At 38.6% G+C, this 107,132-nt stretch overlaps 4 protein-coding genes across 5 annotated transcripts; 2 read left to right on the top strand and 2 right to left on the bottom strand.

Moving 5' to 3' along the window:
- Positions 1-5,887: 5,887 nt before the first annotated feature.
- On the bottom strand, positions 5,888-9,892 carry LOC141350010 (uncharacterized). Its single transcript, XM_073854023.1, has 2 exons — positions 6,641-9,892; positions 5,888-6,383 (listed from the first exon to the last, which is right to left on the bottom strand). The coding sequence occupies exon 1, from the start codon at positions 9,807-9,809 to the stop codon at positions 7,020-7,022; it is 2,790 nt and encodes a 929-aa protein (XP_073710124.1). The 5' UTR covers positions 9,810-9,892; the 3' UTR covers positions 5,888-6,383; positions 6,641-7,019.
- A 145-nt stretch (positions 9,893-10,037) lies between these two features.
- On the top strand, positions 10,038-16,643 carry nup62l (nucleoporin 62 like). Its single transcript, XM_055178716.2, has 13 exons — positions 10,038-10,182; positions 10,686-10,976; positions 11,070-11,347; positions 12,949-13,023; positions 13,115-13,213; positions 13,638-13,742; positions 13,822-13,933; positions 14,017-14,161; positions 14,787-14,836; positions 15,782-15,916; positions 16,012-16,123; positions 16,203-16,269; positions 16,473-16,643. Exons 2-13 carry the CDS (start codon positions 10,690-10,692, stop codon positions 16,562-16,564), a joined length of 1,557 nt encoding a protein of 518 aa, XP_055034691.2. The 5' UTR covers positions 10,038-10,182; positions 10,686-10,689; the 3' UTR covers positions 16,565-16,643.
- A 3,880-nt stretch (positions 16,644-20,523) lies between these two features.
- atrx (ATRX chromatin remodeler) lies at positions 20,524-88,190 on the top strand. Of its 2 annotated transcripts, none has more exons than XM_073854022.1 (35): positions 20,524-20,664; positions 29,629-29,729; positions 32,803-32,852; positions 36,203-36,252; positions 36,606-36,733; positions 36,814-36,933; positions 37,621-37,730; positions 37,809-37,876; positions 38,458-40,334; positions 43,766-43,832; positions 51,438-51,562; positions 51,643-51,816; positions 51,900-52,026; positions 52,273-52,372; positions 52,461-52,646; positions 52,724-52,865; positions 56,549-56,658; positions 56,753-56,901; positions 61,914-62,089; positions 62,397-62,534; positions 62,893-63,068; positions 63,196-63,313; positions 65,024-65,154; positions 67,776-67,870; positions 67,965-68,101; positions 68,727-68,880; positions 68,971-69,071; positions 71,472-71,580; positions 71,789-71,966; positions 72,051-72,242; positions 80,471-80,620; positions 83,377-83,490; positions 83,726-83,821; positions 84,568-84,696; positions 86,977-88,190. In XM_073854022.1, the coding sequence occupies exons 1-35, from the start codon at positions 20,645-20,647 to the stop codon at positions 87,199-87,201; spliced, it is 6,123 nt and encodes a 2,040-aa protein (XP_073710123.1). In that variant the 5' UTR covers positions 20,524-20,644; the 3' UTR covers positions 87,202-88,190. The 2 variants fall into 2 exon arrangements, with proteins under 2 accessions (XP_073710123.1, XP_073710122.1); XM_073854021.1 differs by lacking the exon at positions 20,524-20,664 and adding an exon at positions 21,126-21,308.
- A 3,717-nt stretch (positions 88,191-91,907) lies between these two features.
- fgf16 (fibroblast growth factor 16) lies at positions 91,908-98,945 on the bottom strand. Its single transcript, XM_055179096.2, has 3 exons — positions 97,985-98,945; positions 95,211-95,314; positions 91,908-93,342 (listed from the first exon to the last, which is right to left on the bottom strand). Exons 1-3 carry the CDS (start codon positions 98,244-98,246, stop codon positions 93,097-93,099), a joined length of 612 nt encoding a protein of 203 aa, XP_055035071.2. The 5' UTR covers positions 98,247-98,945; the 3' UTR covers positions 91,908-93,096.
- Positions 98,946-107,132: the final 8,187 nt, after the last annotated feature.

Here is a 107,132-nt window from a genome sequence, read left to right as displayed (position 1 = left end):
TACCAACAAGTATCTGGTAGCCTGAAGTGCCACTGTCTGGGACAACCAAGGCCAATGTTGGGACTTCATATTCAGCTCCAAGGAACTGTTTTGGGAAGGTGATTGTGACTGCGACATATCCAAGGTAGGGCACAGATTGACCATTGGCCCCTTCAACTTCCAGAAGGTTATAGAGTGGTTCGATCTGTTGCTCATGTAAGTATTGATCATAGAAACACTTTGTGACTGTGGTTACTTGTGAGCCTGTGTCAAGGAGACAGGTGAACTGTTTGCCTTGGATGGTAACTTGGCCTGTGCTTTTCGTGCCTATAAGTTTTTTTGGAACTCTAAAGGGGTGTTTCCTAACATTAGATTGGTTAAGGGTAGCACTGAACTTGGGTTTGGTTTTGGTATCACTTTTATCTTTAGCAGGGCGTTGGTGAACTGCTTCAGCCTCAGTTTGCCCTGCAACTGAGACTCCATCTAAAAATCCCTATTGTCTGGTGAGTGCTCTTTAGCCTCCCAAAGGCGTCGTTTTTCTTTCAGTTTATCTCTCTTCTCATTGACAAGAGTGGGGTTTGGATCATTACTGCAAGCTGAGGAAATGTGACCGTCTTCGCCGCAGTTGAAACAATACCAAGGTCTCGGCTGGGTGCTTGACTTTGAGCTGGTAGGTTTCCAGCTTGGTGCTCTGGGGTCAAATTTGGAAACTGGCCCACTTGATTGATACTCAGTGTTCCCCTTGGTCTTTGGGGCTTTCTTGGCTTTTTTAGACATCAGCGTGGTCAGTTGGTTCTGCAGAGATGCCACCTGCTGTTTAAGCTCTGTCAGTGGGTCAGACTCAGGCTGGAATGTTGCTTGTTGACTGCAGATGCATGCACTCTGAGAATTTGTCATAACCCGCTGTCGGTGTGAGCCAAGGTGCTTTTTCATACGTGTGGCTTTAGCTGCCTGCCTATCCTCCTCAGTGCGGATTAATAATAGGAGCTCTGAAAATGCTGGTGGATGACTTTTCTTTCCTTCGAGGTTGAGATCAGAGAGCAAAGGGTTGTCCCAACACCCATGACAAAACTGTTTTAGAATATGTCTATCTGCTTCTCCAGCAGCAGCTCCTTCTCTCTTAACCGCAAGGTTCAGGGCAGCTTGAAGGTGGCAGAGGTAAGTAGAAGCCTTTTCACCAGGATCCTGAAGAGTATTCATAAACTGAGCGAAAAGCTCCTCCCCGTCCTCAACGGTTCCAAAGGCTGCGTACAGCAGTTGAAGGTACGTTTTAAGAGTAGCTTCAGGGCTTAGTCTGTTGACAATATCCGCTGCAGGGGAGAGCAGACTTTCAAAGATTTTTCGTGATTTCTGAAGATTAGACAAGGTGGGATCTTTTCTGAAAAGCTCAACATGTGAATGCCATGTGTCATAATCTGTCTCACTATTGGGTGTGAATGTGTATTTAATTCATCTCTTCTCACAATGTGCTCAACAATGACCTTTTGAATTTCAGGTGGATTCAGGTCGCTCTCCACTATGGACAGACTTCGCTTCACATCAGCTGGTGAGCATGACTCAGCACCATTATGAATGAACCTTTCTCGAGAAGAATCACAAAACAGCTGGGGGTGTGAGGGTTCAAATGCGTCAAGTGACGTGCTCGGCTGTTTGGCTCCAAACTCATTATCACCACTGCCATCAGTCTCGATTGTATCACTGATTTCTGACATCATGTCTTTCAGCACCTCTTCGAAGCCTCGTCCACTTAGTTTTGCTAACTTCTTTATTTCATCGAGGTAGGCTTTGGTAGCACTGCAGCCAATTTTAGTTGTGTACACACTTGCCAGAACTTGAACATAGTATTTTACATCTGAAATGTGCTTAAGTTCATGTGTGTAGGGCAGAAGAGGGGCTAAGGTTTCAATAGCAGCACCATCTTGATACTCAATAATCAGGTTTTTATAAAAGTCTGAGTTAATGTCAGTAACTGGGACAAGTCTCATGGAGCCGTACTTCTTAAGGAAGTCTATGATCTCCTCGTCTTCTGGTGATTCAAGCAAACCACTCACTATTACGGCATGGGGACTTTGATACCTGAGCTCGTAATAAACTCCATGTTTGGTAAAGAGCGATCTATAAATGTGACAAATAGCTTATAAATAAATAGTATTAGTAGTATAAATAGCACAATTGGAAAAAAATGTTACACACATGTAATATGGTTCACTGCTAACACATAACTAGGCTCCTGGCTGGCTCGCCACTTGTAACCCCTTTTCTCAAATTAGTGTAATTAATAACTAATTTAAGTATTGGTAAATGAGATCTGGGCTAGTATCAGAAGCTCTAGATACGACTACGGAGCCTAAAAGAGTAAAATGTTAGCAGAAAACAGACAACACAAAACAGGTACATTTAAAAATGTATTATAAAATGTATTATAAATAAATAAATAAATTATTTACAATCCCTGCCTACCTAAGCCGGCTTCCTGAATGCACAGTGCACCATAAACTCAAAATAAATAACTCAATTGAGAAAAGAGTCGTTCAGTTCTGCGGTTGGCTCGCCACTGACCGCTAGGGTCAGAATCAGATCTATCCCTTTCTAAAACCAATCGGAGGTATCTTGAAAAACTCAATATCAGCAGCTTAACTTTCTCTCTGTCTCACTGCTTTCAACCAGATCTTGATACTTTCTAACAGCGTCTTCACCGGAGGAAAGTCATCAAGTGTTTGTTTTACTGGTAGGTTGCCTGGCAACTTGCAGGCAGAGTGATTTATTTGCACCACTCGCAGGCGATAAAGAGAATTGCACTCAGTAACCTTGTGTGGGTTACATGTGGCTTTATCTGCAGTGTTTCTAGATTGCTTCAAGCCCAGTTTCATTTCATATATGTTTTGTGGAGTTAATAAAAAAGTATAATTTAAGCTCTCTTTAACAACTTTTTTCATTATGGCAGTAACTTATTTTGACCTCTTAATAATCTTTGAAGTGTCGGCTTTCAAATGAGACTAAACTTATGCTTTTAGTGCAAAGACTTCATAAACTGTATCTATTTTAGTTTGGCTATGACATTTTTTGATGGAGGTTCAGAAACGGGGATTCAGGTTAACAGGTGAAAAAGATGAGTTTTTACTAACTAAAAGGCAAAATACTGCATACAAAAAGTTTTTTAATATATGACCTATAACAAAAACAACATACGTTATAACAAATATAATGATACATATTATATACATATAATAGAAAAAGTAAAAAAAAAAGGTAAAAATATGGGTAAAAGTTTGACCTGCATCATATTTACAATTTTAAAATCTGGCCTTCAACAAAGAGTAGTTGAAGACCCCTGTTTTCAAATGTATGCGATATTTAACTGGTGTAAGCCAGTGTAAAGATGCCAGAATAGGTTTTATGCCCAGCTGCACCACTTCCCGAACTTCAGCCAGCTCCTTGTTTCCTGTCTGCCATTATTGGACAAACTGATTAATCCAGGTGTGTCTGATTATTGTTGTTGTGACTACTGAGGTCAGGCACACCTGGATTAATCAGTTTGTTTGTGACTACTGAGTTCAGGCACACTTGGATTGATCAGTTTGTCCAATAATGATAGACAGGAAACAAGGAGCTGGCTGAAGTTCAGGAAGTAGTGCAGCTGGGCATAAAGCCTATTGGGCTTATGTGATCATACTTCTTAGATCAAGTAAGCACTCTTGCTGCGCCGTTTTAAAACCCGCTGAAGCTTACCTGTCTTGCATGACAACCCCGAGAAACAAGTTACAATAGTCTATTCTTGAGGTCATAAAATCGTGGATAAGCTTCTTTGCATCTGATGCACACAGCACATGGTGTATTTTGGAGATATTTTAAAGATGAAAGAATGCTGTGCGGCAGATGTTAGAGATATGACTATAGAAAGATTAATTACTGTCAAACATCACACCTAGATTCTTGACTGTGGAAGATGCCGCAACAGTGCAACCATCTATGGGCAACTTTTAATTTGACATATTTTGTTTGGAGCTATAGAGGGTATGCATTGACGTCACTTTTCCACGTCACCAGGCCGGAACTCGCCATGTTGAGTGGCAAATGAACAAAATGGCTGGTTTTCATAACGGCTGTTGCAAAAAACGCCAGTAAAACTGACTATTATCAGCTTAAATTGAACTTAGTTGAACTTGATAGCAGAGGTAGATGATACTTAGTTACATTAGTTACATTTTCCAAGCATCTGTGCTTTATTAGGGTGTTTGTATTGGAGAAAATGTTACTTCACTACATTCTAAAGCATAGAATCATACTGTGTATTCTTTAATAATGCATATTAAAATTTATTTAATACCTGATTACATTAAAATTGTGTACTTTTACTTGAGTAAAAGTATGTTAATGTAATTAAATATTAAATGTAAAACCAAAACTTATTATTTATGAAATGTAATAGAGTAAAAATTATGATTTTCCAAAGAAAAACATGGATAAAATACAAATACTTGAAAAAATACTTTTAAGTAGAAAGTAAACCTCTGCTTGATAGTGACCCTACTAGCAACTTATCAACCCACCTGTGGTCTGTGAACGTTGGCATGAAGGATTCATTTATTTCTCCTTTCTGTGTTTTTTGGCAGTCTGTAAAACGATACCTCCGAAATCACCGTGTTTTCGCTGATTTCACACTGTACACTCATTCTGCCGCTCTGTCTTTGGCCACTCAGTGGGCGTAACCGCAGTCCCCTCGCCGACGGTGACGTCATGTGCACACTCATTATGAATTTAGGGACCATCGCTAATGTAATACTGTACATCTTCAATAGTATTTAACAGTTTATTTAAATAAATATCAAAAATCTGTGTTTAGCTGACAACCACATAAACACGTTGGTTTTGTGACTGTTTGTTGACTTTCAGTCATTCCATTTTAATGCTGTTAAAAGTAGAAACGTATATATTATAGAGTAACTTAAAGACGGTCCCTAAATTCACCACTGTAAACTTGTAAATATTCACAAATCTATTTCAGCTTGAGCGAATCTCTGATCCAAGTAAAATCTAATTAGTTCATCCATGCTAATTTAGCAAAATATGCTTTTGCTGTTTACAAACAAAACAACACGTTCTATCGAGTACACGTAAGCTTTAATCACATCTCAAGTTAAAACTTAAAAATATATATATCAACTTTTGTTATGTCGAGATCACGAGAAAACAACTTTTTTGAGATAACGAGAAATTAATTCGTGGTCACGAGAAAACAAGCAAGCAAAAATAATAATAGTGCATGGACTCTCTCGGCTTCCTCTAACGCAACATCCACAATATGTTTCTATTAAATTAAGATATGACCAAGCATGATATGGTTTTAAAATGGCTCCCATATAAAATAAAAGTTGCCATGCAATGTTAATACATATTCAGTAAATATAATTTTGTGTAGTGGTATCCCAGCTAACACACGACGTGCTAGTTACGTAATTTATTGGTCATTTTTGGTAATTTCATGACTTACCAGCTGGCAACGTAACTGTTACGTCCTATGGAGGTAATTCCATTACCATTACAGTACCAAATCACCACGTCGCCAGTACGGACTCCTTACGTCGCAAGATAACCAAGTACGTCCCAGTTACGTAATAAATTTGTACTATTTTGGTAATTTCATAACTTACTGGCAACGTAACTGTTACGTCCTAGGGAGGTAATTTCATTACCATTACAGTACCAATTCACCACGTCGCCAGTACGAACTCCTTACGTCGCAAGATAACCAAGTACGTCCCAGTTACGTAATAAATTCGTACTATTTTGGTAATTTCATAACTTACTGGGAACGTAACTGTTACGTCCCAGGGAGGTAATTTCATTACCTTTACAATTATATTAAACATTAATTTCGTTTTCTATTTAGGTTAGCTTGTTTGCAAGGAACTGAAATGCACTAGTTACTATTACGATGCCAATCACCTCAGAGGATCTTTTAATCACAATTAACGTCCAGGACCCAAGGAATAAATGAAGAGCAAGAGACTTTGTGCAATGAACTGAATTTCTATTAAATAATCAAATAGAAATTGTAACAATAATTAAACACTCATAACAATGCAATTACTCAAATAAATATACAAATAAAGAACGTAGGCCTACATAAATAAATTGTTAAATACAGCAGTTGAAGTAGTGAAGGTAAATAATACAGATAATTGCAGTTGTGACGATGTATCAACACAGAATTAAATTCTTAAGTAAAGTTATTAACAGTCCCAAATGTCCGAATGTCTTATCTGATATAAGAGGTAGTGATCCGTTGTCGTTGGTTCGTTGATGTCTTCTCACGTGGCGATGAAGGATGACACACGTGTCCAGTTGATGTACACGTGCACCTATGTGAAGTTATGTATGTGTTTGTGTGTGTGTGTGTGGTTCTACAATAAAACAAATAAATACAATTACCATGATAATCTTCGCAAATGTTAGAAATGTGCATTCAGTGCTAACCGTTTAGCATAAATAATCGCTACATCATCACAGGTAGAAACGTAATGATGGCATTTACTTTGATAATCTACAAATATGCTTATATATTATATGACAACCAACTTAACATTTAGTTATTGTGATATACAGTGATTATCACTCATTTGAAACATATGACAATAAATATAAACACATTTCAACTTACGATCGTCAATGACGCACACTTATAACCATCACGGAGAAACATCAAACAAATGACTGGTCAATCACACCCATCCGCTGTCATTCGGTAGATCATCACAGACTCTGGCTCTTTATGGGACGATTAAACGTGTTGCATAGATTTCTGCAAGATTAATACGCTCCGTTTCTATAAAAGTTACGGAGACGGCAAACTTTGCGGTCTGCCATTGCAATATAAAGCCACTTCTCCTGCTGCTCTCGCGCAGTCTCAGTTTAAACCACACCCCGTGTCAATGCCAGACTGACCTCAGTACAGCCTTATCATTAAAGAAGGATATCTGAACAGAGTCTTTTTTACAGCCGCCCCCAAATTTGTGGTAACAAATTTGCCAGTATTAAGTTTATTGTGAGTCATCAGTGTCTGGAGGTAAGGCGGGTAGTCTTATTAATCGTGCAATAGGTCGGGTGTAAGTATGGTCTTTCACTTTAATTGAAGCACTTCTGACTCTACCATCAGAACCAGGAATGACAGATGTAACAGTGCCTACTCTCCAGAGGGCTCTTGGCATTTGTTCATCAGCAATGAGAACGACAGTTCCAACTGTAATATTTTCTTTGTCTTGGTTCCATTTCTGACGTGCTTGTAAAGTAGGCAGGAAATCATGAATAAAATGCTTCCAGAAGTGGTCACTTAGTATCTGACTGTGTCTCCATCTTTTTCGACTGAGAAGATCAGAATCAGGGTAAACTACCTGTGGCAGTGAAGAATCTGGCCGCCCCATGAGTAAAGAATTTGGGGTCACAGGATCTGGGTCACCTACATCACTGGAGACATAACCCAAAGGTCTTGAGTTTAAAATACTTTCAACCTCAAGCAAGATGGTTCTTAGGACTTCTTCTGTGACAACTTGAGCTCCAAGTGTTGTCCTTAGTGATGTTTTCACTGACCTTACTTCTCTTTCCCATGAGCCGCCAAAGTGTGGTGCGCTGGGTGGATTGAAGCGGAACCTGATCTGTTCTTTGGCTAGCTGGTCTTTGATAGTAGGCTGAATTTGGTGAAAAGTCTCTTCCAGCTCGGTATGTCCTCCTTTAAAATTTGTTCCCTGGTCTGAGAGAAGCTCATAAGGCTTCCCTCTACGGGCGATAAAACGCCTAAGAGACATCAAAAATGAGTCAGTGTCCATGTGATCGAGTAAGTCAAGGTGTACTGCTCGGGTCGTCAAACATTTATATATAATGCCCCATCTTTTCTCCGTACGGCGCCCTATTTTGATGACTAAGGGCCCGAAACAATCCACTCCTGTGGAATAGAAAGGGGGTCGAAACAATCTGAGACTTGATGGAGGGAGGTCTGCCATTCTAGGAACTGCTGCTTTCCCTCGCCACTTGTTACACTCAAAACATTCATGTTGGTACTTCTTAATCGCCTCTCTTCCGCGTAGGATCCAGAACTTTCGTCGTAATTCTGCATATACACGGCCAGCCCCTGGATGGTGCAATTTGTTGTCATAGTGCTTAATGAGGAGCTTTGAGACTGGGTGACTTGGAGACAGGACTATAGGATGCAAAAATTCATCGTTTAGACTGTCACATCTACGAAGCCTTCCTCCTACTCTAATCAATGCAGAGTTGTTGTCATATTCGGGAGTGAGTTTCATTAATCTGCTGCGATTAGGCACATTCTTCCCTTCCTTAAGCAAAGCATACTCTTCAGGGAAGTCTTGCATCTGACAGTGTCTCAAAACAGTTAATTCTGCCTCACTAAAGTCATCTGCATCAGGCGGTCCTTTATTGGCGGCCGCCCCATTCAGGGACTGCACTGTGGCTTCCAGAAGTTCTTGATAACTTTGAAATTGGAGGGCATCTGGTATTACAGTTCCTTTAGTCTCATTCACTACCCCACAAAATGCAGATTTCTTAAGCTCTTGAATGTCTTCAGTGTTTAGGCATTCTGGTGTCTTTGGCCAGTAAGAACTAGGATACAGCAAAAAGTCTGGACCTTTGTTCCAAGAAGTATTTCCAGCCAACTGATCCAATGTTAGACCTCTTGTTATGTCATCAGCAGGATTAGATGATGAGTTAACATAACGCCATGTTTTGGGGTCAGACAGCTCTTGAATTTCAGTAATTCGGACTCCCACAAATACTTTGTACCGGCAAGAGTCAGATTGGAGCCAGGCAAGAACTGTGGTTGAATCAGTCCAGAACACACAGTTGTGAATTTCCAAGGTCAGCTCTTTTTGCAACACCGAACCTAGCTGTGCTCCTGTCAATGCTGCACAGAGCTCCAATCGTGCTATGGAGAGCTGCTTCTTGGGTGCAACTCGGGATCTTGCAGCTAGGAAGGATACCTGAATATTGCTCTGATCATCTTCTGTTGTCAGATACGCCACTGAGCCATATGCCTTTTCAGAAGCATCACAGAATATGTGTAGGTTGCGACATTTTACAGTGGACTGAAGGCATGAACTATAGCATCTGGGCTGTGATATCTTGGCTAGTGCAGGCAGTTCACTTTCCCACTGACGCCATGCATCCAGTAAATGAGCAGGAAGGCAAGGGTCATCCCAACTTCGTTTTTTATCCCACAACATTTGGACAATGATCTTAGCCCTTGTGGTATAGGGGATAAGAAACCCAAGGGGATCATACTGTTTTGCCAGAGTACGGTAGATTGTCCGCATTGTGATTTCACCATCTTCACCTTGGTGGGGCTTATATGCTAACGTATCCAATTTGCATTGCCATAGTAGGCCAAGGGTCCTTTCTTGAGGATTGTCTGTCCCTTGACTAAGCCAGATCTCACTGCTATCTGATCTTAGCTCAGCTGGAAGGTGTTGAATAACTGTAGGGACATTGCTTGCCCACTGCCTCAGCTCAAATCCACCCTTTGATAGATGATCCTGCAATCGGTGAACTAGTTTCTCAGCCTGTTCTTCAGTTGGCACACTTTGTAAACAGTTGTCTACATAGAATCCACGCTCCACTGTTTTTCTCACCTCATCTGTAGGCTCAAGGTAATTCTTTACGTGTGACTGAAGGGCAAATGTAGCACAGCAGGGGCTACAAGTGGTCCCAAACGGAAGAACCTCCCATTGATAGACTGTGGCAGGTTCCATTGTTTTTCCATTGCGCCACAAGAATCTGAGGTATGGTTTGTCTTCATCAAGGAGGCGGACTTGATGAAACATTCCGCGTATATCACTGCAGATCGCTACAGGGTGTTCCCTGAAGCGCAGTAGAACTCCCAACAAACTTGCTCCTAGAGTAGGCCCGGGCAACTGTATTCATGAATTATCATTTGTGATATAACCATCATAACAAAGTATATTATATCCTAACCCCAACCGGCTAGGATTTTTTTATGTGACATGACATACAACATCGTCATGTAAACAGACTCGAAACATCAGTTATTTACTATATAACGTAGTTAATACCAAAGACCTCTGTACTGCAGTAATGTGATGTTATTTTGATCAGGCAGTGTTACAGACTGCTGCAGCAGGGGTCCTCACCAGCGCATGTGACGCAGAGTACGCGCGCAGAAGCTGGCTTCAGTCTGTAAGTTTTTTTGTTTTGTTATTTCATTACCGATTAAATGTGTAAATTCTTTATATATTATTAAATGTTTAATTTATAGTATGTATTTAATATTGCGTTTATTATTTTGTTTGGTAGTAGGAATGTACGCATGTGATATGATGAGCATTCAGTAAACTGCCAGCTAGCTGGATACTCAGAGGTTTAAATATAACTATACGGTTATAACTGTCATTTGATTAGTTTTTGCGATTGTAGTAACAGTGAATATTTAAGAGTTGAGTAATTTAGCTTGTAATAGCGTCTCAGAGCCTCGTGAGTTTGAGGTAATAAACAGCATTTTTGATATATCGAGTATATTAATTAGACAGCTGAATGTTCAAAATACCATCTAGGTAGACATCTTGATAGGGTTTATAGAAACGGACACTGTCCCTTATTATCTAACTAGCTGAATTTTAATAGGCATGTTTTGTCAAAATGGGTCATTAAAATGTGAACATTTAGTTTTTGTCTTGTGGCAGCACTATGGCGTTTAACTTTGGCCAACCGGGGACTGGAGGGTTCAGCTTTGGGACTCCTAAAACTACAGCATCAGCCCCAACAGGCTTCGGTCTGCAGAGCAGCAGCACCCCTGCAGCAGGGGGCTTTTCTTTTGGGAGCAGTCAGCCTCAGACTCAAACCTTTGGAAACCCCCCATCACAGATCGCAGGACTTCTCACACAGTCCACACAGAATAATGGCAGCACTCAGGGTGGATTCAGCTTCGGGGCCCAAGCCCAAAGCGCCCCATCCACTGGAGGCTTCTCATTTGGGTGAGATTGCTCACTTTATTTAAATATTCATGACCTAACCTAACACTGGTGTTTGGGGTGATTACCTTTTTTCATTGTCTCTTTGGATCCAAGTGCCTCTCTTCCAAAACTTGGCACACCCGCATCATCACAGCCGGCAGCATCACAGCCTGCTCCTACAGGTTTGACTCTTGGGGCTTCAACTGCTGGGACGGGCTTCTCTTTCGGAGGTCTATCCGCTCAGACGTCTACAGCCCAGCAGCCTACAGCCCAGCAGCCTACGGGAGGATTCAGCTTTGGAGCACCTAAAGTTCAGGCAACTTTAGGTGCACCTGTTCAGCCCACCCCTGTACAGCCCACCCCTGCCCTCTCTCTGGGGGCACAATCCACAGGTAATACAGAGTATTGCAAGCATCTTCATATTTTCCTTGAAATTGTTTGGATTTAAAAAAATAATAATAATTTAGTGGGCTGTCATAGTGAGCTTTGATTCATTCATTTATTCTGTGATAACACTTTACAATAAGGTTGTATTTGTTATTATTAGTAAATGCATTGGCTTACATGAGCTAACAACAAACAAGGCCTTTTCTGTGCATTTATTGAAGTCCCTTTGAAATCAAAATTCGGCCGAAAATAGCAAAAAACTAATTTTCGGTGTTTGGCCGAACAAGTGAGAAAACGAATAAACTGTACAGAACAATGAGGTTTTTGATAACGTGATCAAATAGCAACAAGCGCCGAGTGAGAGGTTACTTCACTGTCAATGTGTGTCAATGAAAAGGAATGAGCCATTATTTAAAATAGAATTTACAAATCCTTGGGAACTTTTGGGATATATAAACACACAATTGCATGAAATATATCACTGTGCAAGTGTTTTTTTTTTTTTTTAGAAATTTTCTTATAAATAATCTTAGATGTTGTCGCTTTAAAATGAATAAATTGAATGATTGCTCATTCAATAGCTAATAGATTCATGTTAGCTAATGCATTAACTGTTAATGTTTACAAATTCAATATTGTAAAGTGTTACCCATTCTTTCACAAAGACCCGAGCTTTGGTTTGGCTTGCATTTTAGATTTCTTCCAGTTATTTGGGGTTAGGAAGGAGAACCAATAAATATAATATTCAAAATTTTTTTTGAGCATAAAAGCAGTGTAAGTGTCTACCTTTGTGTACAACAGGTTCCAGTTACACAGAATTAAAGGGGACAGAGAATGAAAAACCATTTTTACCTTGTCTTTGTTGAATAATGGTAGTTCACATTCACATTCACAAACATACAAAAAGTGCTAAACATGCTAAACATCTCAGTCTCATAGAAATTCCTCTTTTAGAAATGTCAGCCAGAAAACAGCCTAATCTGAAAAACTGATGCTTATGACATCATAGGCATCTAACTGCCCCTCCACTTTAAAATAATTGGCTACATTTTTGGAGTGGCAGCAAAGTCAGCCAATCGGTAATGAGATTGCAAGTTTAGCCAGTAGGGGGAGCCAAATAGGTGCAAAACCAGTTGTTTAAAATCCCCCACCCTAATAGAGCTATCTGAGAGAGGTTTTTAGGAAGCTTCTAAGGCATTACAGACCCAAACAAAAAAATGTTTTGTCTACATGTCACATCACAGAACAAGGATAACTACTCCGTTCAATCATTCTATGTCACCTTTAAGTATTATGGTGCAAACAACAAAAAATTTGAGACACCAGGTCTTAGGAGTTTAAACATTAACATGTTATATTTCGTTTAAATATTTGGCTACAATTTTACTAAAGTGAGTGAAGACTAATTAAAAATTTAATAAAATGTATTTTGCTCACACGTTGGACCAGTAGCCACATGGTCTTTTTCACACAAAGAATTAGTCTGGGAAAAAATGTATTCTGTGCTATTGCAGATATTACATACCATGTCCCATACCCTTATACCACCTGTCACCACATAGCCATAGCAAGTAATTAAAATATATATGTTTTTTCTGAATCAAAGGTTTAACTCTGGGAGCTCCCACTTCTGCCTCCGCCGTCCCAACAACTGCAATTAACTTTGGAATCAAAGCTTCAGGCACGTAACCGCTATAAATAAACTGATGGATGTTACATAAACTGACAAGAGAAATATGTGTGTGTATAAGTTCTGTTTTTTGTTTTTGTAGCTACCCCAGCACCTGCCAGCTCTGCCCCGAACACCTCAGCACCATTATCTTCTCTGTTTGCTGCACCTATAACCTCAACACAACTCGCAGGATTCACTCGTGAGTTCATCTACCACGCTAGCTGTCTTCGAAAATCAATATCATCAGATACTTGAGAGGAAATCTAACAGCCTTCTTCAGCGCAGAGAAGTAGTGGTGTTTCTGTTACCCTTAAAATTGCACAAAATTAAATTGGCAATTAAAAACACCCATAGAGATATGAGAGTTTAAGTGAAATTGCAGTTATCACAAAATTTTCACATTGACATGTCACTTGACGTTCGTAAGAGTCACATAATCATTCTTTAAAGATGTTATATTGCATACTGTGACCTCTGAGAAACACGAATTTTCATGAGAATATTATCACAATCAAAAAAATCTGGATAGTCTTAAAACAGGCTTCATTTATTTTAATACAAATTAGTGTTTTTGATGTCCAAAGTGAAGATTAAGATGGGTTTTTTTTTCTTTTCCTTTACAGTGGGCTCTTCAACAGCCTCAGTGGCCCCTGCTATGACATCATCATCCATGGCTCCCACAAGCCTAACACTGAAACCTCTAGGAACAGCACCTACTACAACCACAGGTTACTACTGAACGTTTCACGTATAGCCGTATTTTGGAAAACAATCCTTATATTTGAGTGCGTGTACGTGTGTTTTTAGCTTCTGCAATGACAGGAGCTTCCACAGGCTTTTCTCTCGGACTGAAGACGGTCGTATCTACTGCACCAACCTCTATAGCCGCTGTCACATCTACTTCTGCTGTCACAACCAGGTACAGCACTTTTCACATCTGAAATGTCTTGGTTCTGTATTTTTTCAATGCACATGTAAAATGTTGTTGTGCTCTTTGGTCAGCGCTGCTCCAGTGATGTCATATGCCCAGCTGGAGGCTTTGATCAACAAGTGGAGCTCTGAATTAGAAGACCAAGAAAGACACTTTCTTCAGCAAGCCACTCAGGTCAATGCCTGGGACCGAATGCTGGTGGAGAATGGAGAGAAGGTAGAGACGCACTTTATTCCCTTGTGCCCCATACATATACAGTTTAGATTAGCATGGAAGTGTAACACTTTATTTTGATAGTCCACTTTAGACATTTTACTAATTATAAGTTATTTTGCAACGACTCTCTTACGATTGGTAGTTGATGTTTAATATCTGCTAACACTATTGTGATGGTTCACCAACATATATTCTATTGACTATTAGTATCTTTGCAGGTGCATGTCAACTTATTGCACTAACCCTCTAGGACAGTGTTTCTCAACCCTGGTCCTCAAGGACCCCCTTCCAGAAAGTTTTAGATATCTCCTTATTTAAAACACCTGAACCAACTCATCAGCCTCCTTCCAGAATGTCTCTCTATCAAGCTAATAATTTAAATCAGGTGTGTTAGTTAAGGAGACATCTGGGGCATTCTGGAGGGGGGTCCTTGAGGACCAGGGTTGAGAAACACTGCTCTAGGACAGTCTACTTACAAACTCTTGAGGTTTCATTGACATGTAGTTGCAAAGTTATTTTTAGTTGGATAGAAAATCTAAAGTGGACTATCAAAGAAGTTAAATTTCTTGTCACTTATCATATTTTTGGTATAATGCCATAATCCTGTTTATTTTTGTCTTGTTAGATCACATCTTTACATAAAGATATGGAGAAAGTGAAACTGGACCAAAGAAGGTGCTCTTTGTAAACTTTTTTAACATTATGGGAGAGTGGGGCACAAAGTAATACTTTTTGGCTTTGGCTCTGTCATTCAAAAAACATTTAAGTTAGATGAATGTTTTTTCACAATCACACACACACACACACACACACACACACACACACACACATCTTCACTACAAATGAACTCATTCCCTGCCAGCCTTTTTTAAAGCTGTTAGGAAGTGCTGATATGTTTCAAAATGGTTTTATGTTTTAGGTAACAACACAGTGATTAAAGTAATATACGGTTGGATTTGGTGATTTACAAACCCAACTCAGAAAAAAAAACATAAGATGAGGAAAATTTTACTTTCATGCCTTCAAAACACTGTTTATTCAATATCTTCACCAAAACACATTAAAACTTTCCACAAATTGACAGGAGATATTCTGACAGTAAGAGAAAAAGACCAAAAGCACAGATTGCTCTGCCCTGCATGGCCTTTGGCCTGTGTGGCCTTTTTGGTAACTGTGGTTATTTTACTCCATTATTGTGAGCAGGAATCAAAACTTAGGCAAGACAACATTCTTATCATGTACCTATTGCGGAGAAGAGCAATTAGAAGACATTTTATAAGGAACAGGTGCGCTTTGGTTTTGAATGATGTTGATGTGCTTACCAAAACTTCTCACCAAAGAGCTACTAGGTATGTTCATGGCTAATAAAGCAATAAGAGAGCCTGTTCGTTGGGACTGATTGCTTTTAGACTTGTAAAGAGTTCATTTGCAATTTGCAGAGACCTCCTAATTCAGGCGGTCTCAGGGCGGTTGTTTTAGTGCAGATCCGAGCACGATTGCCATGTTTACAAATGCCAAACAAAGCAAATAAAGGAAGAAAATGCACCAGGTACGGAAACAAAGGGTCAGGTCTGAAAACACCCTTAAAGTTTTGTTACTCTCTTGGTGTTAAAACCATAGGCTAGATCAAGAACTGGACTTCATCCTCTCGCAGCAGAAAGAGCTGGAAGATCTTCTCGGTCCATTAGAGGAGTCCGTCAAAGAGCAAAGCGGGACCATTTACATGCAGAACGCAGATGAGGAACGCGAGCGAACGTAAGAGCAGAAACACAGTCAAAGCTTAATATAGGGATTATGTCTTTGCACCGTCCTTCCAGGACTGCATTGAGTCTCTACTTTGCATCATCCAGGTACAAGCTGGCAGAAAATGTGGATGCCCAGCTGAAGAGGATGTCCCAAGATCTGAAAGAGATTATCGAACATCTCAACACATCCAGTGGGCCTGCTGACACCACTGATCCGGTGTGTTAAATATGGTCCAGATTAGTGCTTTAATATGTATAATGTGTTGTGGCTAATACTGATTTATTTTGTGTTTCAGCTTCAGCAGATCTGCAAAATTCTCAATGCACACATGGATTCCCTTCAGTGGGTGGAACAAAACTCTGGTTGGTATCTTTGGACAAGAACTGAAGTGATGTCTATATGCCAGCATCATCGTACATAAATTAAACATTATTAACATAAACTAAAGATTATTCAAAATATTAGAAGTGAGACTTTAAATATGAAATATTTAAACAATTCATAGGATCTTAAGTATGCCATGTTAAATTAACATGTATGTCTGACATGTACTTTCTGTTTGCAGCTTTACTCCAGAGGCGAGTGGAAGAGGTCTCAAAGTTGTGTGAAAACCGCAGCAAGGAACAAGAGAAGAGCTTTCGTTTAAACTTCCAGTAACCATGCAGAAATTGTTTCATCAGCTGTAAATGATTGTCGTTTTTGTTATTTGCTTGAAAATAAAATACTTTGTACCAGTTTTCTCTTCGGGTTACTTGGTTAATGCATTATTTCTTTTCTTACAATTTGTGAATAAGTAAACAAAAATATGAAGTGATTTTTGTAACACTTAGTTAATATTGTAATACTACCCTACTTTAGAATAACATTATAAATCAAAAGGCAATTCAAACAATGTTTGTATTAAAGTATTTTTTTCCTTAAACAATTTAAAACACTTTATGAAGTGGTCCCCAAATTAGGAAGATGTTTTATCCACGTTATGTTGGATTGCGGAAGTGATGTGATGTATTTCCCTTTATCTGTGCGAGACTTCCGTTTCAATAGCCGGCCAGTAGAAATCAATGTTGTGGGAGCACACACAAAACACGATTAAAACAGTTATGGTAAATATTTACTAAACCCGCCATGTAAAACCCAGTGGGAGGATGAAATGAAGAAGTGGCCTGATGACACATCATATGAAGATATATTCATTTATTTTGTGTTGTTGCTCGGAGTTGACAGGTCTTCAGTGTGTTAATATAAAAGCACAGAGGCATAGAGTACATGTACAGTGGGAAAGTCAGTCTAGTTTTTGTACATAAAAATACCAAGAATTTGTGTTTTTACCTTTCTTCATATGTATGTATAAAATGTCCCAACTGTCCCCCGCAGTGAGGTTTTATAAATATAAATTTTTAATAGACTTAAGTTATAATGTTTTTAAAAACATAAAGCTTATGTGAATGTAGCACTTCCTTTTGACAGTCAGCAGCAGTATCTTTCTTATTCAAGTTATTTGAACAGACCATAATAAACATATAAACCAATTACATTATTCAGTAGTGTGTTAGTTTGATACAAAATAATGTTATATTGCTTCTTACGCAGGGAGACATGGGTAATTTAGGAAATAATTTGCTTTCTCATTTAAAAACATAACATAAAAGTACATGCAAACACATTAGTAACTATTAAAACGGTAACTTAGCAGTTTTAAGTAACACAGCATTTAAGAAAAAGAACATCACACCAACAGCAAAATATTTTGTGTGGTGGTAGTGTGATGGTCTGGGGCTGTTTTGCTGCTTCAGGACCTGGACCAGAAGACTTGTGGTGATAAATGGAACCATGAATTCTGCTGTCTACCAAAAAATCCTGAAGGACAGCATCCAGCAATCTATTCATGACCTCAAGCTGAAGTAAATGTTTGCTGTGTTTTTTTAAATGTTTTATTTGCCAGACTATTAAATGTATATATTGTATAATTAGTTCATTTCGTTGTCATAGGTAGCCTAATGTTGGTTGTGCAGTGACTCGCGTGAGTCCCTCCACCTCCCACTGTCATCCACCTCTGAGTTGAAATTCTGGCAATAAATCTGTAGGGCAAAAAAGTTAATTAGTTAGCTTTTTTTCCATTTTGTTTCAATTAAAACATTCAAACATTTGTAATATTGTAATATTTATGCAAGATACAAAGTATAATAAACAAACAAACAAGATATTACCTGAAAAAAAAGGCTGCTCTTAATTCAATTACTTGGCAATGCCTATTCTGTTGGCAAAAATGGCATGTATGGCATGTTTTAGCAATATTTCTATATTTTTCCTTTTAAAGTCTGTGTAAGTGATATTAAATATGTGTTTTGAGATTGTCACACCACAGAAACGTGTTATTAACTACCCAGCCAAATTGATAGTGTTTATACATTTTCTCTAATTTTGATCTCAAGTGTAAAGCCAGTCAACATTAAAGTACATAAAGATGTGCTGTCAGTTCACCCAATCAGATATTTAAACAAAAAACAACAACAATTTGTACAAAACAAAATATAGGCTGCCCAAGTTCAAGCTTTGTCTTTCAGAAATATATTCAGAGACCACCAACCTGCACCAACTCGTCATTTTATACATTTGTCGCACTCGCATTAGTTGCTAAAACCCTAAACACAAGGTCTAAATAGGATTTTTATAAAGATTTAATAGTAATCGGGCAACACTGCGAATGCTGCATCCGCGCGCTCTCACAACTCCCCGCCACAGCGGTTAAAGTTGCAGTGTGTAATTTTTAAAAGGATCTCTTGACAGAAATGCTAAATAATATACAAAACTATATTTTCAGGGGTGTATAAAGACCTTTTTATAATGAACCGTTATGTTTTTATTACCTTAGAATGAGTCGTTTTATCTACAAACACAAGGGGTCACCATACGTGGAAGTCGCCATTTTGTGTCGCAATGTTTCTACAGAAGCCCGTAACGACCAAACTTTTTTACTATGTTGTCTCTGACGATGACATATTTTTCCGGTGGTGGCTACCGTAGCTTTTCTATGCGTTTTAAAAGAAAGGGTGAGCAGTGGACTGAGCCGTTGGTTGCAATTCGCAACCTCACCACTAGACTTCGCTAAAATTTACACACTGCACCTTTAAGGAAAAATAAATTGCCTCACAGCGGCCTAAATATCCATCATTTACACTACAATATACAGTAGTTAGTCATTCGGACTTCACATTTTATTTCTGAAATGATACATTTTACGAGGTCCGCACCTCGGTGACCATAACGTTAACTGGCTACGGCCATGATTGAATAACTAAAGTTATGTGTTATTTCACAAATATATTAACAGTAATTACAACTTAGGCTACGTCGTTGGGCCGTCCTGTTTCTCTTCGTGTGATAGGATGGGATGAGGTGAGACTGACAATTACCAGCAAAAGTCTAATTTAGTTGCACTTGATAAAGCAACTTATCAACCCACCTGTCTACGTTGGCAAGATCCAATTACTTCTCCTTTTGGTGTTGCCAGTCTGTAAAACGATAGCTCCGAGTTCTTGTTAATCTGTTAGTCCAGTCTATCGCACAACAGCTTTTTCCCCATAGACGCGTTGCTGTTTTTGCTGATTTCACACTGTACACTCAGTCTTTTGCCACTCAGTGGGAGTAACCGCAGTCACTTTCGTCGAAGGCGACGTCACATGCATACCCTCTATTCGTGGACACGTACATTTTAATAAAGTCTTGCAGTTTTTGTAACAAAATTTTTGTCACATGCTCATTATGCATCAAAGGTTTAATGCACTCATTTGTCGCCACTTACTGGCGTTAATATGCAATGACATAAAAGAACGAATCATTAAGCGTATCTGAATGAATCTTTTGAGTGAACGAATCAAACTAACCTAACCCAATCACTGAGATGAATAACATTTTCCACGACTTTTCGACGCTTCTGAAGCAAGGGAATTGTTATTTTTGTAATCGACACCCAGGCGTTTTTATCATCTGTTTTTTATCCAGATGTCAATGCGACCAAGAGCGTAGAACCCTAGAGGCGAAAGGCTTTTTTTAGGCTAAAGGTTCCAATGCAACACCAGCCCCAGAAGCAGCCTTCGCCATTTTGGGGTAATAGTCCGCTTCTTGCTGTCGCTATGGAATTATCAGCTGCTTTGTTAAAATGCGTACATTGATAGTTTTTCCAGTGGACTTGCGAAAATTGCGTTCTTTTATTCAACTTTGACTTCTCCTTCGTTGTCATTTTGTGTAGGCTATCTGTGATGTTGTCCCAGTGTTGTCCAGTTGGAATTTTCACCCCAAAATGGCGGCCGCGCTACGGAAGCGCCACCTTGTGACAGTTTACAGAAAAGCACCAGAGTTTCGCCTCGCCTCGGTTCTACTTGATGCGGCGTTAATGGATGTCTACACATAGACCCCCCATATAATAAAGAGTAATTTTATTTTAACAATCTTAGCCTACGTATAACAAACAGCAACAATAGGCATAAGAAAAGTAACACACAAAAGTAACACATACATTTTTACAGTTGATGAAAGTAGTTTGTAGATATTTTCTTCCTGGTTCACACCTATGGGACAGAATGAGCCAATCAGCTGCACGGAGCTTTACAGCATCATGGGTCCTGGCATTGTTTAATATCAAGCCGTTTTTGTCTGCGCTTAGGCAAATAAAAAATATTTAAAACATTTATAAGAAGCACATTCCGGAACAGCTTGCAGTTGAATTAAATTAAAGAAATGACGACCGACATCTACAGGTATGTGCACTTGAGGATTCATGCATAGTGTTATCCGAGATGCATGCACCACAGAACATGCATGCACATGTTGTCAGACATGTGTAAACTGCACACATTAAGTGCAAAGCCTGCACAAAGGTTAAATAAATGCAACACAATGGCATGGTTGTTTGGTGTGTTGGGGTCACGGGATCAAAGGACATTAAAACAAAGGAGTGGCTTTATTTTTGCACATTTTCATCTGGATACAAGCACGGGTCCGGTGTTTGTGTCCTAATGTCTTCTCTGCAGTTTTTTCCTCATTACATGCATCCATTCTGCCATGCGTTATTTTAGACCTTATTTCGTGTAATAATATTCAGTGCTCAAAGCGGGTCATTTGTTTGAAGTGCGTCGCTGGAGCGTCTCTATATTCTCTCGTGCTACATTCAGAGTGCGCGCGCACGAGATGAGTATCGTGTGCGCCATTTTAGCGCGTCTCTAGTCATCCGGGCAAGATGGCGCTCTCGCTTTGTCTGTCTTGGTCGGCATAAAATCAGTATTTACTCTAGGGATGCACTCAAACACTTATTTGACAAGCACGAAGAGAACGACATTTCTTCTGCTGACAGCCTGAAGACATCTCCGAGGTCTGCGCGTGAGATGAGCACAGAGATCTTACGGTGGGTGAAGTGAAGAAGCCGGGCATACACACATGCAGTTGTGCACTTCACATACATGTCTAACTATTGCAACTAGTGAGATGTCGACATGGCTCATTTTATAGCGAGTGTAATCCTGAGGTAATTAAGTCACGCAATCCCTTAAAATATCGATAATGTGGCTTTCTTTGTTAGCCGGTTGTATTTGCAGTGTTCAAATGCTACAGCTAGGCCCTTTCTTCACCAAATTCTTAGTACTTCAAAATTCACTATTGTACATCAACACATTTAGAGTTTATACAGTACCGTTTCATTCCGTCTCTGAGGTGATTTCTTGTTAAATAGACACGTGCATTTAAATCAGTTGAAAAGCGGCGTCAAATAAGTTGTCAAATGTTTTAACATCAAGTAACGTTAAGACTAAGGGTAATCTGTATGATCTTATGTAAATGTACATTATTTCGTTAGTGTATTTGCTTTATCTTCAGTGTATGCATGAACTGATTGTTTTGTTATTAGCGCGCGCCAATGAAATGCCTCCTCAGGCGCGCTGACAATCTACAGACCGGAAGTCTTTCATTTATGTACTACTATGGAGTTCATTTATTTTGTGGGATTTATCTTCACAGTTGCTTATAGTTTGCTCACGGTTGATTTAAAAAGCACATTGTGTTTGCATACCTTAAATAAATTAGATAAAAATTATTTCTAAATTCTCAGGTCTGATATAGGAGACTAGGATGCTTAAAAAATATTCAAACTTTTGCAACTGAACCTTTAAGCGAAATAATAACTAATAATTTTTTCCACTTAAAAGTAAACACTTTTTAATTGTTTTTTTTAACTTTGGTATAAAAAAATTAAGTCTCAAGTATTACGTTTTGCTAAATTCGTAATTGTTAAATATTTATAAGCAACACAATATTTTCTTTCAAAATTTACAATTTGAGAAAATCGCTGTGTACTAAATCGCCTTCTTCCATACTATATAGTAGGTGGAAGTCATTATGCGAGGTTAAAGGATTACTCCACTTTCATAAAAATGTATAGTTTCAATGCAGCTTCAAAGGCATCTTAACAATCCCAAACGAGGCATAAGGGTCTTATCTAGCGAAACAACAATAGTCATTTTTAACAAGATGACAGAATAAAAAATAAGCACTTTCAAAACACAACTTCTCGTCTTGCACCAGCTGTGTAGAGCACCAGCGTGACCTTACGCATTACGTAATTACGTCGAAAGGTCACATATGTGAAACACACATTTGCGGACCATCGGAACGGTCCTCTTTCTCCACAATTGTAAACACTGGGGTGGTAGTATCGCATACATTATGTGTGACCTTTCAAAAAAAATTGTGACCTTTCGGCGTCATTACGCATTACGTAAGGTCACGCTGATGCGTTACACAGCTAGTGCAAGACAAGTAGTTGTGGTTTAAATTAGGGCTGCACGATGTGAGGAAAAGTTGCGATGTGCGGTGACATTGTTTAATGTTGCGATGACGATGTGAGTTGCGATAAATATTTTATATTTTTTTCATGTTTTAGGGGCCATTCACATGTCGCGCCTAAAAATGTGCGGAAAACGCTAGACACGTAGGTTATTGTCACATGACCTGCACCCTGCGCTTGTGTCATTCTGAAAAGTTAAAATGTTTTTGAAAAGCCTGGAAAAAACGAGCGCGTCGCACTGCGTGCGAGTCACGACCGTGGCACTTCCAGAGCGCAAATACTGCGCGCCTACATTTGAAATGATGAACTTGAGCATGCAATATGTGAATCACCGCTTCCACAGTACCTGTGTTTGCGGCGTCATCTCTCCTAAATCCAAAATAATTCCATCATATAGCTGAAGTTCTGTTCCTTTTCACCACAAGGTCTTCGTCTGACAACACATTTTCCTCACTCTTCTCTCCTTCCTCCGCCATCGTTTTTGCTAACAGGCACAGCGTCGCAACTGACACACCACAAATCAATCTGAGCGTAGCTAACTTGGGGGTTCCCCTGATTGGCCTAATAGCATGAACGCGCAAACCATGTCTTCAGGACTAAACGTGGTAGGTCAAACGTTTATTACATGCGCTTACCGTTTTCCCTTCATTCATCGCGTCAAGGCTGTCTGTTGCGACGTGTTCATCGCGTGAGTTCATATCGCGATGACGATGAAAATTTGATGTATCGTTCAGCCCTAGTTTAAAAGTGCATATTTTTTACTTTTTTGCCGAAAATGCCAATCAGTTGATAGTATAAGGCCCTTATGACTTTTTTGGGATTGTTTAGAGCCTTCTAAAGCTTTGTTAAAACTGCAATTTTAAACTACATTGAAACTGTAATTTGTTGAGTTCCAATAAAGTCTATTGAATTGAGAAAAATCCTGGAATGTTTTCCTAAAAAAAACAACAAAAACAAAAATCTAAATTCTTCTTGATTGAACAAAGAAAGATATAAACATCTTGGATGACATGGGGATGATTTCTTTTTATGAAAGTGGAGTATTCGTTTTAAGTGCCTAATATAGTTCGGCGTAAGATCTATGGTGTAGCCTCCGTTTTCATTCATACTTCTGCGTCATCGCCCACGTTGATGTGCACTTACACATGCAGACCGCTAGGTGGTATCCACACGTGTTACCCACAGTAGCAGTAAAACCCAGTTAACCCTCTAAAGAATCTACTTACTACTTCCAGCTAGATTTTTAGTTGTGAATTCTTTACTTGACTATCCCATGATCATGGATCAAGAGCCACCAAATCAAAGTCAAAGCAAAGAAGTATTTAAGTGGCCATATTGGTATGCACAACTGACAGGGTGTCATTTACTTACAATTCTAAATTTGGTTTACCATATCAGTCCCACAGGATTAGTTAAAAAACAATATTTATGTAAATGAATATTTGCTTCTGATGTCGTTTGCAATGTTTATGTTTTACTCGGGCAGAATAGGTAAAATCAATCTTAGTGTGCTACTCGTGCTGTTTAAGATGTTATGTGTGCACATTTTGTATGTCAGAAAGCCGCATCTTAGGGCTTCAGACAGCATGTGAATGTGCGCAGATGTTCACAAATACTGAGTTCACGTTTTCTTGTTTACATGAAATTATCTCAAAGTGCCGTGTTCTGTGCATTTTTACTTATGGCAGGCTGCCACTAATGAATTAATGTATGGGAAATAGTGCTGTATATAAATTAATACTACATGGTTGGCTGGCACGATTTTGGGGTCAAATATTTTTTTTTCTGTGATGGTTGCAAGATTGTGGCCGCAGATTGCTGCCTCGGTTTTGAGCTCTGCAGTGCTTTAACAGTGCTTTTTTCATTTTTTTTTTTTGCTTGTTTGTCCTGTCTTAACTCTTACCCTGCCATTTACAAGTTTTACGGCAATCCATATAGTTTCAGATGGTGCGACAGATGTAAAAAAAATTCACAACGTTAGACTTACTGTCAGAGTGTGAGGCGAGCTGACTAACAATAATGATTGTAGAAGCCACGTGCTTACTCGTTTTGTCATAACATGCATTGTTTAATATAAGCGATGTAATTTTGTTGTTGTGTTTTTCATTAAAGAATAATAATAAACCCATAATATTTTAGCAATGCTTAACATAGAGGAAGAGCCGATTGCTCAGCTTGGACCTGCGGACTCCTTCTACCTGCGCACACCGGCTCAAGCACCTAAATAAATCATTTGTTGTGTTCGCATTGCTGTTAGTTCAAAAGTGAAAGGTCAGACTCATATGTTTACATACACCTTGCAGAATTCACAACTATGAGTGGGAGGTCATTCTCTTGAGTTGCACCCAGGTTGTGGAATTCTCTGCCTTTCCTATTGGGAATGCTCCAACTTTTGATTGTTTTAAGAAATGATTTAAAACACATCTTTTTAATGAATCTTTTAAGTTATAAATTGATAGTTGTTGTTGCCGGCCGCCATTGTTTATTGTGTTGTCATTATGGGGTAGTGTTGTTTCTTTTGTTTTTATTGTTGTAGCACTTTGAGTATAAGAAAGGAGCAATACAAATAAAATGTATTATTATTATGAATCTAGAAAATTTTGGAAAAGCGAGAGGAGTTTTGAAACTTATGGTTAGTTTTTAATTTAGTCTGGCCTAGAACAATTTTTTTCACATGAGAATTGTATACAGAAAGTTTTTATAATTACATTAATAACAGGATAAATAAAATAATTTCTAAAAATAACCCAGTGCAAAAGTTTAAATCCAACTGATACTGCACAATGTTTTCCCTGACAACATTTAATTGACAGGTTTTAACTTTTGTGATGGTTGTTTGGTTTTCTTATTTGTCCTGAGCCATTAAACTTTTCACAGATCTTGAATCCTCCATGTCCTGTAGATTCTTTTTCATTATTATCTGCATATTTTTTAACCATGTTCACCAGGGTTCACACAACTGACTGTATGATGTTAAAGGAACAGTATGTAGGACTGTGGCCAAAACTGGTATTGCAATCACAAACCTTGTGCAGGGCTTGACATTAACTTTTTGAGCAACTTGTCCTTCGGACAAGTAAATTTGCGTTGCACTTGTCCATGCACAAAAGTCACTTGTCCGGGTAAAGATTTATAATATAATGTATTTTTTGTGTTTTGCTAATCAGTGGCGGAGCAAGGGATTTTTCATAGGGGTGGCCAGGCAGGCAGGGGCCAGCAGTTACTCTGATGGCACATAAAATCTCTATCATCCAACCTTAAAATAATTTTAAGTATTATAGGTGTGTTAATCAGAATAATGTATAACATACAACTTCTACAATACTTTAATTTTAATTAAAATGAATTGAGATTAACATACAATTTATAGTCATAATTCAACCTCATGTTTTTTTAAACTATTTAATCAAATAAAACTTTTGAAATTTACTTTGAAACCAGGATTTATATCTCCCATTGCTGAAAATACCATAGAGACCAGAAAATCATGTGAATTTAGGCCACTGAAATGTATTTTACTAAGATTCATTTGACTGCTTCTTGCTACTCTTTCTGAAGAATGATGCTATATCTGCTGCCTTTCTCTTCAGTTTTCCCACATTTCAATGATTGTAGAAAAGTGTCACCTTTAATAAATTGACTAATCCGGTCACCCCTGTTATTAAGTGCGAAATGGACTGTTCCAAAACTTTCGGCTAGAGAGTCTGCGCAGTGTCGGAGAATAGAGCAGGTGATGATAACGGGAAAGGAGATCGGCTGAATAGTGTAAATAGTTATAGTTTAAATAAGCAGGATTGATTCAAATCAAAGGAGTTTTTGTGGACTGTGCGTGCAAACCACACATCTATGCACATTTAATAAAGTCAACGATTTGAATACTTTGAGTGAGACATACTTGTTCTAACCGGACAAACTGTAGCCTTTAACCAAACCCGGACCAGCAATTAAAGCAAAATAATAGATGATTTTTCAATGATTGTCTGACATTAAAACACTAAAGCAAAACATTAAAACATTACCATGTTTTAAAAAACGTATTAGAATAAATGTATCTAGATTATCTGTTATATATATATATAAAATCAATCTTAAACCTAGCATTTATGCTGTAATGTTTGTGTGGGATTTTTAATGAACAAGGTGCGAACTCTGTCAGATTCAAATCAGCTGTCGCGCAACACACACACATGCGCGCTGAAAGAGAGATTCTCATTATAAAACAGATTCTTAAACAAGATTTTAAGCCCATTATGTGTTTTACCGAACGTTAGAAGAGAAAAAATACGGACTTAAATCGGCTTTTTTTGACACGCAGTGAAGTCATTTATTCACGCCGGAGCCTGAAGAAACATCACTCTCCACTCCACTCTACTCCCACCCCTCCGTGTTCGGCGATCAGGTTTAATGCGCGCACAGCTTGTTTAGTAACAATAACAGTAACATGTAAGCGTGTGTGTCGGAGCGCTGCGCTCTCTGTTCAATATTCCGCTCGGTGTTTGCGCTGCGCGTTCTGCTCTGTCGTTAACAGCACATAACGTGAAGTAACATTGATTGAAATTTAACTTGTCCAGTCGGACAACTAATTTTCTCTTACACTTGTCCTACAAAAATCCACTTGTCCCGGACAAGCGGACAAGCCTTAATGTCGAGCCCTGCTTGTGGCTAAAACTGGTACTGCATGGCCAATATGCAAAATGACAACATAAACATTTTCTGTCCTTTTAAAAGCAAATAAGATGATGAAATGCAAACACTTATTGCCATGATGGTTCGTTGAAATTGAAACTCAATTGTGCTGTCAATTATCTCTTTCTATCATAATGAATAGGTTATTTGCATTTTGCTCGGGAATAGAAGATGGGATTAATCGTTTAGCCGAGACTCATTTATCTGGTTAAATGTAAATGGAACAGTTTTAACAAGTCTATCTATAGCTATATGATCAGAGAAGTGACCAGGTGTAAGGCCCTATAATGACTGCTGAAATGTGATTTTTTTTTTAATGTTAAAAAAAAGTTTATTCCAAGGGGCTGTTGAATGCTGTATTGTGATTGGTTGAGTGGTTCCATGGGTATGCATTATTTTTCAATAACCGCACACCTGACTTTTTAAATGTCTTAAAAATAGGCACCAGAGGAATATTAGTGGCAACTGTGGTTTAAGCGGAATAATTGACTCCGGTCCTTTGAATTATTTGAAAATAATGCAGACCCGTGGCATTACCATCTTGGATATTTTCTTATAATTCAGTGGCCTATCGTCAATTATTTTTTATGTAAATATAGTAAAAATGACTTTCTGAAAATGTAACTTGTTCAATGGTGAGAAAATTGGAAAAATAATTAAGAATAAAAAAAAGTTAGTTTATTCGGCCTTCGGCCAAGAATTTTCCTTTCAGTGCACCCCTAGTAGGATGACATCATAAAAAAGCAAGACTTTTTTTAACACACATGCCAAACTGTTCATTTTGAATGCTTGTATCTTCTGAATGCATTTTGGGCCATACAAATACATTTTTTGGCATGGTTATGTTTTGACTTAATAAACTGTAATGATGTATTTTACAAAGTAACACAATGTAACCTTGATCTCACTTGAAATGTATCTAAGTGAAAAGCGACAAGCTTGTCAAGTATGCAACTTGTACTCGAAATGTGACCTGCATTTAACCCATCCCAGTAAGTAATGAACACATGCACTGCAAGTCCACACACACACACACCCGGAGCAGTGGTCAGCTATTCCAGCACCCGGGGAGCAGTTAGGGTAAGGTGTCTTGCTCAAGGGCACCACAGTCACAATCATCTTTATTATTCATGTCATTTTAAAGGTTGTATTATCAACAAATATCAGATCACTTTATCGACATCAATCACCAAAACACTTAAAAGTCGCAATGAAATTGAAATGAAAAACTATATATATATTTTTTTAATGTTGTGGTATTATTAACAAATGACTTATCTGTGAGCTTCATTATTTTTAAAAAATTTGTGTGTGCTCATAATCTTTAATCAAAAATGCAAATCTCCTCCCCTCCTCAAAACGATCTCTCTTCACTTCCGGTCATAAGTATTGCAGGTGGGCGAGGTCCGGGAGAAGATCGCAGCGATTAGCAATTAGCAACACGACCCAACTTCAAACGACCCAATCAGATCTCGATAGACAAATTCAAATCCAGCCTTGCCTTATTTCATCTCAAAAGCCGTTTCATTCGGATATATACGAAAATAAGGCAATCAATACATCTGTTTCATGGCGACTTTAAAATTTTGTGGTAAATTTCATGTTGATGACTTCCTAAAGTAATAATAATCTTGTACAGAATCAAGATTTAAGATCAAGAACGTCACAATCAAATCTTTGTTTAATTATGGCCGACGCTAAGTGTGCCCCTTGTTATAAGTATGGGTTTAAATTTTGCATTATTGAGGCGTTCTCCTGACAAATAAATTACTTTCACAGTATATGTTATATCATAAACATCCCAGGTAACAATAGACTCTGGAGCTGCATCCGCACCAGATGTACATTTTACTTATTTACTTGCGTATTTAACTTATTTTTTTATTTTTTGTGTAGAAATATCAAGTTACTAGTTTTAAGTTACCTGTCTGTTCAGGCAAGTAAAATTATCTCACTTGCCCATCCAAAACACATCCTTGTCCCGGACAAGTGTTAATGTTGAGCCCTGTTTTAAATGTTTGGTATTGACTTTTTATCACTGAATGTTTGTATTTATTGTAATAGTTGTGTATGAGTCTCCTCAATGTGAATATCGCCCAACACTAGTATTATCACCCACCAGTGGAACATTTTTTTAAGCTAAAGCAGTTTATAAGTTTAGCATTTGTCATGTTCTTATAAATTGTTTATTTTTTTCCAGGTCCAATAAGCTGAACACACTGGTTTCTAAACTTCATGAGTTCTTGGGTCAGTCTCCAGACGACGAAAGCTTTGAATCTCACAATACTAAAACCTCCAATGGTAAGAATCACAATTTACACTGAACTGACAGTGTTTGTTTTATGTACTATCTGCAGCACCCCAGTTTGATTGTACCCTAGCCTAGCCAACTACAATGCAAAAAAATTACTCTCATATGCAATATGTTGAAAGGTTATTATTACAAGCTCATGTGGTCCATAGTAATGACCAGGGGATGACTGTGATCAACTGTACCGAACCGTACCAGAGTACGATTGTCCCACTTTACTCACACACAACACTTTATGATCCTTACCGGAGTGCACTTACGTCATTAAAATATGCAGTTGTTTTGAAGGAAACTGGAAGATATACATGCTCTTTCTTGAGAGTAAGACTTCGCACATGAAGTTAATTGTAATTATAAGTTTGTTTAATAAGGTGTGTTTGGCATCGTGTGTAACGTGCTGCGCAGTTTGATTGGTGTGACATTAAAGTAACACTAGCGGAACATATGCACCATGGTAAATAAACAAATCGAGAACATTGAGGTAAATGACGGTCAGAGTTTACTGAAAGATTATTGTATTCACATAGGGCTGTGGCAGTATCCACAATACCGTATTACCGCGCTAATGACAAGCCAACCGCATCGATGACATGATTTTCACGTTAAATAGGCTTTATGCCCAGCTGCACTACTTCCTGAACTTCAGCCAGCTCCTTGTTTCCTGTCTGCCATTATTGGACAAACTGATTAATCCAGGTGTGCCTGACCTCAGTAGTCACAACAACAATAATCAGACACACCTGGATTAATCCGTTTGTCCAATAATGGCAGACAGGAAACAAGGAGCTGGCTGAAGTTCAGGAAGTAATGCTGCTGGGCATAAAGCCTATTAATGAAGCTATGCCCTTATTGTTTTACACATCATGCATGTATAATAAAGACTAAATAAATTGAAACATAAATAAAAAAGAGTTAAGAGAGTCATTTGTTTTTCGTAAATTATTCAATTTAAAATGTAATACTAGGCTAGGCACCTCGTTGTTATGGATTTAAATAATTATTTCATTTTAATAATTTTTACAAATCAAGGTGGTAAAACCACATACTGCGCTAGTGAGCCATGCAAAATCATCGCAAGGGACATTCCTTCATCACGACAGCCCTATATTCACATACATTTTTGTACATAGCCTGAATCAAATTAATGTGTCTGTGTGTGACCTCTGCGTTTACTAGCTGATATCTCATTTAATTAAAACTAATAAAAAACTAACCACTATTTTTACTGCAGTAACCATATCATAGTTTATCTATGGCGTTTGTAGTAAAACCACAGTAACCACAAATTTACCACTGTCTCATAACCATGATATTTGTAATAAAACTATGGTAATAGAAATGGTTATCAATCTGACAAAAACAGGGTTACTAAACTTTTGCTGTCATAAAAATAGGAGTATTTACCTATTATTTAAAATAACGCTGCTCATAAATATTATTATTTTGCAAAACAGCAATAAGTTGACTAAATGGATGTGGTTTGATATTTAAATGTATGGTTTATTCTTTTATCAAATTATTGGAATAGAAAATGATCATAATCGATAATCAAAATTGGAATTGGAAATGATAACATTTAAACGTTATGAATTAACAACCAGGGGTCGGGGTTATTGCAGGCGAGAATGCCCCGCTTTCTTTCTTATCCATGCAAAAGATACTCAAAGTAGTCTGCTGATTTTGGACATACAGATATGATGATGATGAATAAAAAAATTTAGGAGCACAAAAAGAAATTTAGGAGCACAGTGAAAAAAGTTGATTAACCTGCTCAATTCATATGGATTCGTTTTATGAACTTTTTTTGAAGCATCAAAGTGGTAGTTGTGTAGGCTGGAGGGAGGGAAAGAAATCTCTCGATTTCATCAAAACGTTCTTCAAATGTGTTCCAAAAATAAGTAATACTCTTTACAAGTTCGCACATAACTATTTTTAGGGCGCAAATGAGTGAAATACTTTCACTGTAGAGCCCCGTTAAGTGCCCAAAAATCTATTAGACCTCAAAGTGTTTATGATACCAAGACATGTTATGTCAAAAGATCATCATAGCAATTTGTTTCCTAATGTCACAACCCCTTTAATAATAATATGCTGTGATAAAAATTTAATTATGATAATACGTAGTTTAATAAGTAGTAAATAATGAGAGTGGGAGTATTTGACTAGTCAGAAAAAGTCCAGAAAAGATTTGGGGCTGATGGATCCTTAGATCCTGACGTGCAAGATGTTTTTTGTGTTCTTTAGTTTATTTCTAATCATTAGTTATCCATATGATTTATTATTTGATTTATTATTATAATTATCATTATATTATTGTTTATTCATTCATTTATCATATTTCTATATTTTGTATTTCTTGTTATTTTTTCCTTGCTTATGTGTTTTCATTGTCGTTCAATCTCATGTTTGTGGGGTTTCATGAACTGTTTTGTTTGTATAAATAGAGAGAGACAGATAAGGGGAATGTTTATGGAAGCCCAAGGTTTATAGGATGTTGCTGTTAAGCAGTTTTGGGATAACAATGCATGTGGAATTTATGCTGGGAGATGAAGTTTGAACATTGAGCCATACGCAACTCCGTTACTTTTTACCATCATAACCTCGTCTCCTGCTTCTGCTCTTTTCTGGCTTTAATCGATCAACCTCTTGACTGACAGAAGATTGTTAAACACAAATTTTGGTATACAGCTCTGCTGAGTAACTGATATTTTCTGGCGGGATCTGGCGTCCGGGGCTGGATCCTAAATATTGTCTGCCGTGGAGACCTGATCTAACAGGGCAGAGTAGCATTAGTCAAGATATACCGACAACACAGGATTTCTGACAAAATAAATTTTTGCAGTATTTGTAGCGCTGTTAAGTCATAATTTAATATTACATCCACTTAAACAGTGGAAAATACTTTTTTTTTTTAAACCTTTTTTTGCCATTTTAATTTCTATAGCAATGATTGCTGTGATTTGCTAAAGTGTAATGAAAACAAAGGTCAGATTTGAGGAGTTTGATGTAACTGTTTCACCCTATGTTCTGTGTGAATGTGTTAATGCTTGTGGCTTTTTGCAGGTGAAATGGCCACCAGTGATTTAAACACCCCAGAGGAGAAAATGAATGAGGTATGTATCCGCACAGCTCACATCAACATCATAATCACTATCAGTAGACTTGGTGTTTTTTCATGTTACCTTTTTTTTAAACACAGTTGATGTCCATTGGTACTTTAGGGGTGTAGCCAGAATGTTTTTTCAGGGGTGGCCAGATTAGACACAGTGTTATATTGGGGTGGCAAAAAAATCACAGGCACCATTTATATTCATAAAACATAACTTTTAAATGAGAAACATACACAAAGGATTTAAGGAAAACAATTTATTTCTAATGCTATACAAAAGAAGCGTTTCCCGCAGAAAATTTGTTAGTTAAGGTGGTAGGGTTGGGCGGGTGTTCGTGGCCGGGGCAATCAAAGGGGCGGGGGTACACGTAATGATGAAAATATTTTTATTTAAAACACTTAAAAAAATTTTTTCAAGAAACTATGACAGAAAATGAACACATACTAGATTATTAATGAATGAAATGTTTTTAACAGATACCGCTAATGAAAATAGGTGTGTGATGAAATGAAACTAAAGGGTTAATAAACACAAACTGAAGCAGATGTTGTAGAACGTCTGGAGACAATAATAGATAGCGCGAAGATTGTAAAAACTGATTATTTCCCACTATTAATTACATTATCTTAAAGGAGTGTAACTACTGTAGCATGTAAATAATGCACATAAATAACGTGAGCAAGAGCGCTTAACAATTATATCTAATTAACAGGTACATGCAACCTAGCTAGCAGGTTGCTCAAACAGCAAAATCACCAGCTAATTTATTTAAAATTTGCAAGAACTATAGACTAATACAATAACAGCCTTAAATAACCCCAAAACATAATTCCACTTACAGTTCTCACGGGCACGTGTTTAATCAACTGGCTATCCTCAAGACATGACGGACCACGTCTTTATCTCATTTCGGCCGTGTGAAGCGCGTCCGCGCTATTCTCCGAGATGTACTTGATGGCCTTTTGTGCAGCAAACAATTTTGTTTTTTTTGGGGGGGGTTTTTGGACTACCTAGTTAAGGCGGTAGGGTTTCCCAGCTTTGGCGGGCCGCCCGAACTGCAAAGTGCTGCAGGAAACCCTGCACATACAACATGTCAGACTATTAAATTATCACATGGCCAAAACTTTTAAATACGTTTACATTTTAAAGTGCCCATATTATGGAAAACTCACTTTTTCTGGGTTTTGGGGTGTTCATGTGTGTCTCTGATGCTCCCACACGCATACAAACTTGCAAAAAAATCCATCCATGCTGTTTTGAGTGAGATACAGGTTTCTGAATGTCCTCTGCCTTGAGTCTCAGACTGCACGAGTTTAAACTCAGCGCCGAATTCGTCACATTCTGTTTGAATTTTCCCGACCACCACCCCACTCGCAAGTCTCCACCCACCAGGTAGCTAGAGAGCACAGAGCAGTCACTTCGCTGATACCCTCTATACTATTATCATGGCTCACGGAAATAACAGCGCTATTTGGATATTATGGATTATATTCCCGCCTACTTTTAAAAACAAAGTTTTAACGCGTGTTTATTGGAACCTAAAGAGTAATATACAGTGTGTTACGATGCAAATAGTCATCAGATTGTAGGCGATAAGACGTTCATGTGAAATCTAATGTAAGACTATGTATCTATATTTCACGGATTATACGCATCTGTGGACAAAAATGGTCATTGGATTTTATTCGACTTTCATGGATCATTCACACATCTGAAACAGACTTGATTCGCGATCGTTATGTCAAACACAAAAGGTAAGAAGTCACGTTATAATTTGCATGTTGTCATCTTCTGTCACAAAATACTACATTTACGATGCTAGAGCATCTGTATCTCAGAACAGAGATCATACATTGATGCTAATCCCGTAAATTATACCTTTTAAATGTATAGAAATGTGAATAATTGTTTGTAATGTAGACCGTAGCCTATATAGATATAGATACTTTTTTGCAGGCTAGATAGTTTGCAGCGTGGTTTCGAAAGTTAAAAAAAAATTTTTAGTAATAGTGTTTTGCCAAACTAACCGAGACCGGGCCTTACCGACCCGGCTTTTCTGACGAGGCTAACGTACCCCCGAGTCTCTGTAACTTTACGGTCCGGACCTCCCGCTAGCTTCTAGCAATTAGCACGCGGTCCACAAGCAGTATACATCCCCGGCCGGGTCGAAATTTCTGTCATTTGCAAAAATAATGCGTTTGAAAATGTTTTATAACGGGAATATGTTAGTATTGTCCAGGGAAAACGAGTGTATTGTTAAAACTGCTATATCACAATTGACTCTGGAATCATTGTGTGTCATGAGTTTCTTCTCCTGGAGTGTACTTATTAGTGATACTTTTCTGCATGATTTGTCTGTTGGCAACATAAACCGTTAATAATAATAATATATAAAATAATAACACAGTATGGTCTGTACTGCTCACGATATCACTATGCATGCGCACATGACGTTAGTAGTGGGGCGTGATCAAAGGAGCAGCAGCTCATAAATATGCAATGACCACCTCAAAACGGCACAATCTGAAATGCACTGAAACAGAGGCTCCTAGAGATGGGTAACAATCTTTTCCTACAAGCTATTTCAAGCAAACAACTTTTGAAACATGTTTTATTGAACTCATACACCTATTTAACTTGTGAAAAAGCAGTCATAATATGGGCACTTTAAATTTTAAAATTTAAAATGCACTTTTGCATTTACGGACAATACGTGCATCTTTAGCTCCTAGACTTCTACACACACGTTTGTCCCGTAAAGGCAGTTTGCAGCTGTTCAGCCAGTGCTACAGACTGCTTGCTTTGTCCAACAAGAATGGCCAAGGGCTAGCTACACCCCTGTTGGTAACGTCACAAATAATGGATGTAAATGCTGACCTGCTATAAAAATGTTATTTCGGTCATCAGTGTTTCGGGAGAGGCGGTTTTACAGGAGAGCGTTTCAGATTTCATCAGTACACACAGCAATCACTGTTTACCTTACGAGTGTTGATAAACCTCAATGCATTTGTCACAAATACACATGCATGTTAGTCAAATCACACTTTACTGTTGTCATTCAAAGATCACAAAAAACATGTTACATTTTTCATTTCTATATACAGTTCAGCCAACAGTTTTAGTTTAGTTTTATTTAAAATTTGACAAGACAAGACATTGCAGGCAATTTTGTTCATATGTTTTTATAATATGTAATTGTGCCAGTACATTGAGTTCAATTTCTCATTATAGTTTAACATTGAATTTTTTTTAACAGTAACAATGTTTTGATTAAAACATTTTCATTTGATCGGCAAGACATGCATACACAACCAGTTTTTAAAATTAAACCATTAAATTATGATTTTTTTTAGCCCGGTTGTTCCTCAGATTTGACCAAGTCCTCATCTTCACGCTCAAAAAGGTGAGTAAGGTTTCAGTCATTGTAAAGGCTTTTAACTTGAAAATATGCAAACTGGACGAATTGCTTGATTTAAATGTGTTGTCAGAACTTGTTACAGGTAAGAGCTTTTGATTCAAGTGTGTACTTTCTGCATGGCTATAGGACACCAACAGAAACTGTAGAAAATGATGATAATTTTGAAAGATGTTCTGGACTCTTCCACTGTTTGCTATTGGTCGGTCAAGTAGATGACGTGTCGACATGTAGTCAGTAATTGGTGAATTATATAATTGTGATGAAACTTTAAGTTAGGAAGTGTGTGGAAAAGTTAAATAAAATCCCCTTTAAATTTTTCCTCATTTTCTGAATTGAAGAAAACCTTCATTTGTGACCAAGCACACAGCCGTAGAGGAATCTGAATGTGCCAGTGAAAGCGGTGGTGAACATCAGGCAGGAGCAGACGGCAAGCAGAGCAGTTTGGACATCAGCAAGCTACCACAAGGTAAATCCTCAGGCTTCTCGTGTCTTTTAAAGATCATGGTTTAAGATGCTTTCTAAACCTCCGGCCTTCACTTTTCACAGGAACAGTTGTGGTGAAGCCAGAGCCAGTTGCTAATGAAACTAAAGATGAATTCAGAGGTCCAGAGTTTCGTAACAGAGGAACAAGTAAAGTTAAAGAAGAAGGTGCACGAAAACGTCCTGGTGAGTAATCTTGTGTGTACTGTACGGGTACATTTAAATGAATATATCCTATCCTAAATATGGTCTGTTTTAATAGCATTGTGGACAACAATAGGAGGCTATACCTTTCCCATATCTTTTGTGGTTGATCAAGGCTCTATATGCAAGGAAACTTCATCTGTCTCTTTTTAATGTGTATAATAATAATATACAGTTGTATAATAATTTTACATAGTAACATTCGACTAGAGCTTTGATGGTTATTATAACCACCATCACAAACTATGAAAAGTGAAAAGTAAAGGCTTACTGCTGCATGCGGATTCATAAGCGATTTAACCCAGATTTAAACAATTGTCTCTGATATAAAAGTGAAAGTAAAATACGCACACCTGCATACGCATTTATAAGCCCTTCCCACCCAGTGATGCCAGTATCACCGGGTTTGTAACACAACATCCCTAACGCACATAAGCGCCAATCCCGATTCCATAAAAGATGTATGATATGTAATGGGTACCCATGGTATGTAAGATGTACCCATGGTTGAAAAAACTTTCAGAAACTTGTACGAACCCTGGCCATGTAACACTTCCAACTGCTTTTTTGACACTTTGCATTTGTTTAGCATGAGGACACCAACCAGATGAAAGGCTTTGTGGCTGTGTTATATTGTCTTTATGTATATTATTGTGTGATTCCTCACAGAGGAACAACTTCAGGATATCTGTAACTGCACAGCATGTGGACAGCAAGTGAATCATTTTCAGAGGGACGCAATCTTTCAGCATCCAGCCCTGCATGTTCTTATCTGCAAGGTACAGTCCTGCATTGACTTCTGACACTCAGTTGTGCGTCTATATTTCTTTTATTAACACTTCTGCCTGTTTTTACAGTCATGTTTCAAGTACTACATGAGTGATGATATCAGCAAGGATGAAGATGGGATGGATGAGCAATGCAGGTTAGTTTTTTTCTATTTACTTGTGACCAGATTTATAAATAAAAAACAGGGTTGTCACAATTCACTAGATTCAGTTATCTAGTTCATTTAATAAACTAGTACCATGTGAACCACCCCCAGCGTTTAAAAAAAAAGTTGCCAGCCAGTGCCAGCATTTTTTATGATTTTCACAAACGTTTAATGCCTTCCACAAAATGTTCTTCTTCTATATATGAACATGCAATACAACAAATGAAATATTTGTAGACCCTCTGCTTTAAAAAAAAAACATATCTTAATTTGATTTCTTTTATTACCTCTCAAATATGTGTAGGTTTATTCAAAAATACAAATTTTAAACAAAAGGCAGAGTTAATTGCATATTTGTAAAGAACTTTTTTAAGGATCACATTCAGAGTAATGATCAAAATAAATTAAAACAATGGGAGTTTTCATGTATCACATTGATTTGTGTTTTTTTTAGTCTGATTAACTAAACTGAATGACTAGCATTGTTACTTAATTGTAATTTTAAGAACTGATTAGGCATCAAACAAACACTAGTACTAGTACTTGAAAGATGTGACATGCATATTTTTCAGGTGGTGTGCGGAGGGGGGCAACCTGATTTGCTGCGACTACTGTAGCAATGCCTTCTGCAAAACGTGCATTTTACGGAATGTTGGACGGAAAGCGTTGTCTGAAATTATGAGTGAAGGAAGCAAATGGCACTGCTATGTGTGCAGCCCAGAACCACTACAGGACTTGGTCAAAACATGCGAGACGGTTTTGCTTAATCTGGAACACACATATAAAAAGAACAAAGGAGACGGTGGTGACAAGACCAAACGTGAAGAGCGCAAACTCAAGCATAGCAAGCGAGAAAAAGCGTCCGTTAACGGACAGGATCATTCGTCCGATGGAGCCGGCACATTGGCCTTTACTTGTAAAACGATGAGCGTTCCTAAGGAACTAGTCAAAAAGACCAAGAAACTTATCGAGACCACGAATGGTTTGAATCGTACTTTCGTACATTTCCTCCAAAGCACATCGACGGGACACGAAGCAAACGCGTTAAGCTATAGACACTTGAGAGCTTTTAAATCAGTATTGGCTGATCTAAAAAAGGCTCACGCTGCTTTGGATGAGTCGCTGGATAAAGAATTTGAAACAAGAGGTCTTAAATTTCAAAACGGAGAGGAGCACAGACCACCTGAGAGTCAGAGTGCAGCTAAAACAGTCGAAAACAAGCACTTGACTGAGCATCATGGTGTCGAGGAAGATGGTTTGGATTCCACCACCACAGATCATAATCCTCAGATGGAAGAAAATAACCAAATGGAAAGTGATTCAAATGATGTTGAAATGGAGACTCTTCCTGGCTCGCCAGAAAAAGTTCAGGATCAGTCCGGAGAAGATGAAGCCAAAGATCAGGGGGGGATTGCTGATGCTCCTGAGTGTGAGAATGAATCCGTGCAGGCTGGTGAAACCTCTCTTGATAAAGACATTGTGTCTGTACCGCCCTCCGTTCCAGATGAACTCTTTGAGATGGTCGAGAGTCTCGCTGTAAAGAAAGAGGATGAAAACAACTCTGAATCTGGTGACTCCAAGTTGACATCCACCACTGAGTTCATGGACTCCACTAAAGGTCTCGCAAAACTAGGTAAAAAACTTGTAGTCAAACTGACCCCTGTTCCTCTTAAAATAACCATAAAACGAGATAAAAGCAAAGACGCGTCACTTTCAAAAGATGTGGATGGTAACGTATCACCAGAGGAGGCTGCGGACAGCAGACACTCGCCCAGAATGAAGACTACACCGTTGCGCAAGTCGCCAGAAGCAAAGAGCAAAAGTAAAACAAAGTCAATTTCAAATGATGAAAAATGCAGTGCGGTCAATCAGAGATGTGATTCAGACTCCGATGAAGTCCCAGAGGTCCTGCAGACAGCTGCTTTGAAGGACAGCTCGGATGAGAGCGACGCAGAAAACGGTGAAAACGGTGCTCCTGGTAAAGGAAGCAGGAAGAAGAGGTCTGCTTCCCGCTCGACTGAAAAAACTGTGAAGCGAAAACTTATCCAGGGCTCAGCAGACTCGGAAGCGAGCGACGGGACATCGAAAACAAAGAAACGAAATGCCAAAAAAAAGAAGGGGAATGAATCCGACTCCTCCAACCACAACTCGGATCTTGAGAAGCAGATGAAGAGTCTGAGCAAGCTTGGGAGTGAGAAAAAAACATCTAAAGGTGGCAAGAAGGAAAAAAATGAGTCTGGTAAAGAGGGCAAGAAGGGCCCTAAAAGGTCATTTGAGCGCCTACGCAGGTCACAGAGAGGGAAGGCGGACACGAAACAAGATTCGTCCTCCAGTGATGATGATGAAGGAGAACCGGCTTCAAACTCTGGAGAAGACAGTGATCAGCAGAAGATTAAACCAATAATCGACTCTGTTATGGCCAACATTGATGGTTTTCATCAGTCATCAGGTCAGTCTATAAATGACTTAAAATACATTTAAGATTTTTGTCTGTGGATCAAGTTAGTAGTGTCTCTGAACAGCATATGAAAAAGTATTGAATGTTTGCATGTATTTTTTTGAGCCACTAACAAGAACATTGCTCTGAACCTCTTGGATTTTATCAGCATTTCTGTAAGCACCACAGCTTTGACAAATTCCAAACTTACAAATGATATACTTACTGTGGTGACGCATCCTTACAACCTGACACTTACTTAACTTCAAATAATAGCCGAGTCCCAAATAGACGCCTGTCTCTTTTAGACTCCTGGTGTGACGACAGGTTTGGGTAAATAAACGCCTATATCCAATAAAGGCATGGTCTGTTTTTTAGTTTCGGGTTGTATTTAATCTTCTAAAACCCGTCAGGTCGTCTGTTTAAGCCTGTTATATGGTGCAGATTGCACGCGCTAACGTTTTGATTACTGGTAGATGTCACGTGACAGATGCAATCGTTCCGTTACTAATCGCTATGACAACACAACAAGGTTCTTCGATTGCAGTGATGATGACAGTAGCGGAGTGGCAATCGTTAGAGTCGGGAATTTTCCTGGTGGGCCGGTAGTGTTTTGAGGCCGCGTCTGATAATAGCCAGGCTTTCAGTCTTTTCACACTCCCGCTATTTATCATATTTAATATGCTGCAGCGCCCAAAATGTATGTGGCTGCACCGCTCTCTCTATCAAGCCCGCCGTCTCCCCTGGAGTTTTAGTCAAAAGTGCCATTATCAGCCAATCAAAAAAAAAAAAGATCAGAAAACAGCACTGTTGTATCTGGGTAAGATTTAACGCAACAACCAATAAAAAAGCATATCCTCGTTTGCTTTATTTATGCTGCCAATAATTTAAGACCTACCCCTTACATCAGGGGTGTCCAATCCTGCTCCTGGCTATCGACTATCCTGCAGAGTTCAGGTCCAACTCTAATCAAACACACCTGCCTTCAATTTTCAAGTAATCTTGAAGTCCTTGATTAGCTGCTTCAGGTGTATTTGATTTGGGTTGGAGATGAACTTTGCAGGACACCCCTGACTTACATGAACTAATTTGTTAAACACATTCAAATGATAAATAAAACGTAATATGTGGTAACCTACTGCTGTCATGCTTGAACAATTAAATTAAAAGCCTGTCTCTTATAGACGCCTGGTGTGACAATAGGTTTGAGAAAATAAAAGCCCAGGCTATTATTTGAAGTTTTACGGTACACTACCGGTCAAAAGTTTTGAAACATTTGACTGAAATGTTAACAATGATCTTAAAATTTTTTTAACTTGAAAGTATACGGTTAAATGCTTGAAGTTACTTTGTTGACAAAAATAGACCTGTGCCAAACAGATTCATTTCTGTTCTTAGAAAACTACCATTAGAAAAAGCAGCCAATAAGAGCCCAAATTAAATTAATCCTTAGGTAAACCTTTAAGAGGCTATTTGATAAAATGACACGAGTAAGGTTTTGCAATTTCTAGGCAAATAGTGACTGCACTTCAGATGATAAAATATAAGAGGCTTCTTTTAGTCATAATTCCCACTAGGGATTTCAAATTATGCAATTTCCCATATTCAATGATTGTTTAAATTAACGATCAATCAATCGAATAATCTTTAACAGTAATAGTGCAATAAGCCGTTACAGCAATGACATAAAAGTGTGCGTAAAATGCCAGCTTCCTCACGCGAATTAAAAGATTTTGTTTTGTCTAAATAACATGCCAGTGGGATTGTAAAATGACTCAATCTAGTTGGTGTTTTGATAAAAATCATCAATTTAATCTCGTAATGAAATATGACGACTAATAGACACAGTAAACTTCGCCTCATATGGGCACTTTGTGCAGTCGCATGAAAGTCTGTGTGTCCATGACAAATTAAAAGTTTCATTATCATCAAGTGTTATTTTTCTAGTTGTTCACTTCGGTTTTCGAGTCGTAGATACACCGCTTGTTGTAATTATATCCAAGAAGCACATGGAGGGCACTTTTCCCGTCGTCACCTCAGCTTTAGACCTGCGGCGTACTTTCAGCAAAGATACTTATATTATAAAGACTTCAAGCTTCCATTAGAAAACCCACAACAGTGTTTAGCGTGTAGCGCCTCAGTCAATAATGATGAGCAATGATATGTGTTGCAGGCGTTCAGAGTGTTACAGTTTAAATTGAACAGTTTCTTGCCAGAATTCAAGTTTTTCATTTTAAGTTTTACATCACCAGCTGTGTATGTGCTTTGCGCAGGCGCCGCACACACGTGCTTGCCTTTTCAACAATCGTTAAGTTTTATCGATTTAATGCTTATCGACAAGATTGATTAATTGTTAACATTACTAATTCCAACAGTTACATTTATGTTATGCTATAGTTTGGTTGAGTTTATTATTATTCTTTATTACATGGCTCTTTAAAATGTTTGATTCTAGAGAGACATTTGAAGAATAATGACATTGAAGACATTTGAACGTCTTGTCTTATCTTAAAATCAAAAGCAAACCTTACTGCAGGTCTGGATTTGTTAAAAATTGACAAATTATTTCAAATCAATATTTAATGTTAATTTTCCTTACCTTACTTATGAGGTAAATATCTGTGTATTAAGCGGGATAATGTATAGGCAGCATGTTGTTTTTGCGAAATTAACCCATTTAGTGTGATAGAAGACATCCGCTTTACTCCTGATGGCAGCTCCAGGAAACTCATTTAGCCAATTTTATAGGCACCGTAACAAAATTCTGTTTGAAAATTAAATGGAGCACGCCTTTGTGATAACTAATTCCATATTTGAAACCTACAATATTAATTTCTTGATAAAAATGCAATTGAAAGGTGTAAAATGTGAAAATATAAATTTATTTATACTAAATTTGTGATAAGCCACCATATTATTTTTTCAAACTTGACCAGGCTCGACCAATCACATTCCCTGCGCACACCCACGCATAGAATTGTGGGACAAGACGATGAAGGTATCTCAGGAGACAGGAAGTAAACCTAACATTTTCGGACGTGCCTTCATGCCTTCCTGTCTTGGAATGTTGCCTCTGAAGGCAGCAATTTAGAGATTTCGGACGCAGCACCATAGTACCACAGCTTGTGTCAAATGAGCCAACAGACACTATTTCTAATCTCTGTCATATTAATAAAACATTTCAAAATAAAACATTACAAAGGTGTCAGTGATTGTCCAAGATAGCCTATAGATTTATTCAGTGTCATCAGGAAAGACGCCAACATCACCTCTCTCATGTACTGTGATGGTCATGTAACTTTGCTAAAACTGCAAAGCTGGTGGTAGCTTTTTCACAGTGCTGTAAATGTTAAAATGAGTGTTAGTCTATTAGATGTAGTTAAATCACTAGAGAATTGTAACTTGTGTTTTGAGTTTCATGGTTTTTATTTGCTCTTGTCAAGGTGATGAAGGTGATGTAAAGGCTGAATCCTCACAGATGGTGGATGATGATGATGATCCAGAGAATAGGTACGATTATGCAAGACCTCTGACGTGTGATAATAAGTAGATCTGTTTATGTATCTTTAATGTCTTATTCGGGTTAAGTGATGAATTAAGACCAGAGTATACTTAACTTGTCCGTGTTCTGCTCCGGCACATGAACAGTCTGTGTGATGCCGATCTCTTCACACGTGTGAATGATTGACAGCTGGTCCACTATGTGGTCCACACATCCCTCACATATACTGTAAAAGGCTTGTGCAGTCAGCCGAACACAGAGAACATAGTATGCATGGGCCTTGACATTGATTGCTGTTTTGTTTTTCAATATACTGAAGAGCGGGCAGTTGTAAGAAAGAAGCAACACATGCTCATACACCTCATTGTAGTTGAAGGGATCCTTTGTTTGTTTTTTTTTTTTTGTTTTTTTAGGGTTGATGGGGTCTTTTAATGGTTATGGTTAGCTGAGCTTTGATGGATTTCAGTGGACCTGAGCTTTGAGGGTGCTGATGGTCTAATGACCACAGCTTCATTCATATACTACATACTCTGAACTTACTCATACCAGAACCTGGTGTTGTTGGTTTTATCTGAATTATGGTTTTTGTGTAACCTATTGTCCTGTGTTTCAGGTCCCTGCCTGGGACCAAAAGCAGACAACCATGAGATTGCTTTTCATTAAAGAAATGTCTGCAAAAATAAAGTACACAAAACCTTCCTGCTTTTCAAATGAGTCCATTTTCTTTCTATAATGAAAGAACAAGACATTACTTATTTTACTAGTTTTGTTTTGGTCACAATTTATGGATTTTGATGACTGTCCTTTAACTAGTCAGTCTATCATCATGATGGATATATATATATATATATATAGATAGATGGATAGATAGATGGATATATATATATATATATATAGATATATATAGATATATATAGATATATATAGATATATATAGATATAGATATATAGATATATAGATATATAGATATATAGATATATAGATATATAGATATATAGATAGATATAGATAGATATAGATAGATATATATAGATATATATAGATATAGATGTCATGCGCAACAGCATGAGTCTTAAACTTCAGGCTGTTGCAGGCTCAGAAATATTTGTTCTTGCATTTGATTTCCAGGAATAGTTTTTAACCTTTATTTAGACTTTTATATTTTTTAGATGTGTTAATAATGCATGTGTTGTCTCTTTCAAACACTTTCATTCAGTCAGTCAGAATAATGACTGTAGGCTGTTGCTAATAACATGTTATCAACATCAATAAAATACATCTTTACACTAAAGAAATTTATTTACACAGACTGTTTATTGCTGCTCAGATTTGCAGTTAATTTATTTGCACAGCAATTGCACAATGTTCTTAGCTTAATGTAATTTTAAATGCATGTAGGATTTAAATTTAAAAAATAGCAATTTGGAAGATGCCAGTGACAACGTTTAAAGTCTCCCTGTGGTGAAAGTCACGTTTTTTTTATTTTTGTTTATAGGTCTATGTGATGTTTTTAATATGCTTTAAGACAAACCATGATTCATGCAAATTCATCATTCAACACCAATGCAGAGTATTTTCTCCATTAAATTGTTTTCATTCTCGAAATCACCTATGGTATTGACATATTGTGAGCCTTATACATGATTGTTTCCTTCTTAAACCTTGTGCATTCAAAGCCCGCTGGAAAACAGACCAATCTCAACATGACACCAACTGTGACGTCCCAGTCGAGATGTACGCCCCCCCATTACATTACACATTAAATTAATTACAATCTTGCGACTGCTGCTGAGTTTTATGCTTAATGCTATATGCTAGTTAATGCTATATGCTAGCGTTTAGGCTGAAGTTCTACTATTGACGTTACAGTTACGTTTTGCAGATCAATATTAAAAAACACAAACTTCCATCATCCATTAACAAAATTGGATTATTCCTCAAAATCTGTATCTTTGTCTGATACAGACTAAAACATAAGGTCTGATTACTTTTGTGAGCTATTAACATGAACCTCATGAGCCTTGATGTGAAACAGCCAATCAGAGCAGAGCTCAACATTATTATTATTCATGACCCTTACACATTAGGTGGTAGTAGTAGACCATTTCATTCTGCGGACAAACTGTAGGGTTGTAAATAGACCTGTTAAAACGTTCTTTGGATAATCTTGGCACTTGATAAAGCCACATGCCTTTTATGTAGGTATCAGAGAACAATCTAACATTTGTTTCACCTTTTTAAGCTTTCAAGTTTCAGATTAAATACTACAGTGTGCAATGTTTATAATTTTAAAGCTTTGTGGTGTGCCGTGGGATTTTTTTTACAATTTAAAAAAAAGGTTGGGAAACACTGATCTACTCCAGTGAAAATGGATGACCCACCTGCACAGGCTTCACAAACATGTAACCAATCACATCATCACTGTTCAATGAGTATATTAGTGGTTTGAGTCATAGATGTATATGGATATGGATCTCACATAGACTCAGTGCTGGAAAAATCGCAGTAATGCTGCTTCAGCTTTAGTTCTATGATGCAGTGCAGTATGAATGATGTAACTTGTTAAAATCAACACAAAAATTAGTGCTGCAAACGCGCAGTTCACGTATGCATTGTGTAAAAACCAGACTTGGCAGTTACGTGCCTGAAACTGGAGGTCTGCACGGGACTGTTTGTTTTTGTCCCACTTTTATCCGCTCCCGCAAGGTTTTATTTCACACCCGCTTAAAATTTACTCTGTGTTCACCTGCTATCTGCTTACAATTCTTTTCTTTCCCGACCCGAAAGATCCCGCAAAATTTAGAGAGTGTGCCACTGAATTTTACATCCAGTCGCACATGTGCGACCAGTAAATTTGACCTTTTTTTGTGATGTGAAACAGCACATTGTACTTTCTGCATCTGTCATTAAAGTATTTATTAGTAATACAGTGGAAATTAGTAGAAATGTGAATATTTGGTAAGCATGTTGATTTTGTGCCCCTAAAATTTTCAGTTGGGGGCCACTGTGCTCCTAGTAAAAAAGTTAGTCTGGAGCCCTGTGTACAGGTGTTTAGTTAGAATTAATGAACAAATGGTGATGCTTTTTTACGCTGTTCTTTCAAAGGATTTTGGGGGCACCACCCACCTGTTGTCAGACCACCCACTCCCGTTCAAAATACCCCAAAGGTCCTACCACTTCCAACTTATTGCACGATTAATAAACCTGACCTTGATATTTATTTATTTTTGACATATCAGATGTAATAAATATAAAGGAGAAAACACTTATTACATCAGAATTAAAACAAAATGATTATTGTCCTTGACGTTGTAATTAAGATTTTTTATTTTTCCACACCATGTTTTATAGACACACACAAAACAAGCTGAGAAGCATTTCTGGGTTATTTTATTGCAGTTCTATGTATTAGTAAATCAGGATGTTACTTATTAGCATAAAAACAAAACAGTATCTCAAGCTGAAAATAAATTGTTTATAGAACAGAAGCAAAGAACGATCCCATCACAAGAGTCAATGACTTCAGTTTAATCTTAAAAAAAAAACTCCTATTATAATAAATGCAGCTGGTTACATTACACAATAAAAGTCTTGCATCATATTTGCACTGTGATGTTATTTAGATCATCCTCAGTGAATACGTGCTTGATCAAAAGTCAAACTTATGTGAATTATTATTACCTTACAATATTTACAAAACAACTACACATGTCTAGGGGGCAGTCATGTTAAAGGAAACAGTCATGGCCTAATGGTTAGAGATTCGGACTTGTTAACCAAAAGGTCAACAGTTAAAGTCTCACTGCCAGCAGGTTGCAACTGACACCCCGTTCAGACCGTCAGTAACTAGCAGTAGCAGAGCGACATGATCTCATTCATTTCAATGGAAGCTTGGCGACTTCCGGTGACACGAGCGACACTAACTGTTGGTGACAGAAAGTGGACGTGTCCAGCAAAGTTGAGAAAACTTTATCTTTATGCAAATGATGAACGACTTTGGGTGCGACTACCAATGAGAGCGAAGCAGTGGAGTTTACATCTTGTCAGTTATTGCAGTGTACTGTACCCTTTTGTTTATGACAACTAGAATTAGAAACGCCTCCTTACGGCCTCAGTGAAAGAGACTTGTGACACACAGCGAGAAAGTTGCTGGTGCTTTAAACTGGGAGTGAAGTGACCTTTAACCCCAGTTGCTCCCCAGGCACTGCGGTGGTAGCTGCCCAATGCTTTGAGTGTGAGTGTTTATGATTTGCAGTGCGTTTGTTCACTACTCACTTGCATGGGTTAAATGCAAAAGGCACATTATGGGCTACCAACTTAACAATCATGTCCCTTTGACTTCTCATTTATGCATTTGACAGACACTTTTATCCAAAGTGACTTAAAGTGCACTACAAGCTATACATTTTGTCCGGATGTGTGTTTCCTGGGAATTGAACCTATGAGGTTTGTGCTGCTATCGAAATGTTTTACCAATTGCGTAAACTCTAATTGAGTCATAGGAATATATTTACTTCTAAGTAAACTTTAAATCTGCAATCCATAATTTTTTCAGTTAAAATGAACAAAAATCTGTCATTGAATATGTAGAAAAAACTAACCTTCCCCCAATTCACAATGGTAAGCTTATAATAATAATTTATCATTTGAGCTGTCAAGTTTTCCCAGAAAAAGTTTGAAAAGCATCATTGCGTGATGGTGTCACGTCCGTAAACAAAGAAAAGGAGCCGGACACTTCATTGTATGTGCTCTGGATGGGAGTGTTTAGCTTGTTTAAAAAAAGGTTGTTCGAGCTTAAACCTGTCATATAGATGGTGGCATTTAATCTGTAAAGTTTCAAAAGACGATCATCTGGGGAACGTCATGTAAATATGTCAGTTTATTACATTCTTACATCTGGGGAATCATCTTTTAAAACAGTGAAAGCTTAAACTGTGAGTTAATATCAGCCTTGCTTTTCAACATCTTAAGGTATTAAATACTGGAGCAGAGACTTCCTCTGAACCCACAAGGCATCTGTTGAAACACTTGCGTTATCATTTAGTCAGAACAAAAGCTGCAGATACACTGCATTTATTGCCAAACGTTTTGGGACACCTGCCTTTATATGCACATAACCCTGAATGACATTCCCAATCCACAGGGTTTAATATGGAGTTGGCCCACCTTTTGCAGCTATAACAGCTTCAACTCTTCTTGGAAGACTTTCTACAAGGTTTAGGAGTGTGTTTATGGGGATTTTTGACCATTCTTCTAAAAAAACATTTGTAAGGTCAGACACTGATGTTGGCCTCAATCGTAGTCTGTGCTCTTATTCATCCCAAAGATCTGCTATTGGGTTGAGGTCAGGACTCTGTGCAGGACTCGCTCATTAAAGGCCCTGTCTCGAATGGCACACTTCGGACTTGTGGACCTCCTCAGAGTCCACACTTTGATGACATCATAGAGTGCAGACTTTAGGGACCCTTAATGCAAGTCCATGTGGGTCCACCGGAGTTCTATTTTGGGACAGACCCGAGCGTTACGCCGGAAATAGGAGAAGTAGTTGCCCATCAGTGTGAACTCTTCCCTTCCGTTGTCTGATTGCTCTTTCGCAAGGACTTCTGGGTTGGTAAAGTGCGCAAAGCCGGCCGCAATGCGGGCTTCGCCGGAGATCGCATCAAGGGTTTAAAGGGGGCGCCGATGAGCACTAAATGGCAATTTAAGGCCACAAGACCGAAAGTCCACATGAAGTGCGCCATTTAGGACAGGGCCTTTGTCTTTATGGACCTTGCTTTGTGCACTGCTGCACAGTCATGTTGGAACAGGAAGGGGCCATCCCCAAACTGTTCCCACAAAGTCGGGAGCATGAAATTGTCTAAAATGTCTTGGTATTAGGAGTTCCTTTCACTGGAACTAAGGTGCTAAGCCCAACCCCTGAAAAACAACCCCACATCATAATCCCCCATTCAACAAACTTTACGCTGGCACAATCCAGTGAGGCAAGTACCGTTCTCCTGGCAACCTCCAAACCCAGGCTCGTCCATCAGATTGTCAGACAGAGAAGCGAAATTCGTCGCTCCAGAGAACACGTCTCCACTGCTCTAGAGTCCAGTGGTGGAGTATTTTACACCACTGCATCCGACGCTTTGCATTGACCTTGGTGATGTAAGGCTTGGATGCAGCTGCTGGGCCATAGAAATCCATTCCATGAAGCTCTTTACGCACTGTTCTTTAGCTAATTTGATGGCCACACAAAGATTGGAGATCTGGAGTAATTGACTCTGCAGAAAGTTGCCAACTTCTGTGCACTATGCGCCTTAGCATTGGCGATACATCATCTACCAGGTGGATAGGTGAAAATAGATAACTAATATGTGTGTAGATCGGTCGTTTTTGGATGTACTAGGATGTTCTTTCGTCATGTGGATGTGTAATGACAGATCTGCTCTGATGCAGTGATCAAAGACATCAGATTTATCCACGCAGAGTAGCGGATGCACAGAAAAATTACTCCACAAATAACTGCAATTTTATATTTCAATCGGAGATGGTGATAGGGTAGAGTATTGGGCTGTAGCTTTAAAGTATCTTTAATGCATATGAGTATACTAGAGACCAGATGTAAATGAAGAAGTGGTTATGCATCTTTTTGCATGAGTTACATCAACGTTACCTCTGGTATTTTATCAGGATAACAGTATATTGTAACAGTATAGTGATATTGTATATGGTATTGATAAACTTTTTATTTGGAGATTGGTTAGGCGGTTGCATTATTGCATTTAGCACGTAACTTTGTTGAACTGTGTTTGAGGTGTTTGTGTTGCTTGCAGATTAAAAGTTGATTTTTTTTTGTCAGCGGTGTTAGTAATTCATTTTGATTTGTTAATAATAGCTAATAAACTAATTTGCTGAAATAAATATTGCAGTATCTTGACTTTATTTTACAGCAGCTTTACAGAAGTTGTTTGTTTCTTGCAGTGAGTGATGGGGATTTCTTTTGTTCCCGCAATATTTTTTTGATGCAAATAATGTAACCTGTGGCTGTAAAATTGTCAAACAATAATAAGTTCCTGGATTGGCCGTTTAAAGGTGAAATTAAAATTGTAAAGCTGCGTACACACCAAACATGAATCATCCCGTTCCTTGCTCTAGATCAGTGGTTCTCAACTCCAGTCCTCGGGCCCCCCCCTCCCAAAACATTTTAGATGTCTCCACATATAAAACACCTGATTCAGTTCATCAGCTTGTAAGTGTGTTAATTAAGGAAAAGTTTCAAACATTCTGGAAGGAGTCTAATGAGTGGAATCAGGTGTTTCATATAAGGAGACATCTAAAACGTTCTGGGAGGGGGGCTTGAGGACTGGAGTTGAGAACCACTGATCTAGATTACTCGCAGGATTTAACTTCGTGTCATGTGAATATTTTCAACTTGCGCGAAGATGCGTTTGAGATAGATATCGCATGTTTTTTTTTCTGCAGTCACACCGCCCAATTTTCGTCTTTGCATTGACTTTGTATGTAATCTACTCGTTCGAATTCGTGTTTGGTGTGTACGCCTCATAAGGATTGTTGTTTTTTGTCTAGTCTGTATGAATGTAGCTAATCATGTTTGTGTCTCCTCTAAAAGAATTGCCAAGAGAATGCTGCTGGCTCAGATCAAAGCCAATTATTCATCTGGAGCTGAAAGTTCCTCAGACGAGGACAATCTGGACAAAGATGCATCAAAAAAACATAAAGAGAAAAATGAAAATGGTAATCTAACAACCGAAGACTTTCAACAGTTTCTCTTAAAAGGGATTATGTTCTTGACATGTATCTTATGTTGTCTACAGAAGAAGATGAGGAAGAGGAGGAAACATCAGACTCCGGCTCAGATGTTGAAGTGAAGAAGCGTGGAAAGCGTCACCATTTGTTGCGTAAGAAGGTCACTTTAAGCGAGGGTGACTCTGATGATGAGACGACTGTCAAATCCAAGAAGGACACCAAGAAGAAAAGTAGGCGTAAAGGTCAGTGTCGGCTCTGAATGAAACGCATGTCATGTGACTTGGCAGAATGGGCTGATGTGTATTATAATGCTCTGGTTGTGTAGTTGGCAGCGATGATTCGGCAGATTCTGACTTTGAGCGGTCGGGCTCAGCCTCCAGTGATGGGTCAGCACTCAGTGAGGCTGTGAGTACAGATGAGGATGGAGAGAAGAGCAACAAACGCAAAACACGGTGAGTTGCGTGTCATGAAGTTTATTTATTTAGATATATTTAAAGAATGCTTTGTCAGAACTGGCACTTGTGCTTTTGAAACGCTGGTGCTTTGATACCACCAAAGATGCAGTTTCATGTTCAGTTTCCCTGTTGCTCATTTCTTACCACAACACTTTATTTAGTGATGAGATTTTGTATAAATAAGTATTTCTGTATTGTCTGGCCAATACAATGATCTCTGTTATATTATAACAATGCTTTTAGATCATCCAAAGCATCCAGCAAGGACAAAGAGAGAAGTTACAAGAAAGAAAAGAAAAAACGCAGACGAATTAAGGTTCAAGACTCATCCTCAGATGAGAAGGTACAGCGTGGTGCTCATTTTCATCAGCAAAACGATTACAGAAGCTGTTGCGGTCTTGACGTGAACCTTCTGCTTTCTTGTTGTGCAGAGCGGAGACGACGATGATGAAGATGCGGAGGGCGATGATAAAGGAACGCCTAAAGGTCGCAAGAAGATCCGCAAGATCCTTAAAGATGACCACCTGCGGACTGAGACCAGAGATGCCCTTAAGGAGGAGGAGGAGAGAAGGAGACGTATAGCTGAGAGGGAACGGTTAAGAGAGAAACTTCGAGAGGTTGGTTAACATCTTCAGGTTATTCTGATTTATCTGCTGTATCTGAAACTCACAACTGGTACTCTACTTGTTTTTAGACCATTGTGTTGGAAGAGTCGTCACAGGTCACGTGTCCCATCACCACAAAGCTGGTGTTGGATGAAGATGAGGAGACCAAGGAGCCACTGGTGCAGGTTCACAGGAACTTGGTGACCAAACTCAAACCCCATCAAGTGGATGGTGAGCCAATGCACACATGACTGGATTTTCTTTACACAGTGATGTGACATTTCTCTAGATTTATTTTGCTTTGGAAAGCTGACCATGTAACGCTAGAGTAAATCAGGGTTTAAATTCAACATGAGATCAAAACTGGCCCTAGTTTCTTGTTACAAAATGTTCATGCTAATTCATAATCTAACATATACAAATCTTTTGTTATTCTCATTGAATAAACTCACTCAGAAATGCATGAGATTGTGAAAGTTAAAGGGGACAGAAAATGAAAAACCATTTTACCTTGTCTTTGTTGAATAATGGTAGTCTACTCACAATTCACAAATATACAAAAAGTGCTAAACATGCTAAACATCTCAGTCTCAAAGAAATTCCTCTTTTAGAAATGTCAGCCAGAAAACGGCCCAATCTGAAAAACTGATGCTTATGACATCACAGGCATCTCACTGCCCCTCCACTTTAAAATAATTGGCTACATTTTTTGAGTGGCAGCAAAGTCAGCCAATCAGTAATGAGATTGCAAGTTAAGCCAGTAGGGGGAGCCAAATTGGTGCAAAACCACTTGTTTAAAATCCCCCACCCTAATAGAGCTATCTGAGAGAGGTTTTTAGGAAGCTTATAAGGCATTACAGACCCAAACAAAAAAGAATTTGTCTACATGTCACATCACAGAATAAGGATAAATACCCCGTTCAATCATTCTATGTCACCTTTAAGTGTCGTGAGTAGTGATTCACATTGTGATTATAGATGCACCGATCGACCAGCCAGAGACCGGAAATTGGCAGATTTTATGCATTTTTACGGTAACGGGTCGAACGTTCTGATTCCGAGACGGTCTTTTTGTTGCCAGTTGCACAAGCAGTAACGTCACAGCCACATGCACACTCACATTGGAAGCAGCACCTGACCCGTTATCCAACAGCTGCATTCATTTAATTTTGTACCTGGAAATGTGATCCGTTTTACATAAGGACCACCTGTGCAGTCCGCCCCTGGCTATATTGATTTCTGCCCCGCATCCGCAAATGACACATTGATATTATTCCACCAGGTTACCCGTCTGTGTTCGGTTTCCGACTGTTTCACGAAAACATAGTAACTTTGTCGTACATCCGTTGTTTGAATCATGTTGGTTCAACAATATAGATCACCGGACACTAACAGGCGGACCACGGTCCGTGTCCAGACCCAGAAGCTGTCTCATACGGACCCGGACCTACAGACCCAGAAGGTTATGATTTAAAACCTGATGAGCTTTTGTAGTTTTACGGTTGTGGTTTAGCGGATGATGAAACAGATGACACAGACCAATTGTATGCAAGTTAAGCCATCCCATGTATTACCACTCAGCCAATCAAGGCAAGTTACACATAAAAAAGATGGTTGTAAAAAAGAAAGATAGCGATACATGAAAAAAAGGGAGAGAAACAGATGACTGAGCAGGAGAAGACAGGCGTCTATGCCGGAGAAAGTTAAGAAAAAGACGAGTTTGTTTCACTCGTTTTCTCAACTTTCTCCGGCACAGAAAGGGAGAAAAACAGACAAATGAGACGGAGGAAGGGAGAGAGACAAACAAGTGAGACGGAGAAGTTAATAACAATGCAGAAAATTGAAAATTCAAGCTTTTCCTCACTTGGTTTAATTTTTCTGAAGTTAAAGGACAGGTTGGGTATTTTACACTTAAAGCCCTGTTTTCAGTTCGCGAAGAGAACTGAAATGAGACGGTCTAACCTTCGGACGACCCATAATTGGTGTCACCTGCTGCACGCGCCTGTCAGCATGACATTATTAAAATAAATATGAAATCAGAAAAATATTAATTTAGTTTAGAAAATTTGACACGCTGATGTAGATTAAACTATTCAACAGTATATTAAATTAATCAACCTTAGAAATATATGCATCATAAAAATAATAATATTAACACAAAACATAACTTATAATACTAAAACAGTGACAAACTTTTTTTTTATAAATACACACTTTTATTTAATGAAGGTTTTAATTGTTTATTTTAGGATATCCAGCCGTTATATGCAGCCATTGCAGGCGCGCAATGAATCTTGGGATATCCTCGGCTGTTAAGGATCCATTCGTTCTATCCTTAACATCGCGGAGAAATGAGGACGCATTTTGAGGCTTCATTCTAAGCGTCCTTTGAATTGGGACGTCCTTACAAGCCTCAAGTCGTGCTGCTGTGACGCAATCGGTCTTAAAATACGTCCTTAGAAGGTCGCAGCCTTTGAATTGGGACACAGCCTAGGGCTGACTTCTAATAGTCAAGGATTCGATGATTTGATTCTGAGAGGTCTGAGGAAAGTGTTATGTAACCAATGAGCAGCAGCACTGAGAAGCTTAACCACATGGATGACAAGTAACCGCAACAACCGCGCATTTCACGTTAAATTGATATATAGCTATGCCCTTCTTGTTTTTTACATCAAATGTACAATAAAGGCAAAGTAGAAAGAGTTAAGAGAGTAACTTGTTTTTCGTACATTTCTATTCAAAATGTAATGCTATGCAAAAGTGAAACTAATATGACAGAATAACTGTAGCGTAAATTAAATTACTTTAATTTAACTGATCAACACAAATACAAAGCGCCATAATATAACTGATTGCTTACCCGCATTAAAATCACTTAAAATAAAAACCTTTATAGCTTTTTTCTTTGTATACAGCGTCCGCTCCGTGAATAAGGGAGCTGCAGCCAAAAACGCCGGAGGCTTTATTATTAACTGACTGAACACTTGACTCTTACCTGGACATTTAGATATGAAAGTTTTTATCTGCGTGAAACATTATAAACATTCAAAATCACCTGCGACTCCACTATGTTGCAGAGAGTCCGCTTAATTAACAGCTTTTCCTTCAGTCCGCGTGAGCTAAACATTTATGTTCTGTAATTTTTTTACTCGCATAGACTATATTTCTACATATTTTTGACCAAGTAACACTAGGATATAATTTAAATTGTTTTGTAATTTAAGTTAATTTTAACTTGTTCTGAAATGATGACAAATCTTTCTGACTAAAAAGGATCTATCCAGCATAATTTAGCCAAAATAATGATTTATTCGTTTTTTTCATACTTTATAGATACACATTAATTTATCTACTAATATACTATTGAAAATGCCATAAATAAATATTCATTGCCTTCTGTACAGGTGCATAAATACTGTCTTAATTTTAATTACTTTTTAATTAAATTAAATTAATCACACTGCATGTTGTTTGCTTATTTTGTTCAAAAGCATGATCAACTCTACACGTTATACTAACTAGGAATCTTAACCACAGCTGATATTTGGACATCCATCATAATTTCAGTGTGCCTAACCTAAAAAAAGACGATCCTGTAATTTAATGCAGTTTGGTTAAAGTGCAATGTTTAATCCTTTTTTATGATGAAAATAAAGTTTTGTATTAACTAAAAGTGAATTTTGGTTTGTAGCCTACATACTGTCAATTATAGTTCTCAGAAAGAAAAACGGAATCGGCAGGTGACACACAACTAAAGAAATCGGAAATCTGAATCAGCCAAGAAAATTGCAATCGGTGCATCTCTAATTGTGATTAATCTCTTGTACATTTAATAATTGTAGGTCTTAGTAATGCTTTAAACCAGGTATGATGAAAGAAACTGAATGATATCTTGCTTTGTTGTGTGTGTACAGGTGTTCAGTTTATGTGGGACTGCTGCTGTGAGTCTGTCAGGAAGATCGAGAAGTCTTCCGGCTCCGGCTGTATTCTGGCTCATTGCATGGGGCTCGGCAAAACCCTGCAGGTGATCACTTTAAACAAGTTGAGGTTTATTATGAACGGTTACAAATGTTTTTGAAGTTACCTGACTCCAGTGCTGTTCTCTCGGCGTCCTGCAGGTGGTGACGTTTCTCCATACGATTATGCTTTGCGAGAAGCTGAACTTCTCCACGGCTCTGGTGGTCTGTCCTCTCAACACCGTGCTCAACTGGCTCAATGAGTTTTCTAAGTGGCAGGAAGGCCTGACAGATGAGGAGAGTTTAGAGGTAGAGATTTGGTATTGTATCATGCATAGATCTTTCAGTTCATCTTCTTGTGTTATTGGTCAGTTTTAAGCTGACTGCAAGACAGTTTGACTGTTCCCATAGCTTTGTTGGTAGAGCGTTGGGTTTGGCAAATACATTATGTAGTTCTTCTATAGTTCTTTCATTATATAATACTGCTAAACTTTCTCCTCTTAAACATTCTTATAAAAGTCAATGTTTCTTACTGCATCAGCTGCAGAGTAACTTTGAAATTGACAAAACCCCACAAATCCTGGTTTAATTCTGGTTAATATTTCTCATGATGCTGATGATGATTATTCATCAAACGCTGATGATTTCAGTGAACAGCCAATAGCGTTCAACCGGGAAAAAGTTTGTGTGTCTCTGTTGAAAAAGATAATATGCGCTAGTATAAGGAGCATATGCACACTGCAAAAAGCAACACGTTAACTTTTAATTAAGATTGATTAAAGTTTTACTGTACATGCTTAAAGTCTCACAATGAGGAGAAACTGACTGAAAAATCATAACTCAAACATATTTCATTAATTAATATAAAAGGGTTAATATAATATAAAATAAAGCTTTGTAAAAAAAAACAGGAAAACAGGAACAATACAGTACAAAGATATTGAAGTCGAAGATAAAATCAAAAATTATTATAATTAAAAAAGACTTAAAGGGATAGTTCACCCAAAAATGAAAATTCTCTCATCATTTACTTACCTTCATGTTACAAACCTGTCTAGGAAACTATTGTGAGGAATATTTGTAACCAAACCGTTTGTGATTCTTTATTAACATTCTTCAAAAAATCTTCCTTTGTGTTCATCAGAACAAAGACATTTATACAGGTTTGTAACAATATGACAGTGAGTAAATAATGAAAGAACTTTCATTTTTGGGTGAACTATCCCTTTAAAGGTGCAGTGTGTAAATTTTAGCGGCACCTTTAATATAATTTTATATAATACTGTAATCATACGCAACCTGAAACAAAAGATCTCTGCATATTAAAATGAAATGCTTAAATTTTTGTGATCTCTTCTCTACTGAAAAATCCAGCTAAGACCAGCATAAGCTGGTGAGCTGGTTTTAGCCGGCTTCCCAGCTTGGTTTTAGCAAGCTGGTTTTGCTGGTGTAGCAAGCTGGTCTAGCTGTGTTTTGGTCACTTTTTGAGATGGTCTAGCTGGACTAAGCTGGTCAGGCTGAAAGACCAGCTGACCCACCAGCATGACCAGCTTTACCAGACTGGGAGGACCAGCTTAAACCAGCTAGTTCCACCTAAAACCAACTACCAGTTTATGCTGGTATTAGCTGGATTTTTCAGTAGGGTTACCCAGAATAAAACCTACTCCATAGCAGGTTAGCCATGTAGCTTAAGTTATAAACACCGATTTAAACCAACCCACCAAAAACCAGAGTTTGCTCAAATGAAACCCAAACTTACAGAGGTAACCACTGAAACCAGTTTCTTGCAACAGGCCACTGAAGTTCACACTGTCAATCATCAGTGCTGGCTACCACATGAGGTTGATGATGTATACATGTGGGTGATTGTTTGCCAATAAGGGTTCCTGGTTGTATGTAGGTTCATATACCTTTCTAAATGAGTGATTAGTTTCATTTTGTCTAATAAAATAACAAATTGTTCTCTGGCACTTCAAAGAAAATCAAATCAAATTTACTTGAGCTTCAAGGGGGCCGGGTGGAGCCGTAAAGAGGGCGGGGCGCCCCCCTTATATAATGGTAGGGGAAACACTGCAATGCGTGTTTGTGTCTCAACTGTGTTAATGCCAATGTAAAACTATAATATTAACATAAAAATAGCTTCAAACTATAATGGACAAACATTCCAACTATCATCATAAAGGCCCACTATTGGATCGGATAGATCATCTATCGGCACAACCCTACAAGAGAAGTCCTGTTTTTAATGATATAAACATTTACAATTTTATAAGGTGTGGTTCTCAGCTGGTCAGTCGCAAGCCAGAAATGTTTTTTAAATCTGTTCTGATCGCAGAGTAAATAAATGTAAGATGATTGAAAATGCTTTCTCATAGTTTTTGCTGTTTGAGGGGCCATGTGCCCAAACAAGATCTGCTGCTTGGTGTAACCTAGACAAATGAATCAGATGCCATATAATGGACAACAGTTGATGTGAGATGCCCTCATGTGCACCCTGATGTTCAGTGTACTGTTGGGCAGATCTGTCAGACATCACTCACATTGAGAAAGTAGCGAATTTTTAAGGACGGGCTTATGTTAATTAATCATTAATTATATCAATTATTAATAATTTTAAACCATTCTTCACCATCCCAATTAAAGGTGCAATGTGTAATTTTTAGAAGAATCTATTGACAGAAATGCAAAATAATATACAAAACTATATTATCAGAGGTGTATAAAGACCTTTCATAATGAACCGTTATGTGTTTATTACCTTAGAATGAGACATTTTTATCTACATATACCGAGGGTCCCCTTACATGGAAGTCGCCATTTTGTGCCGCCATGTTTCTACAGAAACCCTTAATGGACAAACCTTTTTTACTAAGTTGTCTCTGGCAATGACATGTTTGTCCGGTGGCAGCTACCGTAGCTTCTATATGTGTTTCAAAAGCAAGAGGTGAGCAGTGGACTGAGCCGTTGGTTGCAATTCGCAACCTTGCCACTAGATGCCGCTAAAATTTACACACTGCACCTTTAAGGTAAACAAACATTAACTCAAAAGTAAAGTACTTACAATGGATTGTGATCAATTATAAGTATGTGGATCAAATATATGTTTTGGGTGTCTGGTCGACACTCGTCCAGCGAATGTTTAGTCAGACACCATAGACTATACTAGGAGAGAAAGAATATCCTAAAATTGATCCAACAGCTTTAAGAGCAGGTAGTGATACCTTTAATGATTAGTGACTCCAGATTAAAAGCATGCACTACAAACAACATCATGTGTGACTTTATTGACTAACTGAACACATACCATATTTTCCGGATTACAAGTCGCTCCGGAGTATAAGTCGCAGGGGTGCAAACTTGTCACCTTTCGGCGAAATTCGCCGTTTTTTGATACAAAATAGGTCATTCTTGTGATTCGTCTAGATCCGATGAGTTTTTGAAAATGAGGGGTGAGGGGGGTCTGCGACATGGTAGCAGTAAATGAAATTATGAAAATCATGTCCAGCTATTGTGGTAACGATGTCAAATTACTAGCCAGTTTGGCGGGTTATGTTTTACAATTTATAGCCACCTCATTTGCTGCCGAAGTTTAAGCAGTCTGCAGATTGAGTGCACACACTTAACTAAGGTTACGCGCCCACGTCACGTTGCTGTGCGCGTGGTCATAAAGCTTAACATTTGTTCACGCACCGCAGTTTTAAGTTAAGTGATTTTAAGCCGTTGACAACAGTGCTATATGCGCTATATACCTGTTTCTGTTTAAGAGGAGCGTGCAAGCCGCGTATCCGCTTATATAAGAGCGCTTGTGTCTTGTCACCTTTTTCACCCCTGATGAGTTTGCACCCCTGAAGTCAGATCATTAAAAAATGCGTGATTAAGACGAAATAACATATATAAGTCGCAGTGGACAATACGTCGCATTTATTTAGAAAATTATTTCACAAAATCTCTGAAGAACATTTAATCTGGAAAGTCAAGTTTTTCAACTAAACAATAGCAGACAGAACAGCAGGCTGAAAATAGGTGTCTGTACGTTAAAGTCATATTATCAGTTAATTAAACAATAAATCATTATTTAAATGATAAAACGCTTATAGTCCGGAAAATGTTGTACTACTTAAAAAAAACACGCACACATACAGTTTAGCATTGTAAGGAGGTAAAGGTTGAAGTAGATAAAAGAATAAAGCATGAAGTTATGGCAGTATTAGTAATTCAGCAGATCAAAGCCTAAAACTAGCCATCAGTTACTTAATGCGATCATTGAAAAAGACCAAGTATGATACTTGCATGTCTTGCCCATTAAAAGAGTCCTGATGTAGTTTGATGAGGTTTCAGTTGATCTTGGCTGAAAGGAATGATGAGCAAGAAAACCAGCTTGATGCAAATGATTCTTGATAAATGAAAAGACAAAGCCTAGGCACAAACTTAAGAGGTACGCTTGGAACTTCTAGTTTCGCATCCTCATTCTGATGATGTATCCAGAAAGAAAAACTTGCTCCACACACAAAACTCAGATAAGAACTCAGACTCAAACTCCCATAAGAAATCAGATAAGAACTCCGGGTGTGTTCTTAGGGAGGAAAAGGTCACACCTTAAAGATGTATCTAACCCAATCAGAAGTCATACTTTTAGAGGGAAAGTTAACTGTCTTCCAACATGCTGTTTTTTATATGAAATTCAATTTATAATATTAATATGAATAAGTGTTTTCAAACCATAATCCATATTATCATTCAGGAAATCATAAATGGAACACATAGATACCAAACATGGTCTAGATATGATTTGAATTAAGTAATACTAAACATTCATTTAAACTAGTTAATATACTGATAAAACATAAACGCCAAGAACATAATCCATGATGAGTTTAGAAATATTTGATTAAGACATTCTCCTTATACATTTATAAGTGAATACATCCATGAGTATATAGAAAGTTTCTCTGTGTGTCTCAACATCTCCCACATTCTTTTGTGGTCGTAAAACTTTAATCTTGATGTGTTGCCATAGTGGCCAGAGGCCTGGTTCTGCTTTTGAGTGTTAAAAGCAGTTTGGGGGGGTAGCGTTAGAGACCCCTGGCCCCTGGCTTGCTGGTTGGGTGAGGGTCTTGTGGTTATATTTATAAAATATAAGTAGTTATTGTGTCTGATCTGGCTCAGTGGTTACAAGAACAATAGTCTCATTTTCCAAAATTGATGATACGTTTCATCACGTGTGTGTGTGTGTGTGTGTGTGTGTGTGTGTGTGTGTGTGTGTGTGTGTGTTGAGATTTTTGCTATGTATGTGATTCACGGGTGTGTGTTTTGTGTTTCTGGTGACTGAGCTGGCCACAGTGAAAAGACCTCAGGAGAGAGCATACGCTTTACAGCGCTGGCAGGAGGACGGTGGTGTCATGATCATTGGTTATGAGATGTACCGCAACCTCACGCAGGGCCGAAACATCAAGAGCAAGAAACTGAAAGAAACCTTTCAGAAAACTTTAGTTGATCCAGGTAAAGTGACTGCATTAGAGGTTTTCTCTGGTCGTCTGGTTCTATGTGACCCGTGCTGGCAAAATGAGGGGTAATGTGCACTGTCTAATTTTGAGTTACGGCCAAACGAAAGTATAAATCTCAATTTTGGTCGAAATGGAGGTTTTCATAAAAATAAGTCTAGGAAATTGCTCTTTGTTAATGCAACTTCATCTTCATCCATTGGTCACACATGACTGGTGAAATTGTGAAAATGAAGTGGCCTGAAAATGTTAGAAATCTGTATGCCAGCAGGTCAACTAGCTGATGGTAATGTTTTGATCCACAGGTCCAGATTTTGTGATCTGTGATGAAGGTCACATTTTGAAGAACGAAGCTTCTGCCGTTTCTAAAGCCATGAACTCCATCAGGACTCGACGTCGGGTGGTGCTGACAGGAACTCCGCTGCAGAACAACCTCATCGAGTGTGAGTGACTCATTACATCATCACTACCTCAACAAGAAAATTCATAGACAAAATATGTTTAAAAATTAAACCTCTGAGAATCTAAGGCAAGACGGTTTTAGAATAGCGGTATAACTGTAAAACTATCTGCGTAAGGGTTGCAAAAATGTTTTTAAGCAATTCTTAATCTTGACTCGCTTTTGGTCATCAGTATAAACTCTGGTCCACAATTGTAATTGTGCATTTTATCAGTATGTATACCAGCCAATAGCTGTATGTGTGTTTCATCCAGAGCTAATGCCTCATGATTGTAAATCTCAAACAATACCTTTAGGTATGTATGTTTGTATGTTAGTGAAGAGTTTGCTCTCTGTCTTAGATCACTGCATGGTGACCTTCATCAAAGAGAACCTGTTGGGTTCTGTGAAAGAGTTTAGAAACCGATTCATTAACCCCATCCAGAACGGTCAGTGTGCCGACTCCACCCCCACTGACGTCCGTGTGATGAAAAAACGGGCTCACATCCTCTATGAGATGCTGGCAGGATGTGTACAGGTGAGCCAAATGAACGATTGAGAACTGAAATGTCACGCTGTGATATATATATATATCTATTTAGTGCCTAGTGATGTCACATTTTTCACATTTGAGATGTAATTTTGTTTTTATTTTTTGTCCACAGAGAAGGGACTATACAGCCCTTACAAAATTTCTGCCACCAAAACATGAGTATGTGTTGGCGGTACGGTTAACACCGATTCAGTGCAAGCTGTATCGATACTACCTGGAGCACTTTACAAGTACGAATCTCCTCTTGATTTATTCTCTGTTCACTCATTACATTTTATTTTATTTTAAAGAGAAAAGTGTTTTACATTTAATCTTCAAAATGTAAGAATTAAAAGCACTTGTGAATTGAAGTTCTGTTCTGCTGTTGAAGGGCTGTTTGGGTCAGCAATAATGAATGAGACGTGGTCCGGGAACCCTATGCCCATTTTCTCGTATTTGAGGCGTGGTTTACGAATGCCCAGAGCCATTTATTGGGCGCTACAAATGTCTATTAAATGCGTCTGTATGTAGCTCGTAGCCAATTGGTGTGTCGCATAGACGTGTTCATCATCTTGCTGCCCCCTCCCCGTTCTGTGATTGGTTCCCTATTTCAGGGGCAAAATAGGTCCAAAGTTTCCATGCTAGACTTGCAGCGTGAAATAAAATTTTAAGGATGCACCAGCGGAAAAAAGCTCGCGTTCATTGTGGGTTTTTTTTCATGGATGCTGAAGCGACATGGATAAATCTTTGCCTGTTGTGCATGTGGTGCATTCATACTGGCTATGTGTGTCGCAAAACTACTCTTGAGATAGATTATACCTGTCTAGATTTATAAAAAATAATTCAGACCAATTAAACATTTTTAAAGAGATTGCTGCATTTTTTGTCAGAACCTCTCGTAAATTGTTATTTTGTTCAGTTGGCATTCAGAATGGTGGGATAATTGTGATCTTCATTTTTTCCAGATTTGTAAGCCCTAGGAAGCAACATAACGCCCAATATCAGTATTACAGCCTTGTTCACAAACCTGTCAGTTCCTGATGGATCCTACATTATATTTCATGCTAAAAATTCAGCACTACTCAGAAATATTTCATTGTAGAAGTGAAAAGTGTCATTTTGTGTTGTTTTAATTACAAACTCATGTACATGTTGAATGAACACCAGCAGTCTCTGTTTTCCTGGGCTGAAACGCTGAAATGGGAGTTTTTGTCTGAAAGGTGAATGCAGTTTTTTCCTCTATCTTTTCAATGAAGTGGTTTGGTGAATGTGCTCGTACTAAAGAAGCTCTACATTATGAGAGAGAGAGAGAAAGAGAGGCAGCTGGCACCAGGCCGTAGGGCTATCTGAACAAATTCCCACGTCCTTATCTAATGAAGAGCTTTGGGAGATTTTTCCGGCCAGAGGCTCATTAGGGCGACTTTCCTCTGAGCCGCTGCTATGCTACTGTGATGTTGTTGTGACTGACGGTGCGGACCTCCAGAGACCACCAGGCAGTCACTCCTCCCTCCCTCCCTCCTGTCCCTTAATGTTTGTACTTTAGCCCAGGTGGGCCGCTTTACACAAACCATTGTTTCTCACATTCAGAGCTGCTATAGTCTGTGGATAAATCTGTGTTATTGAATAAGGGAGTATTTGGAATAATGTTAATCCTACCATGCTACTCTATATTGCGACGGCACAGTGGCTTAGTGGGTAGCACTGTTGCCTCACAGCAAGAAGGTCCCCAGTTTGAGCCTCGTCTGGTTCAGTAAGTCTTTCTCTGTGAAGTCAATGTGGGTTTACTCTGGGTACTCTGGTTTCCTTCCACAGTCCAAAGTCATGCAGGTTAGGTGAATTAGAGATGCCAAATGGTCGTCGTGTGTAGATTAACTGGTTCTCACCATGAATATAGATGCTGGAATGGTGCTAATAAAAAATAACTTATTGAACTATTCGTTTAAACATCACTCTCTGTACAGATAGCGGTTCCGGATTGGAGGGTGCACGAAGCCGTACAGGGACCAAACTCTTCCAGGATTTCCAGATGCTCAGCAGAATCTGGACTCATCCGTGGTGTCTTCAGTTGGACTATATCAGTAAAGAAAACAAGGTGAGAGGAATAAAGACTGCTCTGAAAACTCACATACAGACTACCAAAGGTTACCACTTGAAAAGTTTATAAGCAAAATGAGGTTTGTAGCCAAATAAAAAATCTTTTTGTCAGAAATAAAGATGGTTGAGTTCAGTTTTTATAATTATGTTTAACAATTTTGTAAGAATAATGAAACACAAGACAGTTGTGAGATAGTAAGTTCATCTGTAAGCAGAGATCTCACATGTTTGATGATTAATATTCATGAGTAAGACTTCGGTTCTATGAGATTTCAGTACAGGTGGGGCTATTTGAAAGAGTGATTGAAATGGTGATTATGTGATAAGTAAAATGCAGAGTTGCTTTGTGAGAACCAAAACATGGTGTACATGGCAAGTAGCTTTTTACACTTGCTATGTTTATGTGGACAAATTTTGCCTAATTTGGAAGGAAATCATTCTGATTGATAAATCCTATCATAGGTTTTACATGAACACTTAAATGGACACTTTAAAATAACCAAAGAGTTTCAATATTTTTTCTATTTAAAACTTGACTCTTCTGTAGTTACATCGTGTACTAAAGCCGCCTTTCCACTGCACACGACATACGGAAACAACAGTCGAAGTTCTCCCCCTAGTAATGAAGTTTCAGTTTAATCGTATATAGGAGAGAAGCTTGTTCCAGCGCAAGAGGCTTCATTGTAATATGTTTATCATGGTGGAATAAATAAATGAACGCAAATGAATGAAACAATAAACAGCTATATAACAAAGATTGCTAATATTTTTTTGGAGAGAACATATAAAGACAAGATTAAAATAATAACGTACACAAATTAAATTAATAATGTATTACTTATCAGTAATCAAAAGTGTTTTTTAAGGATTCAAGTGTTACTAATAAAGTTAAACCAAAAGGATTAATAATTTTCACCTCACACACAGTTTGTGATTGGAATACAATGAAAATCATAACTTCCGGTCGGCATATCGCATGCGGTTTAGTCGCACAAGTTCAAATTTTTTAACGGATCCAACGCTCAAAAACGTCGTTTTTCGTGTGCAGTGGAAAGGCGGCTTAAGACCGACAGAAAATTAAAAGTTGTAATATTTTTAGTCCGATATGGCTAGGAACTATACTCTCATTCTGGCGTAATAATCAAGGACTTTGCTGCTGTAGTGATATTACACACTGACCGAAAATAGTCCCCTGCCATTGAAAGTAATCAAGGGGACTATTTTCTGGCAGTGCATAATATCACTACGCCTCTACAGCGGTTGGTGTGACCGCAGCATTACAGCCACAGTCTGAATTCAGAGATAAAAGAGTCATTCTATATTTAGGGGTACATTTTGTGTCAGCCAAAAAGTCAGAAAATCTGTATTTTTTGATAAATAAACTAGTTTGTTGAATATTATATTGCCTTAATGTGCTTAATTGTTTATTTGGCAAGCTTAAGCTCTAATGCGTTAATCCTTGTCAGTTGTGTTACAGTTGACGCGTAACACAGTTGACAAGGTAACACAGTTGACATTTCGGGGCAATTTTAGGGCCTTGTGCAAACTGTTGACCTTTGAATTGATAGTACATGACCTTGATTAACTTGTGTTTTTATATTCTTTCTCTACACATTTATATATTACAATATAACACGTGACGCAAGTTCGCTAGAATATGTTGATAACACAGTTGAGGGTAAATTAATCTACTCTTTGTGCAGACAATAATATAGATATTATTATTCCTTACATTTATATACTGCTTTTCTCAGTACTCAAAGCGCTTAACGTATAAACGGGGGATTCTCCTCAACCGCCACCAATGTGCAGCATCCACCTGGATGATGCGATGGCAGCCATATTGCGCCAGAACGCCCACCACACACCAGCTTATTAGTGGAGAGGAGACCGAGTGATATAGCCAAATAGTATGAGGGATGATTAGTAGGCCAATGGGCAAGTTTGGCCAGGATGCCGGGGCACACCCCTACTCTTTTCGAAGGACATCCTGGGATTTTTAATGACCACAGAGAGTCAAATATTGAAAATAAAATATTGAAGAGGAGAAGTTACCACACTGTCTTTTAATTTCCCTCTATAAAAGGAAAAAACATCCCTTGATGTTGCACTTGTGAGTTTGGAACAAACCATTGCTGATTTATATGGGGTTTTATCGAGAGTAACCCAGTTGACACGGATTTCTCGGACATACACTAAATGGATAATTTAATGTAGATGTATGAGCAAAATATAAAAAAAAAAAAAAACCCTTTCTCATAATTTAATGATCATTTTGGACTAATACTTATAAGAAATATATACAGAAATGTATTTTAGAACTCATCTGAAGAACAAAACCTCGGACAGCACAAAAACTGCAAATTCCAGCATAGAATATGCCAATTTTGCAAGATAAAAAATGGGTATCTGTTGGATTTTTGTATAAAAGGAATTAGAAAAAAGGCCCTAATATAAAAGTGATCATTGCTTGATCATTCATTGGTTCACAGCACAATAATCATCCATGGAAATGAATTATCGAATGACTCATAAATGAAACCAGGGAGTTATTTTGATGATTTAACCAAATTTGGATGTGCTGAACAGTCTACTGTCACTTTTCCTGCTCACTAACAGGGATACTTTGATGAGGACAGTATGGAGGAGTTCATCGCCTCAGAGACGGAGGAGTCATCCATGAGTTTGTCCTCTGAAGACGAGAAGCCCAAAAGGTTCGACTCTCTCGCGCTCTGTCTGTCTGGTTTGTAATTGGTCTGTTTGATGGCTCATGTGACTGATCTGATGGCTCATGATGATGACACACAGGAAGAAGAGACGTGGCAGAGGGAAACAGCAGAGCTCGGAGAACGACAGCGATGACCTGGAGGTGATTAAAGAGTGGAACACCAGCTCACGAGGAGGAAACCCTGAGGGCAGGAACAGAGCCGAACCTGTCGAGGAGGGTACGCCTTACAAAATTTATGAGGATATCCTATACAACTAGTTTATTCATTGGTCTTATATACTAACCACAGTAGTTTTGTTTATTTATTATTACAAACAATGTAATGAACGTGTAATGTAAATCAGGTAATCGATTCGTGAACCAGCTGTGGTTAATATAAAGATGATATTTGCCATGATGCTGTAAAAACAGACAAGGGTGGCAGTGAAAGGCTAACACAAATAACTTCTCATTAAGTTGCACAGAGAGCGACGATTATCGTCTGAAAATATTTCATTAGTCTTTTATGACATTACAGTTTGTGAACGTTCATGAGTTGTTAAATTTTACAACACATGAGAGAATAATAAAGAAGTGATTAAGATATGATGTCTGTGTCAAAGTAGGTGGAGCTTCAGGTCACACCCATCTATTATTTCATGCGTTTAACAGCCAGTGCAAATTTTGCTGAAAGTTTATGCTGTATCAAACCATATTTTCTGTGGAGTGCATCAGGGCTTTGTCACACAGTACGTGAAAGGGTCATATTGGGACAAATTGTTGTAAATAGGTTGTTGAATGTCTGCTGTCGTATTAATGACAAGGCTAAAATATTGTGTCTCTATGATGGGTGTTTTCCTCAGTTCGGCCCTCATCAAACTCCCGCCCCGGCAGCCCGTCACCGGAGTGGTACAAAGAGTTTGTGACCGAGGCCGACTCTGAAGTGCTGGAGCATTCTGGGAAAATTTCGCTTCTGTTTGAAATCCTGCGCATGGCTGAGGCTGTGGAAGACAAAGTGTGAGTAAAGATAGACTTTGTCTTTGATCGACAGCTCTGTTATATATGTGTTATATATTGATGTGTCTGATGGATCATGTGTGTCATCAGGTTGGTGTTCAGTCAGTCTCTCATCTCTCTGGACCTGATTGAAGATTTTCTAGAGTTGGCAGGCAGAGCCAAAGAGGAAGGCAAACCTTCACCGTACAAAGGTGAGTTATTGAGTCATGTAGGTCATTACTATATAGGTTTGGATCTCCCTGCACATGTCCTGTGACATCATAAACTTGTGTTGTCTATATTTGTTTACTTTGTCAAAAATTCACAATTTCTTCAAGCGTGTCTTATTGTGAACATTAATTTAATTCGAATTTACTGTATAGTTTTTTTTTTAATGCACAATAGCTGCGTTTCCATTACTGTATTTTCCGAACTATAAGTCACACTTTTTTCATGGTTTGGGGGGACCTGGAACTTCAGACAGGTGCGACTTGTACATCAAAATGATTTCACATGAACCAATAGCAATTTTGGGAGTACTTCAACTCGCCTGAAAAGTCCGCTCCCCTTCTCCCTCTCATAATGGGAGAGGGAGGGTGTTACTGCGCCGAGTCGAAGTACTCCCAAAAGTGCTATTACGCCATACAATATAGTTCCTCTTTTAATCCGCTTAGAAAAGCGCTACGTTTTATTTTTTTATCATTTTCTAAATAAACCCAACGTATAGTCCACTGCGACTTATAAATGTTTTTTCCTCTTCAAAACACATTTTTGACTGATGCGACCTATACTCCAGAGCGACTTATAGTCCGGAAAATACGGAATGAAATTGCGCATATTGATCAAATTTTCGCAAAAACTCCCATATATCACAAAAAAGTACGCTCGCATTAGGTGGTTTTCAGGCAATTCGGTAAAGGTATATTCCGCAATGGAAACAGTTTATTTGCATTTTCAAGTCACCTGATGCATGTACGTCACATAATTATTATTTGAAGATGACACGGTATGTATTAAAACCTCCCAGAAACACCTCAATATGTGCCTGCTCCAAAGTATAAGAGGCTTTCTTTGCCAATAATGTCTAAACAATAATGTTGCCAATAATGTTAAAACCATGTAATATTCCCTCCTATACGTTGCCACTTCTAACTATAAGAAGCTTTTCTTGGCATTAAAGGATACATAACATAAAAACCTGTCTTTTTTCATGTTTAAGTGCTATAATTGGGTCCCTATAATTGCTTCCATAAACCTAGAAAATGTGAATAAGAACAACCCAGTAACTTAGTTGTGGTAAACCATTCTCTGCAAGCATGTGAAAAATAGGTAATTGAAATTTGGCTCCCCTTGTGATGTCAGAAGGGGATACTACCGCCCCTTTATCTGTACTATCCACAGCACTGACATTAAGTGCAGAGATCAGCTCATTTGCATTTTAAACGACACACCCAAAAACAGCGCATTTTGCTCACACCTACAAAGTGACAATTTAATATGCTGTAATAAATTATCTATATGGTATTTTGTGCTAAAACTTCACATATGTCTGGGGACACCAAAGATTTATTTGACATCTTAAAAAAGTCTTGTAAAATGTACTCTTTAATGTTTGGATGATACATCTCCTTTGGTTAAAAATAATGCCTTGTGCGGTGGATGTGATATTAGTAAACATACTAACATCAGTCGACGTGATGTTTGGAATAATTTATCGCGAGAGGAAAAAACACGTTATAGCCGCATATCATCGGTTAATGTAAACATGGTCATTTCACAATAGTCGACATTTAGAAAATAATCCAAAAGTTTTGCGCAAATCTGCGATAAACAGAAAATACATATTTATCTCATAAAATAATGTTGTTAGTATACTTTATCATTTATTCCAAAGGAAAAATAATAAAGCTAACTATTGGTCTTGATAACCAATAGCTAAAAGATGGGCATTGCTACTTTTGTCATTCTCGATGGACAAAAGCAGATACCAGCTGACTTTATTTGAATTCTGTTTCACATTGACTTTAAATGGTCTGTTGTATGTTTATGAATAATTCTTTGGTTTCGTTTGAAACATATTTGCCGTAAATTAAACAAGTACGCAAATAATAAACACCAGTATACAGCGTTTGTCCAGCGGACTTTTTTCGATTGGTTTCGTCCTGCTTGTTCAAACTGTGTGTTGAGGTGAAACCTGAGGGTTTATCTGTGCACACATCTGACTCAGATCTGGGTTAAGTGGCCGCAGACGCATGTAAACACTGTGAAGTCTGTGGAATAAGGTCATGTTTCGAATTAAACCTGCTAGCAGCTGTTTTTGTTTTCATTTTAAAAATGATTAGACCTTGACTTTTTATTCCACAAAAAAAATGTCCGCTTAAGGCTTTGCAGTTTGTAATGAAAAGATCACAGAAGAGTAATTGGAAACATACCCAAATGTTAGTTAGGAACACGATTGTGGGAGGCCGCAATATTAAAATACTTGAATATGCCACCTATCTCGTGTGCATGCTCTCTTTGAGCTCACCGTATATGTACAGTAAACCCGTTTCCAGACCTCTTCTGTTTCTGTGAGAAACCTGTGGCATAACGGCTTGTTTTCTGTTTTAAAGGTGAAGGCAAGTGGTTCAGAAACCTCGACTACTACCGACTGGACGGTTCCACTAATGCCATGACCAGAAAGAAATGGGCAGAAGACTTTAACGACACCAGTAATACTCGGTACGCACAAATCCTCTTGAAGTAGCGAGCAGCTGTCAAAGACACTTAGCCTGTTCTCCATCTCAAGTGCTCGGTGATTTCAGTATGACTAAGATTTCCAAACCTCAAAACCAAACGTTTGGCACTAAAGCTTAAAAAAGAAAAAAGCGATGAAACCTCTCCTCACCCTTGAATGAGAGTTTAGCTCTTGTTTTCTTGCTTTCCACAGGGGTCGATTGTTCCTCATCTCAACCAGAGCTGGCTCTCTTGGGATCAACTTGGTGGCTGCAAACAGGGTCATAATTTTCGATGCCTCATGGAACCCATCTTACGACATTCAGAGTATTTTCAGGGTCTATCGCTTCGGTCAAGTTAAGACGGTGTTTGTCTACAGATTTTTGGCTCAGGTGAGAAACTAAATTTATGTGTGTTTAGAAGCCCTGTCAGATTTGGGTTGCAGATGAGCGTGGCCTAAGACGTTTTTCCTACAGGGAACCATGGAGGAGAAGATCTATGACCGACAGGTGGCCAAACAGTCGCTGTCTTTCCGAGTCGTAGACCAGCAACAGATCGAACGTCACTTTACGATGAACGAGCTGACTGAGCTGTACTCGTTTGAGCCCGACCAGCTGGACGATCCTTCTGAGAAGAAGAGCAAGAGAGCCACGCCCATGCTGCCCAAGGTAAAATTAGCATTTGTTCTTCTCAGAAAACATCTTTTGTTGAAAGTCGAATGCGCCGGACCTGTGTTCTGGGCATTTTATTTTTGAACTTTACCCCGGGAGGGGCTTTATTTATCCTGTTATTTACTCCTGCGGCTGGCCTGAAAGTCATTTATTGAAGGAACGGTTCTCAGCTCTCATCTCTTAATAGCACCGTCCCCTTCATCTCTGAGCGCAGGTGCGCAGTCATTGAAGAAACAACCCCTGGAGATTTTACAACATCCCGCTGGCCTTCAATTGTTCATTCGTACACGACAGCTATGAGCAGCTGCCTCTGTTTACTCTTATTTACAGCAGAGCACCACAGAGGGCTTGTTTTGGGGGGTTAAAGAGACCTCCCTCCACGTCTCGGCTGAAGTCTCCTCGTGAAGTTCATTTTGGACGTCTTATGTCCCATCTTTCAGTGTTTAAGGTGCATGTCGTTTGTTTATCAAGTTTTAAATCAGAGATTCAGATGAGCATAGGGCTTGATAGACGTTTGGTCATATATAGCTGTCATGGATAAAATCTAGTCACTGTAATATGAAGATAAGTCAGGTATCTCTCAAAACCTGGAGTCATATTTCTAATTTAGAGGTCTTCTCGGGTCCAAAGAAATGTACCCGACACGAAATGACCCGAATCACTTTATACCCGAACCCGACGTGCATAAATACGTTGTTTTTTTGTTTTTTTTTTAAAAGAAAAACCAGACACGAGAAAATTAGACTCGGGTCCGACCCGAACCAGTGGCTTTTTTTTACCCGATTGGACCCGAATGTAAACGAATGTAAAACTGCTCCATTTGTTTTACTTTGTTATCTGACGACGACATCAAGGTAATCGCTAAAATGTAGGCTACATTTAAAATTGACTGCCATGTTTGTCTCAATGAAAACTAACATACCGCCAGCCACACAGTGTCGCAAGCGCTCTTGGCAAACAGATGAGAGGTTTGAAAAGGACATTGACGCACACATGCAAGAGAGTTCGGGTCTGCGGGTCCGTTCGGCAAAAACGCATTCATTTTAAATTACCCGAGACCCGATGCCGCTATTATTATTCCTGACCCGTGTCTAAGGCACTCGTGAAACTTTTAGACCCGAACCTGATCGGGTTTCGGGTCGGACCTCTGGTTTTCGGATCTATGTGGATCAGTGAAGACCTCTACTCTAATTCTCACTACAGGGCTCAAAATAATTTTTTTAGGTTGAACCGATGCTACCAAATTTAAAAATAAGGAGCATCACAGCTTTATCATCCTGAAGATTAAAAGCTTGATCCTAAATGATTTGCCCCACTGGACTTGCTTGGCCTTTTTTTTAACAAGCTCTTATGCTGAAAACATGTACATTCATGGGGATTTATGTTATTTTAAATTATTTATTTTGAAATGCAGTTTATTATCCCATTTTTTCTGCTTGAATTTTTCTGGATTATTTATTTTTTACTTTTTCAGTTTCTTTAATGGTTAATTACATTGCACTTATCAAACAGCATGTTTAATAAACTGAATTAAAAAAATGTAAAAATTCATATTTTCTATAAATAACCAAATAGAAACAAAGTAATTAATTTTCATCAAAACATTGCATTTCACAAATATAACAAAACTGTTTAAATTAAAAATGAAAGCACAAATTTTTAATTACATCTAACTTAAAGATAAGCCAGGAAAAACAGTACTCTCTTCAATGCAGATATATAAACAGGCAATATTTGTTTTCGATTATAATTAGCTTGTTTAAAAGTAGACATTTCAGGCTTTCTTTGGATATCTGTTATGTTTGTGTGACGAGTATTCGAGGAGTTTCAATTGATTTTTGGAACGTGTTTTGACAGACAGCTGGCGGAGACAGAAATGTCTGGATGCGCACCCTGTTTATTTTCTTTATTTGACAAAAACACAAAGATCTCTTGTTATTGTGAATGTACACTAATTAAAGAGGACCCTTCACAGTTTCAAATGATGTCAAACACGTAAGTGCATTATTAATAATGATTGGGTATTTTAAGTTGATTCTGCTATGATAAGGAGAAAACGTGGTGTCGCGTTTTTGGACCCCTGGGGGTTAATCTTTAATTACATCTTTAACTACATCTAAAAACTTTATTACATCTAACTGACTTTTATTTTGATGGGTTGTCAGTGTGTATTTGACAATTGCATTTCAAAATCCCTGTGAACTCTTGACAGTAGCTCTAAATATGAACTTCATGTATTTTCGTCCTCGGATGTCAAAATCATTAACGAGTAGCATAGGTTGCTAACGCATATTTTGCATCATGAAGTAGACTCTGACTAAGCCCGTAATATTTAATGTGCACGTCCGGTGTGCAATACCTGCGAGTTGTCCTACAGTTGACGCTGCGCTTCTCGCCCAGTATGCGACCCCTTGTGTAATGTGTCTGCACGTCAACATCTTTGCTGAAAAATCTATGTTGCGTTTCATGAATTCTGCCAGCAAACAGGTATTTCTGAATGGCCTGAGGCCTGTCAAATGCAGATGTATAAAAGTGTTTGATAAATATATAAAAAGTGTGGAAAACATTTTGTCAATATCATTATCTCATTTTGGACAGAATCCATTAAGAGTCTGATATAAAACGCTCATTAACAAGAAAACATATAAGATGCACTTAGAGGGTTTTGCATCTGAACTCTTCAGTTGTATAAAAATGAAAAAAATTTAATTATACATTATTATGAACTTTGATCTAACGATGGCAACTATTCCCAGACTTTTTCCTCCTTACTGCCCTGTAACTTTCCTTTAGTGTTTCTGAGAAGATAACAACCCCCCACACACACACACACACACACACACATACAGACTGTTACTGAACCTGCAGCAGCTCACCCAAACATCATACCCTCATGAAGGCCATCTGTTACGCTGATTCACTGCTTTGTCTCTGAAGTTTTCAAAGAAGCGGCATAAACCTCCCCTGACTTGATGAACAGTCATTATTACAAACCCCCTTAAAGCCGCCGTCGCTCTTCAGAGAAACTAATTGGAGACAAAGGAAGCCGATGGACTTCCACTCTAATGACAAAGAAGGATGCTGTGGGCCGGACGCGAGAGCCACCCAGCTTGGGGTCTGGCCCTGCCTCGGGCTTCCAGGAGGCCCCTTTAAAGAGGCGAGACCCAGGTCAGCATGACTTGACACGGTCGGGCCGCTTCGTGCACTTCCTGACAGTGGTCCGGTGGTGGGAAAGGGGTAATTTGCTTTCGTTGTGGGTTCCCTGCTGACTGGGTTTTGTTGAGTTGGCTGTAGTCGGGTAATTGGGTGCAGAAACTCTTCTTAATAAGTCTTCCAGATGTTTCCTTAAATGAGTGCTTGCCTGAAGGTGTGAACCAGAGTAGACAGTACACTGCTAACATACTTTACTGCTCGACTGATAAGTAATGAATATGGTCAACTTAATTCTTCCAGTTATCATTTGGATTTTCATTAAAAAAAGAGGCCTGCAGTGCTTAGCAAATTTATTAGACCACCACCCAAATATAGGGTTTGTCCTACAGCTGCTGCTTCGTTTGTGGGTTTACTCATAGATATACATAATTAAGGCTAGATGTCTCGTCCGATGGAGGTTGACGTCCGCACCTGGCGGCCATCTTGTCACAGTTGGCTTGCTCGTAACATAATGTTTCAATGGTGCATGTACTTTCTAAATAACCATAACTTGCTCAATTTTCTACTGATTTTTCAAGTTGTTTGGTTTGTTATAAATGTCAGAGATGTACTTATGATACTGAATACTTAGGAATAATGGTCATGAAAAATGTTCATAGATACAGCATTTTAGCCACGTTAATAACATAAGAAACCAAACAATTTTTAAATCTATCAAGATTTCGGCTAGATAAGAGGATTTTTGTTCATGCAGATCACTCACCTTCCATCAGGTACCACAGTGCCGATTGGAAAGCTTGCCTGTAACAAGATGGCCGCCAGTGATGACGTTAGAGATTTGGCCGTAAGACATCTAGCCTTTTATTATGTATATCTATGAGTTTACTGGCCAAGCTGCTGCTTCTGCGGCTATTGCACTGCTACTCTGGGTTACACATGTGGATACTGCCTATTAGTGGGCGACAATGCAGAAGTTTATATGAAAATCAACACAGAGCCTCCGGCATTAAGGCTATGCTGTAGGACTTACGCACAACTATGAGCCCTTAAGAGATTTGGATTTATAAATACCCATGTGCCTTGTGTCCGCACACCTTTTTTCTGACCCAGACAGGTGGACAAGCATTATTGTTTAGCCCTAGCAAGGTCATGCCTCCCTGACATACACCTGACATCCAGCTTTATGCCAAATATCAAGAGGTTTGCAGACCCAGACTGTTTACATCAGGGCACTGAGGTTATGTGTATAATTTATGTGCAGCTGTCGAGTAAGTTTTGCCTGGCTAAGGTTAGGTATTACAAATATCTCAATCTTTCACATTCCTTTAGTCTTTTTCCCTGGACCGCTTTGATTTCTATGGTTTGTGCACCTGTGCGTCAAACCGTTGTCTTGTGAAATGCAAGTGTTAAGCTGTTCCTTCATAACTGGTAGTTTAGCTTGATCATATCTACATGCCAGTGTTTTATGCAGACCCCTTTTGCTTTTCTGTGCCTGTACCGTGCTCTTCACACCCTCCCTGCTGAATGGTGAACGGCAGCGATTTATAGTCGTGTTAATGAGAGGAATAAAACGACGTCAGTGAATATGGTATGCATTCATTATAAGGTGCTCTGATCAGCAACCGTTGGAGGCAGGACATGCCGGTTCATCTGGGATTGTGTCTTAAGTAGATTGGCTTTGTTTGCCAAGTCATAAATGTATGTAGTTAAGCAGAGCTCTTCTAAAGCATTTTATTTGAAAGCTCGGTTTTACCAGCAATGATGTGGGAGCCACGTTGTTTGGATTTTATTTTAAAAGTATTGGAAAAGAGATTGCAAACTTTCAGCTTTTAATTGATAGCCATACAGGATGGATTAAAAAAGAGCAATGAAGTCATAAAAAGTCATGTATTGAGTGCTACCGTTTAGGTAAACTTGTTAAGTGCTATAATTGGGTCCCTAGTGTTCTTTTCAACCTAGAAAAAGATCAACCCAGTAACTAAGTTTTGGTAAACTATTCTCTGCAAGCATCTGAAAAATAGTTAATTGAAATTTGGCTCCCCTTGTGATGTCAGAAGGGGATAATACCACCCCTTAAATTGCACTATCCAACCACAGCACTGTCATTTAGTGCATAGAGAAAGAGAGAGAAAATAATTGACAGCACAACTGAGTTTCAATTTCAACATTTCAACCATTAATGGCGATCAGTGTTTGCATCCGTAATAGCAACATTAAGCTTTGAGTTCGCAGTAGTTACCCACTGTAGAACATTGCTGATGTGTCCAGAATAACCATTTCTACAAACATGAATAAACCATTTAAAAAAATTGCTTGCAATGCAGTTATTTCAGTGGATTGTGATTCATGAGTTTTCCCATCTCAATGGGAGCCCACGAGCAGGTAGACCGTTCCTCACCTGAGGCTGTTTTTAGCCCAGAGGCGGTCTGGCTCAAACCTCCACGCTTTGATCAAAAGCAAAACGTTTCCACCCCCCTGGTTTGAGTTCCTGTGGGATCCCCACTCCTCGTTTCCTTGAGAAAAGAAGAAAAATCTGCACTCTGCTCATTTTTTTCCCTTTCAAGATCGACCTACCTCGCTCCCCCTTTCCTGGGGGTAAAACGATAGCGTTTCCTTAAGCCGTCATTACGCGTTGGGTTAGCTCACAGTATGATAATGCAGGAGTTCTTGTTACCATCATTAGCGTTCCTAGTCGTGTAGGGCAGGTTAAGGAGACGGACGAGACCACCCGCGACGCTCCAGACTGGAGATTTATCAGGAATCCCGGCATTCCCTGCTCCCCCGGAACCCTCCGCTGTCATTTGACCCAGCAGCTCCGTGACCCATTTACTCGGCTTTTAATATCGGACAATGTTCAGATAAGGCCGGGCACGGGTCGCCTCTCTCGTGTTTGAAACGAACGGCTTCATCGTCTAATTGCGTTCACTTTGGAGACCCTCAGATCACACTTCAATCCCTTTATACGTTCTGCACGCTTTTGATCGTCTGTTCCTGTAAACACGAGTAAATGAATGACATCTCGACTGGTTTCTGTATATTCAGTGGAGCTCTTGAGTCATTGGTGGATTCCTCACATGGCAGCTCTCAGCCATGTTTTAATTTAGCTACTTAGCCAGAAATTACGGCCACACATCCAGTCGGGTCTGGCGTGATTGTGCCTGCTCGGGCCACATGTTTTTATTTTCTAGCTATCAAAGCCATTTACTGAGATGTTTCGATGTGAACGGATCTCCGGAGCGGAGCTCTAAGTTACTTTCTGTAATGCAGAAAGAATTCCTCTGATATTTCTACCTGTCTCATTTCTTCTTTTTCTAGAAATAAATCTTCATCTGGTTATTTGCAATTCTCCTTTTAAAAGCATGATGCAATTTTCTCATTTCTATTGCAATTCTTTTTATTTTGTGATTGGTCCCTGAAGGAATGTTCAGGTCCACAGATAATATTTTGTTTAAACCTTCAATTTGTTTAAACATCTACAGTGGTCCAGCGTTGTTCAAAACAGAAAATGTCAATGACTTAACTTTTTTTTTAAATTACTACCGATTTTACAGATTTTTTCCGATTAATTCGAATTTATGTTTTGACACAATTTTAATTTTGTTTAAAACGGGATTTTAAGTAGATGTTCATTACAAACATCATTTCAAAGTGAAAATGAATCGGCAACCGCCCACGCAAAATTTCAACCTCCAAAAAAATTAAGCTGTATTATTTTTCTATGATGACTGAAACCATAACCTCACGTGGCACTTGTACCTGCTGAATTATAGCTGCATATAAAACTGCGCATGTCTGCGCAGACTGCCTCTTTCTCAGTGCAGATGATGCACAGTGAGTGGTCTGAGCAAACATTACAGTAAATCACATATACAAAAAGTTTGTAATGTGAACAGCGTGATCAGAAACGTATGATTCGCAAACTAATGATGACTTATTTGAACAGATTCGTTTTAAAGAACGGTTAAAAAGAAGTCAATCCTAGCATAGATCATCCAAATTATTGACAAATGATTCATGAAAAATCTAATCAAATGTTTAACCTTTATGAATGGTTTAAAGAGAAATAATAGTTAAATTGTTTCATTTAACATGTGATGTGAGATTATGACTGTGCATTTAAACTACAAACAAATACAACAAAACATAAAAATCCCTGAACGTAAGTTTTAGGTCTAGTTTTCACATTTAGGCTACCGTTATATTTCTAAACAATGCCTAATTTCTGCATAGATTTAAAAAAAAGTGAATTCATTTGTTGATAACTCTCCTTTAGTGCACTTGGATTAGAACTTTAGTTTCTTTAACCAGATGTTCTTGCGTCTTATGTTATTGGAAAGAGAATGTTACTGCAGTATTGTTGTAGTTATGTTTTCAGTTAACAAGTAAAACATTTAATAAAATCGTCACATGTTCTGAAAAAAATCTAGATTTTATTTTTTGCCATATCGCCCACACGTTTGCGTTTAAAAACCGTCCAGCCTGTTTTGAAGCTGGAAAATGTCTTTTAGTTGTTGTAGACGAGGATTGTCCGTGACGTTTCTGATTGATTTTGTTTGTATCAGCGCTGTTGTCGCTGTTCAGTCGGGTCATGACGTAACAATCACCCATTTGTCTTCACGTGTTTGGGATCCAGCGGCACGCCGGAGTTGTTTCCAGATCTCGAGGATCTTTGTAATGTAAAGCTAAGGCGAGACAAAGAAAAGCAAACATTTGGCGTGGAATGTAATTCAAGTCAGGTTTGTTGGAGGTCTGTGTGTTGTGAATTGTGCTTCACTCAGGTATTGTTTTCAATAACATTGTTGTCATGGAGAGCAGAGTTACATGAAAGCCTCTGAAGTTATTTTAAATATGTTCTCTCTTATGAGCACATGTTCCTCATAGACCAGCTGCTGGATTTCAGCTTGTCATTCCTGATCGTACACAGCGTTTTCAAATCCGAGTAGGTGAAATAAAGCAGTGAAGGATTAGGGTTTGTGTTTTCTCTGAATGGTGGTCCACAGGCAGATGTGTTTATTTGTTGTTGTGAGCTTTGAAGCGTGGGTCTGTTAACCTCTCTCTCTTTCTCCTCACAGGATCCTATCCTGGCCGAATTGCTCCACAGCTTCAAAGATCACATCGTTGGCTACCACGAGCACGACTCCTTGCTGGACCACAAGGAGGAAGAGGCATTGAGTGAGGAAGACCGTAAAGCGGCTTGGGCTGAGTATGAGGCAGAGAAGAAGGTCTGTAACAACACAAACCCTTTATTTACTCGATATAATACTGACATGCATATCAGTCAACAGATTGTACTTTTGGCACTCACATTAAAGAGGTCATATGCCTGATCACCTTTTCCCCTTCAGTTTGAATGTCATTACAACACATGACTGCAAAAGAACATTCTCTTCAATTACATTGCTACAGTAAATGGCTGTAGCTCAAATAAGCTTCTTCGTGGTTCACAAACCTCTGAATATAAATAAAGCCCACCCCTGGAGAATAGGAGGAGTGAGGCCTTGTTAAGCTACTTTATAGAAGATTTAGCAGTGTCTCTCCCGCTTTGTTCAGCCTTCCTCCACTCCAAAAAATGTTATCATCAACCCTGTGTTGGGTCAAAAGGGACAAACCCAGCCAAAAATGTTGACCCAACCATACTTTGAATTACAACCAACGGGCTGGGTTTATCCTTTTTTTGAACCAATGCAAAGTTAAAAATAACTCTGCATGTAATAGAGTGTAATACAGATACAGAATGTTGATAGGCTGCAACAACTAATCGTTTAAAACGATAATAATCGATTATGAAATTCATTGTCAAATAATTTCATTATGGATTAGTTCTGTGATGCCACATGCTCCCGCACCACCGCCGGACAGCGTGGACACACGTCTGCTTCAAACAGCACCAGCTGTGCATAAATTCAGGCATTTTTTTCTTCATAAAACGCAAGTTGCATGTTTATCAGGCGCTGCTGCTTCTTACCGTGCATCCGGTGGACGCTGACATAAGCAAAAGTGCGAACGAATGCTGGGTAATAAAGGTTTCATTTCAACCTTTAACATAAGTGAGTTTGCATTTGTTTAATTGTTGTTGGGTTTTTATAGGGAGGCACCGATACCACTTTTTTAGAATACGAGTACTTGCATTTCAGTGCTTACCGATACCGAGTACTTAATAAAAAAAAACATGATTTAAATTGACAGGTAACAGCTTTAGTCATATAATTTAACAAAAAAACAAGGGACTAGTTTGGAATAAGAACATTTATTTAAAATGAAAAGCATGTATGCAACATATTACAGAATAAATAATTATAAAAAAAATTAAACAGTGACAGTGCAACTCAAGTATTTTTTTCAGTTTGTTGTAAACTCTGCCTCTTTGGACAACAGCCGGCAAGATTAGCATAGCAATGCTGCTAACGCTGCATTACAAAGGGAAGGAGACCAGAAGCCGTTTTTAATAAACAGATTAAAATGTAAAACTTAAATTCTGGCAAGAAACTAAAATGTAAACTATAAATGACTGACGTTACACTCTGAACGCCTGCAACATATTTCATTGATCATCATTATTGACTGGCTGAGGCGCTACATGCTAAACACTGTTGCGGAATGGAAGCTTGAAATCTTCATAATATAAGCATCTTTGCTGAAAGTGTGCCGCAGCTGAGGTGACAACGGGAAAAGTGCCCTTTGTGTGCTTCTTAGATATAATTACAACAAGCGGTGTATCAATGACTCGGAAAGCAAGGTGAACAACTAGAAAAATAACACATGATGATAATGAAACTTTTATTTTCATGGACTCACGGACTTTCATCGACTGTGCGGAGTGCCCATGTGAGGCGGAATTATATTGTGTTTATTAGTCATTATATTTCATTACGAGATTAAATTGATGATTTTTATCAAAACATCAACTACATTGACTCAATTTACAATCCCACTAGCATGTTATTTAGACAAAATAAAATCTTTTAATTCGCGTGAGGAAGCTGGCATTTTTACGCACACTTTTATGTCATTGGCTATATGCCACAGCTGTAAAGGCTTATTGCACTATTACTTTTAACGATTATTCGATTGATTGATCGTTAATTTAAACAATCATCGAATATGGGAAATTGCATAAATTGACATCCCTAATGTTAATAATCATCAAGGTCTAAAGTTGAAGATTAAAATGAATTTATTAATCTGCAGATACATTTTTTCCCTGTAGACTCATTTTTTTATTATCATCATCTTGACATTTTAAGTTGTTTTACTATTTAAAAAATGCACAAAGTTTTTTATTTACAAGTTAAAATATCAACAGAACAAGTTCACCTGCTTTTCAACATCTCTGTACAGACACAATAAGATCTTATTTCAACAATTTCAGCCGATTTCAGTTTTAAGCAGGCACTTTCAATGATTGGAGAAATACATCGAGATGTGCCGTGTTTTCATTGTTTGTTAGTTGCAACCAGTTTTGAAGAGAGATGAAATGAACGTCTGTGTGTGTGTAGATGATCCTGCAGTCGTTAGGTCTGCGCCGCAGCTGCGGTTACGCTGGCCATCCCTGCGGCACACCTGCTCGTGCCCCATCTCTCTCAGCTGCGGTGTGTTTAGGAGATGCCTGCACCGTAGACCCAATTAAAGGGCAGGAATGGCCACATCTGCCTCAGTAGCTCATTTACTGTATGTACAAACACGCTGACCTTCACGGGAGGACCGCTGTGTTTAGAGCTTAAGACAAACACAGCCTGCTCAGGACCCTAACAGACGTTCACATGGGTGCACAGCAGGATTTTTGGGATAGTCCGGTCATCTGTCGGCCTGGAGTTTTTGTTGGTCTTTGCCAGAACGTAGACAAATCATGTCAGAGAGGCCAAAAGCGATGCTTCGATCGAAGTTTTCTCATCTGTCAGACTGTGAAGATTATTTTTAGTTTGAAATGAAGTTTCTCCGGTTCTGTCCGCCTGATGGACCAGCTGTGCTTTTGTTTCAGGGTCTGACCATGCGTGTCAACCAGCCGTCTTACTCTCAGATGGGCATGGGATCGCCGAACTACTTCCCCTTCAATGTGGCTGCTTTGGCCTCCATGTCCAACCAACAGCTGGAGGTCAGTAATGAGCTCCACGTGCACTTTTCACATTCCTCAAGCCGTCAGATAATTGTGATGTGCGACCTCGGGCACTGACAGTTGGCGTCCCGCTCTGCCAACTGCTATTTATCTACACTATCTCCATTGTGTCTGAGAAAGCAGACGTTCTTAGGTCTACATTTAGAGGCGTCGTTTTCTTCTTCTGATTCGTTTGGTACGATGTCTTTCTCACGCACACGTTTTATTTTTGCAGGATTTACTTAAGCAGGGCAAACAGAAGGTCTTGGAAGCCACCAGTGCTCTAAAGGTGGTACCCAGGGAGCCGTTGGAGGACATCATCGCACAGCTGGTGAGTGACGGCAGAGAAGCCATGTCAGGGGTCACGCTGATCCCTACAGTGAGGTGCTTAAATGGGCAGGCCAAGAACACGCGCCATTACAGCTTTACTTACGTGAGCCGTCATGACCTATTGGTTATGGTTAACGGTTACGGCACATTTTTGCTCAATGGAAAATGAATGGTGCTTGCTGAAGCCCTGTTTGAACTTTGAGCCTAAATTGGGGTTAGGGATATAAACATCAAATCCTGTTCAGATTTGAACAGAAGCCCAACACCATTTGTGCTACGGACCTTAGTGACACCTTTCAAATATCATGAAAATCTGACTTTTTCCGTGTTTAAGTGCTATAATTGGGTCCCCAGTGCTTCTATTAACCAAGAAATGTGAAAAAGATCAACCCAGTAACTTAGTTTTAGTAAACCATTCTCTGAAAGCATGTGGAAAAAATAGCTCATTAAAATGTGTCTCTCCTTGTGATGTCAGAAGGGGATCTTATTATAATAATACCACCCCTTAAACTGCACTATCCAACCACAGCACTGACATTTAGTGCAGAAAGATCAATAATTGATCAATTATCTATATGTTTGCATCTACTCAGAACATCTGAGATTAATATCGCCTTAGAAGCTGGCAGAGCGTTTAAAAGAAAAAAAGAAAGAACAGCCCAGTATTATTCATCTAGCAATGGCCGGCAATTGTTGTTGTTTATGTTGATGTATACAGGGTGTAACAGGTGTGCTTGTTTTTGGCAGTGGAAGGAGAATCCGAATCTACCGGAGGCTCAGATTCAGTCCATGGCTTTGGGGCGACAGGCCAACTGTGAAATGGAGCTTAAACACCGGGAGGCAGTTTACCGTGATGTCCTTGGCAAACAACAAACCGTACGTTTGCTTTTACTCTCTATTTGTGACTTTAGCCTTTAAAACACTGTATATAAGGACTAATGCAATTTAAAATGTTTTAAAATGTCTTTACAGTGAGGTAGATTTTGCTAAAACACTGTTGTTAAAGGAATAGATCACACAGACATTTACTCAAACAGCTTTCTTCAGCTGAACGGGGTTTATACAGTGGCAAGAAAAAGTATGTGAACCCCTAGGAATGAATTTTGTAGCATTTTCCTCCAGCACTGTGAATGTTTAATGGGTGTTTTCAGAAAAAGATATAAGAGACTAGAATTATTTGTGTGTTGTCAGCTTATGCACATTGTGTTTGTCTGTTGTTGTGACCTACATGAGGATCAAATCACATTTTATGGCAAATCACTATTCCTAGGGATTCACATACTTTTTCTTGCCATGTATTCATTAAAAATATTCATTATTTTATCTACATCCCAACAAGCAGTCTTGAGAACTAAGGATATGGAAGTTATTCATGTGCTACCATATTGTTTATTTTTGTATTTTTTTGTATGAGTATTTTTTTATCTGTTGCTCAAAATATACAGGATTTCTATGAGTCTGGAATATCATGGAATTTTAAACTGTCTTTTCCAGACATTGAATGTCAGGGAATTTTATATTTTTATCCAAGTCATGGAATATCAGGGATTTCTGTTTGTTGCTTTAGGTTTCCATTTTTCCAAATGTAATCCGCTTGTTAACTTGTGACGTAAGGAATACCATTTCCAGGTCCAAGCCTTTTGCTGACTACAATTGAAACAGCTGTTTATTGGCACTGTTTATTAATTTCATGCATTGAAGCTACATTTTAATAAACTTAAGGTGTACACTACATTATCCAGGCTCACGGCATGCCGGACATAGATGATGGAAATTCAGCTCTTTAGTCAGATTAAAGTAACCCTGAATATAGTGGATAATGTCAATGACCTAGGAATGCTATTGTATGAATGAATAAATGCAATTAAACCATTTTGACTAATTGCGGTAAAAACTTGATTTCTATACCACTATTTTCTGTTACAAACTTTCACATAGCATCTTTAGTTTATAAAAACATAAAAAATTCTAATCCATCATTTGATTTTCAAAGATTTATTGTAAAAAAAAACTGATTATTTTTTCCACAAAATGCTTGACAAGTTTTTTTCAAAATGCTATAAATGTATTAAATGTGCATTCATCTTTGCCATGTTATATTCATTTAGTTGACTAGTGGTATACACTGATTAAAAAAATAAACATTAATGGCATTAATCAAAACATTTACTTTGTCATATTAAGAATCATTTCCGCTGTTATACTTGGGACGTCGTCGCTTAACATTTTTCAAAACGATTAACTGTCAAATGTTTTGTTCCTGATCGATTTTCGTTGACTTTGAGTAAAATAATGTAAAGTTTTTCATAAGATCACCTGGGGTCAATGTGTTAGCATGACAGAAGCTTGATAATGTCAGGAGAACAACCGTCTTCCGAGTGCCTCTCGCGTGAAAATATTAGATTTTGACGACTTACGTTTCTTTCCCGTCACAGAAAACAACCACAGGTTTATCAATGCCATTAAAGGTGCAGTGTGTATTTTTTAGAAGGACTTTTTTGACAGAAATGCAAAATAATATACAAAACTATATTATCAGGGGTGTATAAAAACCTTACATAATGAACCGTTATGTGTTTATTACCTTAAAATGAGATGTTTTTTATCTACATACACCGAGGGTCCTCTTACATGGAAGTCGGCATTTTGTGCCGCCATGTTTCTACAGAAGCCCTTAACGGACAAATTTTTTTTACTAAGTTGTCTCCGACGATGACCTGTTTGTCCGGTGGTGGCTACCGTAGCTTCTCTATGTTTTTTTAAAAGGGAGGGGTGAGCAGCGGACTGAGCCGTTGGTTGCAATTCACTACCTCACCACTAGATGCTGCTAAAATGTACACACTGCAACTTTAAAGTATTATTTTGTTTTTGTTTGTTTGTTGATCAAGAAGTACAAAGTAGATGAGGAAAACTAGGATTCTGTGTGTATTCAAAGTGCCGCCATTGTTTGTTTACCATGCGTGAAATGGTGCGCTGTGATTTGAGGAGTGGATTGATTGCATTCTGCAGAAAAGGAGGAGTGTCGTTTATTGCGTTTTGGGAAAAAATGGAGAAAAGATGACAGAATAACACGGCAGATATTGGATTTTGCGTAAAATTAAGAATTTCCTTTTAAATACTGACCTGACTAACATCTCTCTTTCGTTTCCTCTCCAGCTGATGATGTACGTGCAGAAAGTGCTTAACAACCGTAAGGTCCAGGAACAGCAGATAGCCATGGCGAGACAGGGTATGCTGCTCAACCAACTGGCCATGCAGAACGGCCTGACGGCACCCATGAGTCAGATGGAGCTTCTCGGTCTGTATCAGCAGCTCGGGGCGCTCCACGGACTCCCGAGCCCTCAGCTGGGCAAGAATCCGGGCCCATCTACGGGTCTGTAAAGATGCTTCGGCCTGGCCAGCCATCCCTCTCTGTGTGCTCGTGGCTGGACACGGACTTTGTTAAAGGTTTTTTTTATGTTGGCAGTTGCCGTCGTTTTTGTGTATTTAAGATTAAGGATATTCTCCCCAAAATGCTTTTAGGCATTGCAAGTTTTTTTCCCTTACATAAGGGCTGTGCATATATAAATAAATCAATTGCAGGATAAGCAGCGAGATTAAAGCGGGACCATAGCAGATTTCTGTTTCGTAACCTTAGAGAAGATTTTGCCCTAGTAAAGACGAAGTCTGCGATCGGTGCCGAGATGCCAGTGCTCCAGAGACACTGTGACGGACACCCCGAACGTAACATCTAGTCAAATGGCCTTATATCAAGCAGCTAATTCTCTTCGGATGTTTTAAACACCCCTTTTCTAAATCTGCTTTTAGGTATTTAAACTTGTCGTTGCTTTTCATGCTATGGAATGTCTGTATTGTTAAAACTGCTTGCTCTGGACTTTTGTAACATCGGACTTTTTCTCGTTGTAGTGTTGCCTAGCATATTGTTGTACTGAGTACTGTTCATGTATTTTTCGTTTTTTTATGATTTTCCCCACGCGAGTGTGGGTTTAAACCTAATCCGATGTCTGGCAGCAGGACGTACAGTAGGTACGGTACATGTTTGTGGAGTTTAAATGAAGTTCAACCTGTTCGGATATTTGCTAACACTTTTCTTATCAGGTTGATGAGCGGCCTGTATTGTTCTCTTCTTTGGCACATCTCCACTTCGGATACTTAAGTAGATGTATTTCATTGTTTTTCAGTGGCGACAGTAAGCCCTTTGGTTCGAGCCACAGGTTGTCACTCAGAAAAATGTAGAGGAACTTTTTGCACTCTTGAAAATGTTTTCATGTTAGCATATACACTGACAGTTTCTGCCATTTAATATGATCTGCTACTTAGTATTTAATATAACAGTTCAATAAAGTGACCAAAAGGACGAGGCTCATGCAGATCTTGTATGATGGTGTGTTTTTCTTCAGTGTTTGTGTTTTGTTTTTGTTTTTTTGTCTTTTCAATTAAAGGTTTTTTTAGACGGTCTGTAGCATTTAATAATTTCGGCACACTTGTGGCCACAGAAAACCAATTTCGTATCAGTACTGTTGATCACATATGGTACATTAGATGGGTCAGCAGCAGGTGTCCAGCACTGAACCTGACATCTGGGTTCGGGCTAAAAATCCAAGCTCTGAGCCCTCTCCTCGTACAGCACATCAAATCTGCTTTCTCATTCCCTATTGATTACATGTTAATACGAACTTGTAAACTACATATGTTGAGGAAAATTGCGCTCGTGTCAGCGTGTACGTTTAATTTTTTAACATTTTTAAAATATAAAAGGCAGATAAACTGAGAATATTCAGGGTGTGATTTGCTGGGGGCATTGGGGGAATTATCCCCCCTCTGGTCTTAATATCCATGCCTCTGATAAATTATTTTTATTCACGTGGGGACAACATTTACCCCCTCATGATTAATGGTCATCAATTGCCCATATAATGGCCTAATATACTTTAATATAAGAAAATATAGCATAGATATAGCCTATTTCAGCATAAAAACAGCCAAATAATAAATGAAAAGGATACCAAGTAGCACATCCTTGTATTTTACAGGATTGTCAAAAAAACAAATGCAATAAATATTTCCATTGAGGATGAGACAGCAGAAACTTAGCGTCGCCGTTAATCGAGGGGAATTCGCAGGATGACACGGGAAAGAAAAAAACTTGTTTCTTAGTCTGACGTCTTGTCTACGTAGGCATATATTGCTTATTAATTATCTTTGGAGTATTTTGTGCGTTGAATTTCTATTAAATAATATGATTATAAACATGTGTTTTTGCATGTCTGGCCAACGCATAAAGAAGGAATGCTTTCTAGCATGTACAGTTCAAGTTTAAGTTTCTGTATTGATAGATCTAAAATGACTGCAGAGAAAAATGATACCGCTCAAATAAATGGATGTGTACATGACAAAAATCCACTTTGGTCCTCAAAATCCTCTCCCAGTATAAATGTAAGTTCCTACAAGTGAAGGCAACATCATCATCATCATCTCTAGGAGAGCATCTTGGTTAGGTTTACAGATTTAGTTACCCTGGAAACAGACTCTTAAGTTACCTCTCCTTCTGAATCAGGCTTGACTTACCCCACTGTCTCGGGTTTAACATACCTCCCATTTTAAAACCAAAAACCCTCATTTCAGTGTTAACATAAAGATTTTTGACTTTCTGAAACAAGCCACTGGTGTTGTAAGAGGTTTCAGTTATAAACTTAATGCAGATGACCACATAAGGGGGAAATGCAACAATGTCTTGCAAATACAATGAGCTGTATAAGCAGTGATCTAACCAGCACCAGAACGCCTAAAATCAAACTACTGATGACATCTAAACAATGTTTAGTGGAGAATAAAGTGTGAAGGTTTAGAAAACTTTAATCCTTATAATATGTCTTGATGTCATTTTGCATATGTAAATTCTTAAACCTAACACAATAAAAAGTTTGTCTTATAAAAAGATTTGCTATTAATTTTGAGTAATACTTTCTTTACACAGTAAGAATCAAAGACATGCAAATTAGATGTGGTATTAGGCACTTAAGTTTCCTTCAGAGTAATTGAAATTGATTTGACTTGTTTATCTTACTGTAGGTTTATCCCATATAACCATTGCATTATCCAAGAAATTTGTTACACATTGCACATGATTCTCAAATATTTTTAGTCTGTTGCGTAAATATATAAATGCAGTTTTGTGAACATCTCCTTTGCTATTCGTGTTTGTGTACAGCAGTGCTCAAAAAAGCAGCCATATATGTGTTGACTTCTTGAACAATGTAAATGTATAAGTTCAAGTAAATGTCTTGCATGTAAGTGAGCGCACATTACACTGGGATGAGAGAGATTATTTGAACACGAATGCATACAAAGATGTCCCACACCCATGATGAAACTGTGAAGCTGAGAGGCAGCTGAGGTCACAAGAGAACAATAAACTTGTTTTTTTTTTGTCCCACTGATTCAACGGAAAACAGGAAAATTGTTGTAATGCTGAAGAACTGTTGAGATGTCCGATCACTCATTATCTTCAATGAAATGAAATAACGAAGGCCGTATTCGAGTAAGTCGGAGTAGGGGGCTTACACCCTGAAAGCCTGACCATCTTCACACCGCACTCTCTAACCCTTCAATCTTTCATTCGCTGTGTCTTGCTATTATTTTCATTTCTTTAGCTGCCAGGGTTTTCTCCCTGTTTTCCATTTGCCTCCTCCCGAGGGGAGCTTGCAGAAAAGCTGCCAGAAGAGAAACATTACAACTATTGCAGATGTTCAAATGTTGATCCCATCCTTTGCATGCCCAGATTAGCACTTTACTAACTCTACAGTACGTCCCTGCAGGTCACATGCAGCTGTTCCTCCTGATCCACCCCAGCATTAAACCTGCTTCTGTTCAAATACTCGCCCATTATCTAGATTTGGTGTTCTGAAAGTCTTCGAGTGTTTTGGCTTACAAACCATCACTGAGTGCAGCTGAGCTGAAGTTGTCAGGTGTTGCTAATGGGTGGGGTTGTTAATGTGTTTAGAAATCTGGATCGATCTAAAAATCAAAATTGTTCATATCTGGTGGATTGAAACCTCTGTAGAGTCACGTCAGTGCTGGTTAATCGTCACTTAACAACAGTTATTTGTTCCTGTGATTAACAATACTTTTTGTTATATGCTGTATGTTATCAGTACTTTGAAAATGATTCATATTGCTGTGGTGCAGCATATTTCTATTTACTGCTGCATTCTGAAGGTTGTTGATTTAAGGATAAGTTTCCCACAGGTTCTCAGAGCCAAGAACCATCTTTGTAGATCATCAGCTAACATCTCTGGAGATTCTTTGATTTTCTAGGGCCTCATTTATAAAGCGTGTGCGCGTTCGCACAGATTTGATCGTAAAAGTGTGTGTACGCAAAAATCCACCGCAACATTTACATTTATAGAAAAAGTGCTTAACGTCAAGTCAGGGTCTGAGCAGACGTACGCACTTTTGCTTGTCCGATTGCTGCAGTTTTTTTTTTTAAATATAAGCCATTCTTGCTGCTCAAAAAGAATTTGAACATTGACAAGTCGGTGACATTTAATGGGCATCATTTAAAGGCGGAGATCTGAACTTGCTCAGCTGAGTATGAGTTCAATATCACGTGTGATTTATAGATTTCACATAGTTTTCTGTGCATTCGTTCATTTTAAATGCATTTTTGAGAAATGATCGTGAGATCAAATTTAGGATGGTTTCTACGCAGCATTTCATAAATGAGGCCCCTGGAGTCCACCACCTTTTACAGACTGACTTGAGTTTACTGCTGACCAGTCAAGCCCCTCCCACGTAAAGCTTTACTCTTGGAAAGGTCTCAGGTTGTCTCCATTTTTGGTTGAAGGCAACATGGAAATTGATCAAAATTTGCTCTGTCTCTGTAATGCTTTTCATGTTTGTCTGATGTCATCAAGTCCACTCACATTTCACAATGCAATCAATTCCTAGTGGAAAATAAGACATGTATAATGTTATAATAAAATGACTTGCTCTTAAAATGACAAGATGCTGAGAAGTCCTCATTAGATGTTCAGCCACGGCTGTATTATCGTAGTGACGTATGCATGCACTCAATGAACTCAGTGTTTCTCAGATTTTAATTGGTACACATAATCCTTGCAGATATGGTCAGTGACAATACAGACTTGATAGCAGGACAATTTTATTGTCAACTAATCCGGTCAAATGGTTTAGCCCTTCTGTATAATTTCAGTAGAATAACTTCAAGTTCATTACAAAATAGAGTCTTTGAAATAAATAAATATATTCTATAGATTTATAATTATACTTTATATGTAGAAAATAAATATATATTGTACATCTCATAAATAGGTTCATCCATATTTACACGTCTTTCACTAGTTACTTTCCTGACAGTCTGAACATTTAGAAGTCACCCTGACCGAAGCTGAACTCTTCTGTAAGCACCAGACATTTTCCCTTCTTAAATCGAGTAAAATATTTCATTGTTTGTTTCTACAAAATTGTAAGCTTTTATCAGTTTACCTCCCCTGAACCGTGACATAAAACCCGGTGTAAGTTTGTGCTGAATGGGGAAAATGTTTGTTACCATTCCCATCAAAAAATCTTTAAATCTGGTCCTCACAATTGGTGCTTTTGATTAACAACTGGTTGTTTTTCTCTTTAAATGTATGTTCACAAAGCTTTTGTATATGTCCTAGGGAATATCATCCACGTTCCATGTCCATCTTGGTAAGTGCTGTGTCCGATTAACATAACCTTTCAGCACCAGGATCCAGGCTGGGCATGTTGGTTTTTTGAAGGCCAATATTATTGGTCAAAGACAGTTTTACTTCCTATACTTGAGTGACAAGACAAGTGGGTGCTTATTGGGTTTAGACCCAATGTTTTCCAATGAGAACATTCCCAAAATGCTATTAAAAAGTGTGGTTCCCACAATGACTGTCTGAAGAAAGGGTGATAGCATGGCATGTACATGTCACGTGGCTCTGAAGTCAACACCTCTTTCTCGAGACATCTTTTGGCACCACCTTTGGATGCAGGAATGTTCCCTCTTCTCTGTGTTTTAAAACCCATTAAGGAGAGGAAACAGAGCCATCCAGGACACACACATACTGTTTATCTCAGTCACTGTTGGAGAGGGGTTCTTCATTTTGGACTAGAACCCAACTATAAACAGTCGAGAGGCGAGAGGGAGGATCTCGTATTTCTTAATGTTCTTCGGCGTCCGTCTTTCCCACCCAGCATCTTCACCGAGCCTCTCCAACCCAGGAACTCTGGGTAAATTTCTGGTCACCTATGCTGAAACAAGTCTCTGTACTCCTGGGGTATCTTCTCAATCTCAACTGGCCTGGGCAGAAAGTGAGTCAACTTCTGATGCTTTTTAGTCCTGCCACCTTCTCGAGGTGAACCATCCTTGTTTAGGGCCACATAATAGTATCTTCCAGTGTCTGCGTGCTTATAAAGCGTGGACGCATACGTGTTGTACCAGTTCTCCTCGAATTGCTCGCGAAACACGCACTCTGCTGTCAACTTCTTCTGCAAGAAACAAAGAGAAAAATAAATGTTAGATCTTCTGGGTAATAATGTGCACTGTAACGGTCAGTTTCAGTAGCAATGTTAGAAAGCTTATGGATCCTGCCCTGTTTAGAAAACTATTGCACCAACCATTCCTGCCCTAATCAGAAAAATTAAGCATGCTGTGGTGTAATGTCTGTAGTCTGATCATTTAAGCTCTGTCTATCAAGAGTGGCCAGCTTGCATCAGGCCATTTAACTGCATGTTTTAAAGCTAACACGAGCCTCCCGTCTCCTGACATCCAGGTGCATTGGAAAGCGTGAGAGTGTGAAGACGTGGTACTGTTTCTTTCTCACAGTGCACAGTTTACCATTGTGCAGAGTGGAAACTATCTCTGGCCAGACAGCAGGTGCTCACTGCACCAGAGATGGGAAAGTCATTACGGGCAAGCTTTGCCATTTACACCCAAAATCATTCTTCATTCGTCTGGTTTTAAAAGCATCTTCCCTCACGATGCTACGAGCTTTTCTCTCACAAACACGGCAGCTCCGTGACAGCCTGTGTGGGCTGCTACTACTACACTGCTGACAGAAGTCCGTGAGCAATGGCTTCGGGTTATGCAGGTGAACTTTCGCTGGCTGACTACACTGCTGAGAACAATGGAAGACACTGGGGCTACATCATGTTTCCTGCCAAAGAACAGTCATGCAATGGGCCAGGCTCAAATCCTTGCGTCAACGCAATACATTTCAAATGAGTGTTAGAGATATGGCCGGCCATACAAGTTCTAAACAGTTGACCCAATAAATAAAAAATAAAAAACAGGGCAGAGGAAATAACGGCAGGGATGCAAATTATTAATGTAAGGCAGTTTATCTAAAAATTACTTTATTTGTTTTCTTATTCAAAATCAGTTGTAGCATCTCCACAGGAACATCCCATTACAGGTCTGTTTTTTTTTTTTTTTTTGCAGTAAGGTAGTGTCCCATTTGGACTTAATACTGCCCCATCCACTACTAAATATTTACTCTCCACTAGTTACAATAACTAGATGATTTAAGCATTTAAAAGCAATGCATCTTTATTCATATGCTGTGAACCTAAGCCTGAATCTCCAGATGATCTGAAATGCGATTACATGCCGACCTGGGTTTAAAGTCTGATTTTAAAAGAATGTTATCGCATTACACGTAAAACCATCTAGTCTTGCTTTAAATAGGTTTATTTTAACTCAAGATCCACAGAAACTCACTGGGGCCCCGCTTATTGTCTGCAGAAATCTGATAGCGCGTTTCTTCCACGAGCACGGCAAAGACTGCGGAGGGGGAGTCAGGGCCCATTTTCCTATATATGGTTCTCTATGCAAGCATGCAAATAGTCAAATTGTGCTACGCTCTTTTATCTTCTGGTCTCCTTTACAATTCGTGCACTCCAGCAGACCGAAGCCCGTTCCTCATGCAACTGCAGGCAGATACGCACAAAACTGAGAACGCTCTCAGCTCGTCTATCTACGATATGTGGGTGTGTATACGTTACGCACTTCACGTGTTCCTGGAAAATATGTAAATATTTTAAGTGTGGAGGCAACTTTTCTTCTTCGAGACAGAACACACTTTTTGAGAGGTCAATCTTATGTGAAAAGTTACAAAGACAAAAACAAGTTAAGCCAGACCCCGCCGTTCCCTGCTGATCAGAGGTCAGGGCTTGCAGCAGTGGAAACACGGCTTGTTTTGTCTGGTTAGCTCGTACATCTGCATCATATGGGAAACAGACCATGGGCCGGTGGGTGGGTTGCTGTTCACTCCAGCTCTGCCTACATTCCTATTGGTACACTTCATAGAGCTGAACCTTCTGTTAGTGGGAACGAGCACTACAGGGGCTTGACTTACCGACCCGTAGAGTTCACCCTTCTCATTCATCCCCAGATAGAGACCAGCATCCACGCCTCGTATGCTCACCAGCCCGACGGCCAGACTGATAAACTCCAGAATACCTGCCACAGAATGAGACTAGTGAGACAATGAGCAGGCATCTTTACAACTGCAGCACAGCTGTGAATACTGTAAACCAGTGTAAAGTGACCACCTCTTCTCATTAAACACAAGCAAACCAAATGAAATGACGTGCTTTTACATTAAGAGGTTGCTGACTGAATTGGAGTTTTACACGAAATCAATTTTGCATTCGTGTCAATGGTCGCATACGAGCGCAATCTCAGGCCAAAGCAGCTGTTCACACGCTCTTGATGAAAGACTAAAGAGAAAACTACACCTTTGTGGCCTTTTAGCACCACCTGGACCTGATCCGGATGCCAAGACGACAGAGAAACTCTCTGAAGCAGGGTTAAGCAGAAGCATGCTTCATATGCGTTTAATCAGAGACGCTGCCAGCTTGCAACATTACCGACAAATGCCTCGCATTTGCCAGAAGGATGCCAGAAACATGACCGCAGACCACCCGATCCAGTAAAGCAGCTTGTTTCTGTCTAAAAACAAGCATTACCACTGGATTCCACAGTGGTCATGCTTTCATTTAGAGCTATTCTTGTCTCCGAAGCAAGAGCTGCACCTGCACGATGATTACGGATTAGAGTCATGCGAAAAATTCTCGTGTCTGGGCTCTGCTATCGTTTGTTTATCGTTGTAATAGCCAGCGCTCTTGACTGATTTATTAGCGCTGTAATTAGTAGTGTCTGTTCCTGAGCTGGCTGGGGTCCTTTGAACATGTTTCCAGAGAAAAACAGCCTCATGCTGCGAGCTTGTTTACCACTGCAGAGAGACACCTGCATCCCCTGACCCTGCCGTACGAGTTTGCACGGGCTAATTTAAGTCTAGGACTGAGAGATCTGATGCCTCTATAACTGAGGTCCAAACACTACAGCCAAACATATTGTCTGATTTGCAAGCAAGTGATGCTAGACCAGGAGTAGGCAATGTCGGTCCTGGAGTGCAGACATCCTGCAGACCTTAGTCCCATCCTTGATAAAACCCTGCCTACCTGTAGTTTTCAGGTGACTCTTTAGTCCTTGATTAGTTGTTCAGGTGTGCTTAATTAGATCTGGAGCTAAACTCTGCAAGACATAGGCACTGCAAGACCGACGTTGCCTACCCCTGTGCTAGACCTTCACCTTCAATAACCTTTAATAACATTTGATAACTAACTAGTTTCATGGTCCCCTTCAATTTGACACAGGTGAGCAACTAAAGCTGGACACTTTGACATTCTGGTTTTTTATACCTAACAATCGTTTTGTTAAATGTTTTGCTTTAAAGTGTGCTGATGATATTTTGAAATGCTGTTTGATCATTTTAATCTCATCCAGTAATACATTACATAGATTTCTAAGTATCCAAAATGTCTTCAGGCCATCTTACCCTGGAGGGCCGGAACACTACAGAGTTTAGGTCCAACCCTAATCAAACTTACCCATCTGTGATTTTCTAGTGAACATGAAGACCTTGATAAGCTTGCTCAGGTGTGTTTGATCAGGGCTGGAGCCAAACCCTGCAGCGCTCCGGCCCTCCAGGGTAAGATTTGGGGAACCCTGGGCTATACTGTAGGTGTGGATCGTGTCTCCAACTTTACTGTAGGAAAGCTTTAAACTCCAGGGAACGTTTTGGTTATGTCTATGTTGATATATACGGCCCTCAATTTTCTTTTTTTCTGCATTCAGGTTATGTCTTACATCTACTGTCTACTGTGCAGTTGCGAGATGTAAGAACGATTTTGAAAACTAGATCTGGCAAATGAAGCATTGAAACATGAACTCAATTTCATTTTACAGGTTCCACATCAGCAGATGTTTTTCTAGTCTAAAAAAAATTCATCAAGTCGCACACAAACACACACTGACTGATGACAGACAGGTACTTTTGTTGTTTCTCGTGAGTTTAACACGAGTAGCTGACATCAACTTTTACTATGCCTAATACACTAAGACTTGTGCATGTTTTGTACAGTACGTCATTTTAAGATGGGTGTTGTGTCACTAGATTATGCATCAACTCTGTTACCATACCAATCTCTTAATAAGGCTCTGTACTTTTCAGTCAATCTGTCAAAATGACATGGTATGCTTTTTACGCTGGAAACTCTACAAGGACAAATACTTGTCCCACCCATTACTTTACCTTATGTTTTATTAGATCTTATAGTATTGGCCCTGTTACGTTGATCTTGTATATTGGACAACTGACTTTGAGTAGTAGATATTTGTACAAATAACAGCACTGCATGACTTTAAGCAGTATAAGCTATATGAAATACATCAGATGAGCACAAGAAGCCTTGAAATGACTAAAACCTAAAACTTTCAAACCTGTTACAATCACAACCGTTTCTAATTCCTTCTTTGCGAGAATAAGACTTTTATAGTATTTGGCCATATTTGGTAAAGCAAATATGATTTTATAAGAGTTGTATAATTCAGTCATAACAGTCATAAAATCTCTTTTTGGTAAACAGCCTTTATCGTCATGACCTTGAACACAACGGCAGCATTTACTAAATCTCTTTTCACCAAGTCGTACACACGTATGTATTAATTCTCACATGAGAGTGCTTTTTTCTTTAAAAATAAAGAACTTCTGCTGGTTTTACAGAATGGCACATAACCCAAACCCTGCTGCTTATATACTGTAGGACAGATTGTGAATGCACTCACCGAACCTGCTGTGGTCCTGTCTGGTCCCGTGTACCGTCCCGTTGGGAAATATCTCCAGCTGGAAACCGGTGCGGCAGTACAGCTGTCTCCTGCGCAGGATGCCCTTCAGGTGGCCAAAATCCGTAAGCGATCCGCGCTGCAGTCTGCCCTCGATCAGACCCAGTCTCTCATTCAGACCGTCCGACAGAGGCACGTTCCCTAATGCTGGAAAAGCGTGCAGATCCAGATCAATGCTCCCGAAAAAGCCAGCGACCTCTGCCATGACGAGAAAGCGCGCGCGCGTGTGTTTACAGAGCAGAGAGGAGAGAGACGCTCATTTCATCTGTGATCAGACTGAATTGACTCATTTATATAGACATCCATATCCAGCCCGAGCCACGCCTGGATGACAGCCCTGCTCTTTCACCTTCAACATTTCCTCAAACTTTCATCACTGATGCTGCTGCTGACCGTCTGTCTGTCTCTGATCTTTCTTACTACTACTGTAAAAGCTCGAAGCGCGCAGCTGATTCTGCGTGTGCGTAAAAGCGTGCGTAAAATTACAGCAAAAGCGCAAAAATAACTGCGACAAATCCTAAACAGAGATGATGAATGAATGAGAATCAGACGCAGAATGCGCGTAAGGTTATGAGCGTCTGTGTGTGCTGTTGTCCCGGCACACTGAGCTGCGCGCCTTCGGTCTGGATCACTGCGCTCATGGTGCGTTACAAGTCACTGCTGGAGTTTCAGGCTGTGTCTCAAAACCCAATTAGCTGCCTACTTAGACTGCACTTATTTGCAACACGGGCTGTTTTGGCAGTCACACTGCGTATGTGTCTGCGTTATTGCTAGGTATGCCAGTGGCATTTTGAAATCCTAATCTGACCATCTTGACACCTTTGCCGGAATCAGTGCATACAACAAACGTAGCCTACAACTTTTTTTGTCATCATAATGTACAATACCTATAAAGCCACTACTATGTGTTGTATTTCTAGACATCACAGGTGCATGAATGCAGTGGGTTTGGGCATCATTGTACAAACATACTGTGGAAACCTGTGTGCCTAGATGATGTTTGACATTTAATGGCACAATTCAAATGAACAGCATTACAGATGTGCGCACATTTCTTTTGGGCATGACAGGTGTGTGCTGCAGTAAATTGGTTGTCATAGGCACAATTTGCTGTGGTACAGCAAATCAGTTTATCTGCGTCTTAACTGGGCATCATAGCGGTGTGCAGCATTTTCGGCATCATCCTATGGAATGCAAAAATGCTGCATGTGTTTGTAATGCAAACATGCAGTCTAGGTAGGCAGCTCAGTATTTTTGAGACGCAGCCAGGAGTCTGAAGTTTGTCTTGAGGCATTTTCTCCACCTCCTCTGTGTAAGCAGGTGTTTCCTTGTCCTCTCCAAAACCAGCTGTTTGATATCTACTGCAGAAACTAAAGGAGCAAAGAAATACAAAGGTTGATGACATATTTGATTAAAGTTGAGGGTTACAGGGAATGTTAAAGCTAATGAACTTTCATCAAATGTGAAAAACATGTGTCACATACAGTATATGAAATACATCAGATGAGCACAAACTGTCTGGATGCTTTTGTAGTACATACTGTGATGCATGTAAAGGAGGACAAATGACGATTGTTATGTACATTGTCCATCAGTATTTGACGTGCATGCCAGCATGTATTGTAACATTCAGGTGTATTATTTGTATGAAGCAGTCTCCTTACCTCTGGCCCCCAATATATACTGTACTGGAATGGGTGATTCTCACGAAATCCGGACTTAGGTGTTCAGCATCAGATTTTTTTTAAAAGCCCTTGAAGCCAATTTTTTTTTTTTGCACATATAAGATTACGGTCTTAACTTACTATAACCATTATTTTTAGAGGATTTAAAAAATATTTCCTATAGAATTATTTACATGTTTTAGATTATCATTATCAAAAATTATCATTACCGCAACATGATATTACATTAAATATATGCATTTACAAACTAATGTTTCAGTAATGAGAACTAAAAAGTTATCTATGTACTATGACAAACAAAATTTCAATTTTTATCTGGAGAGAAAAATAAGAGCTGCTTATCTGGTAGCCATCTTGAGCATCACAGTCAATTATTTCCCTTACAACAATTTTTTTTAAAGGTTAGTTCCTTGAGGGCTTAAACAATGATTGAAAATTGTTGGGAAGGATGAGAAAATTTTTCTTGGACACATTTATATTCCTTATTATTGTCTCTACATTTAATGATCACCAAATACCACATGTTTCTTTACTGTAAATGTTTATTGTATAACATGCACTGAAGCTTTTTATTTTTTTTATTTTTAAGGCCCGGTGTGTCCACATACATGGACATCACATTTTTTTGTTGTTTACACCATAACACAAACATGGACAGTTACACTGTTTCATGTTCAAAGAAAAAAATTTGGTTATTACATTTATTGGTTCTTCTTAAACCCAAAATAGCTGGAAGAAATCTGAAAAAAAGACAAACCAAAGCTTAGGTCTTAGGAAGTTAATTATAAATATTTTTATGTCAAAGAACCCAAATCCAATCATGGACATATTGCGTTAATGAAAAAATGTGGAAAAAACAACAAAATTGGTTTGTATGATGTCATTTGAAATCATGTTCAAAATAGTACATGAAGAGATGTTTGTAACTGTATGCTTCTTATTTTGATACTCTTGCTTTGCATTAACTTTTTTTATCAAAATGTTTCATGACACCTCATGAGTCTAATTTCGCGAGAATCACCCGAATGTCTTTTGAACAATACATCATGAAGTCAGTGTAACATGAAACAAACATCTTTTGAATGAACCTGCTCAACTTTAATGAAAGAAACTCCCTCTGATCTTCAGTGCAGATGGGCCGATGACTGTAGGTGGTCTGTGCTTTGAGTGCTTGAGCATTTATATTTTGTCAAGTCCTTCCCTAGATGTGCATGAATCATTTTTTGAGAAGCCAACAAGGCAGGCTGCGTCCTTACGGTTAACTGTAACATTTAGAAACACTGAAATTAACTGTTGATTTTTTTAAAATCTTTTTTTTATCTATTACTGTTATATGTTATAGCTGACACGGTTGATTTATGACTGTGTAGATGATATTCCCATATGCTCAGAGGACATACAATGAAGATAATGACCACAAAATCATGAGCCATGCTCCATGTGCTCCGAGTCCGAGGTCCGAGTCTTGGTTTAGGGGGTCAGACAAGATAGCATTTAATTTACAACATGCTAAAGGTAGTAGTCATCTCAAACACTAGTTGGCGCTGTAACTTTAACATTACAGAGATTTTGAAAAAGTGACATGGTTTTGAACAGCTCCTTACACACAAAGTGTCTCACTAGCACAAAATTGGGAAACACCAAATTTTGAATAAAAATCCCTTAATTCGCAAAATACGTTTTTATGCTCGTTGGACGTGTTTTTTTGATTCATGTGAAAAAGAGTAAAGGCAAGTAATGGGACAAGGAAACGCATTTGCCAAATAAATTCTGATGTAGCGAACGTTAAACCCACGTAACTGATCGTCTATCTGTTTCTGCTGTCGTTGTCTTTCTCATATATGGGGCTCGACGTTGTCACAATGCCCTTGCTGTTAGTGCCTGCATCAAAAACTCTTCATTTCGTCTTCTGTGCACAACAGTCAGTTTGGCAATAACAAGCTGCACTGCTAGTAAATTTATAACTTTCCCAATCGTAACTAAATGCAGTCCTGTCTGCATTTTCTAAGCGGGCCTTGTTTTATTTACTGTTGGTTACTAGGTTACCAATACGACTGTCATTTGCTCAAACAACACACCTTATTGGCATTTCTTTGTTTTTCTTTTTTTTGCGAATTTTTAAAAGATTCGCTACATGTTTGGATGGAAACCAAGCTACTGAACACTGCTGTGAATTCTGCATTTTCTCTAGTTTATTGAAGTGGACAGCCTTGTTCTTAGTTAGACAGACTTTGGTTTTTGTGTAGATCTGGGCCGTTATAAACTTTATCTGGGTCTTAAAGGAATAGTTCACCGGAAAAAAACAGCCCATAATTTACCTAGTTGTACTCTATATGACTTTCTATTTAGACACATTTAGAGTTATTAAATAATATCCTGGCTCTTCTTAACTTTGCAACCATTGTCTTGAGGGCCATCATTGGTTCTCGTGTGTCTCGACTCAAGAAAGCCAATGATTCTCTTATGTACCAATTGTAGAGCCGGCGTGATGCCATTTTTGATCCAGATGTGTTAACATTCGAACGGGACGAATCATTTGCTAAGTAGGCTCCAAATACAAATGGTTTTCTCTCACAAGTATATCGTTTGGCTTTAGAAGATATATATAAACCCACGGAAGTCATACGGATTCATTTTTCTGATTATAGATGGGCTTCAAACAAGCAGTGGCTATTCAATACCATTACAAAGCTTTAGGAAGAGTCAGCATATTACTGTATTTAACATAACTCTAAAGGGCAGTTTCCCGGACAGGAATTAGCTTAATCCAGGATTAAGCCTTAGTTCATTTAGGAAATATAACTAGTTTTAACAAATATGCCTTACTAAAAACATTTCCTGTGTGCATTTGGAGGCAAAACAAAGGGCACTGATGTATTTTAAAGTGACACTTCACCCATTTGCATTAAGCTGTGTATAAGCTCATGTTTTTGAATGGTCGTGCATCATTCCCTCTGTTTCCGCTGAGGAGAAATATGGATTTCAGTGTTGCACTTCCTTCTTTCAATGATGTAAAAATCATCATTTTGCATCATTGAAAGAAGGAAGTCCTATATCTTTGTAGAAGGGGTGAGACTACAAACACTCATTTTCTCCGTCAAATAGGCACCAAATTCGAAATTTATGTTACATTTCGACTATAAATATGATCCACTTTTATAAAGATTAATTTGTCCACGGGTGAAATGCTCCTTTAAGATATGTCAGTGCAGGTTGTTTTCAGTTTGGACAACTCTTAAAAATGTTTTAGTCTAGAACTAGTCTAATCCCTGTAAGGGTCAGGGTTTAGCTAAATCCAGGACTAGCCCTTGGTTATGTAAGGACATTTAAGTAGTTTTTTACAGACATACCTAACAAAAAAACAAAACAATTGCATTGATAAATGTTAAGGTATCTCAGTATTTTTTTTTTTTTTAATTAAGGCAGCACAAACATGCCTTTTAGTTTGGGACTAGGACTATATGGGGTGGTTTCCCGGACAGGGATTAGTTTAAGCCAGGACTAGGCCTTAGTTTAATTTGGAAATATAACTAATTTTTAACAAACATGCCTTACTAAAAACATTACTTGTGTGCATTTTAAGGCAAAACAAAGGGCACTGACGTATTTTAAGATATGACAGTGAAAGTTGTTTTCAGTTTCGACAGCTCTTATTTTTTTTTAGTCTAGGACTATCTAATCCCTGTTCAGGAAACCGCCCCTATGTGTTCAGCTGAAAGAAAGCTTTAAGGTGAGTCAATTATGGACTTATTTTCATTCATTGGTGAGCATCTAATCAAGGTCTTAGAGGGTCTGTCGCTGGTCTGGGTTTTGGATGGTCTTATTTCGACCCAGCTATAGCGACACCAATTCAGGCTCTTTCTCTATACAGCACATTAAAAAGAGACAAAGCGAAAGCGCTGTAATTCTGGAAGAACGTTCCTCCATCCCTGTGCATGATATCATCTGTTCTTATTTTACGTCTGCGTCCAGAGCAGCTCAGAAAAATGATCCGTGCAACGAGCTGTTTGCAAAGCTGGATTCTGTGTTATTTTTTTCCATCACTGAGACATAACAGGCTGGGTCTCTTCTTTCATGCAGGTGGTCCTCAAACTTCAGTCAAGGGCAAGAAGCACGAAGAGCCGTAGCCGAGTGAAGACACGGACAGATGCACGTGAATTTAGGTAACGGTGTTACGTTTCACGTTTTGTTTCCGTTGGCCGTCCCTCGTAAAGATAGTGTTAATTAATTTGTTTGGTTTGCCTTAAGCTCTAATGTATGTAGTACTCACCAGGCCTTGAGAAGCCATAAGCGGGTGAGGAATGCCGTCTAAAACCAACATTTGTTATATAAATTAGTTTCGTATGCTCCAGGTACAGGCTGGGGGAGGGAAAGATATTCGCCACCCCCATAATTCTGCCCTTCGACCACTTTATCCACTTGAGCCTTCTTAATACCCTGTGCTTTGTACGTCAATTTCTCTATTCCTAACTTGCGGTTTGCCCACAGTTTCCTTCAATGTCAAGACTAATTCTCAGGGAAATAAAATGAGACACTGATTGAGTTCTTCTCCAACTGGTTGGTTTCTAAAGCGTGATCGTGATGTTTATCATTCAGTCAACTGTCTTGTTGCACAAACACCTTCCATCACGGTATGTTCGACATTCGTGGAATGACTGCTAAAACTGATACATTTACAATCGTGAATAACAATCGACTGAATCTTCTCCAACGTTTTCCTTCAGACTATTCCTGGAAAAGCCAAACATGTTCTTTCAAATAATCAGACCAATGTGTGACTGCTCCTTTATGATGCGACCGTCTCTATGCATGATCATGAGAACGCGACTCCTTCCAAGCGAGAGTGTTTTTCTTTCTCAAACATAGAGCAGAAATGTGCCGTCAAACAGATGTTAGGAGACCTTTGTAGAGTCTTGGCACGCGTCCAGACTCTACCTATCTACACAACTATTTACATGCTAATCCAACGTGCTCACTCCCTCTCTTTCTCTCTCTCTCTCTCTTATTCCTCATTCTCTCGTTTTTTACTTTCAGCCTCTTGCCAACATTAGTTATACAAGTTCAGTTTTGAAGCTCATCTGAGGCACGTTTATTACATTGAGATCTGTCAATATGATGTGTAATTCATTACACTAGTACAAGGCCCATAAAAAATGTTTAGGATTAATTTATTAATTTACACTGTTAGAAATTTTTTTTATCAAGATGATGTACCCCAGGTGTCAATGGGGCGGTACACTTTCAAAAAAAGTACAGCTCATGTACATATAAAGAGTTCATATTAGTACCTCAGAGATATTATAGCATCTCAAAGGTACACATTGGCACCAAGTGTATACATATCTGTATCTAATGTCATATACACGGAAAAAAATTGTTCAATGTATCTTGGATGATCTTGGAGGTGAAGAAGCTGGATGTGTGGAGGTCCTGGGCTGGTGTGGTTATACGTGGTCTGCGTTTGTAAGACCAGTTGGATGTACTGCCAAATTATCTAAAACGACTTTGGAGACGGCTTATGGTAGAGAAATGAACATTCAGGTCACGGGCAACAGCTCTGGTGGACATCCCTGCAGTCAGCATGCCATATGCACGCTCCCTCAAAACTTGCAACATCCGTGGCATTGTGCTGTGTGATAAAACTGCACATTTTAGAGTCGCCTTTTATTGTGGTCAGCCTAAGGCACACCTGTGCAATAATCATGCTGTCTAATATGCCACACTTGTGAGGTGGATGGATTATCTTGGCAAAAAATAAGTGCTCACTAAAGCAGATTTGTGAACAATATTTGAAAGAAATAGGCCATTTGTGGACATAGAAAAGTCATAGATCTTTGATTCCGCTCATGAAAAATAGGGGCAAAAGATTATCATGTTTTCATTTTGTTCAGTGTATTAGGACGTTTTGAAAGGGTACTGCCCCAGTGACAGCTGGGAGACATATTTCTGTAAAAAATGCAGCATGAAATTAAAACAACTTGGTTTTGCAAGTCAATTCAACCTACCTAACTGAAATGGTTTAACTTTTTGTATTTTTTATTAAAGTAACATAAAATATATGTTAATTTGACAAAATGCAGCATTTTTACAGTATGGTTTTAGGCAAAAAAACTTGTTGGAATAAATAAGGGTGTAAATAAAAAAGTTTATCTGAAAAATGAAAATTAATTTATTCCCCTCATTATGTTCAATTGTACACAATCTTAATGTACTGTATTCAATCTCCAAAAATAACAAAAATTCTTGAAGAATCACATTACCATATATCCCTTTGTATGCAGGACTGAAATGTCATTGTGGTTATTATGGTAAAATAAATCCTGCGAGGGTGATTAGGTTATGTTGAGGTATATGAGGTTTATAAAGAATGTTTGCAATATCAGCCAGCTGAAAATACTGCAATCAACCAATCAGAAAAATTAAAGATTATCACTGATATATCGATCTAAACTTAGCATAAGCATCTCTGTAACAACATTTAGAAAAATCACCTGACAATACAAATTCACTATTTCTGTTTGGTAGCTCGTGGGTGTTTGTGGGTCTTTTTTTGGAAGTTTATGGATAGCAAAACTGTGTACATGAAATACAGTGTTTTAGGAATAAACAAAACAAATTCTTATTGTGTATGGTGTATAAAAGACATTTGTACAAGTAAACTTTACATGTAGGTGTAAACACCGGCTCTACCTTATATGGGCTTAACCTGCCTGACACTTAACTCTTAAACACTAGAGGGTGCAAATTATCTCTAGACGTACACACAAATAAATCAAACTGCCCGGAAAATACAAAATCAACATCTGACAAATCGAGACACATTAGTTAATTAAACTTGAATGTTCAGATAAGTGTGACGTAAGTGAGTTTTTTTCATGTTGTCTGTTATTTTTAGAGCATTCAGTGTACATCAGTGAAATTAAGCCAAGGCCGATCTGTGTACTGTAGTGTCCTGGCTTTGCATCCTTGAGTTTTCTTTCAGTATCTTTAATCATCGTCTACACCCTGACTGCAGTTTATTCTTCACTTGTTCATGATCTAACTGGACGCCTGTGGCAGAATGTTGGCTCTTTATTTAAGTGTAATACACAATTCTGTTTATCTCATTGTTATGTGAGCACAAAACACATAATGTAAAAATGTATTAGCGGTGCTTTCCAGGAGTAATTCTAGATTTGAGTCTCAGCGCCCGTCAACTTAGTTTACATTTATGCATTTGACAGATGCTTTTATCTAAAATGACTCACGGTGCGTTTTAACAGTATGGGTGGGACTGATCCTATGATCATTGCATTTCTGACACAATGCTACAGGAAGACTGGATCTAATGTGAGCTGATATGGCTCAGGAAATATTTCTTACCTTTAGTGTGAGGGGTAACAGTTTTGAATCTTGTTTATCTGACA

Source organism: Misgurnus anguillicaudatus, chromosome 16 (assembly GCF_027580225.2).
Source record: "Misgurnus anguillicaudatus chromosome 16, ASM2758022v2, whole genome shotgun sequence".
In the NCBI taxonomy this organism is placed as follows: domain Eukaryota; kingdom Metazoa; phylum Chordata; class Actinopteri; order Cypriniformes; family Cobitidae; genus Misgurnus; species Misgurnus anguillicaudatus.
The sequence above is the reverse complement of the archived record's forward strand: the minus strand, read 5'-3'. Positions and strand labels throughout refer to the sequence as shown.

Coding starts and splice junctions, on each gene's coding strand:
- atrx (XM_073854022.1), top strand. CDS start 20,645: ATGACGACCGACATCTACAG. Junction 36,253..36,605: donor TCATCTTCACGCTCAAAAAG/GTGAGTAAGGTT, acceptor TCTGAATTGAAG/AAAACCTTCATTTGTGACCA. Junction 83,491..83,725: donor TGTCCAACCAACAGCTGGAG/GTCAGTAATGAG, acceptor TTATTTTTGCAG/GATTTACTTAAGCAGGGCAA.
- nup62l (XM_055178716.2), top strand. CDS start 10,690: ATGGCGTTTAACTTTGGCCAACCGGGGACTGGAGGGTTCAGCTTTGGG. Junction 13,214..13,637: donor ACAACTCGCAGGATTCACTC/GTGAGTTCATCT, acceptor TTTCCTTTACAG/TGGGCTCTTCAACAGCCTCA. Junction 15,917..16,011: donor GATGAGGAACGCGAGCGAAC/GTAAGAGCAGAA, acceptor TGCATCATCCAG/GTACAAGCTGGCAGAAAATG.
- LOC141350010 (XM_073854023.1), bottom strand. CDS start 9,809: ATGTTTCATCAAGTCCGCCTCCTTGATGAAGACAAACCATACCTCAGA.
- fgf16 (XM_055179096.2), bottom strand. CDS start 98,246: ATGGCAGAGGTCGCTGGCTTTTTCGGGAGCATTGATCTGGATCTGCAC. Junction 95,315..97,984: donor ACAGGACCACAGCAGGTTCG/GTGAGTGCATTC, acceptor ATTCTGTGGCAG/GTATTCTGGAGTTTATCAGT. Junction 93,343..95,210: donor AGGGTGAACTCTACGGGTCG/GTAAGTCAAGCC, acceptor TGTTTCTTGCAG/AAGAAGTTGACAGCAGAGTG.